The sequence below is a fragment of the Lathamus discolor genome, chromosome 4 (assembly GCF_037157495.1).
Source record: "Lathamus discolor isolate bLatDis1 chromosome 4, bLatDis1.hap1, whole genome shotgun sequence".
NCBI lineage: Eukaryota > Metazoa > Chordata > Aves > Psittaciformes > Psittacidae > Lathamus > Lathamus discolor.
This window is the reverse complement of record NC_088887.1, coordinates 102,656,054-102,781,408: the sequence shown is the minus strand read 5'-3', so window position 1 is coordinate 102,781,408 and position 125,355 is coordinate 102,656,054. Positions and strand designations below refer to the sequence as shown.

Genomic DNA, 125,355 nt, shown 5'->3' with positions numbered 1-125,355 from the left:
GGGCCTGGGGCTCTGTGGGGTCGGTGAGGCTTCTCTGTGTGACCTCGGTGCCTCCGCGGCCAGACCTTCATCCGTGGCCCCGAGCACCAGCCTCTGCGCCCCCGAGGGTGGCCACGGTGGCCAAGTGGGGCGCGAGACATCTTCACATCCATCTTGCACCGCTCCGGGTGATGCTGACCCAGCTGCTGAACGCAGGCAACAAGCTCTAGTTGTGGGGTGAGACTGGGAAGATGTCCTCCTGGGGCAGCTCGACGACAGCAGAGGGATCTGGGGGCCAAGCTGTGCAGAGGCCACGGGTGGCCTTTGGCTTCTCCGCCTGGACCCACAACAGGGCTGCCGCCTGCGTGAGGTGTCCTTCAGAAACCCCCTTTGTCCGCCATCTGGGGCCGTAACAGCCAGCCGCTGGGCTCCACCAGCTGCTGAGGCAGCGTCTTCAGTTTGCTGCCCTGAAAATGTTCCTGGCGATTTCATGAGCTGGGCTCACAGGGTCCACATTTAGCTTTTAACTGCGGTGAGAACAACAACAACAAACCCGATTTGTAAATAGGATTAGCAATACCTGCACAGGGTTTTCGAGTATCGCTGTCAGTTCATGGGACTGGCCAGAGAACAGCAAACTGCAGACACTGGTGAACAGATGCATTTCCTGCTTGAGATACTACCTATTAAACCCTCATATTACCTATGAGGAACCATTTCTAGCTACATAGCATATTGTATTAGCTGTAATAAGGAGGGGATGAAAGAGAAACATCAGGGAAGTCAAGTGGCTTCAAGGACACTAGAAATGAAAGGCACTCATGAAACTGGGGCTGTAGGCAATACTAGGAGTAGGTACAGGCTGTGCCTGACCCTGGTTGCATTGAGGGGTTCCAGTGAAATTGCACTGAGCTTCTTAGGTCAATCAATAAATATGATTAAAGATACCATCCTGCTGACATTTTCACCAAAATTTTTTACATTGTAAAACATGACAGAAAAGCTAATATTGTTTGAGTGGACATCAAAAAGCCACAATGGAATTACAGCTACACAGCACAAATTTATTGAGGCATGTCTGTGTGTCGGTTATGGTGGAGCAGGGAGATACAATGTAGCACCCTGAATACCTCTGTTTCCCATTTTGCCCCTCAAAAATCTGAAAATACTATAGTCTCCCTACTTCTTCGTGAGACTGTACTACAGGAGACTTCTTGACAGATGAGTGGCAGAAGAAATGCTGTTATTTATAAATCACTGTAAACATTAATAAAATGCCAATCACACATTCTAACTTGGCATGACTCAACATATTATATCCATAATTCTGATAATTTTTAATTTACACACTTAAGACATCACACTGCAAATGCCATACCCAAGGGTTCTCATCCCCAGGTTCTGCTGGATCTCGCTGTGTCTTGTCCAGGTGTTGAAACCTCCAGTTTCTCATGCTTCTGCTCACAGTTGCTGCTGTCAGGGAAGATGTGGCAGGACAAGGTGGATCTGTACTCTTGCCTCTCTGGTGTGCAGCCTGCTTGCTGTCTCCAGCCCACCTTCATTGTCAGGATGAATTAAAATACCATTGCTGCTACTGAAGTGATCCCAACTGGTGGGGGAGAGCAGGAGATCCACTGCCTAGACTTATCAATCATTTCCTAAATCTTTACTTTGATAGTAGAGTCATATATATATATATATTACTAGAGTTTTATACACTGCAGATTATAGAGCAGGGAACACTATTTTTTAGCATACAGTTATATTTCAGATCATGTGGTTGAATATATGCTGGAGTTACCTGTGTTCTGCTAAGCCTATTGAACAATGTATCCTCTCAGAAGCGAAGCGCATATATCCCACTTCTCCCTTACTCTTTCTCCACACACACTTTCAGACCCATCACTGACCCCAAACCCTCATCCTGGTGGCTTTCAAAGCCTGTGTCCTGGCTGTAAGGCTCCTCTCTAACCATCTCCTGCTGGCGTGACTCATCACCTGTCACTCCTCTGCACTGCCTCGGCTCTGCTAATTCCATTTCTCGTTTGCCATTACCCTTCCCACGTGCCTCGTTTCCCATCCTGCCCCTTCTAAGTGCAAACGCCCTCCCTTAGGCTGCATACAGTGTAATGTTCCTTCTCAAATCCTATCCCGTAGAACACAGATCAAGCTTCTTTATTCTTAAACCAAAAACTGATCTAAGAGTTCTCCTTTTTTCTGGTCTGTATTTTATCTTTTTGTGCTGGATAGCTCTGTAAAGAAAAACATAGGTAAGGCTATGTAGAAAACAGTAAAGAGTGGATATAGCTGTCAAAGGGAAGGAAGGGTTCTATTTCTTTTAGCACTTAAACTGTGTAAACCACATTGAATAACATGAATTTTCCACTTGAGGGAACTGTAAGTTCCTAAGGGCTGTAAATATATCGACTCTGCATGCACTGCTCCAGGGTTCCAGTGAAGTACAGGCACTGGCCACCACTGAACAAGAAATAGCTGTTACAACAGCAGTGTCGTATGCTGTGCAATGATGATACCTCAGACAGCTCCAAGAGTGCGGACGCAGGCACTAGAAAACTTCAAGCCACACACAGTATCATGGATTTACTGTGTGAGTCACATTTTCCTCATGGGCTTTCTCTAGGCAAAGACACAGCAGGCACTTGCCTCTGGCAGCAGACTGTTTGGAACAGCAATGCAGCTGTGGTTCTGCTGCCCACTTTGCCCGTGCCAGAGCCCTGGAAATTGAGGGCTGTTCCGGTATCACAGAGTGGAGTCAGACATGCAGGGCAGCACTGCCCAGAAGAAGGTAACTGTTCAAACAGCAGCAATCACCATCTCACTCCCTCTGTGGGTGCATGAACAAGGAGCCCAAGCCCTGCCAGGATACCTAGCTCCACACCTTTTGTTCCGCTTCCCGGACTAGGACTGGGTCAACCCCAACCCCTCATCCTTGGGTTTGGTCAAGTTTGACATTGCTTGTGCTGTCTAGGAGCTTGGAGCTTGCTCAGCTTACCCAGCTTCTTACTCACAGGTAGTTTGGGTATCTCAGTATCCTAAGGTCTGAAGAGTTTGGACACATCTGCATCAGGTTTAACAATGAACACTTGAACCATCAGGGAGTCTTCTGTCACACATCTTTTCCAGCACATGCGGGATAAAACATTGGTTTCTCACAAACATGTTTCATTCTACTCATATTAATTGCCTGCATGTTTGTGAATTAAGATGCTAATTCTCAGAAGAAAAACAGATGGAAAAAGCAGCTGCAATCTTGTACAACATGTTGGTGAATGCAGCAATGCAGAGACTGCGCTGGGCAGCTGGGCTCGCTGTTCCATGACATCAAAGGCATTAGAATTGCTCATCTCACTACCTATTGCTTCAGACTATAAAATTGCAGCTATAAATTCAAAGAGGCAGAAGAAGGAGGTAGGCAGGCAGGCATGTTTGGAGATGAATGCCTAAAGGGAGAGATGGGAAAAAGGGAATCAACACCAGAGTGGACATGTAACAAGGTATACCTGAGAAGACTGTAAAGCAATAGTTCAGAAATATTAAGAGGTGAGCAGGCTGAGCACCCTCATGTATTGCCACCAGAATGTTAATTCTGTCCTTTTTGGGTCAGATGATCAAAACTGAATTTTAGAGAACTAAAATTTATCATTTAGCTTCATGGCACTTTTCATCCAGAGTTGCAACAGGTGTCAAGAAGTGAATGAGCAGACTGTGCTAAGGACAAATGAACTTAAAATACATTTGTGGAAACTTTCAATTGCTAACCAAAAAACAAAACCTCAGGAAAACATCTGAACTGTGCAGGTTACTACAGTTTTTAGAACTGGAAAGGATAATATTCTACCCAGCACTATAATTGAGCTAAAGATATTTGTTATTTTGTGTATGTAAGTACCTGCTGAAGCAGCTGCACAAGAATGAAGTCATATTGCTTGTGATTAAAGATTCTGGGGGCAAATTCTGCTCTGAGCTACAAGAACACAAATTTTAAATAATTCCAGTGAAATTTGTCATCATCTTGTTATACCAACACTCTCTTGTTTTTTTTCTTTTTATTTGATCCACATACAAAGTCTTGACTTAATTCCACCAAAGTTTTTAATGCATTGAGATCCAGCTACCTGTCTTGTTATTTGTGCTGAGTTTGTTCTCTGATGAAGACAAAGCAGAGTCTGGGATGCTCAGAACAATATGACTGTTGGGATGTCTTTTTATTCCAGGAGAGGTGAAATGACCCTCAACTAGAAGAGATTAGTCTGAAGTACAAGATCTTCTGGGTGACAGAGTATTCCTTCCTCTTCACAACTATGAGATCATGTGGGGGAAGAGGACAGAGACAATCTACTTCTGCACTTGTTCCTTTTGCATAACAGTGTTGATGACTTAGTAAACCTTAGAAGGTAAACTCTAGAATGATTCTGTTTTCAGGTTTTTTAGATAGCACTGTCTGAAATGTGTGATAAATCACTCCCTTGCTGTTTGCTTGACCTGGCTGAAATATTTGTGTGTCTCAGTCTCAGCTGGCTTTGGTTCAAGAACCACTGTAATCCCCTGCCTTCACTTCACCTTCTGAACTTCACACCTAATGTTGGGGTGACTCCAGTGAGCTGTCAACCATTTTATCTGAGTCCACTCTTTATCTTAACCCAAACAGTTTTCTTGTTGAGGATTTGCTTAGATGGAAAGAAACAGTATGGAAAATAAACTTTGCAAAGATTCATAAACATTAAGAATTAACTATTGTCCTCTGATTTCACATATACCTAGAGGTGCCAGTATTCCCCTGGACTTTGGCATCAAAGCGAATAACTATGGTTGAGCTAGAGCAAATCTTCTGGAAAAACAGTTTGAAATCTTTCACAATGTAAAAAACCCATTACAAGCCTTGCTAAATTGTTCTGAGGCTAGACTTATCATTTCTGTAAAGAAAAATGGCTTTTCCTCCTCTGATTTGTCTAGCTTCAGCTTCTATCAATTTGATCTTGTTACTTTACACACAAGGCTAACGCTCATTATTCCTCTACAGTCTGTGCTTATGCTACCTTTCCCTCACTTGAGGAAAATGACCCTTAAGTATCAGGTGATTAAATCATTTTAAGGGTTGCTGGGGTCTCCTTTGCACCTTTTCCAAATTAGCAACAACATTTTGATTTGTGGACATCAAGAACTCAGGGTTCTCCAGTTCTACCAGATACCAGGGGGCATACAGAGAGCTCAGCCGATTTTGTTAGACTTGTTTATTGTGTCTTTATTTCAACTTATAGACACCACATTAGCATTTTAATAATTTTTAATCCTGCTCAGATGGTGCCCCGGATCTCTTTAGAGTCCAGGTTAGACTCCCTATCTTCCTATACTTCACAGAATCACAGAATCACAGAATCCCAAGGGTTGGAAGGGACCTAAAAAGATCATCTAGTCCAACCCCCCTGCAAGAGCAGGGTAAACTACAGTACATCACACAGGAACTTGTCCAGGCGGGCCTTGAATATCTCCAGTGTAGGAGACTCCACAACCCCCCTGGGCAACCTGTTCCAGTGTTCTGTCACTCTTACAGTAAAGAAGTTCTTCCTGATGTTAACGTGGAACTTCCTATGCTCCAGTTTACACCCATTGCCCCTTGTCCTATCACTGGATATCACTGAAAAAAGCCTAGCTCCATCATCCTGACACCTACCCTTTACATATTTGTAAACATTGATGAGGTCACCCCTCAGTCTCCTCTTCTCCAAGCTAAAGAGACCCAGCTCCCTCAGCCTCTCCTCATAAGGGAGATGTTCCACTCCCTTAATCATCTTTGTGGCTCTGCGCTGGACTCCTTCAAGCAATTCCCTGTCCTTCTTGAATTGAGGGGCCCAGAACTGGACACAATATTCCAGATGCGGCCTCACCAAGGCTGAGTAGAGGGGGAGGAGAACCTCTCTTGACCTACTAACCACTCCCTTTCTAATGCACCCTAAGATGCCATTTGCCTTCTTGGCCACAAGAGCACATTGCTGGCTCATGGTCATCCTCCTATCCACCAGGACCCCCAGGTCCCTTTCCCCTTCACTACTTTCCAGCAGGTCAACCCCCAACCTGTACTGGTACATGGGGTTGTTCTTCCCCAGATGCAAGACTCTACACTTGCCCTTGTTAAATTTCATCAAGTTTCTCCCCGCCCAACTCTCCAGCCTGTCCAGGTCTCGCTGAATGGCAGCACAGTCCTCTGGTGTGTCAGCCACTCCTCCCAGTTTTGTGTCATCAGCAAACTTGCTGAGGGTGCACTCAGTTCCCTCATCCAGGTCATTGATGAAAATATTAAACAGCACCGGTCCCAGCACCGACCCCTGAGGAACCCCACTAGTCACAGACCTCCAGCTAGATTCTGCGCCATTTTGCTCCTGCATGTCATGTCACTTTGAGAGTGAAGAAACATGCACTGTTTTCTTGCACCAGGCTTACAAGCAAGTACTGGAACAACGTCTCTATGCATGGTGGGGAATTTCTTCCCCCTGAAGAGCAGATTAGGCAAAAATCTGGCAGAACAGCTAGTCATGGGGAGGGTTGGAGTGACCTTGAAGGTCCTCACCTGCCCTATTGACAATCTAGCTGCATTATCCCCTTGATTTTTTTTCACTCTTCCCTTTTCAACAATGCCATAATCTATGTCACTGGCAAAGTCCTCAGTAACAACTTCATAGTTCTGTGTCATTATTAAAACACAGTTAAATACTGTAAGGTCAAGAAATTATCTGTTTGAGCTCTCATTAAAAGCCCATCAAGTAGATAAAATTTTTCCCATTTATGGTGACGTTTTCAGACCTAGGAACTAGTCAGTTTTCAATCAATTTAGAAAAATATAAATTCAATACAGCTTACATTAATTCCCTAATTAAAATGTTGAGTAGTGTGAAGCTGAATACCTCTGAAAAGTCTGTAATTCCAAACTCATTTCCTTTATCAGCTAAACTTTTAATTCTGTTTTCATTTCAGTAGGTATTTTCGTTGACTGGTCGTACTTAAATTGCTCTCCTTAATTTTTAGCAACTATGACCTGTGTAAATTGTTCCACTGTTTTACGTGGAATTGGTTTTCGCTCTGAAAGACCTCTGAGCACACCACCTATTCCTTATATTACTAAAAATGCTGGTATAATATTTGCTCTCTTCCACTTTAAATGTTCTTAGCCTTCCAAAATCTGTTTTAGCAGTGTGCATCATCGGTCACATTTAAAATTCTTGAGAGCAAAGTGTCAGGACCTGATGATTTCAACATGTCTTAGGATTTGCTTTTTAACATCAATTTCAGTTATCATTAAAACAGAATATATCCTATAACCTTGCCCTGGAAGTAACGTATCATTTAACTTTTTTTTTCAGGTACTTTTTGAAGTCTTTGCTTTATTGTTTGCTGTTCTATCATTTCCACCTAGTACTGGTACAAATAATTGTTTGAATTATTTTAATTTCTGGGATACTTAACTCCTTTCTTACTATTATTTCTGCTAGCCATGGATTTCTCCTGCTTCTGTTTCCATTATTTATTTATTTTTTTCTAATTTTTTTTTTCTCCTGTGTTTTATAGGATATATTTGTATTCATAATCCTCCTGAGTCTGTTCTGTGTTAACCAGAATAGCCTCTGTTTTCAGACTGTGGTTATGAAAGTATGTCCTAGAATGTTTTAAGCAGTTCCTAATTATTATTCTCTTTTCTATTTATTTTATTTCTTTTCAGCTGATTTAACTTCTAACTGTTTTAGCTTTGTAAGACTGGATTGTTGGGATATTGTTTTAAATTACCAAGAACACATATAGCTGTCTGAGCAATCTTCCGGTTACACATCACAAATGCAATCAAGTCATACCTGACACTTAAGCAATCTTGTTAATGTAGTGACAGCTTTCTCTATCAGTTAAGACTGAGTCTTGACTGTTTCTTTTATGTTTGATGCTAAATTTTTGGTGCTCGGGAAGCCATCCTTAGTGATCAGAACTTTTCACAAGAATTATTGACCAGACAGGATATCCTTCTTGACCCTTCCTGAAAGTACACATAAAAGTCAGCCCACAGAGAGATATTTCTTTTGGCCATACTATCGCTGAAGAAGAGGTATGAAGAAGATCAACATGTTTTAGAAATAATAACTAGGATGAGTGGGCTCATCCTAAAGTGCTAATTTCAGTTCTTGTGGGCTTTCTTCCATTTCAAGCTCAGCTTAAACATTTCCATCTACAGAAGTTTGGTGCAAAGTAGAAACAAAATGCTTTTGCCTTTTAATGTTAAGGGATGGGCATACAGAAGCATTATGTTAGTAGTTCTCACCATGATTTATCTTCATAAACTAGCCATAGTACAGCAGTAATCCCTAAAAAGCCCTTGGATGTTGTGTTTATTTTGTAGGTATGCTTATTTCTGTCCTCACACACTTATGTGGTTTCTTCATGTTCTTGCTGAAGAAAGGGACAATAATGGTCACAACAACAGGGAACAGGCAAGAACTTCTCCCTCCCCCCTTTCTTCATGGACTTGCAAGCTCAGTAACAAGTGTCTCAAAACAGAGAATGTAAAGATGTGTTTCACTTTCTGAGAAAGCCCATCTCGGAATGTTGTTTGAAACTCTCTTCACTAAATGGTGTCCCTGACCTTCCCTCTCCAGATGAAAACATGAAAGAATGTTCACAATTAATGTTGATGGCAAACATCTCCTTAATAATGTTTTATATGAAAACACTCCCCTGGTTTAAACCAAGACAGTATATATACCTTCCAGGGATGTGATGTGTGGGGGGAAGACATCTTTATAAACTAGACTATTTAAAATTAAAAATACAATAAGAGGGGAAAAAAAATCATAGTGATGTTTGACAGACAAGAACATTGTACTGATAAGCAAAGCTTATTTGTTCCCTATTGGCATTAAAGCAAGATGCAGTGATTAGAAAGGAAATGCCATTTGTATTAGAAACTCAATATATTTTAATTTAAACTTGATTTATATGAATCAGATCTATCTGCATTTTCACTATCTGGCAAAAGTAAAAAGAACCTCATAAACTCATAGTTGCTTCAAGCAATAGGGGTCAAGCAATGCCTCATTTTACCATGTGCTTGCTTTAAAACAAGTTGCGTACCAACTGAATATTTTGCCTAGGGGTTCCAAGAAGAAAATGATTGCACTCCAGTCCAGCCCTTGCTAATTAAGATGTTAATAGCAGTTGTCTTCGAGATCACAAAGTTATTGTTACTCTGTAGGACCATGGCAATGGTCTATTTTGAGGTCTGTGTGTTTCAAAAGGAGATGCATTTGGTAATTTATTCCCCCATTTAAGGTTGACTGCAGTCAAAGTTTACTCCATGAGAACTACTACCATTTTCAATAAGTTCGAGATCAAGCAGTTATTGACTAAGGAATTGCAAGATTAAGCATGCGATAAACTCACTCCCCTGGGAATCACCTGGCACCAAATACCAGGCCTCACATTTAATCAAGTTATTGGAGAAGCTGAGTTATGTGAGAATCTGTTTTACTGAGTATCTGTTCAGTGACTATTTGTTAGGCATCCAAAATGTACAAATCTTAAAGAATATTTTTAAACCTACAACTAATTTTTAAACCACTCAATGTCTAAGATTAAATACTTTGAGATAGCACTTTAGTCATACAACTACTAGTCTTACCAGTAAAATAGGGAGAGAAGAATAAAGAATATGGAGAAAAATAGATCAATATTTAAAGGCGTGCCACTAAAATATACATTTAGGTATATCACTATAGGAGCTTTGCACAAAAAAAGTATTTATTCCTTAAGTCATAAAGCAGCCACTTATTTTCTAGAACCTTACTACATTTGCATTACAGGGATGTACAGTGGTGCATATACTGTTGCCTTTTATTATGTCTCTTCATCTTTTTCCACCTTCCAGTCTATATTCCAGAAAAATTTCCTCATTCCTTCCACAGAGACATCTCCCTAACCATAAAATTGATCATTATTTTGTTGTTTTAGAATCATAGAATAGTTAGGGTTGGAAAGGACCTTAAGATCATCTAGTTCCAACCCCCCTGCCATGGGCAGGGACATCTCACACTAAACCATCCCACCCAAGGCTTCATCCAACCTGGCCTTGAAAAGGCCTTGTGGCTTCTGAAGTTTTACTTCCCTCCATCGCAAGACTTAAAGGCACCATATTCTACAAACACGTTTAGATTCAGTGAAACCCTATGTTACTGCACACTAATGTAATAATGAGAAATGTAATTAAAGTCACTACTATAATAACATCTTATCGGAATGCACAATGAAGATAAACTTGCTTATTCCAGAGACAGAGGGTTTATTGCATAGGAAGCAGTTTGTTCTGATGGATTCTTTGATCTACAACTGGTATCTTTGTTAACTGGAGGGGTGGGGAAGGGCTTGTTATATATTGCCGCATTTTCCTTCAGCTGCCAAGGGAAGAATAATCAAAAATTAAGGGGGCTTCAGGATCAAAGAAATGGAAAAAGTTACACTGCCTAGTGAACAGGCTGAGGGAAAAACTTTTCACAAAGATATTCATTAGTAAATTTTTAGAAGGCATAGGTGCTGGATAAACACCCCATTTAGCTACAGTCTTCAGCAGAACAATTACTGTATGAAAACATCAAAAGACTCAAAAGAAAAATTAAGCTGGTGGCAAGTATGTAAACTGTGTATAGAAATACCAGAGCTATGTACAAGGTATCAGGTTTTCTTCATAAACGGCAAGAAATTACTCTACATATTTTGTACACAAATGAGACCTAATGGCAACTGAAAGCCTCAGAGACATTTCAGAAGTCAGTCCCTGGGAACTGGGTGAGATAGTTTCAGCATACTGGCCCTTGGCACTGTGTATCTCAAAGTGGAACATTCAGCTAGCTCCAGTCTCTTCCAAAGGAGGCACTAGCAAGCATGGAGAAATAAAGAACAAAAGGAGTGATTTTTTTTCTGCTTAAGGCTTGCGAAAGCTAGAGCACAGCATTAATTGTTTATTCCAAATATTTAAACACTCAGTGCATGGGTCCATGTCTGCAAAGTCCAAGTGGAAATGACTCAGCAGGCAAAAAAAGAGCAGGCTGTCCTGTCGTAATTCACATAATTAAAATATTCTGCCTAAATGCATTACATCTCCTCACACACATCAAAGGCTTGTGTTTCCTTAAATTCCCCATTTACGTTTAGGGCAGCCAGAGTTCTTCAGCCCTGATGGGAGATAAAATATGATGTGGTCTGGGCATCTCTGCTGTGGTGTGGATAACAAATCACAACACTGTAAAGTACCAGGTCCCAGGCACAGATATTTAACATATACTGCAGCAGTGCCATAACTCAGTTGCCCTTTGCTGTAGCATCCAAACTTCTCTGTTTGGATGTTAGCCTGTATTGACATGTGCCTGCATTAGGGCATCTATGTCCTTTAATGATCTAGACCACCAACAGCCCAGCTGTGTAAGAAGAAAAGGTTGCAGGTGTTAAGGAATCAGCACAGAAAATTGTCTTACCTGGCAGATTTTAAAGGCTTCCTGGGGGTGAATGGTTTTTGATGTACTTAGTTTTTGAAGGTTGGATGGGGAAGTTCTTGGAAATTGAGGGCTGTATAGAAGGGTAGCACTTCTGATGTGAATGGGACAAGGGCCTGCTGTGCCACTGTTGGTATTTGGATGAGGCTACTCTGTTTTCCAGTGGGATTATATAAAATTGATGAAGATATTCCTCACTAGCATGTGTGAGGTATGTGCTGACTTACCCAATAGTCTCCAGGTGCTGGAGAATGCAGGTTGAGAGACTGTAGTTTTTGAATATAAGGACTCAGAGATCCCAATGTGGGAAGATCAGTAGCTGTGGGTTTTGGTCCAGTAATAAGAGTGTTTGCATGACAACTAAGAGGTAGTGGAGTGGTGCAGCCTTGTGGGGCTTTGCTGGGAAGAGAGATGGGTAGGGAAGATGAAGTTTTGATGGCAGTTATAGCAGTTCTGCCTGCCTGCCTTAGCCCCTCAGTCAAAAGTTGTTGAGCATGAGTAGGTGCTTGGTGACAACAGGATGATTCTCACAGTGTAAAGTAGGTGGTTTGGTTCTTTGTAACGGCCAAGACTGAGTCTTCCTACAATGGGGTGAGGGCAGTGTGTGTGCAGCTCTATAATGATCTTCAGCTGATGAAAGCAGAGCTGCTATCAGTAGTGACTGTCCCACCTTCCCTAGCTGTGCTTTCTTGTCTGTTCCCTTGTACATACATTCATAATTGGGTCTCCACATGTGCGAAGTTTGATGAATAAAAGGTCCAACTGAAAATGAAGCATGCTTCAAACGCGTTAGCATTCAGCTGGACAACATGCTGACGTAGGTGTGATTGTGTACTAGTGACATGAAGGGACAAAGATTACAGACAAGAAGATCAAGACATACCTCACAGCGGTAGGGGAATCTTATGTAGGCTTAGTGAGGTGGCTCTCCCTCAATGGCATGAGGGCTCTGAATGCCTCGCTAAGGCAATTTCTGGTTTTGTTTTGATGTGTGTGTGGACAAAGCCATTTGGAGTCAGCAGCTAGAAAACACATGATACATTTGAAATGTGTGCTTCAAGAGGCACTTGCCTCAAGGCTTCACAAGGGACTTGTACCTCTTTGTAGGAGACTGAACACCAGACCATCCTCTGAGAAAGGTAGGAATGATGGATAGTGTTACCACAGCAACATAATGCTTACAGCACAATGGAGCAGAGGGGTTCTGGGTCCTCCTTAGCTTAAAGAAATTTAATCTGTGGTACCTCCTTTCTGAAATAGCCAGTGAGCTATGGAAAGATCTAGCCTGAGGTCACTGAACTCTTGTTGAAATTGGGCCGCTGTTCAGCAAAGAGTGCAAGACTCTTGAGGACACAGTCGAAGTGGAGGGGTACACAGCCTCCTGTTTTATAGCAGAATGTGTCTGAGAATGGGAAGTTTTGGTTCTTGTCCATGTGCTGGGTACTGCTTCACAACACTTGCCTGACAAGCCATTGAATAAAATGCCTCCACAGCATTGGAAACAAGACTGAGGACTCATTTCCTGAGGGGATACTTAAACTTTTCATTGGAAAAGATTTAAACTTTTGAGTGGACATATTTTGTCAGCAATGATTTTATTACTCAGTGGCTATTAATCATGTACGTTACTGTGGCATTCATATTTCAAGTCATTAGCCTTTTATTTTCTGGCAAAAATGTAGTAGATCTGTAAGAATGACTGTTCCCTGCTGTTGAGAAAGCCATGGCATCATAAAACTTGAGAAGCCTTGCACTAATGTAATCAATCTACTAAAAGACATCTGCATTTGAAATACTGTGTGCACGTATAGTGCCTCACAATAGAAAATGAGATACTGTTAGCACTACCATGTTGGGGCTCTGTTCTGGCATTTGGGGAGTTTCTTGTGTGAAACTTCTATGCTGCACACCTTTCTTCTACATGAAAGTCTGTTCCCGCTGACTTGGTGCGTATCAAAGACAAATGGTGCATTGCCACATAACATTTTGATGTTTGTATCTTAGCAAAATGAGAAATACACTAATTACATAATCTCTCAGATATGAAAGATAATGTTTGCCACTGACTACATCCAGTGAATGTTTCCTATAAGGTTTTTTGCTGTGTTAAGCAAAGCCCTGGGAAACATGAGCCAATTTATTTTGAAGTTATTTAGTGTCTTACTGCCTACAAAGGCAACGGCTATCTTAGGTACATTGCTCACATTGATCTGTCCTCTTCTTTGGGAATGGAGAATTAATAAATACAGGACACAGTTCTATCTAAAAGGGCTATATGGGATTCAACCGTAAGCAAATAGAAATGAAGATTAAATTACGGGCAAAATGTTGACAAGCCTCCAGCAGAAACATGAAAAGAATGAACCTTTTGCAGAGCTAGCTGGGAATGTGAATTTCCTAAGACAGTTTAGGGTCCTTGTAAATTATTATCTAAGCACAGCTGAGAATAGCAGTCTACATGCTTGCTGACTTTTCCTAATTCTTAACTATCTGACTGAGTGCAGTATTGTCTTTATGAATCACCACTCTGCAAATTCTTTCCCCAAACATGTTGCTTGATGGAAAAATAAAAGCTCTAGCACATTGCTCAAACTAACTCATGCAGCTGTATTATACGTTAGATTTGCATTTAGTAGCAAAGATGATATTCTCCCTAAAGTAATCACTGTACATAATAAAGCTTCCTTAAAGCAGGGAATGTAGTTGCTTGGTGTTCACTGAACACCTACAGAGCTATATGCATAATGCTTACATTAATAGAGAATATCTTAGGAGGGAAGGAGCTAAAACCCCAGGATGTTTAGTGCAGCCTGCAGGCAAGGTAATTGGAGTCTTTGGTAATCAACAAAATCACTTCATACCCCCACTGTGAATGTTAGGTGTTCACATCGAGGAGCTTCTATTCTAACATACTAAAATCTTTTGCCCTGCCGTTGTAAAATTCAGTAGGGGTTTTTTGAGGGTAAATAAATTATCACGCCCACCTTCCTGATTAGGACTAAACTGTATTATCTGGAGTAAATCAGAAGTGGCCAGGGATAGAAAGAATGCTTCATTATTTTACAATGCAGAGAAATCAGTACATGTAAAATTAGATTCCCTTAAACATGCAGGTCTGTTCAAGCCACTCCTGGAATTCCTTCGTGAAGGGGGAGGTTCATGGAGCAAGATCAACCTTTCCTCACTACTACCTGCAGAACTTCCAGTACGGAAAGCAGAACATCTATGGTTTCAGGGAATGGAGTGGGCCTTGCACTGGATTTTCCTTCCTTTAGTCTTCAGTGTAATATGCAACCACATTCTCTCTCCTTTGAATGAGGTGTAATTTATTTCTAGGGTACCTGAGCAGTGACCCTGTGTTTGGGATTTAACCATGATCCTTTTCTACTTTCTGGAGAAGGCAACATCCAGGATATGAAGTTAGCTCTTCTTTGGTTAGCTTAGGAAGCTCAGGAAGGCACTGGCAAGTGTATGAAAGACAAACATCACACACATAATAAGTTGTCTGGCTGTATGTATCAATTTTGGTAAACAATCCTTCCCAATAATGAATTAATTTGGTAAGTGAACCAAAAAAGTCCAGATTTTTTTGCCATGGGATCACTTGCACTATATGCAGATACGAGTGTGGGTATAAGAATTTCAGAGGTATAATAGAAGTTGAGGCAATGCATGAAAACACAAATAGTGCACACAAAAGTTGCTTAAATCTGATATATTTTTGTGCAGTCAACCATTCTTTTTTTTTCTAGCTTTCTAGCAAATACTGGCATGAAGCTGCTTGCTGTCTCCTTTATGAGAATTGGTCCTTTTTGTAGTCTCATGGCAGTACTCCTGCAGAAAACCATTTTTTTTTCTTCTGTTCCTATTCTTGTGAAGCATTTATTAAGTAAATAAATTGTCAAGAATAGTAAAATTAAACATAACATCAGAAAACATATGTGTGAGACCAGAATTTTATTGTTTGATTAAAAAACAGTAAAGGTTATTCTAACCTCATCTGTGCTTAAGCTCTCATTATCATGAAACCTTTTACCAGGCAGAACCTAGCCAGACTTGTTAAACTAGCAAAGGAAGAGCTGACACAGTTGATTACCATTTCCAAATCTTATGACTTGGCTCAAAGACTGGAAGATGGCCATGGATATGGTTTTGGTTTTTTTGTTTTTTGGCAACGGGACACAAAAGTTATCAGCACTTCTGTTGCTGAGACCTTAAATGGCACCAGACCTAGTCAGCCAACAGGAGTTAGAAATTCCTTGTGGTTTTGACCTAGTTCCTAGTTTGACAGCAGATGATTGAGAGCATGCAGTGGGGTAGTTTATGACAGCCTGTGCAACTGAGGTTGCAATGTGGCTACAGGATGAAGCTTGTCCTTGACATAATTAGCTAAACCTTTCCCTACACTACAAAGATAGGAAGATAACGATTTGTCCCACATATGGAAGGCTGCTTTCCAGAGACCATGCAAAGTGAATTTGCCAAAACTGTTTGCAGAACTCAATGATTCTTCATCATCCTGTGGTTCAAACTGCTCTTCTGATCTCCAGTCCAAAAGCTGACACTCAGTATTTCCCTTTGTTTTGGAATGGAATCTTTATACAGCTTCAGAATAACGCCAGATGAAATATTAGAACATGGCAAAAACCAGATGGGAATTCCAGAGTCAGTGTCACCTCATTCTTAAGGAATATAGTACAGGACATGCCAGCGACAAAGGCTTGGATTCAGTCTAGATATTGAAGTTCACTCTGCTAGAACAACAAATTGCTGAATGTTCAGAGGAGAAAAGAGATCTTGACAAGCAGAACACTAAGACCCAGAGAAGGTAGAGCCTGGCTTATGCAAAGGCATGGAGAAGGAGTTAAGGTCATGTAAGTAAGAAGAATCACCTGTAGGGAAGCCATTTTGAGAAGACATTTGTCTGATCTGCAGCTGTCCCTTGAATAGGAAGTGTACATGTAGAAAGAGACTGTGAGCATGAGTTATTTATATCATTTGCTGCTTGCATGCTGGTAAGTGTGGTAGAGTAAATGTGTACCAAGGATAACCACCATAGACTGTGGAAGAGCTTATGACTGAATGCTGCTCACTGATGGTAGACTGTCCTTGCAAAAGGTATGAGAATTAGGAGCATTAATGAAATACCTGGGAGCTGCAGGAAGTCCACAGAGGAGTACTCCCTGCTAGTGTGGCTGTCCTCAGGAGAAGCTGGAAGCATTTCCCTGCCCCTGGTGAACTGCTGCAGACATGCTCACCTTGCTGCTTGCCAATGCACCCAGCTGACCCACACCCTGTGCTGCTGCAGTTGCCTGCTGCTGTTTGCCTCAGTCAAGTCAGATTACTGCTAGTAACTGCAGCCATGCATTTACAGTGCATGGAAGAGCTAATGCTGATATGGCTGGTGGTCTGAAATAGGCTGCACAGTCTAACTTCTTTCTTTTAAAATGGGTGTTTCTACATTTGTCAGGTATGGAGTGCTATTACCAGTGGACTCCACATACAGCAAGAGTTCATCTCCTTTTGCAAGAAGGGGGGATATTGATAACATTGCTTTAGCAAGAAAAAGATCTACCCTTTGCACTAATGTGCAGGTATGAAGACTGTGTGTGTAGCACAAGAATCTGGCAGACAACTTACAGACTGATTCAGTTTCCATGCAAAAGTTTACTGGTACTTGGAAGGCTGCGCCCAGCAAGAGGGACTGGAAGAGTTTGATGTTCTGGTTTGTTTTTTTTTTTTTTTTCACCAGGGAAATATCTAATGATTCAGTTAGGGCAGATCAATGAACAGTACAAAGAAAAATGGATTGAAAAATATCCAGGAAAATGGAGGCTAGTTAGGTCTTTCTTTTCTGATGGATCTATTAAATGAAATCATAACCTAGCACACCCCTCTCAGCTATGATCTCACAACTATTACTTAAGCTTGGTCATATAAAAATACCCTCTCTTTTTCCAGTAAGAAACAAAAGTTTGTCTGTAACTTCTCCCCTGAGCCTAGATGACCCCTTGGGCTAGTGTGCTCGAGACTCCCTTATGTGCTGTTAGCTAACGCAATAGGCACGACATAGTAGCATCCAATTCTTAACCTCTGAATCGCTATCCTAAAAAGGTAGATAAGTTATGGTTCAGCTGGCAGGGTGCAGCCTTCAACAGTGCTGCAACACTACTTTAATTCATGTCCCTTGAGCTGTAACAGGCATGCCACTGCATCCCTAAGAAACATGCACAGATCATAAATAAGGTTAGATGTTATTTTAAGTGATAAACACTGAGATACAGAAACTTCATTGCAGCCTTCTGTCTTTGCCTGTCTCTTCATTTTGACTATTTTTAGTTTGCAGTCAGCATTATGACTCTGAACTCAGGGAACACTTGGACAATAGGTACATAAATAATTATGGATAGGTCTCCAGAGACTTAAACATTAGCAGAGGACTCAACTTACATAGTGGCTGGGACTACTCAATGGCTTGGAGATGTTGTTGTGCTTATACATGTTAATACAATTTTATTTTTCATGGTGAAAAGCTAACCTGGACTGCTCTGCATTGGTGGTAGTAGAAAGGTGTGCACTGAAGCTTTGTAAATTGATGTGTTGCTGAACACAACTCTGCAACTGGAGCTGTCTTCTATGTTTGTCTGCTTATTCTTCACAGTAGTGATCTCTGAGTACTTTATATGGGTTAAACTTATTAAATCCGTGTGATTACTCATTTAAGAGTTATCCTGCTTTGTGTAATGGTGCAGTATCACTGAAACCAGTTAAGAATACTAAATGAACTGCTAGAACTGTGACAGAAAACACACTGTGCATCAGCTGGACATGTCTGGGAGTAAAAAGAGACAAATTTTACTGTTTTTTCCAACCCATATTTAAAACATGAGTTTAAAACATGGCTTGTAAGGATAAAAGCCAGATCAGGGGATTTTGCATTGCTGTTGCTTTGGGTTGTGATAAAAAATGGTAACGATGAAAAAAACTTGTGTGAACTACTGAACCTTTTCCAGTAACTTGGTTTTTGGGTTTTTTTTGCATGTGTTTTTCAAAGAAAATTCTTCGATATTCTGTATCATACGGAAAAGTCTCGTATGAAGCATTAGTAAAGTGGTGCGAAAAAGTAAGGGGCTTATGCAGAGATATAAAAATTTATTTTTTAAAATTGAAATCTGTGCTTATGAAAGCGCTAACTACACAGGCATTGACGTTGGGAAGGATGCTGCAGAATTACCATGTAGATTTTCTCTACTTGTTTTTGATTTCCTTTTCAAAGTATGTGATTACTTTGTTTTGATGTGCCTTTGGATAGCCGGGTCATGCAGGGCAGTGAGTCATCTAGAAGAGTTGCATTACCGTCCTGCAAATGCAAGGGTAGGAGGAAATAGTAAGGGCTAAGATTCCAGTGAAACACAGAGGAGACCTTTTGTATCTCTGTGAGACCATAAGAGAAGAGTGAGGACAATTAGGCAGTGCACTGGTTTGCATGACAGGCTTTGTGATCAGGGAAGTTGTATACATATGCTAGAGGAACTTGGTTCTCTACAGTCTGCAATTCAGCAGGACTGCATCAAATGTGAATTAATCAATATTTTTTCCTAGTAGGAATGACTGCAAAATGTTCCACCCAAGCCTCCTATTCTGCACTGTGGCACTCAATAAAATCAGCTGGGAGCTCTGGAATACATGAAGGGTTGGAGCCGTGACTTTCTTGCTGGAGATCCATAATTAGAGGTCTTATGAGGGCAACAAGAAGTCAGGCCTAAGAAAGGAGGAATTCAGATTCACATTTCCAACCTTAGAAAACTGTCCTAGCCTCCAGGTGACAAGTCATTCTTTAAGCTTGTGGTGAGTTCACAGCTCTCAAAAAGGGAGTTCTGCTGCTGGGGCACCCTTTGCCTGCTGGACTACTCAGTGAGTAATTTTAAATCACTGAAATGGAAGAAAACTCAGATGAAAAGAAAGGAAAAATCCCCAAACAACTGGAAGATGGCAGCCTGCCATTCTAGCGGGCTCAGCTGGCTTGAGGGAGACTCCAAGTAGCCCCAGAAATGTGTAGAGGGAGAAGGAATACTCCTTTTCATGGCTTTGTGCAATTAAACCATGACAGCTGCTTCTGAAATGGTACCTAGGGGAATCTTCCACTGATTCTGGGGTCGCTGTGCAACAACTGAGATATGTTTGGCCTGAAGGAACACAGAGAAGAGTACTGCTCTCAAGAAATCTATCACCAGATACTCTAAGTATAGTAAATATATAGTAGCAAATATCCCAAAGAGAAGGGCTGGAACCCAGCTCTTCCTCACCCTCAGGCAAGTGCCGTGATAAATGAGGCAGAGTTATGTTTCTCTGTTTGGCTTTATGACAACAGCTTAAATGGAAAGCAATTAGAGAACAGCTCATCGGACATACAGGTTTGATGTCCCTCCGGTGTGGGAATCTACTCCTGGTCTCCATTACTTACAGAGTTGAATCAGTAGACTAGTGAGCAGGCTCCCGTGCTGCTAAGGGAAAGCTTAGACCTGTTTTCTGAAAGGCTTCTACTCCTTCCTACCCTAAGCAAAGTGTTCAGGGCTGTGCAGTGAGCAGAGATCTCCCCTCATGCTGAGCAGGCTTATGTCAGGCAACTCTGCCTAAAGTCAGCAGCTTGGCCTGGGACGTGCAGTATTTCAGACAGATAAAAGGTGCCTTGTTCCGGATTCTGGCCTCCAATAACCTTAAATGTAGGCACCAGGGAACCTGATGCTTAACTTGTCATATCTTGGGTCTAGTCCAAACCCTCTGTCACCGGATGTGATCCTCATGGGAAAATTAAGATACATGACTCCAAACTAGCCATTGTTTCAGATTGCTACACAGAAAAATAATGGCCATAAATTAAATAAACTTGGAAATAAACTAAACTGAGCAAGTATCTACAGATTTATGGACTTAACAAGAGCTAACCCTCTTAAGGTAAAAGCTTCGGGAAGATCAGGATGTGAATGACTTAGGATATATAATTCATACAAAGACAGGGCATCTCTGATCTCTGACAGCTGCAGATTTCTATTAGATGAGTTCTTAATTTTTAAAGGATCTCGTTTATGGCAGTTCTAAATGAGTTATGTTTCCCATCACTCTGCCTCTGACATTTCTATGAATCTTTTAGGTTAATGTAAAATGTTTTGGTGTCAGAGACTGCTGCTTGTGTAATTAATACTGTAATTTGGGGTCTCTGCTATGGGGGCATCTCTTATTTAACTAATTCATAGCCATTGTGTAGCCTTTTCAAAATATCTGATTATCCTTCACATTTGCTTAATAGTTTACAGTTCATACTTGCCATTGTTCTTCCTTTTCTCCGCATTCAGTAAATATTTGGATTAAGTTAATGTTAACCTACATATTGGTATAAGGCTCAAGACACAAGTGGACTTTAGACATCTGACCCAAACTTGAAGTTTATCAGTTCAAAATCTTCTTGCTGCTATGGCCTGGCCTGAAGACATGTAAAAGCTATGGACTTTAATCTTTTGAAGTTTCTCAGGTGTACTACATTTCATGAGGGACAAGGTCCTATGAACTTTAGTTTTGACAGAGAAAATCCACATTTTACTAATCTTTTATTTGCTTCTTATTAAGATCCACCTTTGCTTCAAGAGTATCATGTTCACATGTACCTGCCCTACATGCCTTTAGGGGAATGCTGATAACTGATTGTGAGAAAAAAGCTATTCGGAAAAATTTATTCAGAGAGGGTGATCAGGCATCGGAACAGGCTTTCCTGGGCAGTGGTAGAATCACATCCCTCGAAGTGTTCAAAAACCATGTAGATGAGGCCCTCAGTGATGTAGTTTTGTTGGTCTTGGCAGTCCTGGGGTAATGGTCAGACTTGATGATCTTAAAGGTCTTTTCCAACCTGATTCTATGAATCTGACCTTCCATTTGTCCTGGGCTCAGCAGTAGCAGTCATTTTTCTTCTTCTTAGTAGCTGGTGCAGTGCTGTGTTTTTGACTTTCAGCCTGAGAACAGTGCTGATAACACCGATGTTTTTAGTTGTTGCTCAGTAATGTTTACTCTGACCAAGGACTTTCTGAGTCTCATGCTCTGCCAGGGAAGAGGGAAGTCAGGCGGAAGCAGAGACAGGACACCTGACCCAAACTAGCCAAAGAGATATTCCATACCACAGCACGTCCTGCCCAGTATAGCAACAGGGGCAGTTACCTGGACGGGCTGGGTCGCTGCTCGGGTCTGGCTGGGTATTGTTTGGCAGGTGGTGAGTGGTTGTATTCTCTTCCCTTGTTATTTCTCTTATCATTATTATCATTGGTGGCAGCAGTAGTGGTTTGTGTTATACCTTAGTTACTGGACTGTTCTTATCTCAACCCGTGGGAGTTACATTCATTCGATTCTCCACATCCCTCCGGGAGCAGGAGGAGGAAGAAGCAGGGGAGTGAGCAAACGGCTGAGTGGTTCTGAGTTACTGGCTGGGCTTAAACCACGACACCATTAGAGCATGTGCTTGATGTTGTATGATTTGCGCCTCTGAACCTTGTGTTTTCTTGATCAGCAAATACTAGGAGTATGCTACCCAGAAGCCTTCTGGTCACTACGTAAGTGACAGAAGGCAAAGCCAACCATCCTTTTCAGCTAAAATGTCTCCTTTGCTGCCTGTGCTTCAAAGCAAGCTTGAAGCAGTTAGTTCAAGAAGTGCAGGTAACTGTTAAAGACCTGAGATCATTCCACGCGAAGAAAAGCAGTTCTCAGAAAAGCAATCGATAATGCTTCAACCGCAGAACACACTATAGCAGACCTGGAACTCAATTTTTTAAACTTTGATCTTCAGAAAGACTGGGACAGTGCCATATCTGCATCACTGAACTGTCCAAATATCCCTTTGAAGTGACTTGCAGAAGGGCTTGGCGATACTTTCACTTTAGATGTGGGCTTAAGCAATAAAGGAACTGAATCTGTACCTCTAATACCCTCTCTGAATGTGTTGACCATTTGGGCAAGAAGGAAAAGAACGATATGCCTGTCTAACTTTATCTGATAATGGAGAACATACAGCCTCTCTTTAATTCTTTGTCTCATTTATACTCTATCCAAACTTCTGTTTTCTAAACGGGAGGCCAATCTAGTTGCCTTTGTCGGACAACTCAGTGTTTCCTGAATCAGCCCCAGGCACTGAAAATACGTCTTTTAAGAAAAGTAAACCTTACATACAAAAGTATCTCCTCTCATAGCACATGAACACTATGTGGGAATGAATCAGAAAGGCTACTTTTGTTTCCTACCTGGCTTTCTAACTCTGAAAAGTGACCTTTCATTGAAACTTGGTTTGTTTGTATCACCTCCCACACCTTTGTAAAAGATTCCATTGCTCCTTCATGCAGTTCAGAATTGGAGCCTGCAGAAATACTGCAAGTTTCAGTGACCAGGGCAGAAGAACAACTGATACTGGTAGCCAGTTGTTCTCTTTATGGACGGGCACAGAAAGAAGATGAGAGATTTGCCAAAGGATTTTGTAGAGGTCAAATAATGGCTGAGAAACTCTGAAAAAGGGGTCCAACATGCCAGCCCAGACTCTAAATGTCACTGTATCCTCAGTCCCAACTTGTTTTAGACAATTTCTGTCCTAAACCTATTCTTGTGGATTACTTGGCTTAGTGAGGCCCTTCAGCTTCCCCTTCCCTAGAAGCAACATTTCCTTTTTTCCACCCTTAACTAATCTGTCTCATTCCCCACTCCCTTGCTCCAGTCTTTGCTGAGTCTGTTGCTGTTCTACATCCATTCCTCATGCAGTCTCAGTACTTCCCATTTTCCATTTCACGCTCTGGCTTCCAATCTCAGCCCCAGATTGATTTCATTTTCTGTTTCTCCCCATTTCCCTCTATCCCAGTTTATTCCTTTTGTTTTTTCATCCCTGTTCTGCTTGTACTGAATGAATGTGTCGGACTACACTTTGCCAGGTGTCCCACAAGCTGTCTATCCCTGCTCTCAAAATATTTTTGGGCAGGTCAATGACTATCTCCAACAAATAGTTTAGACGTAGCAAGCCTGCTTTGAAAGGCAGCTGAGATGGGATGTGAACTAGGCAAGAGAATAAAGCCTGCAAAATCAAACTGGAGGTACTTCTTGATAATTTATTCCAATACTTCAATGCATAGAAAACTGAGGTAACCTTAACAGGAGCAGAACTCAATATTGCAGAAGGAATAAGAAAAATCACCAATGAAATCATATGTGAAAGTACAGCCATATGCCACTCATTCTTTAAATCTGTACAGATTTGTACATTTCTGAAAGACAGATTGGCTTAGTTTGTTGGCAATCCACAACTGTTTTGAAAGCACTATTGAACCCTGTCATACTCTTGTTACAGAATGTAACAGGGTATGACATTATGAAGAAAGGCTCAAGACCCCTTCCTCCCTCTCTGATCTCATTTGAAGTGTAAAAATGTCAGACTGGCACCGCTAGCACAGGCCCCCAGTGTACATTGGATCTCATTTTTGTGTGTTCTGAATTATCTTTTCATACCCTTTGCATTACAGATTTTTAGATGCCAGCGACTCCCAGCCTTGAACATACCATATTAATTAGTACATGTGATCAAAACATATTTATAGAAGACAACATTTTAACATGAAAAGTACTTTCTCTTGGACCTTCCACAGTCTGGAGATTATCCGCAGTTTGATTTCAGACAAACTATTTCAGCTTCAGACAAAAACATTTGGAATGTCAAGAGACTACTGAAAGTTCTTAGAACAGCCTTATGAACATTACTGTCCTAACTCAGTAAAACCCATTAATATTTCCCGTAACATTGAATCTAAACATTTCATCAGTGTGAACCATGATTGATAATTCCAAGTTGCAATATGGCCCTATATTTCCAGCTACTCTAGAAACAAATGGTTGTGGTCATTCACAACACAATATTGCACCATGTAGAACAGACTGCCTCATTTTAATATATGTAAGGAAATTCCAAATGTATGATGAGACAAAAGAAGATATATTTATTTGAGTGAATTTATAAGACATGTTAAAGCTACTATTTAATATTATAAAAACCTGATTACCAGATAAGAAAATATTTTTGGAAATGCTTTCTCTTCTCAAAACATGGTACAAATCTCCTGCTGACAACCTTATAAAACACATACGTGCTGCAAAAATGAAACATACAACAGGAGTAATGAAGAATTACCTCAGCTTTCATCACCACTTCACTTGATTGAAGCTGTTCTCATGTTCCATTAAGTATAATAATATATTTGGAAAATGTAAATAACCTAATTACATTTTCTTGTTTCAAGCTGCCAGGCACCAGTCATATATCGCAGTCGTATAAAAAGGAGATCCCTGCCCATCTGCAGCCAGCTCCAAAAGGGAACTAACTTAGAACCTGTGATTAATGAAGAAGAAAATCAGAAGGACGTTGTTAGAAAAAATGAGCATTGGCAAGAGACACATTTAAGTAGTCATGAACCTCTGCATTCTCAGCACATTCGGCCCCACAACCAAGACTTTAACATTAATAAAAATTTATATTGCAAAAGTTATTGCTTTGTACTAATTACATTATACCATAAATGGGAGATTCTAGTTTGCAAGCAGCACATTAATTCCATGTATGTCACAAGATGCATAGTTTTCTCTATGACAAAGCTTTGTTCAAGTGTATAGGAACGTGAACATCATTGATAATTAAGGATTTCTTAGCAACATTGGAGAAGAGGACTGCCATCAGTAATATGAATGTGCCAGTCTTCAGGCAAGGTAAGGAACCCACACTATGAAAGCAAGCCCTCCTCCATCTCTGCTAATCTTTGTATTACGTACAATATACATGTGGAACTGCATTGAAAGAAAGCATTTCTTTTCTAGTAAAGTCAGGTTAGGATATTCTCTACTTGCACTCTGCATTTGATGGAAGGGAGGAAGTGAGAAGAAGCAAAGCAGTATCTCTTAAACTGGCTTTGCTTATGAAGAAATATGTATGGAACTATACCTTCCAGTAACCCAGTAACAGAGACCTCCCTACAGGTCTGAAAGAACCTTCAGAAGAAGAGGCCTTAATAGGTGGGCTGAGAATTTTGGAAGCCAAGACATAGTGAAATGGAGTTGAATCAATGAACAGGATGGTCAGACTTCCGGCACAGTGTTTTACAGTTGCAGTGTTTTTCTTAACACATTATAGGAAGGGGACACACCAAAGCAGTGCTTTATCCTATCAGTAAAACTACCGACTTTTGTCTCCAGTGGGAGTGAGAAGTTTCTCTCTTGCTACCCCTTCAGCTACGCTTCCTGTACTGTGTCATAGCAAAAGGCTGGCAAGGACATGAAATTTAAAATTTGTATGGAAACGCAACTGTGTGTAATTAGAACTGGGTAAAATATGGGAAGACCCTTGGATATTTTATTCTGGACTGACACATAAGGAATCTTACAAGGATATAAATAATTTCCCTACCTTCAATTTCAGTCCAGTTGACAGCAACTTCTGCTATAGGTATTCTCAAGCGCTGAGCTATATAAAGAAGTTCCACATCAAATGCCCTGAAGGACACAAAATAGCAAATACAGTCACACTTATTTCCAGAAGAAAGATGGTGGCACTGTTAATTAAATCCCCAGCCTGATTTAAGGAGGTTGGTGTTCAGTTATGAAGCTGATACCAATGCTCTCCAGGTCAGATGCACATGAAAGGGAAATTAATTTCCCTGAGTGAATGGCTCAGAACATAGCCAGCATACAAACACCACCGTGTCCTGTTCTCAAAGGTCATGCTGTGCTCAGACCACTGCTCACTTTTCATTCTGCCACAATCATGATTTAAACATTTCCAAAGACAAAACAGCCAAATGTGCTCTGTCAATCTACATCTCTATCAAAGAGATGTCAATCTACATCTCATCAAAGGGGACAACTACCTGCTGTGGTTTTACACTGATCTGATGGATGCCCCCTGTACTTTCTAAGTCAAGAATAAAGGCAACAGCACAGATGTGAGAAATTATTTTTGTTATTTTGCATAACAGAACGTGAACAACAGTTGTTCTTCACCTGGTGACCATTTAATGTACAACACAGAAACCCTCAAGACCTGCCTTGGCACAGTTGTTTGCAGGTTGTGCAGCAAAATGAATTTGGAAAGTGGTCCTGCTTTAAGTCAGCTGCCCCTCCCTGCCCAGCTTGTCTAAAATAACACTTTAATTCTCTAATTGCTCTGCACAGAGAATTGTCTGTATGGTTCATTCTTGCAACTGCACACTCAAGTGGGCTTTCTGGATCTGAGACACTGAGGCTTTTGATATTATAACCATAGAATCACAGAACAGTTTAGGTTGGAAGTTACCTTAAAGATCATCCAGTTCCAACCCTCCTGAGACAGGCAGGGACACCTTCCACTAGACCAGGTTGCTCCAAGCCATGTCCAACCTGGCCTTGAACACTGCCAGGGATGGAGCAGCCACAGCTGCTCTGGGCAACCTGTCCCAGTGCCTCATCACCCTCATAGTGAATTATTTCTTCCTTATAGCTAATCTAAATCTCCCCTTTTCCAGTTTAAAGCCATTCCCCCTCGTCCTATCACTACCTGCTCTTATGAAAATTCCCGTCCAGATTTCCTGTAGGCTCCCTTTAGGTATTGATTGGAAGGCTGCTATAAGGTGTCCCCTGAGCCTCCTCTTCTCCAGGCTGAACAATCCCAAGTCTCTCAGCTTGTCTTCATAGGAGAGGTGCTCCAGCCCTGTATTCATCTCCATGGCCTCCCCTGAGCTTGCTCCAATAGGTCCATGGTCCTTCCCATATTGAGTGTTCCAGAGCTGAACACAGGTGGGGTCTCACAAGAGCAGAGTAGAGGGGCAGGATCACTTCTCTTGACCTGCTGGTCACGCTCCTTTTGATGCAACCCAGGAGACGGTTGGCTTTCTGGGCTGCAAGCACCCAGTACTTGGTCATATTGAACTTCTTGTCCATCAACACCCAAGTCCTTCACCCATGGCTGCCCTTAATCACTCCTCCGCCCCAGCCTGTATTTACACAAGGGATTGCCCTGACCCAGGTGCAGGACCTTGCATTTGGCCTTGTTAAACTTCATGAGGTTTTCCTCCCAGATGTCTCCAGGTCCCTCTGGATAGCATCCCTTTCCTCAGCATGTCGACCACGTCACACAGCTTGGTGTCGCTGGCAAACTTGCTGAGGGTGCCCTCAATCCCGCTTTCCATGTCACCGACAAAGATGTTGAACAGTGCTGGTCCCAACACCAACCCCTGAGGAATACCACTCTTCACTGATCTCCACTTGGACATTGAGCAGTTGACAGCAACTCTTTGATTGTGACCATCCAGACAATTCCTTATTCATTGAATAGTCTCTTCAGTTTAGAGAAAGGGCTGTTGAGTGGGACAATGTCAAATGCTTTGCACAAGTCCAGGTAGCTGATGTCAGTCACTCTTTGCCTATCCACCAGTGCTATGACTCCATCTTAGAAGGCCAGCAAACTTGTCAGGCACAATTTGCTCTTAGTGAAGCTATGTTGGCTGTCACCAGTCACCTCCTTAATTTTGCATGTGCCTTAGAGCTCAAATATGATGGAAAATGGTTTGGCAACTACATCTGCCAGTTCCCACTGATGTATCTTGTCAAGTCCCACAGACTTGGGCACCTTCAGGCTCCTTAGATGTTCTCAAACCCAACCTTCTCTTACAGTGAGAAGCACTTCATTCTCCCAGTCCCTTCCTTTGTGGTCTGTGACTCTACCAGTGTGGCTGGAGCACTTATCAAGACTGAGGTAAAAAAGTCACTCCTCCCAGGCGACCCGTCCTTGCTTCCTCTTCCTTTTTATGCTGGAGTTTGTCCAGGAGTTCCTTGTTCATCCATGCAGACATTCCAGCTTATTTGGCTGGCGTCCTCTTTGTTGGGATGCATCACTCCTGAGCTTGGAGGAGGTGATCGTTGAATATTAACCAGCTTTCCTGGGTCCCTCTTCCTTCTAGGGCTCTACCAAGCAGATCCCTGAGGAGGCCAAAGTCTGCTCTCCTGAAGCCCAGGGTAGTGAGCTTCCTGTGCTCCCTCCATGCTGCTCTAAGGATCTTGAACTCCATCATTTCATGGCCAGTGCAGCCAAGGCTGCCCTTGTGTCACTAGAAAAGTTACATTAGAAAAGTGTTTTGGCAACTACAGCTTGTAATGCCCATAAAGAAATCAGCATATGAAACTACCAGTAGCTAGTACTGCCAAGGGTGAATGCAAACCACAATTATAAAGATTCTGGTGATTTGAGTTAAATTTCTTAGATTTATTTATTCCTGAGTTTCCCCCCTACCTACCCTTGTAGTCTCCAAATGCCAGTAGGGGTCTTCTTGTTCCTTAAATGACATCTAGTAACAGGGATTTAAGCGAAACAGCTCCACATTCTCTTCCCCAACCCCTCCCAATAAAAAGTTTTTTAAAAATACTATTCTATATTGGAAAAAGCTGTCAATGGCCATCCACATCAGATTATTCGGAGTTTTTTCCCTAGGGGAGCAAACCTTGAAGTTTAAGGAATTGGAAACATTTTAATGTAGCTGTTGGTAAGGTTTCCATTTTGAAGTAAATGAAACAGATGCTCCAAACCCGCACACATAGGTCTTGAAAACACAGCTGCAAGGCAGTCAAGTACAATTCAACACTAGTCCACATCTTCTCTCAATAATATCATAATTTGAGAATCTGCTTAAATTCTTATTGTGAAGTCCAAGGCAATTTTCTTTTAAAATCAATAATAATTAAAAAAATAATAATGTTTTGCCACTGGAGAAAGTGTATGCGATAAATAATAACGTATTTGTTCATGCTTCAATGGCTGCTTGAATTCATGTTGTTGGTAATCCCATTTAACTCCACAGAAAGGGTAGAAAGGGACAAACAGGTGGTCAAGTGCAGGCAAAAAGACATACTTCAGCAGGTTGCTAGCCAAGTTCAGATGTTATTTCCCTCTACTTCTAGCCTCCTTTTAAGCAGTGCAGTGCATTTCTGCAAATAATTAATGAATGCAACAACAGAAGTCCACTCTGAAATGTGCACTTAGGTATGACACATACATGGAGGTTCCCACTGAAGTACAGACCACAGCACGCTGGCTTGCAAATGAAATCATTACCAAACATGCATCAACCTGAACTCGCACTGCGCGTTTATGTCACAGGACAGCACTGACATACCTCAGTGTTCTTTCTGCAAAGACAGCAGAAACAGAGGTTATCTACAGAGACTACAGTTGCTGTGGCTAGAGAACCACTTTGTAAACCTGTTTTTGATTGGGACACAGGTGTTTTAATTGTCACAAAAAAGTTACAGGAAGAAATGTGTTGGTTTTTTTTTTTTATCTCAGTGAACTGAATCTGCTCCAAGCAGCCTTGCCATTTCATGATTTTCTTTAAATGAGGGTTGAATACTGTTTTATTAATTATGCCATGGTCTCTTCTACTGAAGTCTTATTATTTATTTTTTCGCTGACATTTTACATTTGTAAGCCAAAACTCCCATGTATTCACCTCTGAATGTTTGTCTTGTGAATTAAGACTAAATCTAATTTTGTAATATTCACTACTTAACTGACTAAAAATCTTAATTGTCTGATGAATTATACTGTACGAGCTTCTCTAGAAATATTACTACAGAAAGTATTAGGCCAGTGAGCTAAAAGCTATTTGCAGCAATTCCTATGGACAACAAATTACTGGAATGTCAGCATATGCATCACAGCACAACAGCATTAAATAATCTGGTGAACTCCAGTGCTCAAAAGTAAAAGATTAAAGACACAGGAATTAATCAGGTTGAACACTAATACTGTTACATGTGGTTGTCCTTTGTGTAACAATGAACATATCCTGAAATTAAAAAAACCCTACTCAAAACTGAATGGAGAATAGCTTCTGTAGTATACTGCTGGGACATCTTGCTGCTTCCCCTGTTCCCCACCACTTTTCAGTACCCCTCATACGCATCCTAGAGCAGTTAATCAGGGAATATGGATTGCAGTGTACTCAATACACTGATGGTATTACCCATACTGAAAATCACCAGATCCAGCTGGTACAGAAGAACCATACAGACATTTCTATAGTTAGGATTTAAGCGTGGGTATCTAAGCTGGAGCCTACCGTAGAGGAGATCAAAGCAACATCAGTGGATGAGTTGGTGAGTGTAATACATGTGTATTGACATGAAGCCATTTGTGGCTAGTTAACATGTGACAACTGCTCTTAGAAGCAGCAGGGAATTATTCACATCACATACTTCACCGGATCCCGCTGCTAAGAGAGAAAGTAGGTGCCTCTAAGGAGGGAGCAGACAGCTTAGGATACCCAAGGTTGGCTCCAGCCTAAATGAATTCAGGCTCTAATCTAAGTATCCAAAGTTAGACAGTCAAACATACATGGTGTGACAGCTTCCCCATCTTCTTCTAATAGTGGCTCCATTATATGTTAATTAACACAAGCATGAAGTGTAAAATACAGAAAAACATCTTCATCTGTTTGTGTATGTGCTGAGGAGTGCTTCTGGTTAACTTACAATTTAAGATGATGCTGGCTAAAATTCAGTTGAACACCAAATTGGCAGGTGTTTAATTGAATTTAAACCTTTTAAACCAAATCCTTAAAATGCAAAATTATTCTGTATTTTAAAATTACAGTAAGACTTTTTTTAACACCAATTTTAAGTGTTTCAAATTTCAAAATCAGGCTTTCAGTTATACTGTTTTAACCGGAATTTAGAACTTTTCTGAACCCAGAATAAGTTGTTCCAGCAAATTCTCAATGGGCAGAGAAAACTTCCTATGGTCAAAGAGGTCCAACAATGAAATAAGATGTCAAGTGGGTTACACTGCCAGTACTGCTGTAGCTGTACTGGGGCTTTTGAAAGTCCACATATGTCTGCCAGAAGAAGAAGTTTTTACAAGACAAAACGGACATAGTTATAACAGCAAAACATTCTTGTGTTGATTAGACTTCATAAACAATTCTACTTGCCATGCACAAACCCAGGAAAAACAATTAATTCCACTGGCTGTGTTAGTCTAAAATGCCAAAGAATTGGAAAAGAAATCCCTGTAGCAATTTTAATGCTAAACTTTCTGTAATTTTTATATAAACACTACATATAGATATTAGCAACAAACATTAATTTTTTTATATTGAGCTTTTGAGTTTTAGATGTGAAACAGCATGGCTTGTTCAGTGCACAAGGCAATTTTTATAGTCAAAAGTAATAGCAACGATTTGATCTAATCAGTGATCTGCTGAGCTGCACAGTATCATTATAAATTGCCCCTTCAGAAAAGTACGTCAATCAAACTATGCTTTGAATCCCCCATCATCCTATCAATATCCCAGGTAGGAGAGTAAGTGCTGCTATGTCCAGCTCTCCTACGTAAGGAAAGGCATTTTTTGGCCAAAAGAAAATTTATGATTTTTTTGTTTGTTTGTTTGTTTGTTTGTTTTGGCAGAAGAAATCAATGAAAAAAAATAGGACAGGAATATTCTGCCAGTGAGAACATTTAATTCTCCACTTTTCCTCCTGTGCATTAAAATTTAACATTAACAGTTATATTTCTCAGGTCAAGACTGCAGAGGCAGAACCAGAACTTCTTTTGGAACCAGAAAGTGAGTAATTCCAACTGCCTCTATTACATTTTTAAGACATGCCTTTTAATCTTCTAAGTTTTAATTTAAAAAATGTGCTCCATCCATTTCTGAAAAATAGATTAGTGTTGTAATCAGATTCAGAACCTAAACCACAAAGCATATGCTCTCTGTTCAAAAGGTTCCTCTCATTTCAAACTAATGTCAGAACTTTGCTATTTAGAAAGTAAATTTCAGCAATGTTTGGTTTGTATTCATATATACCATATTCATACTCATATTCATATTCATATTCATACACAGCCAGCTCTCCAAAGAACCGTTAAAAAGACAACACAGTCACAAAAAAAACAAATCTAGTTTAGGATATAAGCATTACTTCTTAGTATCAAATACATAAATAGCTTGCAGTATCTATTAATTTTCAAATGCTTTATAAACTTTACTAGATTAACAAAACATTATAGGAAATCTCTCTCTCTCTTTAAAAAGGGTGACATAACCCTGATCACCATAATGATGAAACAGTGGTTTTGGTCTGTATTTCAGTTTGCTTTTAAGATTTCCTAAATATAAGCATCTATAAATAAAACTCAGAACAGCAAGAAGAAAATTGTGGTCTGTTTTCCAGTATTTTTAACATTAAAGAGGTGATATCCGTTAGAGGAGCCATCCAGTACCTAAAAGGTGTCTGCAAAAAATCTGGAGAGGGACTTTTTACAAGGCCATGTAGAGACGGAACAAGGGGGAATGGCTTTAAACTGAAAAAGGGTAATTTAGATTAGATATTAGGAAGAAATTCTTTACTGTGAGTGCTGAGACATTGAGACAGACTGTGCTCCTCACACTTGCTCTTTGACTGAAGTATGTTATTAGTCTGCTTAGAGACATACAAATAAAAATACAATTTCTTGAATTTGTATTGATCTGCCTTTTGGAGCAGTAGCAGCAATATCCAGCACTTAAGGCAGTCTCCTATTGTCCAATGCTAGTTTAGCACTTATGTATGTGTGCCTATGTATGCACTTATGTATGCCTTATGTATGTGCTAAGTATGCTCTTATGTATGCCTAGGTACTCTGGGATTCCTTTATCCAAAGGGAAGAGTTCTCTGGGCTTTTTGTCTACAGAAACAGTGCTGCCTAGACAACTCGGAAACCGAGCTGCCTTTGATACAGAATTGCTTCAGTAGTTTTTTTTCTAACTCAGTACCTCCAGGATTTACTGAATAGTTTATCCCTCTGATGCAGCTGAGGTACCAGCAACCCAGCACATTTTTTCCTATGTATTGCTTCACTATGTGTTAAATTTACACTGCTGAACTTCAGTCATTTACAGTGGATACACCTGTGTACAAATTATCTACAGTACCTTTACAGTCAAGGGCAGGAAACGGGCATTTGTAGGCTGCAATTCATCTGGTGTATTTTAGAAGCCTGTATTAGGATGAAATTAATTGTACTCTAAAACTGTCCCTTCTGTTGGTCTAAGAAGGGAGACCAGATGACAAGTAGAGGCTCTTCAGGTGTGATAAAGCAAATCCTGTCTATTGTGTATGCATATTCGTATCCTAACTGAGCAGTAAGGTAAACAGTTCAGGGAAAGAATTATTAGATCGCCAATTTTATAGTCATTTTATATCACATTATGCGTAAATATGTTACATATTAACTAGTCTAAATATTTATTATGTCCTCACATAAGAATTCACTTTCTACTGTAGTACCTCAAAAAATCCGAGTCTGACAGAACCTGAGCAGACAGGACAGACGAGGCTTCTGCAAAAAACAAATTGTGTTCATTTTCTTCAACAACTCACCACACGTTCTGCTTCAGCACCAGGGGAGCCCTCCACAGAGTCAGTGACTAGGGTGCTGGCTCTCAGATGGCTTTTATTCTATTAAATGCTGCTTGTTTGTTGAATATTCTCCATCACTCTCCTCCAGTATTACTAGAATGTCTAAGCACTGACCATACTGAACTGAACTCTTTCAATACCTAACAGAGCTGCACTTCACTAGTGGGATTTTAGGATTCAGAAAGAATTAAGTAATTTCTTCAATGTCAAACAGCCCTAATGCAGAGGCAGTAATAAACCCAGACTTCTGAGCATCCTATCCAGCATCAAGATGGTGGTTCCTCTGCTGTTGGTCTCAGTATCAGTGTGTTGTACTGTGACCCATTAGGGACTCCCCATTGCTTCAGGTTAGCAGAAATACAATACTGACTACTATTTCCTCCCCTTACATCTTCACACTCATACAGAACCTCCATGGCACAATGTCTATTTTTGTTTTTACATTTTATGCAATTGTAAGATATCAGGGCCCACTTTTGCTTAAAATAAAAAGCTTTCAGTATTGGGCTGTTTCAGATTCTTACATTATTACACACACAGGAATCCAATGTATGGTTTTATGGGATGAATGTTTGATATCCCTTTGTAACTTCCAACTGCAGTTATCCCAACTGTGTGTCCAACATAGACATTTCAATCACTATTACTGTTTCCTTTGAAATACCCACTTTCCCCACACACTTACACTTCCCCATATCCCATTTTATTTGCAGATCTTATAAATATTAACTGGAAAAGGAACAGTACTCTGTTTCGTGCACTGACACTTTGTTATCTTCCAGTTACACATGATAAATGGCTGGTTGTGAAGCTGACAAGTAACTTTGAATCCTTATTGTAGTTTTCTCTTTTAGCAGTGGCAATAATTGGAGTTTCTCTCCTTCATGGAGGTTTCAGTTTCCATGAAACTTGCCAGAGGTTTTGATCTCAAAATGTCTACTATTCCTTTGGATTTGGTTTTAATTAGCCAGTAAGTATGAAAATGAAGGCAGGGAAGCACAGAGACTGTTGAAGGACAGATGAGGATAAAACCAGACAATATATTGCCCACTTTGGCAGAAAAAATGAAACCAACTTCAAACCAAACCAAACCAAAACTATTGTTGTTTTAGGCAAATTTGTGACTTGGAAGTATCTGAAGAGCTGTTTATTGGAAGCACTTGAGTTATTCTTTTTTTGACCAACAAAGCAAACATTCTTCATCACTAACCAGTACATTTCAGATATATAAGAAAACACTCAGGGTTAGTTTATGGATTACAGTAAATAAAAGATCAAGAAGAGAAGGCTCATTTTATAGCAGCACATATAAGCACAATGAATTAATATACCAAGACGTGCTGATAATATTTCATACCTGCAATGTAATTACTATAAGTTAGCAATATCCTTTTTCATTGGCTTTATTCCTGGATAATGGGGTACAGAACTATTATTTTTATTGTTTCATTCTTTTAGAGAATCCGAGTGACAGACGAAAGCTTGTGAAGATTTTTTTTAATAAAAACCCTGAATATTTCACATAATATGTCTGACCAATTAAGTGCAATTATAATAAAAATCTTCAGTTTACAACAGAGTAAGACTGAAGGCTGCATTTTTACAGATTAAACTTATTACCCTCATTCATTTCTTTCAGTATTTCTTCTTGAAGCACTTAATTTATAAAGCCAAATTAAATAGGATAATTCTGAGATGTGCAGTTTTGGGCCTCGCATACATGTTTAACCACATATTCAGAAAACCCCTGTATATGAATATTACAGAACTTTACAGATCAAGTTTGGTGTTGGAGGTAGCAGCACAAATCATACATCTGGCTCAGCTATAGTTTCTTTTAGGGCAATAAGCAAACCACCCAGCTAGGAAAGTGTTTTTCCAAAAGCTGACAGCTCACAATTCCAGGTTCAGCTCAACAGAAGCTTGACATTCAGCACCAGATTCATGTGCCCAAACACTACCTTTGCAGTCCCACTCTGAAGAAGCAGTATAGCTCAACTGTCACTGCCAAAGCTCAGCCTAAAACTGGATGTATTGGAATTGACTAGGACTACAGGATTACACACATTTTTGTATGAGAACTTTGTTCAGTCATTCTGTTCTCTGTCAGCAAGCAGTAGCCCATGACAGATTTTCTTGGATGAAGACAATAGTTTGAAAAGATTTAATTAAGCTTAATTAAGACAGTCTTTCTATAAACAGTTGTGGTGCAGGAAACTTAATTATGGTATTTGTGTGGAAACAGTGTTTCAGTCCCATAAAAGTAGTCACAACTGTATCACTCTCTAAAGGGAACTGTTCTATCTAAATTACAATGAAAGAGAGCTCTAAAGTAATTCAAAGACCATACATCATTTTCTACTGTCCTTTATTAATGAGCTCTATCAATAGTCCTCTCATGAAATAGTCTAGTAATAAAAAATGCAAAATAGTAGGCATTTCCTTTCACTTTGAGCCTTCAGCAATTAGAAGCTTCTTATTAGATATGGGTTTTAGGTACCATGTTTTGGTTAAGCAGTACTGAATTGTAATGCATAAAAACAGACTAATAAGTTTTGAACTTTTCATATCATAGTAAAAGCTTCTCTCCATTTTTTACTCTGCTTGCATGGCTCACATCTGAAAAGGAGAGAGGATGCTCAGAAACAGAGAGTGGATTACAACATAATCAAAAATTGCTTGTCTGGAGTTTCTTTTAGAGGTGATGACAGAAGAGTTACATTGTTTTTAATCCCCTCTCCTAACCAATTATCAGTTGCTCTGATAAAGCAAAACCAAAATGTCCACTTGGTATTACGTAGCTCTTTCGATACCACATGCCAAAGAAAAAAGAACTTGCAAGGAGTCAATTATTGCCACCCAAAAGCGCACCAATGGAGTATTCTTTCAGCTTACGCTGGATACTATTTTAAAGTTGACTTAGTAAGCCCATCTGTTCCCTTTCTCCTTATCACAGTAAGAAGAAAGAATAAAACTAAATACCCAACTATTTCCTAAAGTGTCTCTTAATGACAAAATAGAATTCCTAGCAATTACCAGGATATTTTAACATATGAAATCTAAATTGGCACGCAAGTACTATAACTGGTTAAACTGAGCAGCTTGGATTTATACACAGACATCACATACTTCCTAGTAGCTTCAATAGTAAAATTACTTTTTCAAAAATATGGTAAATTGGAAAAATTTGGTAAATATGGAAAAAACAACAGAAAAAGGAAGAATTTACCAGCGTTCTATATGAAGCGTTGAGAAAGTCCGTAAGGCAGCTTCTCTGGTCAGAAGTTTAAATCCACACTGCGTGTCCCTGATCTTTTTGACACAGAGAAACCATACAAGGAAGTGGAACCCATACATCAGAATAGTTCGAAAGTAAGAGCGCTGTGGACAAAAGGTGAGAAGTCAGATGGTTGCATTTAGGTGATGAGTGAAGTATTTGTGCAAGACTGGCTTACAGGACAATAACTCTGTTTTGTGATAGCTTTCAAAGTTTGTAGATGTTTTTTGTTTTGAACTGGAGTGAAACCAGAATTTTTCAACTGTTGCAGTGAAACAAAATTACAGCTTGAAAAGGAAAGACTTGCTAGTCAAGTGCATGGTTAGTACTCTGGCTTAGGATATGAAAAGTCCAAGTTCTTTTTTGTTGTTTTCCCTAGTTCAGTGCAGCTTTCTCTTCTGGATAACACTTTACCAAGTGGAGTAGGAACCTGCAGCTGGATTTCAATTACTTAGTGGGACAGCCATGGTATCTTCTGTATGATTCTCTGGGAATTCCCCCAGTAAGAGTGAAGGAGGAGGGGGAATGGCACGCTATATTCTCTACTCCACTGGACATTTACAAGCTGTTTTTCCTCCTCTGTCTAGTCCTTTTCCTAAAAATCGGTTGAACAGGTCCAACAAATTCAGAAGTTACCAGGACAAATCGACAATGGAGAACAAGCCAGCAGGACTGCTATTCCTAAGAATACAAACTAGAAAGGTTCCAGCTGCTACTTTGACACAAAAGTAATAATAAACCCAGGTTTCATAATACTAAAAAAACAGCAAGCAGGACCATCTCTTCTTGTTTGCCACCCACTTCTTTCATTCAAGACTGAATGATCTCCAGAGTTTGCACATATTGTGTTAAGGCACTTTAGGGAATGCAGTAAGAATGAACTTTTTTGTGCAGTATACGATGGCCCAAGTCAGTAACAGGACTGAAGTAACAGCTGCTGTGCAAGACCATTTATATTTCCAGCAATGTTACACAGTCGTCTCTTTCTTTGTTTTGCTTTCACAAATATATTTTATGTTCCTGGTATATGTTCTCCCAGCCTACTCTTTGGTTATACTTTTGTTTCTGACATAATAGTCATAACTTGTGCTTCTCAAAAGACACTGTAGCCCTAGGTTTATGATGGGTCTGGTGTGGATTCTTTGGCTCTTTTGGTGAAGGTGAACCAGGTTGTGACCAAGAACACAAGGCTACTAGACCCAAAAGTGAAGCTCTAAGAGGCTGCATGACTGTCAGCCAGTGAAACTGTGCACTTACTCCACAAAGAAATGTTCCTGGATTATGTTTATCACTCTCATGACTTTATGCATGTCATACTATGGGTTTCTTAAACTACATTACCAACTCCAGAGGCAGAACACAATTCCTGATCTCGAGACTGAATTTAAGGTTTAAATTCTTGTCTTAAAAAATCCCATAGAGCTGCTTATCAGAGCTTCATTCTACTATTTCAGATGCCACTAAGCCCAGAGAGAAATCCCAGCTTCTCAAAGATTGTTCTGCAAATTTTTTTATACCTACTACACTACACAACAGTCTCTTCCCAATGTAGTAAATGCAGTCTTTCCTTTTCAGTCAAGGGACAGATGGGTGATAAAATGAAATAGGCTACAACTGGCGATTCCTTTATCAGAAAGTCAGAAATGTGGGAAGGAACAGGAAGCAAAGGATGGACACATCCTAAAATTTGTACTTTTGCATTAAAAAATAAAGTCTTGTTCCAATTCCTCTCCTTCATGTATCAAGACCTTCAAACATGAAAAGACACAGGACTGCACTAAAGAAAGTTTATCTATATTCAGTACCTGACCACAGAATGAAGCATTTTTTTCTGGGCTCAAATTCATCAGCTACATGATCATCCTGAGTAGCAATATTTCCAGGATACACTGCCTACATAGGTAACAAGTAACTGCAAATGGTATATTCTGTGCTATAAGCAGGCAAATACCATGTCAAAGATTTACCCTAATTTCTAATAATGATGAAGGTTTTGGATTTTTTTGTTTTGTTTGGACACTAACATACCCACAGCAGTGTTTACAAGAACTCTTTCCAGTGAACCACTCCAATATTACCTGATAAACCAGAAGAAAGAAATTAAAGATCTACAAGGGGCTGAACATTACCAGCGTAACTTCTTTTGAACTTTTGGAACTATTTTAGTAGTTGTGTACCTATTTTAGAATCATTTCAAGTATTAAACATCAGTATAAACAAAGCTTACTCTTGAGAACATTCAACATGATGAACACATCCAATGATGCTGAAAAAATGAGTCCAGCAATGCATCTGCTGCAATACAAGTTCCATGCCTGTGCTTTGTCAACTACTGTCTGCCAAGACATCAGAAACCCAGATGCAAGATAAGACTGTGAGCCTATACACCAGTGTTTATTCCACAAGAGTCACATATAGAACAGTGCTGCCTGTGTGTTCAAAACTCAAAAATTTTACCATGAGCAATATGGAAAAAAATACAGCACTTGCCCACGAACTGAGAGACTCTTCAAACAGTTTGTTGCTAATTGGCCCTTACTCATTTGAAACAGGTTTCAGGATCTGCAGGTTAAGCTCTTGCACTGGAAGGGGATCAATAAAAGTGAGCTTATCAGTTGCATTCCACTCCAGCCCCAGTACTGGTTACCAGCTAACAATTCTGTCAGGGATTAGAAGCTCTGTTTGTAAGATGTTCTGAACTAGGAAAATTCAATCCATAAATTGGAGCACTAACCCAAAGCAGTTCAAAGTGCCTAGAAACCCAGGCACATATAGAGGCATACACATCCTATGTATATGATGGAGCACATGCTACACTTATGAAAATTATAAAAAAACTTACGAAAAGCTTTTCCTATTTTTTAGCTTCCATTCTTTTACAAATATTGATTATTTAATTGTAAAATATGCAGGACAGCATCAAATAATGGAAGTATTTGAGTATTAGTACACAGCAGGAAATGGAAACAAACCTTTGCTACTGAGTCCTTCTCCAGGTGAGCTCTAGAGCCACAGGAAATAGCCATTTCATTCTGCACACAAATACAAATTACAGAGTTATTATTTAAACTAACATTTTCTGAATCAGTGGAATCTTGTGTTGAGAACTGTATAATAAAAAACTTCAAAGCAGTATCCTTTTCTGTCTCCTGTAGCTGCACTTTTTCTACTGCTAGTTTCTGCGGCTAAAATCAGTCTTTTCTACAATTAAACAGATCATCTAAAATTTATTACATTTTGCATATGCTGGATAGAGATTGCTGCAATTTATTCAGGTCTGGTTTAGCTTACATTGTTCCTCTGAGGTATGCATACCGTAAATGTGTTAAAAAGCACAGATAAGCATTTAGCATTCCTAGGCACTTAGTGTTATAATAGGCATTCCCTAAATATTGTACTGTGGCACCGATAGTAGAATAAACTACTTGGTGCACTGATGTACCTTCACACAAATAAAATGCCACCATCTGAAATTAATCAAAAGATGTAATCAAAATGAAAGGTTTAATATTATTCTCACGCTGTTGCTTCTCACATGAAATATCTTCAATCTGGTATACTTGAGAGCGCGGGACATGCTGCAGAAGCAACAACTGCAGCCGTCGCTTTGGTAGCAGACAGCATCAGCCAAACACCGCCGCCCGGTGGCTACCGCACTTCTGGTCCTGCACTCGCAGAGCACGAAGCATTCCCAAGCCTCGGGAAACTAGCTACAAGTACCTCACTCATCTGCATTTAAGCAGAAAATAAACCTCATCTCTTTCAAGTCAAGTACCCGAAGGAGAATGACGATGCAGGGAGGAGCTCTTGTTCTACAGGTTTTTGAATTTTGATTTACAATAAAAGTTTTCCAAATACCGTCATTAAACTAACAACTTTGAGAACCTCTAAAGCAGGGTGAAATTAAGATGCATCCTTAAAGGTATACAGGATGACATCAAATAAAAGGAAAATACAAAACAGTTAACAAAGAAAAAATTGATTTTTAACTGAATAGGCAACATACGGTATTTATACAGAGTAGAACAACTTCAAAGGAAGAATGGTCAATAGAACATTATGTACTGCATTGAAACAGGCAGAGTGTATGCAAAAGAGGTAAGAATTCTGGCAAACCCACCTTCTGACAGCCTATTCTTGCAGCTTCTAGGCCTACACCTTGGTTTCCAGACTTATATCTACCTCTTCAACCAGATCTCAAAAATCTCAAGCTGAAGAGAATTAGAAAACTCAATCTGAATGCATATGCATTAAAATAAAACCATGAGAATTTATACTCACAGGCCATGGCTGAAGATTATTTAGACCTTCTTCTACTTTTTCAATATCTGCAAATTTTGTAGCTCCATCTGCATCAACCATAAGAATATTTTTCCCCCGAGAACTAAAGACACCCTGCAGTCAAAATAATCAATAAATATCAACACCTTTGAAATTACTATTTATTTTAAGCTAGCTACAAGACACTCCCAAAAACCTAATGAAGTAACTAGAACAGTGGTATCTCAAAGATTCAACACAACATGTTAATATTCTGCTATTGACAACAACTTAACAATTAATATTGTAATAAGGACTGCACACTGAGTATGGTGCCACAGCCACAGAATGCATGAAAATGAAAGGTTAACAATTCCTTCTCCAGAGAAGCTTGCAAACTAAAAGCTTTATAAACCAAAATCCCAAGAGACAACAAGTTGCTAGAGTCAGCTACACAGGGGAGCACAAAGCAGCAGTGATTAGCAGCTGCCACAGCCTTTGGTAGTGTTACTTTGTCATTTGGAAAGGAGGATGCAGTGATATTTTTTCGTAACACTGTTTCAAGAGCATTCAAGAGATAAACTTAAATTAGGTGTGAGTAGTAAGCCTTAAGTCACAGCACCACTGCAAAGTGTTTGTGATGCACAGGTCTCAGCTTGTTTTGCCATATTCTTGGTCAGACATCTTTGCCAATTTTTGAAGATGTCCAGACAGGAAAACAATTAGCAGTGGGTTTGACAAAAGGACTGCTGGAACCAAGCATGTGTGACTTTAGAAGAACCTGTCAAGGAAGCAGTAGTATATACATCCACCTCACACTCTGTAGTGCAAAAATGTATCACATAGAGAATCTTTCTCCTTCTCTTAGGAATAATTTGGTAATTACATCCCTTACAAAAGCTCCATACATTTGAATTTAATGTTCTCTTCATTTGCTATAGTTAATAAATGTGTTTAATAAAAAAATAATTTAAATTGACTTATTAAGGATAGAGCTTAAAAGATAGTCACTGACAACCCATAAATGACACAACAATTTTTCATAAAAATTAGATGTCATTCATCTTAGGAAAAAAAATATTCCTTCTAAATGTGAAACAGCTATTTCATTTTTATAACATGATGATTTTATAATAAAATGTATGTGAAAATTAGTATGTGAAAACATAAATGGTGCTGGTTTTACTACTAAATGCAGGTGATACCAGTGGGCTCCAGTGAACAAAAAACTTTGCTGCATGAGATTGTTTGTTTGTTTGTTAGCCATTTTTAAAACCACAGGCATGCATGATGTGGAAATCAATGTTTACAAATATAGCTGTATTTTTTCTACTAAAGCTTTACTTTAATATGTAAAAGGTTACTTGTTTGTTTGGTTACTTTTTTTAAAGGCAATCCTATTTCTAAGTGGAACTAGCAGGAACGTAAAATTCAAATCTATCTTTATTTTTTTTTCCTTTTGAACTCTCATGTAAAAAAAAAAAAAAAAAAGCTGTTATTGATCTTCCTGTCAAGAAAATACTGTTTCCAATTATTATAAAAAGAACTTTTGCCTTCATTTATAGAACCCATACTCAGTTTTTCTGATAATAACTTTGTTAATGCATGGAGTTCAAAACGTTCATCAACACAGCTCTAGCTGCTGCATATTTGGGCACAGGTAGTTCAGACAGAGAAGGAGATGAAAGCTTCTATTACCATCCTGACTGCTCCTCCTTTCCCTCGATTTTTTACCAAAGTAAGCACTCGCACTTTGTCGCTTCCGTATTTCTTGCAGTACTTCATTGCAACCTGATAAGACACACAAAAACCAGCATAAAACAAAACCAGAAATCAAGATAGAAGTTTACATTTGCTCACCCTTTTTAAAGAAATAATTAATATCACGGAGCTATAACCATTTCAGGCAAATACATTGCTAGTGTTTGCTGGAGTCTGTTTGGGAAAATAAAAACCAGTTCAGAGTCAACACGAAGAGTGAAGAAGCTAATCATGTTCAGTAAGAACAGGGTATCACCCCAAGTAATTCTAAACCCCATTCACCAAGTCCAAAAACCTCAATACTAATGTAGTTTATATCATACTATTACAGACCTTTTATATCAACACCAATAGTTAATAAAAGAAAAATAATTTTCTCCTACTGCTACCTATTTTTCACTTGTCTTGCTGCTATCTGTGGTTTTAAACAAAAATTCAGAGTGACCTACAATCCCATTCACACTGCAGGAATGTGTACATTTTGTTCCATGTCGTGGAGAAGAGAAAGCATGAGTTTTTTTCTATTATTTTCTAAAGATTATCTCAAGTCCTTGTAAGTCCAGAAGCCTATGGCCATAGTGTTCTCAGGTAATTCAGAAAGAACGCAAAGCATTCAAAAATATGTATACAAGCAATCATTAGTGGACAAGCTTAAGGGAAGTAAAAGAGAAAGCAGCATTAATTTCAGCAGCTAACTAAAACATCTTCTAAGCAGTAGTAAAAAAATCCTCAAGATGGCCAGCCTTTTTTTCCAGTGACATATACCAAACGAGCAGAAGAATCACAGAATCACAGAATCACAGAATCCCAAGGGTTGGAAGGGACCTAAAAAGATCATCTAGTCCAACCCCCCAATGCAGAACTGTTTCGAAAACCCTACCAGTAGCATGGGGATTTTTAGATTAATAATGCCATGAAGGGTAGGATAAAGAGCTACACAACATTCCAGCTATTCTGCCACAGTACAGAACAGTGATTTAAAAAGGCTTTTTAGCTTCCTCAAGTTCACATTCACATCGCTATGCACGTTTAGAATATTTCATGAGAAATTTCCTGAAGATAAGGATTTTTAGAATCTCAGTTGCAGGAAATGGCTGTCACAGATGCCAAACAAGAACAGTAGTATTTGCAAAATAATTATATGAGAATGCATGTTTGTATGTGACATCCACAATGCATACAAGACAATGACAAAGTAATCAGAAACATGAATTTTAATAGGTAGCTACTTCAAGTAATGAAATATAAATGCAAAACATTGCTATATTCCACAAATAGGTACAGAAATCCGCACCTTTGATTGGTGAGACACTTCTTTTTCTTACCTTTGTAGTTTCATCTTTACTACCATCATCCACCACTATTACTTCATACGTGAATGAAGGATCTCGTTTCTTAAAAATAAAGCCAGAAATAATGCATTTCATCCAATTCCTGAAGTAGGTAGTAGGTCTTTCAAACATCAGCATTCTGTTTTCCCTATCAGTTTTTAACTCATTCATGGTTGCCAGCAGACACTAATACAATAATGTAAATTTGTTAAGATGGCATAATTAAAGACTTTTGCCATATGTGATGCGTGATCCATTACATCAGCTTTTCATAGTTTTCTTCAGCTATGATCTAGAACTAAAAAATCAAATTAGTTTTAAAAGATGAAAGCTCGTAACAGCAGCAATCTTAAGAAAACCCAGACAAAACAAAATCCTCAGACTTTCAGGATGGGCTTCTTACCCAAGAACAAATGCTTAAGAAACTTTCTGGAACAAACCAGTATTTAGTTTAGGAAGCTAACTGTACGGTTAAAACTTAATTTCTATCTTGGAGAGATATCACAAATACAAAGACTCTTCCTCATGTAGTAGTATATTAAATTTTTATTTAATTTAAAAACTTACCAGCATTCAATTTAAAAATAACTGATAAGAGTCAGAAACATTGCTTCTAAGCAGCTAAATAAGTGTTTTAATGTACACCAAAATAACAACATGAATAGATCACTGACATATTATACATGATGCATATAAAAATAATAAACTTTTAATGCAAAATGAAAATACCTGTCTTTTTTCTAGATAATCCAAGGCTTCATCCATCATAAGAGGTACTAGAGAAAAGGTGGAGGAGGTCAGGTTAGGTTAGGAAATCATAACAGGCAAAGCACCAAAAGCATCTGCAAAAGCAAGCTGAAAATAACCACAGAGCAAACCTGAGCAAATGCCCTCTTGAATAAAACACTACCTTCAGTAAACAAGCTTAGCACCTGTAACTCTTAAGTCTCCTCCTGTCTGAATGCAAAAAGAACACTGAAGAGAATCACACATGTAAGACACGATAAAAAGATTTCTTCTGAAGAACTTTACATTTTAAAATATGTATCGACACAATACTAAAGGAACAAAAATAATTATTGTCCATGACTAACCCTACGAATCAGCACTGACTTTATCTATTTAACCAACAAGAGAAATTCCTAACACTAGCCACTAACACGCTTTCTCTTACTAAGGCTGCTGGCCCTGATGCTTCAGCCAATGAATAGCTACTACTTTTGCAGCTGATGCATTTGCAGTTCAGAAAGGCATTCAACCTTACAGCTGCTGTTGTACTGCAGGTTCATTCCTGAGCACATTTCAGGTTATTATTCCATCACCAAAGAGAAGGACAACCAAATGAAAATCACATTAAGACCCTGCTTACTGAAAACAGGTGTACAAGAACCAGAACTGAGGAATGCATCAGACTTGAGAAAGGGCCACACCTACCTTATGTCCAGATACACTTCATCAACATCTCTCTTCACGGGATCCCAAACAGCTCAGTATTTTCACTCACCAAGAAAATGAATGACAACATTTGCTGCCACATAAACCCCATGTAAAGCTTTAAAGCTTGATTATTTCTATTGCATCTGAAAGCCTTTGCTTTTTAGTATCAGACACTCACATATATGGCCAAGTCAGAGACCTGTGAGATCATCCTCTTTTTCCTGCTCGTTTGAGCTGCAGCTGTTGCACACAGAATGGAAAGCTCCCAAACCAATTTTTAAAAGTCTTTCTCTATTACTAGCCTTACAGCATTTACATAGGCAGTGAGCAGAAATTCTGCTGGACTTCATTAGAATAAAGAGGCTCCTTAAAAATGCCCCATGCTATTTTTAGCAGCAGAAATCAAGTTACACAGTGTCTTAATTTTGAGATTCAATGTACTTAGACTGTTTTCTAGAAACTGTGTGCAAATTAGATACATAATCTGGCCTGTGGGAATCTACTGCTAACATAAACTGACCTCTGTGCTATTAAAGCAACAACAGATAGATTTTCACAAAACAAGAAAAATCTTACATCGGTCTTCCTCATTGTACGAAGGCACAACAACAGAGAGCTCCCTGGTAGGGGGATCATGTATACTTGGCACAGATTCTTTCCTGCCGTCAGCATTTACAAAGAATTTCTCTTTTTCATGTCGGTGAAAGGTTGGCATTTTTCTGGCAGTTACATGAGCAATCATACAAATCTGTGATGCAAGACAAAAAGAAATGAGAAAAAATAATTGAGCATTCTATTAAAGGTTTACCTAACTGTTGAATGCGCTGCAAGGGGCAACCAACTATACTCCAGTAATGAGGTGGGTTAAAGGTGTAGTCCTTCATCCACTGATCAAATCACACAGGACCAAAACCTTCTCAGGCCATTTCATGACACCATTTCACCCACTCTGACAACTGCCAGCATAATTGGCTTGTTACTGTTTTTAACTGCAAAGCATGTAGATATCTCCGAAGTGGGGACCCAAGCCCTGCTGCCCCTTCCCTGAGTAATCTCTACCACACAAACTGGTACTGCCTCTGATCCTGCACAGAGCCACCAAAATCAATGGCACTACTCAGGACCAGTGCTTGCAAAACTGAGGCTCCGGTCAACTTTATGCATAGCTAAAATAAACCTGTAGAACTTGGTCTTTGGGAGTAGAAGTACTTGGGAACACCGTATACACGGTACTGTTGGCAGGCAGTGAGTGGAGCATCACTCTCCACGTGTCAAACTTCTCGCACTCGTACGGTATTTCCGTCACTCGGAAGCGTACAGGACTCCCAGCAAGTGGCCACTCTGTAAGAGCATCACGGGAACATTTGACAAGGCGCGCTGTCAGAATGAAACGCTCCACTTTTAGCTCGTTTTCGAGGCGTTTCACCCAACGCCTTGCGAAAACACGCTCCCCACAGAACACCGCGCACAAGCACAGCCCCTCCAGCGGCTGCACAAACCGGGACCTACCGCCCAGCTCGGGCCAGTCCCGGAGGCTCCAGTTCGGCTGCAGGCCGCAGAGCCCCCCGGCAGGCCCGAGGCGGCAGCGCCCATACCCCGCACCGCTGCGGCGGCAGTGCGGCCCCACGTACCGCGCCCGCCCGGCACCGCGACGACCGGGGCCCGGTTCTCACCAGCACCAGGAGAAAGGCGGCTAGGCCCGGCAGCGCCAGGGCCAGCACGGCTGCAGCTGCGGGCAGGGACGGGGGCAGCGGCAGCTGCATCGCCGCTGAGGAAAGCGGCGCCGAGCCACAGGCACCACCCCACCGCACCGCCACAGCGACAGCGACGCGGAAGCGAACACCGCGCCGGTGCCCAGAGCGGCCGCTCTACCCGCGGCCGGCTCTGAGGTAGTCGGCGCCCCCTAGCGGCAGGAGCCCGTCACCACCGCCGACACGCCGCCGGGAGGGGCTTCCGGTCGGTCACACGGGGGCGCCACCTCCGGGGCGGCAGCGGCGCAGTCATGGCGGAGGCTTTCAAGTAGGTGTGGGGCTGGTTCCCGGGGGCTGGGATCGTGTTGTTTTGGCGACCGGCGGGGCCTTCGTCCCGGCCCCGCCGCAGTCCAGTGCCTTCGGTGGAGGGGAGGGGGGCTCCGGGTGTGTTCTCACTTACCGTTTCACTCCGATGCGGGTTCCCGCTGCCGTGGTGTCGCCATGGAAGCAGGCCACCGCCCGGAGCCGCCGGCGGATGCCGGGGGCTCCCGTGGAGCTCCCCTTTGGGAGCCCGGCTCTTCACGGCCGTGCGCGGGGCGCATGGCTGGTGGCTGCGCTTGAGACCTCTCGTGCCGGGGCGATGTGGCCGGGCGAAGGCGCGTCTGGCGGGGAGCGGCGCGGAGCTGAGGCGGCCGGGGCCGGGCGAGCTGAAGAGGTAGCCGTAGGTAGGGGCGGAAACAGGATCGTGTGTGTGTGTGTGTGTGTGTGTGTGTATGTATGTATGATGGAATCACAGGCAGGTTTGGGTTGAAAGGGACCTTAAAGCTCATCCAGTTCCAACGCCCTGACACGGGCAGGGACACCCTCTACTAGGTCAGGTTGTTCCAAGCCCCGTCCAACCTGGCCTTGAACACTGCGAGAGATGGGGCAGCCACAGCTTCTCTGGCCAGCCAGTGTCCTTGCTTCTTTCAGATTTATGGCGTAAATGTGTTAACCAGGGTTTAGCAAGTGCTTTTATGTGAACTGGAAGAGGTCAGGCCATGTGTTTGGGATAAAAGCCAGTGTACAGGACATGTGAGAAACCTATAGGGGTTAATTCATAGTTGCTGTCATGAGTTATAATACTTACATATGTTGGTTTACATTTGGAGAAATTGTTGGGGTTTTTGATTGTTTTTTGTTTTGTTTTGTTTTGTTTTCCCCTCTTAATTGCTTATTTTAACAAAGCTGAGGTTTTGTTGAAATACTGATACTTTTATGAGTTTGGATTTTTTTTTTACTTTAATGTTTGCTGCTTAAAATACTAATACATAAATGCTGTTAGTAGTATATAATTAATGGTAAACATTGTTTCTCAATGACATGTACAAATATGAAGCATATTTCACAGTTATAGATTTTCTTAGATTCTAAGAAAAACCATAACATTTCAAGACTGAAACCATTTTATAGATCTGAATGCAGTCCTTGAACTAGTGGATATTTCAGTTGCTGTAATAAAATTACCCTTCCTGCATTTCTTCAAAAACATTCTACATCTTTATCTCAATAAACACTCCTTTTGAATAAAAACTAATAGTCAAGATTACTGAGGTGAAAGCTAGTAGTTTTTTGTTAGGTATATGTGCAGGCAGGTTCCTTACATCTTTTTCTTAGATCAGGTTAGAGTTTTCTCATCTCTGTAAACATATTTTAAAGCAGCTTTGTGAGTTATCTCGATTTTAAGTTATTTGTTATTGTAGGTAGTGCTTGTGTATCTTTTTTACTCTTGCCTGCTTGGGAGCTTGCATGTGAACTTCTCTTTCTGTTTGTTTTAGAACAGTGGAACCGTTGGAATATTACAGAAGATTTTTGGTGAGTAAAATGCTATATGCATGTATAAATTGCTTGTAATCTTTTTTTTTCTTGCTTGCTTCTGCTTTTCTAATTTGTCTGTATAGAAACTTAAAACTATAAGGGAAAGCCAGAAATCATACTGAGCAGGGGAAGAATGGTCCTACTCTTCAGAATGTGTTTTTCCCGCTGTGTGTGACATTTTTGTGGCAGCAGGTTGTGTCCCTGCTCAAGTTTATGAGTAAATGTTTCTGTTGGCCTTGAAAGGAATGCGAGTTAAATTTGACCAAGATGGTGGTGCCAGTTTGTGTCTAGTACAAAATCATGTTAGACCAGGCTCTTATATGTTGTGACTAAAAATAAATAGTAGAGACTATTGCTGCTAACCATGCCCACCGTAACTGTGAAGGAAGCCCACTGACTTGTTATATTAAGTTAGTCTATCCATTACTAAGGTAATACTAATCTACTTAGAAATGGGTCCAGTATTATAGCAGTCAGTTTTGGTTCTCATAATTGAACCAAAAGTATTTTCTTTCGAGAAGCTTGAAATTGTGATGAATGATAATTAATATCTAACATGGTGGTGAATTGGTGCAACTTCTAACATAAGGTTCAGGTACTGTACAGCTTCTGACCGACAGTATTTGAACGTTGGGGTTTATTTGGAGGGTGTTTGGTTTTTAGTGTGTTTTTTTTCTTTAGTTCACCCTAACATTAGTTTTAAGAGCTGCACTAGGTGTGGATGGGGGAAGGAATTGCCTACAAAATCTGAACAATGCAGATGGGCAGAAACCCCCATTTTAAGGTATCAGTATCAATTCTTGAGTGAAACCCTGAATCTAGCCTGTAGAACTTACCCTTGAGACAATCAATCTATTGTATTTGTTTTCTTAATAAATTTAAAAATAGCTTTTTTTTTTTGCAGGCTCATAGGCACAAACTGCATGTCAGTTAATGAAAATTGGCTAGAATGTGATGGAGATCTCCCTAGCATCTTTGTACCTGTGTGTATCTGCTAAAAAAGACGATACAATTTTATATTAATTCCTATAGAAAAAATATTGGTATGTTATTAAATAAAATGGTTTTTAATTTGAACTTTGTATTTTTTTTTTTAGAAAGAGAACTGTCGCCCTGATGGACGAGAGTTGGGTGAATTCCGGACAACCACTGTCAATATAGGCAAGTGCATATTTGGAATAATAATAATGGAGGAGGTATTACTAATCTCAGATTCTAGAAGTGACCTTTGTGACTTGCTGATGATTTTTCCTGGTTCCTGCATTTTGGAACAAAAGAGAGGAAGGATATTTATTTATAGTTTCAAGAGGCATTAAAGCGAATGCATGATACAGTGATAGATTTGGGCATTGTTATTCAGTCCTGTTTCTGGGCTGGTGTGCACAGCACATCTTTCATGGTCATGGAAGCTTGTTTCTGAGATCAGCAGCATGTGATATAGGTGGTGAAGGCAATATTTAGGCATATACTGACTGGTGCAAAATGGATGCACAGGATAGCATCTAAAAGAGGCAGTGATTCTCTGCTTTTTTTCTAAGCTTGATGGTCAACTGTCTTGAGCAGAGGCAAGATACCTCTTATGCAGTAAGGTGCACGACAGCACCTTACCTGCCATTCTCACACAAAGATGATGAAGGGACTGGAGCATCATTTCTCCTATGAAGAGAACCCGAGGGAGCTGGGACTATTCAGCCTAGAAAAGAGAAGGCACAGAGGGATCTTATCCATGTGTATAAATACCTCAAGGGAGTGCATAAAGAAGACTGTGTCAGGCTCTATTCAGTGGTGCTCAGTGATTGGACACAAGGCAATGAGTACAAACTGAAACACAGGTTGCCTATGAATTCCTGTGAGTGTGACTGAGCACTGGCACAGGTTGTTGAGGGTTGTGGAGCCTCCATCCTTGGAGATATTCAAAAGCCATCTGGATAAATTCCTAAGCAGCCAGCTCTAGGTGGCCCTGCTCGAGTAGAGCACTTGGACCAGGTGGCCTCCAGCAACCCCTTCCGGCCTCAACCCTTCTGTGTGATTGACTGTTTAATACAGATTCTGTACCCACCCTGGATTCATTGAGACTTTGCTTAGCCCGTGCTTAGTATAAAGTGATGGAAAGTAAACACTTTGTGAAGGTGGGTGTTAATTAAGGCCCTCTGAACTGGAAAATAGATTGTTATCTAACAGTGCTTTCTTTCTTCAGGTTCAATTACAACTGCAGATGGTTCTGCCCTGGTGAAGTTTGGAAATACTACAGTGATTTGTGGAGTTAAAGCGGTTGGTTTTTGTTTTAATTTAGCTGTTAGCTGAACTTGTGCATTTGTGTTTGGAATGAATCTCCTGTAGTGTTACAATAGTATACCAGTCAGACACCATTAGAGTCTTTCACCTGAGTTGCTTTCAGACATGGAATTGTCTAATCCTACCTGTATAGTCTGAGAATGTGTGGGTTTGTGCTGGATATTGTGTATGGGGAAAGATATATACAAAAATTAAGTCTTTTTTTTTATTTCTAGATAAAAGCTTTATAGTTAAGCAGTTACTGAATCTCAATCAGTAAGTGCATTGGTGGTTAGTTGGCTGGATTATTAAATATATTGTAGCTTCAATTTTACTGCTGGACTGCCATGACCTGTGAGACAAATGACGACATATCCCTGTATTGAGTTTTCCCATAGGAAAAATACAGACAGGGACAGATAAAAGTGGCTCTTGTAAATCTCATTGTATTGGTAACTGGCAAGAAAATGACCATTTCTTTATAGAATAGCTGGAAAATCTTTTTGTACAAAATCCAGCTCTTAGGTTTTATCTTTTGTTTTGTTTGTTTGTTTCTCTAGGAACTTGCTACACCCACAGAAGATTCTGCTAATAAGGGATATATTGGTAAGTTTTTCAAGCCTCTTAAAAGAACAATGAATTTGGGTAAAATTGTGTTACTTAAAGTCGGTTTCCAACTTGACATATAAGCAGTGGTCCTTCAGAAATGTCAGAATTCCCCCTGCTCTTCTTGTGGAATTTCCATCTACAGCTACCTTCTTACAGCTGATTCCAGGCCAGGCTGAAAACAAACCTGCACCAGAAGGAAGTATGTATTCTAGAAGGGGGAAGGCAGTTCATCTATAAAAGATTGTGGCATGCAAGGTGACATAAACCCTCTTTATTTGTGGGAGAACTGTGAAAGTCCCAAGTGCACAGCCTCATGCCTGTTTGGAGGTTCTTTTGAAATGCAGTAATTATGTGGGAACTGAGAGCTTAGACAAATTCCCTTTTTATAAGGCATCCCTGAAGTATGTTGTTTTCAGTAAGCTTGATTGTGCTTAGGTGTTTGTTCTCATTTTTTTTCGTAAATGTTTATGCCTGGTTTTGCTTCACGTCTAAAGCATCAGGTTTTAATAGTTGATGAAAAGCACATGTAAAGTCAGGCAGTAGTGTGAAAATGCTGTTGTTTCTTGGTCAGTTTAAGAATGCTTAACACTCAAGGAAGCGTTTGTGTGGGGTCATATTCATAGCAGGATTGCAAACAGAAGATGGTAGTTAGGAGTGTGTGCTTCTCTGTGGACTGTATAGTTTCTGAGTACAGAGTACTGCAAGTTCTTTAATACAAATTCATGCCTAACTTTATTTTTGAGAGAAGTAGGAAGACTTGATTGAAAAATTGCCTTTAATTTGAAGACATAAAATGATATTAAGAGTGTGTATAGTCTTACTTGGTTTTGATATCCCACTGCCTGCTTTCTTTAGCCTATGACTAATGATTCTTGCTACTTAGTTCCAAATGTAGAACTGCCATCCCTCTGCTCACCAAGGTTTCGCTCTGGCCCACCTGGTGAAGAGGCTCAAGCAGCAAGCCAGTTCATTGCAGATGTGATTGAAAAGTAAGCACAATCTTAGTGCACTTAAAACATAAGAACTCAGCAAGACAGTTTTCTGTTTCCTGGTTTACATTCTTGTTTTATTTCAGTTCACAGATAATAGAGAAAGAAGACCTATGTATTGCAAATGGCAAGGTAAGTTGCATCTCACAATGAAGAGAGATGTACTAACAGGATTAGTGTTGAGATGTTAAGATATTTGGAGTTATGGGTTGTTGCTGCTTTTTAGTTTTCATAGCTTGGCTTACATCAGAAGTGTAAAAATTATATGATAGAAATAAGTAGCTTTGGTCATGTGGCCAGCATTTTCTCAGATTTTGCACCATTTGCTTAGCTGCTGTAACATCTCACATGTACAAACCTTTTTCGATAGCTTGTTTGGGTGCTATACTGTGATATTATATGTATGGACTATGATGGAAACCTTCTGGATGCCAGTGCCTTCGCTTTGTTAGCAGCGTTAAAAAATGGTAAGTCTTCTCTAGAGAAAGAGACACACTCAAATTAGCATTGCTTGGAGAAGTGTTAGTTTTGAGTCATGATGAATAGGTAGTGGAGTCAGTTTCTTAAGACTGCTTGGTTTCCTGTCATTTGAATGCTAAATTATTAAAATGCAACTCCCAGGTGGAAGTGATGGTATGGATGCCATAGATGTGTAACACCTGACGAGTAGGAGCCATTTGTATGTGTATTGCTGCTCTGCTCTCTTGCAAGACTGCTACTCTGCCTTGTGTACCTCCATGTCAGACAGCTGAATCTTTCAGCAGTGGCCATAAACAACTGTAATGTCTGGAACAGGTTCTTACCTCATTAATGTGTTTTGTATTGGCAGATGTTGTTGGGGGCTTTGCTTACACAAATACCCTCTCAACAACAGAGTACTCCTAACTTAATGTGATACAGTTTGAAACAAAAGTTTTCATGCATGCAGTGTGTGGATTGATTGCTCACAGGTATGTGGCTTATAAATTTACGTAGGAGGCAGAGTAGAGGGGAGCTTTCAGCAAGGCCTCCTTTTCCAGCTGTGAATTGCTTGCCTTTGAATTCTTAAAGCTGCTTTGCTCCTGATTTCCATCTCCCCAAACTGTATGGATCTTATTTTCAAAGTGGGAGTTACTGGAAGATCAAATTCACTGATTCTACAGATACATGTAACACATGAGATGAGACTGTATTCCTAATGATGAGACTATAGTCCAGTAGACTTTTTTTTTTTTTGGAAAAAATACTTTTGGTTAAATACGGCTCTAAAGTTATGTAGTTGTATGGCATTTTGGAAGCAAGTGATACTTCTGTGCAAGGAAGAATTTTACCTTGAGTAGAAAAATCAAGTAATTCCTTGGCCAGGTAATTGTAAGGTAAATAATTTCCTCATATTCAGTAATTTTTTTTGTACAGAACACCAGTACTGTAGCCAGAACTCTGATCAATTTTCAGTGGCTTCGAAGAACTTAGATATTTCAGTAGCCTTGGACATCTTTAGGCCTACTAAATCCAACAATGTTTAATATTATACCATTGTCATTTTTCAGTACAACTGCCATCAGTTACTATAAATGAAGAAACTGGTTTATCAGAAGTTAATTTTAAACAGAAGAATCCTTTGATGATCAGAAAGCATCCGGTTGCCACATCATTTGCTGTATTTGATGAGTAAGTTCATAATCGTTTTGTACTTATGAACACCACTATGGAAAAGAAGTGAAAGACAGAGGATGCTACCGATTATGTTTATGCTCTTCTGCTAGTGAAGTGCATACAGCCTTGGGCAGTGCTGTTTCACTTGATCTGAAATTCACAGCCTCTCTTGTTAACTGCTCTGTAGTTCAGTAATATGAACAATTATGCAGTATGACAAAACAAAGTCTGTCCAAATTCTTCCTTAACACAAAACTTGTTCCCAACCTAAAAGATACACTTTTGTTTTTGCAGTATGTGAGAAGGAAGAACTAATGTTTTAGAAGCCTATATAAATAACTGATATACAAGATAGTAGTTCTTGAACAATATATATCAATGACTTGGTTAACAGAGGAAGTAATAGTCTGGTAAGAACAACAGAGCCTTTGGATAGCTGAAAACATAATTACCCAAGATGAAGTCTGACCAACACTCTTAAGACATTTTTCATGTAGATCAAGAATCTGATCATAAGACTTCAAAATAACTGTATCTAATAACTTGACTCCTTACCTGAAATTGTTTAGTGGCTTTTCATTAGTCCAGATGTGTTAAGTATTGTTCTGCTGCCATTTACAAGAAATGCAGGGATTTGTGGTGGCATCCATTTGAAAGATAAAAAATGACAAATGAGATAGTGCTCACTGTGCTATGAGTCTGATTGAAGATTTAGGTATGTTTAGAGACTTTGGGGGGGCCTATAGCACATTAATCTGTATATGCAGAAATGATTAATAGGCTCTTTCATTCACATAGGAGATGGGGACAGGGAGCACTGAACTCAAATGTTGACCAAGTAATTACCAAAACGAATCAAAGCAGAAAGTGATCAGTACTTCAGAGTGCTTCTGTTAATTGCTTTAATACCAGTTTTTGTGGGTCTGAAGTGTGATGTAAACTGGAAGTGCGAGTTTAGCTAGCACAGCAGATCTTGTCAGCAGGGTATTATTTGCACACAAATCACACACATACTTGCCAATAGAAAAAAAATACCGCCTTTGGAAGAAAGCTTTCAGTGGCTGTTGGGCTTTGTCCCTTCACTGAAACCAACTGTTGCATTAAGCAAGTTACCCAAGTCTCCCTTAAGCTCCTAAAGCTAAATATTGAGGGTGGGTGTGTTTATGTGTGCCTGTGGTTTGTGGTTTGTGTGTTCTGGGCTTCTTTTAATTTATTAGTTTTTTGTACATCTGTTGACACAGCCTTCTACAGAATGTGTTTTGCATAGTCTGGCTTCCAGAGACATTTTTCTTCTGTGTAAAAGCCCTCCTTGAATCAGTGAAACTCCTGGGTTGCTGGACATGTGGCCATGGGTGAGGATTGCTGGTGCAGGGCACTGTGCAACTCCAGCACTGGCTCCTGCAGCAGCAACTGCTGCATAGATAATGAATCTGATGCTTTAAACTCTCCATGCGTGCCAGGTCCCTCTACACATCATGCAAATAGCTGATGCTGCACAGTGCACGTGGATAGAACCAATATAGTAATATTTCTGAGTAGGGCAGAGAAGGACTTATGTTGTAATTACATCATTACTATTAAATGGCAATGTGAAACTGTTAGTGACACTTTAAATTTCAGCTCCAAGGTCAAGATTTTCTTGTGCAAAGTTGGCTTGTAGATTAGATCCTCTTTCCCCCTCCCCTCATTGGTTTGCCCTATTTTTAACTTAAATGGTTCAAAATAACAATATTTAGTCTCTCTCAATAGTGTGCATCCTGTTACGTGTGACAGCTTATTTTGGCTGCCTTAAGGAACCCAGTAAATCCAGTTATGACTGTTCCTAGTCTGGCATTAAAAGTTTTCTAACAAGAAACTGAGAACTACTCTGGTGAATTTACCATTGGAAATGAATTTTGCCTTAAGGTCTGGGAGAGATGAATGCAGCCTACACCTAAACCCAACACCATTGTCTTGGTAACCACAAAATACGTGACTGCAAGTGGCAGTTTAATGGCATTTTCATAAAATTGGGTGTCACAAATCTATGAAACTTTGGCATAAAGCTGTACTTTCAGCAGCTGGTATTGTAAGATGCATGCACATGAATATGCGGAATCTTCCACATTTTTTGGTGTTTTTTTTTTTTTTTTAAATCAGTGCATTTTGGTAAGAAAAGAGATAACCCTGAGCACTAAATCCACCTAATAATATTTTGTAAAAGACTCCAGTAAAAATTAATGTTATGTGTATTTTGCGATAACACACTGAAACCTCTGCATATGTCTTTTTTTCCACAAGTACACTGCTCATTGTTGATCCAAATGCTGAAGAAGAAGACTTAGCAACTGGAACAGTGACTGTTGTAACTGATGAAGAAGACAGACTCTGTTCTGTCCACAAACCAGGTACTTCCAAGTTCATTACACAAGAGCTTGTGGAGACAATAACCTTTTCTTGACCTAGATGTTAGATACCTGCTTTTTGTTGTAAAATGTGGGCGCTTCATGAGAACACTGTCAACTTGAGAACTTATTAAATGACTTGCTCTTGAAATTCCGTTTCAAAAAGGTGGCATGCCTGAAGTTCAACAAGTTGCAGCCTGAACTACATACAGCACAGAGCAGATTTTGAGCATGTCTCCTGTTATACCTCGTTTGTTTCTGTTTTCTTTGCCGTGTGTTCCCCAGGTGGAAGTTGCTGGTCATGAGAATTACTGTATTACTTAATATGCTCATTTGGAAAATATATTTAGAGATACATAACTGAAGTATTAGTAGAAAATACTTGTTTCCTTTAATTTTTAGGTGGAAGTCCTCTCACAGGAGCCAAGCTTCAGGACTGTATCACCAGAGCAATTACAAGACAGAGAGAAGTAAAGAAGCTGATAGACAAAGTAATAAACAGTATTAAGCCCAAGTGAACAGAAGATCTTTTTGAAAATGGATTTGTAAAAATTGTATTTGTTACAGTGTTCACAAACCTTTCATACTAAATAAACAAATACCAGTACTACATTTACAAAGTTCATTTTTTCTAAAATGTTTTTCAGCCTTATACTATATACAGTGCTGCTGAGTGGTAAAAAATACAACATTCTGTTAAAAAATTAAGTGACTTAAGGAAACCAGAGTAGCTGCTTTATAGGTGAAATCTCCAAGTTCTGGAGGGTTGGCTTCCAAAAAACCAGTTAATTTATTTCAGTGTTAATGTCAAAGTTTGTTTTCCCACCAGTGTTATAAAACACTGATTTGATTTTAAGCTTTCTCCTTTATAAATTGGAAAAAAAAAAAGAAAAAAGAAAAAACAATCCCCTCTGAAAGAGTTTTGTACTGGGGGTGGGGGGGGAGCAAGTCTCAGGACTGTGAAGGGGCTGATGTGCCTCTTTTCCTTTTACTTTTTGAGTGGCTGCCTGAATGCTGTTGCTGCTGCAGGTGAGCTGCTTGTGCCGCTGCTGCTGCCATAGCCATTTGATGCTGCAAGAATCGCAACTGCTGCCATGAAGGAGAAGGGGGAGAAAAAGCTTGTTAGTGTTGACAATGAAGCTTTGTTTCACATCAGGAAGAATGAGAGGAAGGGGTGTGGAATAAAAGGAAAACAAAAGAGGAAGCACCAGGCTGACAAAGGGAATACACCGTATGCTGGGGCAATGAGTACAGTCAAGCAGCACCAGTGGCACAGAAGCCTGCTGAGGGCATTTCTAACATTTCACACGTGTTCTTGGCAGCTTTGTTTCTTTGCCCTTTCTCTCCATCGCAGTAACTGCAGTAACTCAGCAACTTCAATGAATGTTTGGGTTACATAGTATATTTTAATGTAATACCTTCTCAGGGTATGCATTGTACATATTTTCTACATGAATCATAAAGAGGAGGCTGTGTTCTAAAAACGTATTACCATCTTTTCATAAAGCAGCTGAACAACAGAGTGCTAAAGGAATGCTTGGCCAGAGCTGTCACTTCCACATACTGACCACAGCAGTGCTAAGCTCAAAACTTATATTGACCAATATAAGCTCATTTAGGTGTGTGCCACAAGCACTCCTTGAATGTTAGCAAATCAGGAAGGTGGATGGCTTAAATGAGTAAAAATAAATTCAGTGCTCCAAGCTGAGAACCAGATTTTAAATCTTCCATGATAGTTTGCAAAATTAATGGGTTTTTCATTTGCCAGACCATAAGGACATTAGTTTAAAAGTCAAAATTGGGTAATTTTTTTTTTGTTTGGAGCTGAGAATTGTATTTTTTAATTCTATTATTTTTTTAAAACAGAGTGAAGTTGCTGGATTACTTGTATCTGTTGCTGCTGCTGCTGCAAGGCTTGTTGCTGTTGCTGTTGTAAGGCAGAAGAGAGGTGGAGTCTCTGCTGAGGAAGGCTTTGCCCAGGTCTGTTCACAGCAGAGCCAAGCTGAGACAACACTAAGGAGAAGGGGAGAGCAGGTCAAAGAGGGCAGGTTGAGTTTGGCAGGATCAGGGAAGGAAGACACAGGAATAGTGTAATAGAAAGGAGGGATCAAGAGGATTAGTTTCAGAGTTAAATTGGAAACAGTACAGAATAACCATGATCTACACACTCTGTTAGTTAGAACATAATTAGATTATGAAGAGGTTGTGGAGACACAGGTTTCTCATACTGGATGTTAAGCACACAGTTAAAGACATGTTCCTCAATGAAGTCTGGCATGGAAGTTCTCTGTATTTTCTTCTTGTATCAAGTGTGATGTTCATGTGATATCAATTTCCTACACTTAACTGCCAAACAAAGCAGAAAAGTGCATGCTTTGAAGTATCTCTTGTATAATTCATGTGCTGACAATAAATAGTAAATTGTTCTAATGTAACATACGACTTTTTTAAGACCAAACTTCATCTCAGGGTGAATTTACTGACATACACACTTGACCACACAAGGAGGCTCAGCAAGCACATACCTGTGGCTTGAGGTTGCACAAAATTCCCTACTCCAGTCAGGTTTATTACAGCAGCTTGTTGGGCAGATAATGCCTGATCTTGAGTAGATGGACCTTGGTCAGAGCCCTAGCAAAAATGAAAAGCCTGATCCTTATTACCAAACTTTGGTAACAATGAATAAGTAAATAAAGCCATTGTGAAGGCAAACTTTTGAAGTGCCACTTAAAACCATTTAATTCTACATCTTCCAGTGTGTATAGATACAAGCTATGATGTAGTCACTACTAAAGTAAAACAGATGATGAATGCCCCAAACTAGCTCCATTTTGGCAGAAATGGTATAATGCCTGTCACCCAGCAGAAATCCCATGTAGCTGTAAACTTCCCTACAGCCAGCAGAGACTACAGTTCAAGGTTGTAATCTTATGACAATATCCTGTCCCAATCCCAACCCCAGTCTTCAGGTGACCCCTGAAACCATCCATGTGCAAAGGTCTTCATCAGTCAAAATGTGCCAAGTCTGAGGCTTACATTCACATGTTCACATTGTGCCACACACTCCTTGAATTCACAAATACAAACCCTGATTTTAAAATTTTATTCTCAGAACAGAATTGTTCTCACAGTAATCACTCACATGGAATTAGTGAAGTCTGACCTAGTGTCTACTGAAGTCAGAGGGTACTGAATTAGGACCTCTTCTATACTTAAACTGTGCATTGATTAGGAAGTGGGGAAATAAAGTATTACATACACAAGTCAAGCAAGCTGCATGGTTTCTCTGTCAGAAAAGAAAATCTTTTGAGCTGGTGCATTTCCAGAGTTGCAATGCTTCTTCAGAATAATTGTATGAAATAATGCCACTACGACCTAAGTAAATTTGACCAAAAGACTACACATTAAGGAGACATCATAATCTTGATGGAGATGACCAAGACTTAGAATGTCACAACCAATATTTGGAGAAAACTCCGAAACACGAGATGAAAACATACATAAGCTGTTTGCAGCACAGAAAACTGCTAGTCTTTTGGGGCATAAGTTTTTTCCACAAAGCACTTGGACTACAGCACTATAAGCACACACATATTTGTCCTTTGTGAAAGCTAAGGAACTGACTATTTGTATGAGCTCATTTTAGCTCATGACCCTAGTCCTAGCCTATAATGTGTGGTAAGAGAGAAGCTCCTTAGGGCAAGTCAGCCAGTGCAGAGAGGTAGTTCTTCTGGAGGAAACCATTCTGCCATGTGAAGAACTAGGCTCACGTCAGCTTTTTTGTAAATTCTCCTGAAAGTTGAATGTCTCAAAAATAAAACCCAATAGTATGTGCTTGCATGATTTCTTTTTAGTAGTTCAAATAGTAACTGACATTTGTATTCTGCAAACAAATCCCACTAAACTGTCCCACATTCCAGAATAAGGCCTGTGACACAGGAGACTATATGCCATACAAATATTAGAAAGAGGTATCTCATTTATGACCAGTCTACAGCAGAATGAACAAAATTATCATGATAAACGGAGTATCCAGTAGAGGCTATCTGGCAAACAGAAGTCTGGCAAACATGTCTGGAAAGACAAAAACTAAAGACGACAAAATCAGAGCAGCTACTTCTCCCAAATTGGTGCATAAGTGCTGGTGAAAGTTTTTAGGCACAGGTAGAACCAACCACTCAAAATCTTGTCATTTTGAGAACAGGCAGATCAGTCTCTTTCAGGACTTTAGACTTCTTCAGTGATTAAAGCCTTTAATGCTACCTACAGGCAGCAGTAGCAAGTGTCTTAAGATTACAGCTTTAAACTCAACTGGTACTTCCTCTGGTGCAAAGAGAACAATTGTGTTGAACTACAGCAGTGAGGACTATATACCATCTCACAGCAGTGTAAGTAAGAATTTGTACTTACTCCGTAGTTGTCCTGAATATGGTTTTAATGTGTTTATCTGATGTATCTCTACATCAGCTAGTTATAAACAGGACAACACTAAGCTGATTTTACACCTCTCATACAGTGAGCTGGCTCTCTTCATGCTAGAGTTAGTGCTTAGACACTTGTTTTGTTACAGCTCTTTTATACAGGATACAAGTAACAGAGAACAACCCAGGTCCAGCCAAGGCAACAAAACTGCTGCAGTCTCTGCAGATTGAGAAAGGTTTGGAGGAAGACTTTCCTCCCCTCTGCTTCAGATCTACTGGGTAAAGGCTCATTTACTTGTGGAGATGTGGAGAATAGGAGAAACTGTTTGATCCACGCACCCCAGGCTGAGGGCTGTTCGCACACACCTGTTCTCCCTGTTGCTGAGGACTACAGGTTATAGGCTGCTGAGATTGTTGCTGTGGAGAAAACTGTGACAGTGGCTGCTGCTGGAGTGGGTTAAAAGTAAGTGAACCACCTGGAAGCTGTTGAGGATTAAAAACAAAAGGCATAATTCAATCAAACTGCTGAGTTTTTCACTATATGAGGATAAACATGATATTGATAATGATGTACTCCTTGGAGGTTTGGCTTTGGTTCTGTTTGCTGTTTCTAAGTTTGGGTTTGGTTTTTTTTAATCCTTCGAAATAAATCAGTTTACAATTGCTGCTGTTTGTGAAAAAGCCTTATGCTCAGAATACAAATTCTAGCAAGATATTTTCACAGGAAAATAGAGTTTTATTATTTATATTCTGAAAATGTAAAGGTTAGGCTTCAAAAGCAAAGCACTGTATGTTGTTTTCCCTTTCGGAATATTCCACTGAATTTTAATAGATGCTTCCAGTCAATGAACTGCAAGGTCTAATGCAAAAAAAAAAAAAAAAAAAACCCAACCAAACAATGCTTCAGTGAAACAGTGTTGATTTCTCCCCCTTTCCCCAGCTTTAATTGCACTGATTTCAGCCAAATTATTCTTGGCTCATATGAGTGGCAGAGGTAGCTTGAAAGGATGTACTTCAGTGTGGAATCACACATACAGAATACACACATATTCAGTTTTACAGAAGAGCTCTGCTCTGGCGTAACTGCCTCCTGTGCCTGCCCTCTTCCATGTTTCTGGAGTGAGTACAGTAGTGGGAGGAGAAGTATAGCTGATCTTTGACTGGTATTAATGTTTTAAAGCATGGCGCAACACTTGTGGAATGCTGAAACTGCATCTGCAGCTGACTTCAAGATCCAGGATCTCCAGCTGGTTCTATAAACACCCTGCTCTCCTTTTAAATGGAACTGTGACATAATAAGGAACTTCTGCTCATGTTTGTACTTGCATGGATGCTTAGTGGAAAGAAAACATTTACAGACCTTTTAAACTCCGTATCTTACAGGAACTTCTATTTCCATTACCAGAAGCTCTTTAAAGCTATTAATTTCTGCACCTACCTATGCATGCTGAGCTTGGCTTTTAGGCATTATTATGTGTAACCCTGATTCTAATGTAGTTTTGTACTTTAAAAATATTAATAATTTCAGTTTAAAGAATGATTTTGCAATGAAAGTGTAGGTGAATCTTGAAAATAAAAGATTGCATTTTAGGATTAATCTCTTGAATTCAAATGTCAGCATGTTTAGATTATTAATGAGAATCAGCTGCTTTGTTATGAGCTAGGAATATGATTGCTACTTAGTGTCTTTAGGGAAGCAGCTTTCTTGCTTCTTCTAAGCATTTTAAATAAGCATTAAAATTTGCAGTAAATGGTTTGTCCAATCAACTGGCTTCAAAAAGACCAAGGTGGGGGGCAATGCAGTACTAAACATGTCTCTAAAGAAATATAGGAAATTATCATTATCATTGTGTCCGAGTATATCAATTACCTGTAGAAGATTTAAGGGCCGAAGATTTGATGCATTTTTCAAACCAAAGGGGCTGCCTGTTAAAGAAAACATCTTTTTATTAGTAGGAACTCTTCACTTAACTACATTTGTGTATTGCAATTAATAGCCCTTTCCACTGGGATTATTTCTAAACACATGGAAGTTGGAAAACTGGATTACTGTATACTTAATAAAATGCTGTATTTTCTGTAATGCTGGTGAGTTCATAGTTATCCAGATTCAAATTTACAGAGAGCTGACTAAACAGAAAGAAATGTGTATGACTACTAAACACTGTACCCTGTTAACATAAAACCTGTTCATGCATTTACATGAAGGTGAATGTGGAGAATATCACAGCAGTTATTCTTCAGTCATTCTTCTTCTGGCTTTAAAACTGTACTGTTTGTACAGTAAATCCGGAAATGTCCAAGGGCTCAATGAAGTAACAGGCTCTCAGTTTCTCAATCACTAACAGAAAACAATCCTACTCAAAATCTTAGCAATTGCCCATCCATCCAAGGGCTTCGGGCAAGACATATCTGACTTCTAGAGCTTTTGGCATTATTCCGCATGGGACTCTTCAAAGCCATGTTAAAGAAAGATGTACGTGTGGTAAGCGATGAGGTGGGTAGAGAACTGATACAAACTCTCCAGTATATAGTGTCTGTCAAACAGAATCCCCAAAAGGTCTTCCGCAGACCTTGCTCAGTTCACTACTTCCATCTGTTATGTGGGTGACAGCATAGCATGTAAAAATCTGTGACATCAAACTGATAAAGGTTGATAGTGTTTGAAAGGACAGAATTAGAATTAAAGGTGATCCTAGTGAATTAAAGAAAGGATCCAAAATTCAGTAACACTGAATAAAAAAAGACAAAGGAATGAATACAAAATTGTGAGTAACTAGCTTTGTGTATGTACAGCAAGAAAGGACATAAGAAGTTACAGTAAGTCACACACATATCCAAACCATATCACAAACTATAGAACACACGAAAGAATCTTTTCATACAGTTCACATTTATAAATAACTCACTATAACTCACTGTCACAAGATGCTGTTGTCCAAAAATATAAATGGATTAAAAAAACAAATAGATAAATCCACAGACTAGAAGTCTAGCATGGGATATTAAGCACAAAGATCCATGTCAATAGTCTTCAGCTGAGAATGTCTCAAAGCTGTGGATTTCCACAATAGGAACAGGCTGCATACAAGGGATATTTCACTTCACACTTCTGCCTCATCTTAAGCTCTCTCTTAAGTATCCTCTAACGGCAGCTGTCAGAGACAGAATATAAACTGGATGGATTTTTGGCCTAAACCAGTAATGCCATTCTTATGTTAATGTAATGCTGTTGCAAAAAATATAGATAAAAAATAGGCAGACCTCATTTGGGGAAATGTTAACAGGAATGTTGTGAAAGAGATGAGATGCATTTATTCTGCTCTGCTCCACAGTGGTAAATCAGCCAAGCTCAGGCTTGTGTCCAGTTTTGGTTATCACATTTTAAGAAGGATGTAAGCAAATTGGACAGTCTAGAAGAGAGTGACAGATTATGAAAGGCTTGAAAAGTACGACCTAGCAGAAAGAGAAGACAAATGTGGGACATGACAGCACGTTTGATACTTAGGAGGTAAAGAGAAAGGGTGAACAACTATTTTTAATGTCTGCAAGGAATACAATTTAAAAAAATAATTTAACTTGCTATTAAGGAGATGCACTGTAATTAGAATGAAACATTTTGTGTAGATGAACTACTCCAAACAGCCACCAATGAAGATCGGAATCTTCTTTAGTGAAGGCATTTAGTCAGTTTATACAAACATTGGTTCAGCATATTTTAGACAGATTGACCCTGTTTCAGCATAAATGATGGATATCTTGAAGACTTTTCTATCATTCTGATTTCATAATCATACATTAGTTTTTGTTTCTTGTATGTTCAGAAAAAATAAACTAAGATTTTAAATCCTGCTTTAATGAATATTGTGGCATAGAGATTTATATAGTCATATTTGAAGGCAATAAGGAACTAATTAATTGTCCTACTAGAATTAGAACATGTTGGTCAGAGAAGTTGTGGATTCCCCATCTTAGGAAGTGTTCAAGACCAGGCTGGACAGGGCTTTGAACAACCTGGTCTAGTGGAAGGTGTACCTGCCCATGGCAGGAGGACAGAAATGGGTAATCTTTAAGGTTCCTTCCAACCCAAAACATTCTATGATTCTACAATGATAAAGCTGTACAAAGGACAGAATAAAATACTTTGCGCATTTAAAAAGTGAGGCCTCTAAGTCATGCCTTTTTTTCTAGCAGTCATCATTATCAAAGTTGCATGTGAATTTGGAATTTATCTCGAACTTCCTAGTGAGCATACCAAACAATCCAGGTTTAGAGTATGTTTCCCCACTCTAGCTGCTCAAAAATGAATCTAAAGCATAGCCTACACTTTGAATGCAAAAACACACACGTTGCTCCTGAGCTCCAGCCATCAAATACACAATCTATCCACATAGTGGCCACTTTTGTCCACTGTACTCACAATATGTTTTCATACTGTCCCTGTCTGTAGGGTGGTTTACAAACTTATGCACACTAACCTGCTTGAGAGGCAGACTGCATTGCAGCAGGCAGGGCATTTGGTACCAGACCTCCTGATGGTAAAATGCCACTCAGATTTATACCTGCAGGGGCTATGGCACCAGTGTTGCACCCCAACATAGGGTTTGAACCACTCATCAGTGTCTGCGCTCCACTGTAGAAGAGGAAAGACAATGCATCAAACCCAAGTGGTACAAGTAAATCTGAGTAACTAAAGTTTTGCCCTGTCTCATGACAAATAATTTAACTGTCTGCTATAAATGGGATTATGAATAAGGCATCAAGGCAGCTTAAAAAAATCATTATGCTTAGGGCATAACCAATACATAAACCCATATTCTCAGGATAGACACTTTTTTCCCCCCTTTGGTATAATGTACAGAAAATAAAACACGTGGTTCTTCTAGAAATACTGAAATATCGTCAGTCTTCAAAGTAGTTGAACTATCATAACAAAAAGTTAAGGAACAAGTTTATGTTTTCTTTTTGAATAAAAAAAATTAATTAATCAACACTGATCAACTGCTGAACTCTTTGGATGAGTAACTCAAATGTCCAATACTTGCACTGAAGAACACCATGTATCTTATACTGGCCATCTTCTATTGATCACAGAATTTTATTTAGTCTAAAAAGCAGTTCACATTATAACACACAATGTATTTCTGACAGCAGCAGTTACAGTTTTTTCTTTTTTTAAAACACAAAATGAGTTTTAAGGATCAAAGAATGTTTAACCTCAACGTTTGATCAAATTCTTAGAAACCAGATTTGTTGTTTTCTTGGTTTTTACCTTTCATTCATAGGCACTTTAGTACCAACTCTCTTTCCATTTTTAGTTTAGAGTTGTCTACCTATGATACTTCATCTCCTCTTGGATTAATAAAGAAGTTTTTAAAATTCAAGAGAAAAATACCTCAATACCTCAAACTGAGGTTAAGTCTTACAAAATCAAGCTATAGACATCCGAAAAGCTGAAAACAATACAAGTCTTTCTTAATATATTCTTACAGTAGGTGCCTTATATTTAAGTACAAATAGTTTCTCATGGCTTTTGACTTCGTAATTACAAAGTGAACAATCTTTTTGGATTGCAGATTCTGAAAAATATCTGTCCCACTGGATGCTGGACAGTCCTGTATCACTCCCACCCTCCCCACCCCAACAACCAACCTTCCCAGGGCAAATTAAAAACCATCAGAACTTACCACACAGAGCCCACTACATTGATGAAGTTAAGTCCTGCAGGGTTTGCCATGACCTGGGTGGATGTTGTTCCTGTAGTAATGGATGTTACCATGGTGGAAAGAGGAATGGTCATTACAGGCAGTGCCTGGCTCAGAGACATCTGCTGCTGAGCAAACGGGGTTAACAAAGTGGGCTGAGGGGTGAAGCCTGAATCTTGGGGAGTAGGGGTGGCAGAAGGGGTAATAGGAGTTGAGCTCTGAGCATCAGGAGGGTGTGGGGTCGATGAAGGGGTGTTGGTTGGAGTAGGAGTAGATGGTTTAGGAGTTCCAGACCCTGCTCATTGAGAAAAATAAAAAATGCTAGTTTGTTATAAAAGGCCAGCCTTTCTGTATAATAAGGTTAATGGAATGTTATTTAGCACTGACAATTTGTTCCATTTTTTTAGACTGCGAGTGTTAATTTCTACATGACACGAGTGTTGCAGCACACACTCATTGTTAAGGATGCAGTATAATCACACAGAAAACCCACTCTCCATGCTTAATTCCTCAAGCCATACACAACTTTGTATCCTCCATTAAGGCCTCCCATATTTTATCACACATTAAGTCCTAACTACATTCAGAAATACTTAAATTAAAACAGTTTCTTAGTGACTATTTTAACGTAATTAACTGTTTTGTCCTAAAATGTTAAACTTATAGTTTATATGCACTGCCTGCACAACTGCATTGTGTTAAAAACGAATCATGGAAAACAACAGATTCAACAAAGAACATGTACTACTGCAAGAATCATGGGTTGAGCTAAGTTTCATGAGATAGTTAAACTTCCATTTGCCAAATTTTGACCAAATAAAAATATTTTTTAAAAATATTTAAGAACCAGAGGATAATACTGCATCTTTAAAAGTTAATGTGTAATTCCTTCTGCTTAAAAGTAGGTTGTACAGCTACACTCATTGTGGATGCAGTAGGCACAGTTTATCAATAGAAAAACAAAAATCCCCAAAAGCTTGAGGTGTTTTGGGTTTTTTTTTTTTGTTTTTGGGTTTTTTTTTTGTTTGCTTGTTTTGTTTTTTTTTTTTTTTTCCTGGGCTTTATTTAGCTTTCACGTCCCTCAGCAAGAAAGGAAGTAAATGTGAATGTTGTGACCAGGGCCTTAAAGTAACAATTGTGTGCAGCAGATTTACACAATTCATAACACTAACATAAAAACAGAGTCAGTATGTTAGAAGAAAACTTTCGTTAAGTTTTCTTTTTTTCTCTGTGCAAAATAAGAAGGCAGAAAAATTACACCTTTTGAGCTATCCAGATTTTAAATTATTTAATGCAAAAAGTGTATTATAATACTGTGCAGAATACTGGAATGTACAGTATACAATTATTCATAAAAACCTGAAAAAATGCAGCTATGATTTCTCATTGTACAAGTCTGTTCTTGAAATGTCTCAAGACACATACATATTTTAAAAGGTGTTTATGATCTATAGCTATAATTGCAATGATCCTGTCAGTGTTAATAATAATATTTAAACTAGGACGTCACTTATTGGAATTTACATTTTAACACCTGAGAATATGGTGCTATCAGCAGCAGCATCACCACCACACTTGCAGTCAGCAATGATGTGTAAAACAGTGCAGGAGTGTTTTTAAAAAATCATCTTATTGTTTATTGTATCACCACCTTGGAACTGATCAGATTATATACATACATAGAGATACAACTGCACCAGCTCCTATAACATTTTAAAATGCTTAAATTATGTAAAGGCAAACTGATCTAACATACTGTTTTTACACTGGAGGAAAAAGAGCTACACTTTGGAATTTTATCTCATCACATCATCTACCAGCCTTTCATAAATGAGGAGATCACACTAATTGCATAAACTGTATTAAAACGTATACACAGAGGGTGCATACATATATACAGAAAAAACGAACACAGTTACAATAAACATAAAATACATACAGTGAACAAGAGACCTGCCTAAGCCTGCACAACTTATACAATTTAGGGTACACTGTACATTAAAGTATCATCATTCCACAGGTTAAGTAGTTTATCTCAGGAAGCATTTATGCAAAAGCCTAAGATTTAATGGAGAATTTAGGTCGTGACTCACTTTGTGAAGAGCTTGCAGGAGACATGGCAGCTGGAGAGAGCATGCTAACTTGATTAAGATCCATAGATTGTTTCCGAGAAAGACCAGGAGGCTTAGAAGGAGGAGGAGGAGTTGGGGATTTTAGATGGCCACTTGACTGTTGTGGACTAAAAATATTACCTGAAAAATCATAATTAAAATACATTATTGTTCTGTGAGTAGATGTTAATTCGAGGATACAATTTTGTGAATATAATCAAAAATAAAAAAATTATGCTTTTTTCACAGATAAGATACTGATTTTTTTTTTTAATTAAATCATTACTAAAAGGATATGAAGTCATTTTACAACAGACAGAACACATAAAAAGGAGATGCCCAAGCAATAAGTAATTACCTGAGGAGCTACTTCCTGAACTTGAAGGTAATTTGATAGGAGGAGGTCGGTGTTTTACACCTTTCCCCAATACTGAAGACTGAACAGAGCCTGATATACTTTCTGGCTGCTAGGAGGAAAGAGAAATTAACACTACCACAGCAATAATGTGAACTTCCACATATTTAACAGAAAAGACAATTCAATTAATTTGTATTAGACTTCTCAGCCATGACAAAATTACCTTCAAACATTTCAGATTTTTATTTATGTATTTTAGAAACTTAACCTATGACACACTCTCTTCAGATAAAACGCTTACCATCAAGAAGCAGCTTGAAAATGCAGGTAAAATTTAAACTAAGCAAAAAATAATTATAAAAAAAAAATTAAAGAGTTTCTCTTGTTTCTTCAATTCTGAAATCCTTCCTAGTAATTTTCACAAACGCACACTGACAGATGCACTGTAAGTAAAAGGACAATTTGGTCTTACTTGAAACATTACATAATTGCATTTATTCACCATCTGTCTACATCTGCCATTTACAACCAAGATGTATTTAGAGAACAGGATCAGATTTCCTGATTCAAAGAGTACATTTAAGTACATTCAGGAAAATTCTGAATGCATGGAAGTCAATATACATTTTCCCATTGAATTCTATGGGATCAGAACCTCACTAATATTTTCAGAGGAAAGGTGCTCCCTTTTTGTTTGTTCTTATGACCTACTTATCAGGCTGTTTGAACATAAATAACTTCAGCTAATCAAATCTGTATTTCTGTGTTGCTCACAACAGACCCCAAATCCATAATTTCAATAAGCTGACACCATCAAAAGAGTGTTTTGAGCTGACTCAACAGGGAAACACATTTACAGTTAGTCTATATATATATTTACCTATAAAGCAGCCATCCTGTAAACACAAGTAAAACTGCTGAAACTAGAAAATGAGTCTGTCAGTATAGTGAATGGAGTATTTCAATGCCGAAGCCTAAATTAGATGTGCATAAGGTAACAAATCAGAGCATTCAGCATTGTGCAGAACCCTCTTGGAGAGGTTAGCTTTTACTGATTCCCAGTGATAAAAGACACTCCCTCTGTATGTTTCTAATTGTTTGCTTATTTAAAAAAAAAAGGAAAATTCTGAGGACAAGTTTTCAACTATTATATCCCACTTTCTTTACTCTGAAAATAAAGACTAATGTCCCATTCAGAAGCGGACTAGATCATTAAATACAGTAACCTGAGTAACTCTGGTCTAGCTTTTGGTGGGGCAGCCAGCCAGATGACTTCTAGAAGTACCCTTCCACCCCAAGTTATTCTATGGTTTTAACACATACACACAGATACACATATATATATACAAATGAACATGCACTTGTCTGTAGGTGTATACACAGATGCAGAAACACTCATTTTTCCTGCAACTGCTGGTCTTTGCACGCTGCTCTTCTGGCTGACACCAAGTACATTCTTTCAGACCAATGTTGCTGCAGTTTAAAAGCAGTTATTTAGGGGAAAAATGTAGCAAAGAAAATAGCCCAACAGATACAAAATTCCTTTACTAGTTGGACCCCTAAATACAGCCCACTGCTACAGCACTTAATCCGACTAAAAGCCAGGAGCAGCAAGTGAAACAGAAGGCAGTGCCAACAGGCATGACAATCCAGGAATGCAGGAATTCCTACTGGATGTGTGCATATAAGCATATGCTCTTTAAAGCTTTTGGTGTTGGGATTTTTGGTGAGTATTTTGGGAAAGTTTTTGTCCCCAAAGAGAAAGTAATTTTAATAATTTCTAAAGGTAAAAGATGTTCAGCTACTCCATCTGCTTCTATGCTTACTGACCTATAAAATATAACTCACAGCTGCATTTTACTATTCTGCTCTGTGAAAGGTTCATATAAACCATGGGAAAATGTAAAATCTTGGATCTACCTATACCATACACTGCAGGGTGGGGAGGGAAACACAAAGCTAAAAGGCACATTTGAACAGCGAAAACAATGTGCTTTCCTCTAACTTTTCCGATATACTCACACTGAATGATTATGCCAAAGCAAAAATTATCCTAATAATCAAGTGCAAATGAAAGAATTGTATGGCTTGATAAACTCACTTCCATTTCCTTCCCTGGAGAAAGATGACTAAGATTGACTGATCCACCTGAATTATGAAACATTTTCACAGGACATTTAGCTTCATTTTGTACTAACTCCTGATACTGGTTCACCACTCTGAAACAAACAATAAGAACAAAGAGATTAACAACTTTGAACTTCAAAGTAGATACATATATGTAAACATGTAATTGTGTATGCTACCCAGTCATATGTTACATACTTTACACATAAGTGTACATATAAAGAGATGCACATATAAAAAATATATCTATATTACTTTATGTTCCTGGGCACTTTTCTTAGATTTATTCTGTTTCAAGTTTTCTTTTAATCATTGTCTCTTCCTGATACGTATTTGGAGGAATATGTAAAACAGAACAGTTCCCAAAAGCAACTGTAGTTCTTTAGGATGTCAGCCAATACGGATCCCATTCCCTTTACAAGGGTTGAGTATCTTTTATAAAGCTGTGCCCTCTCTGCTTATGCTCCCTGTGGAACAGTCAACCCTCCTTTAACTTGAGGCCTATGTCAGATGAGGACTCTGAAAGCAAGGGATAAATTAAGAGGTCCACGTTGAACGTACATCCAAGAACCAGTTATCTCAGCAAAAGTGATCACTCTTCTTTGAGCACCAGGGCAGCCAGATCTTATTCTACGAGACTAATAAGCAGTGATGCATCCAGGAATTTAAAGCATAAATAGCATCAGGCAAACAAGTTTAAAATACTGTTCTACCAAATCAAATACTACATCTCCACTAATTTGAAAGAACCAAGCTGAGGGAATACTGTTTCACAAACATGAGCAGAATACACAAAGCGACCTTACGTACTTGAAAAATCAAGCTGAAGACCTGTTGTCACTCATGCTCTGGCAGATTGAACCTCAGTAACAAATTGCAAGAATATTCCATTAGCTTACACCTAAATGCTATGAACTACACTTTATTTTGGTATAGCACTGATTCAAATATCTGTCATGTGACTAATACAGGCATAAGCAAGGGCCCAAGACATAACAGCAGAGGAAAGGCTGCAGTGTACATTTTTCAGCAATTTGATTTTAGACTGCCTTAACTTGGTATCAGAGTAATAAAACACCGTGTGCTCAAAAAGGTGGTCCTGCCTCCTTCCTCCTCTACTGTTTCTTCTTGTCCTAGTCCCTGAAATCCAACTGTTTATCCTGACAGAAGGATCTGTGCAATCCAGTAACAAACATGATCAGGAAATAAATCCCAGTTAAAACTAAACTGCTGTATTATTGTTTTAGTTTTCAGCCAACTAATCCCCCAATTCAGCTTGAAGCACAAACAGCAAAAGTATTAGCACAAAGGAGTTAGGAGAAAATACAAGCAAAGAGTTTCTTTATCAAAACTATCTATTAAAGTGAACATTATTATTGATTTTTGACCAAATCAAGGACTCCCTGCCAGGCACATAAAGGGGGGTGGTGGTGGAACAGAGATTGCTTTTTAAAGGTTCTGTGCTCATATGCACAAATGCAGGTATCTATGTGATGTATGAATATCCGAGGAAGTACTTATTTTGCTGCTTGTTACCTGGCAGTTGCTACTCTAATCATTTTACAACTAATATATACCGGAAAATTGTTTTGTTACTTGCTTCTCTAAGAAAGATGAACCAAGGCATGCACAACACACAAAAATAAGTTGCATACCTCTTAAATCCTAGATTACGCTTTAAGATTCAAATTAACTACTCCCACGAATGCTAATTTACCATACAAAATGTCAAGATGAAATTCCTGCTAAATGCTCTCAGAATTTTATTATTATCCGTGTAATCAGGAATAATTGTGCAAATTGCTAACAACATGCTTGAAATTTAGGTATAAGCTGCTTTTTCTCTGTTTTTCCTTGCTTGCTAAATACAGAAACTGCACACTATATTCTACTTCTTACGATGATTAATTCCTCTTATTTCCTTCATCTGCTCTGCATCTGTTTCCATAACCATAACATTAGCAGTCATAATGGCTAGAAAGAACAAAATCAATTATTTGGCATCAAGCCATATGGTTACACATACTATATTGACTAACCTTTCAGCATCAGTCTTGGAACCAATAAGGAACCTGAAACGTAAAATATAAAATACATTTTTAGTCATGAATTGGATTAAAAGAATATGGTTTTATAACCACAAAACTTCAAACAAATGTCGGTGCTGCTCTTCTTCCAGATCTGCTGAAAATAGGAGATACTGTATCCATTTAATGGACTGGGTTATTATTTAGTACTTGAATTACAAATGCGGCTTCATAGTTACATACACAGCATATACACAGAGTCTCCTCTAAGACTAAATTATTTACAAAAGGTAGAAAATGGAAGTTTTGCATTTTATACTTAAAAAAAAAAAAAAGGAAGTAACTGCTACACAATTGCTACTGCAAAAAGTACAAGGGAAAAGTTATGGATAAATAAGCATACCAACATGTTCATGCTGAAACATAAACTTAAGTGTCCTGTATGTCAAAAACAGCCCCACTTGTAACATTCTAACAAACATTTCATTTCCGTTGCTTGACTTAATCCAATCTTGATTCCTCACGATTTTCCAGAACTCCTAAATAAGCTTTTCCCTTTTGTATAACACTTACAGCTTGCAAACTTACTACTTTAGTGATTTTTTTTTTTTTTTAATAAACACAGACCTTCTATCTAAAAAAAAAAAAAAATCACTTTATAGTAGAACAACAAAAACATATTCTGAACTTTTCACTTTACATGACACAGTTTACTACTAAAGAAATACCCAAATTTTAATGAACTTCAACTGGCAATCACAGAATTGTTAGGGTTGGAAGGGACCTCTGGAGATCACCTAGTCCAAATACCGAATGTCTTAAAAATTATGGACTAGAGCAGTGATTTCCAAAAAAACCTGAAGCATTTAACACCTACAAATCCTTTTAATTCCCAACCTTATTACACAATTATAAGCTAGCACTACTGTTCTAGGAATATCAATACCAAGTATGTGTGCTGGTTTTGGCTGGGAGAGAATTTTCTCCACACTAGCTGGTATAGGATAAAGTTCCCAATTTGTGCAGAAAAGTGTTGCTAATTCAAGGATATTTCAGTTACTGCTGAGCAGCGCTTACACAGAGTCAAGGCCTTTTCTGCACCTCACCCCACCAGTGAGTAGCCCAGGGGTACACATGAAGCTGGGATGGGACACAGCCACAACAGCTGACCCCAACTGACAAAAGAGATACTGCATACTATATGGCATCATTCTCAGCATATAAAGCTGGGGAAAGAAGAAGTGGGGGACCTTGGGAGTTACAGCATTTTGTTTTCCCAAGTAACTGTTATGCATGATGGAGCCCATCTTTCCTGGAGATAGCCAATGCCCTGCTTTCAGCTGGGGTAGAGTTAATTTTCTTCCTAGTAGCTGGCACAATGCTGTGTTTTGGCTTCAGTCTGAGAACAATGCTGATAACACACCAATGTTTTAGTTGTTGCTAAGTAGCGCTTACTCTGATCAAGGACATTTCAGTCTCTCATACTCAAACAGTGAGGAGAAGCACAAGAAGCTGGGAGGAAGCAGACACAGGACATCTGACCCAAACTAGCCAAAAAGATGTTCACATCACAGCACGTCCTGCCCAGTATATAAACTGGGGGGAGTCACCCGGAAGGAATTGATTGCTGCCTGGGTCAGACTAGGCATCAGTCAGCACGTGGTGAGCAGTTTTACTGTGCATCACTGCTGTTTGGTTTTGCATTTGTTGTTTTCTCTCTCACTCTTTTCATTATTTCCCTTTTCATTATTAGCCTTATTATTATAATATATTTTAATTATGAAACTGTTCTTATCTCAACCTATGGGTTTTACACCTCCCCAGTTCTCCTCCCCATCTCACTGAGGATGGGGAGTGAATGCATGGCTGCATCGTACTTAGGTGCCAGGTGGGGTTAAACCACCACAGCCAAACACCTGGCTGCAGGTAGGAAGTCGTGAAAGCATTCCTTGCTTTGCTTGTGTATGCAGCTTTTGCTTTACCTATTAAACTGTCTATCTCAAAGCATGGGTTTTCTCACTTTTACCTTTCCAATTCTCCCTCCTGCCAGGGTGGGGGGGGTTGCAAGGCCAGGGAGACAGAAGGTGGTGGAGTGAGCAAGCATCTGTGTGGTGCTTAGTTGCCAGCTGAGGTTAAACCACAGGAGTATAGAAACAAACAGTAAATAGCTCAAGTCTGGGGATAAAACATCCTGAGTATTAAGAAGATTTTAAGATTTTAATAAATAAGATAGGAGAAGAGAAGGCTCAGGGGATACCTTATAGCAGCCTTCCAGTACCTAAAAGGGGCCTACAATAAAGCTGGAGAGGGACTTTTTACAAGAACCTGTAGCGATAGGAGAAGGGGGAATGGCTTTAAACTGAAGGAGGTAGATTTAGATGAGACATTGGGAAGAAGTTCTTTCCTCCGAGGGTGGTGAGGCACAGGCTGCCCACAGAAGCTGTGGCTGCCCTATCCATGGCAGTGTTCAAGGCCAGCTTGGACAGGGCTTTGAGCAACCTGGTATAGCGGAAGGTGTCCCTGGCCCATGGCAGAGGGGTTTGAACTAGATAAGCTTTAAGAACCATTCTATGATTGTGAACATCAAAACAACTTTTATTAACTAAAAAGTGCTCAGGCTTACTGATCTTTGTCTTACTGAAATTAATAGGGCCTATTCTGCTGCAGATTCCTCCATACAAAGAATCTGGTACACACAACAAAAAGAGCCAAGAAGACAGAATTTTGGTACAACCACAGGCAACAATAGCAGACTCAAAAAAATTCAAAATGATGAAGCTTATTAGGAGCTCATGTTTTCCTTCATCTTTTATTTAGCCTAAATTTCTCTGCATACGGGTAAACATAATATAATTCAAGTCTTATGTTTTCGCAGCATCAGGCTAATTTTGACAACAAACAAATTTACGAGTAACACTGAAAAAGAGTACTAACAATGTCTTACAGTGTCTCCACAATTCGAGTGAGTTGTTTTTTTGCTGATGATGTTGGGGTTTTTTATTTGGTTTTGGTTTTTACAATATATTGTTAATGTAAAAGCATATGAAGATTTAACATGAAAGTACATTTAAGATATGATGGTTGCTTGAATATAGTTTTTGTTTCGGTTTGGTTTTGTTCATTAGCTGAATTTTTCAAACAAAACTCTTCAATTTCTAGCTCCGGAGTATTTTTATGACTGAAAATGAGAAATAATGTTTGTCTTCCTTCATCTACCAGATCACAGCACAGTTTAAAAGAACATGTAACTTACTGTGATGGAGTTAATAGGTTGTCATTTTCCTCATCACCTTTGAGTGTCTGAATTTTACCATAGTACAAAGGATTGCCAAGAGACTGAAAAATGGTCAGTTTTGTTTTTTGAAGCTGATTACCAACTTCACATTCAAACACATAATCATCTTTTATTTCCTAAAAAGACAGAATAACCAGGTAAGTCTTACGCAAGTAATAACAGAAAAAGACAGTAAAATACGCTAGTTCTATACAATACAGTAAGAAACACTCTATAGGAAAGTAACACTTTGTAAGAAAGGGTGCATTATACAAAATGTAAGTGATTTCAGAAAAAATCTGAAGGGGTAAGAAGAGTTTGTCTTCTCTCACAAATACCAAACTATTGCAAAAACAAGGCAGACTGAGTAAACATATACAGAAACAGCTTTATATAAATTATGATGCTGCAAAAAAATTAACCAAGTAAAATGCTGAATATTAAGGTCTATGGGAACATACTACTTTTTGCCAATATGAATCTACAACGGCATTATGATGTTAATAAAGATAGTATCTTGCCTCTGAAACTGCAAAGAATTAATTAATTTATGACTAACTATATTAAACAACTACTTCTTACCAAATCACATATTTTACGCCAAAAATCTTAAGGTTCAACTTAAACATTGCAGAAAGTTTAAGAGGTATTTATTACTTAATCTTTACAAATGTAACATTTTGATTTTAACTGAAGCTCTTTTCCATCAGTCTTTGAGTATCTGAGTCATTTGTGGATCAGAGTTCTGTTTTCTGTAAATTATTATGCTTTCTTTACTACGCAGCAACAGCACATGTTACTTGAAATATTAAAGTTGCTTTTCCTTGTATTTCTGGAAAACCTGAGGAAATTAAAAGACCAATCACATGCATATTGTGCTGTACGAAGTTACAAGTAACTGTAATAATCTTTCTGTGTCTATATAACTCATGGATGATTAAATTGGGGGAGGGAAGATTATTTCCTCATTACACTGATTTTGCTGAAATAGGAGGCATTTTAACTAGAGACAGAGAAATTTGGCCAAGGGTCTGAACTACTCACATGTGCTGGCCAGACGGTTGGTTGCGAGTCATCAGGCTTGATAGACTTTTCCACTTTGGCGTACTTCTCCACCTTAGAGAAAATCAAGATATCAGAAAAGAAAGAATAATAGTTTTATTGGGCCAGAGTCAAACTAGCACAGCTTTTTAACAGTGGCTGACGTAATACTCTTTAAAAGTGAGTGCAAGAAACAGGCTATGAGAGCTTGATACTTTGTGTAGCATCCCCTCTTTGTGTTGTGCATTCAGAAAAAAGTAAACTAGGAAACCTTCAGGACTTTACATTTATGTTGTTACACCATATTTGCTATGTTAAACTTAATGAAGTGCGAAACATGGCTTAAGACTACAGATTTAAATCACTGCCTGCAATGTGTAATGGTGTATTTGTTTTGCATGGCTTGTTCATACTGTTTATCCCATCCAAACTATCACATTACAATTGCAATGTATTCCAATGTGGTTTAGCTTGTGTTTAGACCTCACAGTACAGAAAAATAATTTCAAATCTTAAAGTCACTCCTATTTTTTAAAGGTCATTATTTGACATTGGATACTCTTTAGTCACTTCTTCACACAACACAATGTTCAATACAATTGCTATTAACTGCTAATGGTAACAACTGGACTTACATCCACTTCAGAAGGTGCGGTCAAGTAACAAGGGTTCTGTTTCCACATATCTACGCACTGGAAGATGAAAAAGCAGTATTAAGTGTTTTAAATAAATAGCTAGAAGTACTCCCACCAATGTCTCAGAACACTTACATTTCCAGCTTTAGAAATTTTGAGGTCATACTGCTGGGCTCCTTTCCTTTCCTTTCTCTTCTGCAAGTAGTCAAGTAGCCGGAGCTGAGGTGGAGTTGAATAGTGGGCTACTTCCTGCTGTCTGTTCAGAGATGACCTTGAGTACCTCTTGAAGCACCTATGGTAAAATGACAGATAAGCTTGTAAAGCCATCAAAATTAAATTCCCCACAGCCTAGGTACAAACAAAAATATGCAGGGAAATGGTACTTACACTGTTTGAAATATTAATTTTAAAATGTTATTCTGGATTACACTGTATGACTCAAATTCTTGATTTTAAATTTTTTAAGAACAATAGCATACTGTTCATGTGTTTGAGCACTAAGAGTAAGGTTATTTTTTAAAATGCACAATTGAAGCACATTGTCAAAATGAGTAACTCACTGAAGCTGTCAAGCTTAAAATATTTGTATATTTTCACAGGTTTCTACTTATATAACTGTAAGGTTATAAACACAGTTACTACCCTCCATTCTCCGTCTCATGACAAACCCACTGGTACATTAATGCTGTTCTGGACATTCATTTAACACCTTTGGCTGTTATTCTAGTGGAATGCTTGTTGATCACCAAGCTCTAATTTTAAAGACAGCTTGATCAATGTAATTATTTAACTTTTTTTAGGCATTACTATTGGTTGCATGTTAACACAGCAATTCAATGCAAATCTAGTTTTAATTATTTCAGTAATTCTGACAGACCATTTTAATTCTAGAGACTGAAAGCAACTCTTGGTAGAACAAATGTGAACCATTTCAAGCTTTTGTGGAAAAAAGTGACCAACCATGCACAAATGTGAAAAAAATTCAGTATTTTACATACAGGAACTTCCACATTACATTTAATCTTCCAAGATTCTCATACGCCTACACTTCTGTTTAGCCTGAATGTCAAGCATATAAAGAATTCCCTTGATTTTCTCCTTTAGGGTTAAAGCTGCACATAGCTTTTAACAAATCAAAGACTAATATACAACATATTAATTTATATATTTTAGGTTACTGAGCTGCCATCTGACTCAGTTTACATCTGAATTACATAAAAAGGACAAAATCAAAACTGCAATATAAGGTATTATGTTATCAAAATTATATACACATTCTTTTGATATACAAAAATAAGCATATTACACTATCTACTACTAACTGAAATAGTACAATGCAGAGCACTTAAAAAAAAAGACATTTCTTGGCTGTTCCTCATATTCCTAATAATTAAGTAGATATTGCACATGAGCAGCAAACTTTTCACATAAAGCATTACTTCTATTTTTCTTCGAAAGACTCCGTAAAATTGCAAAGAAAGTCTCAACACACTTTGCACTGAAAACTACCTTTTCATGGGGCGAGTATTCATCTTCTGCTTGTTGTACAGGAGTCTGTTTGTAGTACAGGTCACTGCTATTGAAGGATCAAGACACAACGGCTCTGCCGTAGCTAAAATAAGCTGGCTTTCAAGCAGGAGTTTGTCCTCCTGTAATATATATGACTATTAATAAATGTAAAAAATATGAAGACTTTTACACTAATTAAGATGATACCTACCTATGTGCACGTTATTTTAGAGATAAGTTAGAAAAATGATGGATTGATAGTCAACGAAAGAAAACAAACAGTCAACAGTTAAGAATCACTAACCATTATTAGGAGTTACAGAGCTTTGGGTGAGGTTTCCAATAGGAAAATAAATCCTTTTCAAAAGTAGGGGGCATGCTCTGTTTGTTTGTTTTAAACACAGCACTAGTGGTAATGAAATTCATTATCTGTCAGTGACTTATATTGATGGACTGACAATCAGTCATAGAGAGAATCTACCTGGGACTTTAGATTACAATTGAAATAGAATTGAGCATGGTTGTGGCTCTGAAATACAAATGAGCACACTGAGTACACCATACTATCCAGCATTTAACTAACTAGAACTGTACAACTGTAGTTAGAATTCTCTTTATTGTAACAGTATCAATAGTAAAATGATGCTAAAGGAGCAACTATGTCATTAGACTCCAACTGCTCTCCTGGGGCTGACTGCTGAAGATGACTTTAGTAAGGCAAACTTATTTAGAGTAACTCCAATAATTTTTGGTAATGCAGAATGACAGTAACCTCCGATTCTACATAACTTTCAGCAAATCCTTTTGTTTTCTACAGCACCTTCTGGGAAGATGCTATTAGCAAGTTAATTTGGCAGGTCTCTGGAACATGTACCATGCACCATTATGCACATCACTGACAGTCTGAATTAATTAAAAAAATATATATAACCAGTTTCGCAATAACTGCTAACCCACCTGTGTCCATTTGTGGTTGTCACTTGTTATAGAATGAACATCACAAATTAAAGTCTGAGGAAGAAGACATAATGGTAATTAGCTTTCAACTAAATAATAAATTTCCTAACATACGTTCAATAGCAGCTCATACCCAGTCTAGGAACTACCGTAACACTGAGGAACAACTTAAAACGTTTCTTACCTGCATTGTAGGACGCAAAAGAATGTGCTTGCTTTGGTATGTTGGAGATTTCATATTACCAGACTGCCTATAGTCACGTATTTCTGCTATGACACATCCACAGTGAAAAATATTAACCTAGTTGAAACAAAAAAGCAACTTGTAAACAAAAATATTTATCAATATGCCTCAGCCTCCAAAAAAAGAAGTTTGATTGTATCATATAAAATTCAGTAATACTATGAATAAAACTAATGACTAATCTTGTCAGACCAGTGGTCTTTACATATGTCGACATACCCAAAATAAAAACTTCAAATGTAGTTTTTTCATATGCCAGCAATGTAGTTTTAAGAAATCCCCATGCCAAATATATCATAATGACAAAGAACAAAAGACGTTTTGCTAGAGCATAGAGTTGAAGTTGCTTGGCAGCCCTAACCAAAGCAATCTCTCTTATATCCCTTCCTCCCCAGTATCTTCTTTTTTTGCTATAATAATATCAATAAAATATTTATTTAGTCATTAAATATTACAGTTCCAAATGCACAATTGGTTTAAGTCTGGTTGGAATCACATATGTGAAGCATTCAAAACGAAAAAAAAAAGAGGGAAAAAAAAAAATCAAGGTCTATCTAAAAATAAATTTTGTTTTTGAAAGCAAAACTTTCAAACCTGAGATTTTTCTAAAAGATCAACCAAAATAGGTGGTAGTTCCTCTGCATCCAAATATTCAAGCAGCTCTCCTTCCTCATAAGGCAGCCGGATGGTCTCAGAATCTGAATTGAAACAAAACATACTGCTTTTCTTTTGCCTTCCACGTTCAGACATCAACAATGTGAAATATAAAACAAGCCTGCCACAGGAAAAAGCAGGGCCAGTAGAAGCCTACTGAAACAAGCAATTTTTTTGCAGAGTATTAATTTTTACATCTATTTCTGAAATAAACAATTTGATAGAAGGAACATGAAGCAAAAGTAGCGTCCCGAGTTGCTTATCCAAGCTAAGAGGAAACAAGAGAATGGAAGGCTACCAAAATGACCCATATGTACTGATTTACATTGCACCATCAGAGGCCGTTTCTGAGCACCTCCCAGCTTTATGTATATTTTTAGTCCAACTACTGCTGTTTTTTGGTTAAGCTGTTCTGGGGATTACACTACAAGTAAAACACTTACATGCAAGCAATAACAGATTCTAAGTATTTATAGAGCATACTGAGTATTTTTAAAAACTGAAGAGCAAAAATATTACCTGAACCATTTTTTCCCCTGAGCATAAGTGAATAACCCTCATTTCCCGGATAGAGGTTCACTACCAGGCATGACAACGTCTCCTGCATAACCAGCTTCTCAAGTAAATTCACATTTCGCCTCAGCTTCTGCTTTAGAAGTAAACATTGCTCATGAACATAATACTGTTAAGTAATCAGTAGAAATAAAAACAATTGCTAGAATATGAGTATTATTTAAATTAATGATGAAGTATATATCTAAACAACCCCAGTTAAATTTAATTGGACTGTATTCAGCAGAGTATACGCATTGTGTATTATTATACATAGACTTTTAAAAACCTATCCATTTAAATTACCCCCCTTGAATTATAAATCCAGAGACACAGTTAACAAAAGTAACCCTATGTTATAATGTTGTCAATCTACAGTGCACTATCATTTCCATGAGCATCATTTATACATTTACACACTGTTTTATAATAGCAACACAATATTTAGTACTTTCAAATACTCCTAACAGAAGGAGATATTTCTTTCTAGCATTAAAATAATGAACTACAGCATTTGGAAGCTTTCTCAATTGACTTGCCTTGTCTGTATTTGCTGAAATCTGACCCAGCAGCTGCAGACTATTTCTTTATTTAACTGTACGAACCACCTTTTCCAGGTAAACAGAGGTTTTTCCTAATTAATTATTATGTTTCAAAGACCCCATATACATCCTACTAATTTAAACATTTGTAATTTAAACCAATGAATTCTAAAACTCAGAGTTTTATAATTTCTGGTTGGAGGCTAGATTTCATAGCTGAATACAAAGTCTAGGTGGAGCCATTCACTGCAAATTAAACCTAGTGTGCTACTAAGACTGCCCAACTACTCACTTCACATACATTCAACCAAGTAGAACTGGGCTGTTTCTTTTTGATCAGATTTATCTTTCCAGGGATACTGAGAAGATAGCATGCAGAATCATTACTTATAAGGGAACAAACTAAGAAAAACATAGTGAAAAGAAAACCCCGAATCCCACAGCAATATAATCCAACACATCATTTTAACAGATACGCAGAGGAAAAAAAGGAAGAAAATCTTTTCCATCTCCTGCTATGCAGTTTTAGAACCACTGCCCCAAGTTAACTCTTCCCCATACACCATAAATGACAGTGACTATATCTTACTGGCTTTTACAGTTTAGAAGTGACAGACACTAACACAAAGAAAAGGATGAAGTAGCACATAAATCCTGGAGAACTAATGGGAAAAGAACTGGAGGAGGAGCGATGGGGGAAAACACATCATGGCAACAACCGAGACTGCTCAGGAAAGCAAATTCTTCATATAGGACTCTATGCAGATGCAACCTGTTTTGCAAAACCTTCTTCAGTTAAAATTCCTGTTAACCACCCCCCAATCCACCCCAAACCAGAAGACTGCACATGCCCTGCTTCAATTTTCAGACACATCACTGAGTAGGTGATGTAACTATTGGGTTTTTATTGAGACACAGTATGAAGCAGCCTCAGGTACAGTAAAAGCCATCTGAGAACAAAGGCAATACTCAACTACTCTGACATCTTTTCTCTTAATTAAAAGATGACAATATCTAAATTATTATGAAAAGTTTTTGTATTTTTTCCCCAATGTTGGACAGATTAATACATTCATATTTAGTTATGCAATGGCATTAGGAAGAAAAGAATATGAGAATTCTGGAAGAGTTGATTTAAAAAAGGATGATCAGGTTACACAGGAGAAGAACAAACTAATTTTGGACTTAAAAATAAAATAGCAAGCTATCTGTTACTTCTCCATCTTTGGCTACAAGTAAAATGCTAATTTTACCTACTCCTTCAATGGTACACTGGTGTTAAAATTATGATTTTATCATGACGGCTTTTGTTGTCCCTCACTGTAGCACCTTCAATTGATTTTCTCACTTTATGACTGAAGAGTTGGTCAAAAACCTTTAAATAAACAGATCACCTTCACTAAAAATAATTTAAAAAAATCTCTTGTAGCTATTTACTACATCTCTGTGGATTAGAAATCTAAAACAAGTACCGTGAGTTCTTCCCTTGACTTTGGGCACTTTTCATTAACCCCAGCACCATTTTATGAATGCATAGAAGATGCACCTTGGAAGGTACAATTCTGTCACAACTTCAACAGAACTATTTGGAAATTAAATTAATGAACAATGCAAAACATTGTAAGAACAAAGCACTGTTCTTTCAGGAAGCAGAAACAGCAAAGCAGAGTTTTGCATATATTGACTGAAAAATAAAACTCAACTCTAAGCATAATTTTTTGGTTACAAAATACAAGGAGTAACCTGAAGCCTAAAGATGTTTGTGACCTAGCTGGACCAAAATTGCGCCCTGAGAGAAGACTGAAACTCATAAGCAAGTATACTATGCTATTGGTTGCCATGCCAATACAGGCTAGTATTAATGCATCTCAAAGACACGGGCCACAAAGTCTCTGTAGCGGAGGCAAGAAAACTTTTCAGTTTTGTAAGTAACACCTAAGGTAAGTTTTTGCGGATCAAGCTTTGGGAATACTGTGATCTGAACAAAGTCAACTTTGTTTCACCCTGATGAGGTTAGCTTTGCTTTAAAGTGCATTCTTACAGTCAATTGTTTCCTCACCTTACACATGCAAATTTGCTGTATTTTCTTCAAGAACAGAAAGGTGCATGCAATATAATGCTTTATAGAATATCCCAAATACATTCAACTCTGCATATCATACATCACCATTATAGATTAATCAAGGACAAAAAGAAACACTACCAAAACTAACAAGAAAGCCCGCAGTGTTATCTGGCTCAGCTACCTGTGTACCTTATCTGCTACTTTGATGTAAAAATGCCTTATTTTTGCACATGGAACCCAGCATTCTGAAACTTTCATTACTGAGATGTTTTTCAACTCAGTATGTATTTCAACTGAGAACAGGTGACTGAGCAGTGATCTCTCTGTTTTTTGTTTTGGTTTTTTTTTTTGTTTGGTTGGTTGGTTTTTGGTGTTTTTATTTTTGTAGCTGAGCTCTTCAGATTTACCTTCCTGACATATATACTTCCAGCCAAAAGACCAACTCTATTTCCACATTCATGTTTAACAGTGCTTCCAAAATCACTGGTTTGATTTTTATGTCTTTCAATTTTTAGGTACAGGAATGCTGCACACTAGAGTCCAAATGAAACAAATTACTCTAGATAATCAGTCCCCCTCTTGTAGTGTGCATGTGCACAAGCAGAAGAGCCGCTTGGGAAGTAATGAAGCTGGGCAGACTGGACTAATAGATGATGAATAATTAATTAGTACTTTGTGAGTTACTGTGGAAAATCTGATTTTTCCCTATGAACACCAAGAATAGTCATGATAAGCAATTGATTCTGAAACACTGATACTGACAACACCACACAAGGCATTGACTCCGGCCCTGAACTTAACCACAACTGAGTTTAGCGACACAGAATTAAACCAGAACAAACAGGTCACTCAAGCCAGTGCAGGTCTTACTATTCATATTGTATCACCCATTCTGGATTAGATCTTCCTCCATTCTAGACCATTCTTTTGAAATTCTCTCTTTTCATATAGAGACAAGCATTTCAAGAGCATAATTTCTACAATCCTCTGCCAGCATTCACCTTTATCAACTTTAAAAGCAGATTTAGGGTTACCAGGTAGTCATCGGGCCATCCAACACCTTGCTTTCATTTAAAACTTAACAAAGATGATATTAAATTACACAGTTTAGTCCACAAAAGTCATAATAATTGTTCCTCTTGTAGTCTTAGCTTTAGGTAACTACTACAGTAACCAGAGTTTATTCTTTCTTTAACAAAGGAATTAAGGGAAATAAAGTATTTTCTAACCTTGTCTGTTTAGACAGCAATAAAAAGCTCCTTAGCAATTTCCACTTACCTTTATCTCAGGCTCTTTTTCACATTCTTCTATATATAAATCATAGAGCTTTTGAAATACAGATTTTCTGAAATAAAAAGTAAACAAATTCTGAAATAAAAAACAACCTCAAAATGTAACCAAAATTAAGCCAAAGAAATGCTATTTAAAAAACTAAATAATGAAACTCTTACTACCTTCCACTAGATAAATACTTTCTTTTGGGAGGTCTCTGACGGGCACTTTCAATGATATACTAGAAGAAAAAATAAAAAAAACAAACCACATATTATAATGAAATTATTAGTAGGTACAATGCAAATATAGATCAGACAGCATTCTACATATACAGAAGGTAATTACCTGATATGGTACACAACTATTTCAAATGAATACTAAACATGATCTGATATGTTATAGTCATCAAAAAGGACACAGCTCAGTTTAGCTGTGAAACACAACAGTTCATGGCTACAGCATGAGCTGCACAAAAAGTCTTCATTCTACATTCATGGTTTGTAATTACAGTAGTAAACAACACTACCGTAGTTAATGCGGTAGCATACTGAAGTTAACATGCTAAGATACAATCAAAATTTATGCGTACTAGCTCAACATTTCCAAATCAAGTACTCCTCAACAAAACCAACTTTGAGAAGTTTAATTTTCCCCTTCTCTCTTGCACTTATGCTAGTTTTCCCTATAGAGTCACGTATTATAAATATAACCCATGTACATTAAATATTCAAATTAAAAAAGAGAGATATCCTACATCAAATGCAGATTACATTCTAACAAAGTTTTTCCAAACCTCTATTGTTTGTCTGAAATATTCTAACAGCATAGTTCAGAATTTCAGTGAAGAGAGGTTCTCCCACAGAAACATGTACTTCCCATAACAGGATTCAAGATAAACATTATATCAGATGTCAGCATGAAAGAACATGAATGTGAAGGCACTTGCCTCTTTATTCTAAATAGGCTACACTTAAAAACACAAACAGGATTTTGCTATATGTTTCTGCCAGCTGTCTCTGTACAGCTCTGCATATTTCACAGACCACAGATTTGCTTGCACAAAAGGATAAAACTGAAGTCATGCTTAGGCTATCGTCATTGTACCAGATGATGTTCTCTGTACAACAGGTAAGAAACAAATACATGACACAGCAATTTTAGTGAGAATTTTGCAAAACCAGTGTTATATGTATCAGTGATTATTTATACACAACATATTTACTTAACATGCTCCTCCATCGCTTTTCTGAAGAAATATAAAAACGCAATAGTTATTTTTAACTGCGAAACTAATATATTATGTGCAAACAAGTAACTGAGCTATCCCTTACCTCTGCACGATCCAATGCCAGTTCTAAAGCTTGTTGCTGCAATAATTACAAAGGGTTTTCTTAGAAATTGTATTAACTGTTTGAACATCCTTATACATAAAAAACACCACAAAACCTCTATTACTACTGATATTGATTTATAGTTAAGAAGATGGGATCAATCATTCTTTGCCATACACTAAACTTAGCAGCTGAAACCTCATGTAACTGCATCAACAGTAATTAATTCCATTACCAAGTGTCTACATTTGCAGGCTTCTGGCTAAATTATGAAGTCATGAAGAACAATGAAGGGCTTGATTAAACTCCAGGTAAGTCAAGAGAAGCAATGCATCCACTTCAGTGGCAGGTGGATAAAGTCCTTAAGAACATATTTGCTACAAGCACTAATAACAGTAAAAAATCCTGTTACAGAAAAAAACCTTACACATTAAGCCCCACAGCCAGAACCTTTTAAATAAGCTACACTACTAAAAAAAAACAGAAGTGTTTTGGAAAATCCTCCACTCTTCAGTAAAGCTTAGAAACATTTCTAATAGGTACTTCTTCCACATATATTTGTGTTTCCTCAGTTTAACCCACCCGTATCAGTTGTTCATGAAAGTAGATACCTTTACTTGAACCTCAAGGAACAGAAGGCATTTGAGCCATTTCCAACACATAGCAGTAGCAGTTACTTCATACATTAGAACAGAACTCAGGGGAGGAAAAATACTACAATAACAACAAAGAAATACACAGGAAATAAACTCAGGCCTTCTACCATTCCCCTGTAGTGTCTCCAACACAAAATTTCTTACCTATTCTTAAAAAAAAAATAAACTAATAATTAAAGCACTTAACAACATGCTATTGCTCATTAGAACCTGCCACTACAGAACATTTAAACTTTGAAGTGTCTTGGTGTATATATGAAAATGTCAAACATTCATGCTTTCTATATAAGTCTAGACGATTTCAGACATCCAATTCACTGAATGCTTGATATTACGTGAATATGCATGGTAATATTATAACCCGTAAATAGAATAATTGCTATGTGGAGGTAGGATTTACACATACTCAACTGTCTAACATCAGTCCTAACGGAAAATATACCATTAACTCAGGAGTGACAAGCAAAAACTTTTTTTTTATTTTTTAGAAAATGCTGAACATTTACGGCTTTCTCCTCATCAGCCGGACAGCTAGCAGACTAGATCTGAAAATACATTTTCTGAATCACAACTTACCATTGTAGCTGAAGCCAGGTGATCAAATGGCAAAAACGTACTTAAGAAGTTTGGTACAACAGGCAAAGAACCGTATCTTATGGTCACACTTGGGGTACTGAAAAAAAAAAAAAAAAGGTAAAAATCAAGGAGATAATCAATCACTAAGATACTAAATAAGCATTGTATTTAAATACAACATTTGCAGTGGTTAATTGTACCTAAATCTCACTTGCATAGTATCTTTTCCTCCAAAAGGAGAAATAAAGAAGTTCCATTCAGTGCAGAGGCTCTGCTACTACCTTGCACAATCATTTTACATTAGTTGCATTAAACAGTAAAATAAGTATGCAAATGAAATTGTATAGCCAAACCCTCTTTTGCAGCAGTGGACATATACACCTCAAATATCACATCCGCAGATGCATACAATGATACAACATTTAACAAAAAGCAGCCACAATATTTAGCATGCTCTCTATTAAGTTTCTTACTTAGCTTGTATAGAGGTATTATTCCACAGACATCACCAACTCCACCACCAACTCCACTAGCGGTGCCTTCTAGCACTATTTTGAGATGTTAGTTTCATACTAACTCACAGTAGGCTGTCAATTATGAGCTGAATAAAATTTGCACAGCACTAGCACCTTCTTTAGACGTTCTTGCCCTCAGATACTATGTCCCTATGCCATTTCATTTTTAAGTTCAGTTAGATAGCTGCCTGATGAAAAAATAGCTCAAAGCCCAACCTTTAAATCCCGTTCTTCACATCGTTACCAATCAAGAGATGTGAAAATTCAAGTCTATCTTATTTTCACACTTGAACATTGCACTGCCCCACTATACTTGGACTTGTTCACTCAAGAAATCCCACTATGTATAATTTTAATTTGTAGAAATACTTCTGTTGCAGCCACATTCCACATCAGCCTTGATTTTGGCAAATGCCCTCCTAGATTTTAGATGACATATGTATACAACCTCAGACACCCCTAAGCCTTTCTCAGCTGTTTCAGCGTGGAATAAATTCCAATAGGTAGGAAAAAGGAAGGGGAAAGGGAAGGAGAGGAGAAGAAAAACCCACCACAGCGAGTAACTCAGAGCTCCCCACAAGGCGCAAACCGCTAGCTCCTAGCAGGCAGCGCGGTGGCGGGGGAAGGGAGCCTGCACACAATGGCCCGGGGGACGTCCATCCCAGCCATCCTCCAGGCCAGCTGCTTCCCGAGCCTCCCCTCCGCTCCCCATACAGCCCAGGCTGAAGCCAAGTCTTGAGAGCGGGAGAGTCTCTAGCACGGCTGCAGGCGAGGCGGAGATGCAGGTGCATGGGTGAGGGGCGGGCAGCCCGATCAACTCAGGCTCTGCTGTGGCCGCCCCGCCGAGCACCGCCAGGCCGACAGCCAGGCCAACCTCACCTCCGCTGCCCCTACGAGGTGGAGGGCCGCCGGACGGAGCCACGGACCGCAGCCGTCAGACGGGAAGGGCCGGACCGCATCAAGCCGCAAAGCCGCGCTGCAGTTGGGCCGAAGAGCGCAGGCCGGGCCCACAGCTCCCGCGGCAGGCCGGGCCGGGCCCAGCGCAGCGCCGCCCAGCCCACGAGGGCGCAGGCCGACACCGCCACCCGGCCGCCCCTGCCCGACCCGTGATGCCCAGCGCCGTTACCTGCCGGCCTCCCACGGGGCCCTGTGTCCCGCACAACAGCCCCCGCCACCCGCTCACCCGCCCCAGCCCGCACCCGCCCCACCGCTTCCGAGTCGCTCCCGGAAGGGGCGGGGACAGCCGCCATGGCGGCCGGGTGGTGTAGGTTGAGGGCAGGGAGGGAGTCACGGAGTAGCTGTGGAGACGCGTGTTGGGGAGGCCCGCTGGTGTCTGGGGCAGCCGTTGGGTGGTGAGGAGGGCCGGGGGATGCCTGGGGACCCTCGGAGGTTCTGTGTACGTCCGGTAAAAACCTGATGGATCAAGCTGGGCGCCTAATTTCAGCATGCGAAAAGCTATTTCGATGGTTTGTAAGGAGCCCGAGTTGCTCGTGAGCGCCACAGATGAACAGGGCCCCACTCTGGTCTAGGAGCAAGTACCAGTTCTTCCTGGATGCATCCATGCACCTGATAGATGCATGGTACCGCAGTTCTGCAACTGCTGTGCTCTATGCCATCTGCTGTGATTAACTATGAAAGTTAATCAGAACATAATTGTCATTATGAAGGCCAGTTTTGGTTACTTTTTTTTCTGTGAACTGAAGAACACTAGGAATATGAAAGTGCTAAATTGTTAGCTAGCCTGTGTTTTAAAAGGATGGTTGGTTGTGGGGTTTTTTAATTCGTTTTAGCTTAATCTGATGCTTAGAGCAGTGTTGTGGAGCACTGGCTCACCACCAGAGTGGAAATCTGCAGAACGTTCTTGTGTTTCTGAACTCTGTTACGCTTGACTTGTGTCATGGTTGAAACCCAGCCTGTAACTCAGAGCCACAAAGCCACTTGCTCACTCCTTCCCTTCCCTCCAGCCCTCCCCCCACCCCCCCCTTCCTAGGGGGATGGGGAGAAGAATTGAAAGACTGTAACTCCCACGGGCTGAGATAAGAACAGCCCAGTAACTAAGGTATAACACAAACCACTACTGCTGCCACCAATGATGATAAGGTAAGTAATAATAATAAGAGAATATAAAACTAAAAGGAGAAAGGAAAGAATAAACACAAGTGATGCACAATACAATTGCTCACCACCCACTGACCAATACCCAGCCTGACCCTGGCAGTGATCTGGGCCTTCCGGGTGACTCCCCCCAGTTTATATACTGGGCATTACATGCTGTGGTATGGAATACCCCTTTGGCTAGTTTGGGTCAGGTGTTTCTGCTTGCTTCTGGCTTCTCGTGGCCCTCCTCGCTGTCAGAGCATGAGAGACTGAAAAAACCTCGATCGGGGTAAGCATTAGATGTTATCAGCACTGTTCTCAGGCTAAAGTCAAAAACACAGCACTGCACCAGCTACTAAGGAGAAAAATGGCTGCTACTGCTGAACCCAGGACAACTTGAGATAAGCAGGCAATGTCTTTCTGCCCAGCAACATGACACAACTAGATGTCCTAGAATCACAGATGGTTTTGCATATTCTCTAAACATCCTGCCTCTTTATGTCATCTTTCTCACCTCATCAGAAACAATATGCATTCCTTATTGTATGCAGATGGAATAAATGAGAACATATGGCCAAATTTAACAGAGTGATAAAATGTATTGTAATTACTGTGTTTTGAACACTTGCCATGGTCTGTTATGGTCATTCTACCTTCTGCTTCACTTGGCGTATATTAGTTGTAAGCATTTTACTAAAAATCAGTCTTTTCACTGCAGATAGTTTGTCATCGGAGCTAACTAGCTAAAAATCACATATATGACAATAATACATCTAAGATCATTAAAGCTGGAGTTATAAAGCATCTGCATAAATCAAACCTATTTATTCTTCATAATTCTATTAAAAATATGCAGCAAGAAACACTTGGGAGATTCTGTCCATGTTCTTACCCTCCTGGAAAGATTGTAAGATTTATGATGATGGTGTTGGGATGGAAAAGATTGGTGATGGAGATACAAATGCAACACCTTTCTGGCTTTTGCTATGCTTGCTCAGAACAGGAGGCTTTACATTTGAGGTTTTTTTCTGAGTTCACTGATTAACTTTGGAGCAGCAGACATGCTTTCTTTGTCATTTAACCATTCGTAATCTTAGGTGAACATCCTCGCCACCCTCTTCCGTTCTGAGGAATCCCAAACATCAGGCTAAGATAATTTGAAATATGAACTCCTATACAGTCTTGAATGACCCCAGTGGGTTTCATGGTAAAGCCTGCCATCTCCAATCACTCATACTTTGGGAAATTGTAGACTTTCCTAAAGCAAGTCATATTTTCTTGATTTCAGTTAGCTTAACCCAGGTGTTCCAGCTAAGCTGGAGGTAAAGGATTGATCTGGGAACGTAGTGACTTTTCCAGTGAAAAAAAGCGGAAAATCAGAACTCATGGGTGGTATTCCATCTATACTGCCTTACAATTTTTTTCATCTGTTTTTCAATTTATTCATCTCATTTCTTAGTTGTGCAGCATATCATTTAAAAAGCCAGTTAAACCTCCTTGATTACCATTCCTCCTACACATGCAGAGCATTGTAAGGCAGATGCAGTCCAAGAAATTGTACTATGACTCATCTTGCAGTTTACTGACTAAATTTCACTAAAAGCTCTTGCTACCAAACAATGCTTTCTCCTTCAGAATAGGAAATGCCAACAATAAATAATTAAAGCCATTTCTCCTCATCCCGTTTGTGCTTTTGTATCGACAGAGCTTCCCTTAAGGTATGCCTCTTCCTCATCCCTTTCAGTTGTAGTATGGTGTGGCTCTTCTGCCTTGGGTATGCAAAGTTGGTTTTATTCTTTAATGCTGACAGAACAATACTGGACAATACTTCTTAATTCAGCATTGTTTCTTCACTGAGTTAAGCTTTGAAATCAGTTGATCTTACACTCATAGCCCCACAGAAGGAAGAGGGAATAGCTAATCTCCCTGCCTTGGGAGGATGAGCTACAAGAGAAGTATTTGCAATGCCTCTTGTTCCCTTGAGACTTGAGGGAAAATGAATCCATTCACTTGGAAAGGTATTTTCCTGCACATGCAACCTCAGATGCCTCTTGGGACAAGAATCAAAACTCTCTCAGTTTCTTACATTGCATTTCTTACCTACCCGTTATCCAGACTGGACAAAATCCTGAGCAACCTGGTCTGCTTACACAGCTGATCTTGCTGTGAGCAGGAGGTTGGACACTTCAGGTCCTGAATTATCTGATGAGCTAATGGCTTTTACATAAAAGCAGCTACTGGGAACCTGTTATGCCTCTTGATGTTCTGGTTTATAAACCAGAACCTATGAATTACAAAGAGCAGTGAGCTCAGTTGTCTGTAATAAGATCAGTCAAAGACTGACTCTGACACTGTGATAGCTATTGTTAGATTAATTTTTTCCTCAAATTTCTTAGGCAGGACTAACTTTTACTATCCCTGTGTTTCATTTTGCTGATTGTGTCAAACAATAAAGATACAAGACAGGACAGAGCAAGAGTTTTCCAATCCAAGTGTTGTGACGGCACTGTGGGATTTTTAGCTCTAAAAACTTGTGAGAAGTCAGTCTCATTGTTAATCTATCTGAATTGGATTATTTTTTATCAATAACAAACAGTTCATAATAGCTGGGTGTCTATAAACAGATTTGTATTATTGGTGCATTTGATGCATTCATGGGAACAGAGCGCCAGAGTTCTGTAGCCATAAGGGATACACTTGTACCAGTACAAAATTCAAAGCTGTTTTTCATTTTCCTGTGCTGTTTCATTCCATGTGCTGTTTTCCTGTTTTATTCAAAATGCAAGCATATGAATCTGAGTCAGGTTTATATGTTCAGGCTAAGATGATGATTCAGGTATGGTTCCTCTCATTTGAGTACAGATGAAAAAAGAAATGATGGCATGCTCCGAGTAGAAAGCTCTTTGTTCAAGCCAGACAGACTGTGGGCATGTGAGTGAAACCTGAGGCAAAGAGCCACGAACTCCTGAATTCTAACTCTGTTATGTCATTGACTTTCTGTGTGGGCAGCTATAAATCCCTGTGGCTAACATTTCCTACCATGGGTATGTATATCCGTATTTAGAACTTAAATGATTTGCAGACATGCTGAAGACCCACAGTTTATTTTTAAGGTCAGATACACCTTGTCAAATATAGCCATCTAATGTTTTGCAGGCAGGTATTTCTAATTTGATTGTTTAAATAGAATTTTACTGTTGACAAATAGAGATGAGCAATATTCTTACTCGATTTATGTTCAATTTGTTGTCTGAACATTTGTTTTCCTTCATTAATATGCACACATAAAGTTACAGAGAAACCCCTTAATTTAAATTCAGGCAGCAGACATTAAGAAAGCATGAAATAGTGTGGAGTATTTTTAAGTGTTTTGGGGTAGGATTCAGTACATAATTAAGATACATAATGTAACTGTAGGTGAGCTGGGAGCATAGATCTTTGTTATATTCAATAAAGCCTAGAAATCAGTTCAGCTCACTCTAAAGTAGGTATCATGGGTAAGTTTCAGTTGCTTCAAGGTAAGTAGTTCCTTTTGTGTTGCCCTGGAGTATCTTAAGCACTTTTTCAGGACTGGCAAATATGACGCAAGACTTGAGGGACATTTGTATTCTTTAGCTGGAGGTGTTACCTAATGCAGTCTAAAATGGTACTGCACCCCTGCCTTTTAGTCAGCCTGTGGCAGTCAGCTGAGTCACGCTCTTGAACTTCTGGCCTGCCTTGATGAACTCCTGTGACTATGGAAGCATTAGCACACATAGACACCTAAATTAGGTGTCTTCATCTCAAATTGAGTCTTTCTGCAAAAGCTCTTGTTCCTCAGTTTTGGGATGCTCAGCCAGAGACACCTTAAAAACAGCCTTGATTTTCAGAATGTTCTGACTTACACTCAGTGATTTAGACATCTTTGTTGAATTTCTGGTTTGATGGCTAAAACCTGATTTATCATTGCAAATTATTTATGATTTCTATCAGAAAGATGTAATAGTTGAAGCTACTCAATTCCAGCCATATGAGTTACTTTGGATTTTCTCTTCTGATGGCAGTTGCAGTAACGGGACTACCTTGTCTGCATTAAAGGACACTATGGTGCTGTAGGAGGATGAACAGGGCATTCACATCACAGGTGTACACCTGGAGACAACCTCTATTCCACAGACCATTCCAACTTCTTTGAAATCTCCATCTTGCTCTACCCTGCACTTATTTATACCTCAAACACTTTACTTCCCAGCCCTTCATAACAGATTGTCTCACTCCTACCAGCATCTCACAGACACAGGGGAGCAGGATGGGCAACCTGGTCCAGAACATTTAATTACCATCCATTCTTCACTGCTTTGATCATGTTTGAACTTGACAGCTCCTACTGGGCACAGCACAAACTGGTCAACAGGACATGAGTTGGGTAAAGACTTGCTAGGATTTCTGTACACAGAAATGTGGAAATTGGAGACTGAATTCAGGAGCTAACATCCTCCTTGAGATAGCAAATAAAGCAAAGAAAAAGTTATAGCAGACAGCTAGTACATCTGAAACGTCATGGACCACAGAGAGTAAGCCAGGGGCTGAGGTTACTGTGAGTTATTTTTGGGTGCAGTTTTTCTGTTTTCTTGAGAAAGGGAAGGAGAAGGAAGTGAGAAGTGGGGAGATGGACAATGGTCAGAGTAGGTTAGCTCCCTGATGATCTAGAGGCAGGCAGGCAGTGTTAGCCAAGGCCAGAGGAGGCTGTGCAGTCTGCATTATACTTTATGAATAAAGGCCACTCTGGCTGGTCTTTTTCCTCCCCTGTGTTTACATAGAAACTGTTATGCGAATGCCAAAGCATGCTGTTAATAATTAATGTTGTGGCACAAATCTAGTCAATCCATTGCTTGATTTTGGAATTGGGATAGCTGTTATTCTCTATCCAAAAGTCAGGGAATCTCTGGTTGGAGGAGTTCAGCACTGAGAGCACTTCGAGGAGAACTCAGGGCAATATAGATACAGCTGAAAATTCAAGTATGAGTCTATGATGCCAAGCTTGTGTAATGAACTGCTGTATTCTAGCATACAAATGCAGGATTACCTTTATACCATCTCTTACATTTTAAGTATCTCAGGGGAGAAGATTTGTCCAATACCAGTTGGTACCAGATGACAGATTATTGTGGTCAACTTGGCTTTACTAAAAAGTAAGGTTGCAAAGGCAAACCATACTGGAACGATGAAATGAGGCCCTCTAATTAATGCAGTGATTTCTGAATGCACGAATCTCAACATAACAGAATTTAGGTCACACTCAGGAATCCCTAAGAATTTTTGTCAAATGATTTTTCAGTTGGCAAAAATCATAGGTACTTCTATTCTGAGCAAAGTTAATGTGGATATTGAGTTAATTAATCTAGAATAATGATAGAAAAAAAAGATATTTTCTTCTCCTTCAAAGATTTTTTTTTTTTTTTTTAAAAAGCATTTTTTATTAATCTGCTTCTGTAATAAATAAGCAAAGAAATGCAGCATTTCCACAAAATTAACTTTTGGATGAGCTGCTTGGGCTGAATTTTCCAGACTTCATAAAAACCAGATTTGTTGGTCTTCACTTGCAGTTCTCAGAGTCTGGGAAATATATTTACATATTTGCGTGTTGAACATATACAGATGATGTGAAAATATGGGACATTTGTGACTCTATTGAAGAGATATCTTTGTTTCATTTTTTAATTATTTTTTATTCCAGAAATGATGCCTGTGTTCTGTCTGTCTAGTTTGGTCTGTTTCCCTTTTCCTTATTCACGGTAAATGAGAACAACATTGTTTACACTAATGTAGGTACCTAATGTAACAAAGAATCATGGAATCATAGAATAGTTAGGGTTGGAAAGGACCTCAAGATAATCTAGTTCCAACCCCCCTGCCATGGGCAGGGACACCTCACACTAAACCATCCCACACAAGGCTTCGTCCAACCTGGCCTTGAACACTGCTTGAGATGTAGCATTCACAACCTCCCTGGGCAACCCATTCCAGTGCCTCACCACCCTATCAGGAAAGAACTTCTGCCTTATATCCAATCTAAACTTCCCCTGTTTAAGTTTTAACCCATTACCCTTTGTCCTATCACTACAGTCCCTGATGAAGAGTCCCTCCCCAAGCATCCCTATAGGCCCCCTTCAGATACTGGAAGGCTGCTATGAGGTCTCCACGCAGCCTTCTCTTCTCCAGGCTGAACAGCCCCAACTTCCTCAGCCTGTCTTCATACGGGAGGTGCTCCAGTCCCCTGATCATCCTTGTGGCCCTCCTCTGGACTTGTTCCAAGAGTTCCATGTCCTTTTTATGTTGAGGACACCAGAACTGCACACAATACTCCAAGTGAGGTCTCACAAGAGCAGACTAGAGGGGCAGGATCACCTCCTTTGACCTGCTAGTCACGCTCCTTTTGATGCAGCCCAGGATACGCTTGGCTTTCTGGACTGTAACCGCACACAGCCGCCTCATGTTCATTTTCTCATCGACCAGCACCTCCAAGTTCTTCTCTGCAGGGCTGCTCTGAATCTCTTCTCTGCCCAACCTGTAGCTGTGCCTGGGATTGCTCCGACCCAGGTGTAGGACCTTGCACTTGTCATGGTTGAACTTCATAAGGTTGGTATCAGCCCACCTCACAAGTGTGTCGAGGTCCCTCTGGATGGCGTCCCTTCCCTGCAGCGTATCAACTGAACCACACAGCTTGGTGTCATTGGCAAACTGGCTGAGGGCGCACTCAATCCCACTGTCCATGTCAGAGACAATGAAAGAATCAACTGTGCGAGTGCTTTCATTAGCACTTCTTAGCTGGACACTCTAGGATGTATAGGGAGGAGCACAGCAGAGTAACTATAGCTATGCTGTTAAGACCCTCCATGCATCATTTACCCTGTGTCAGGGATTTGAAAGACATAGACCTCATTCCCATCACTTTGTGTCTTTCTTTGGCCTTCTGGATGAAGACAGCTAAATTGCGTGTTGTGTCTTGCATATTTTCTGCAGTCTTCACATTGAAGCCTCCCATATTTCATTGGAAAATCATTGCAGCAATCTTTTCAGAGCTCTGGATTTGATTTTCACTGTGGGACAAAAATAACAGGAAACCTAAGATCCTTAATCTTTGAAATCTGGAGTGTATCATGGAAGTGTTAAGTTTTCACTAAATATAATAACGGTTTGTAAGGCTTTGCAGCAATCAGGTATTCTTAGATTACAAAAAAATTGCAGTGTACTTATCCCTAACATGACTTGTTTTTCTGGATCCAATGACAGATATCTCTTGGGCAACAGTTAAGTTAACACCCCCTGCCCCCCACCCCCCCCCAAAAAAAAAAAAGAAAAAAAAGAAGTCAACCAAACTATGCAAATGACTGAGACTAATAATGAGGTTTACTTTATAAAGAGCTCCCAACGGGAATGAACATTCCTCTGCTGAGTGTCATAAACACCTCATCAATGAGATGGATGTTGGTGTAAGGCAAACAGAGCACTGCTGTTGGCCTGTAGTTAATTTTCATTTGTTTAATAAAACAGCTAGTCCGTGCCTGATTGTGTGACTTTCTTGGAACTTCTACATTTTCCAGCTTTAAACGAAATTATTTATGAAAACAAATCATTGTGTTATCCTCCCTGCATGACTATTTCAGTCAATCCACTAGAGGTCAGGGCTGTACTGCTAAGGTTAAAAATCAGCTAGTAAGAAATCCCTTAACTTGTTGCCAGAAGTGAAAATTTTGTCAGAGGCTTTTAAATTTTAGAAATTTATAAGATGTATTTTTTACTGCCGAAGTAGACCTATTGGCAGATCCACGGTTATTGTAAAGTCATATAGCATGAGTTAGCAATGACAAAAAATATAACTAATATATTTTTAAATCCATATATCCCTAGATTTCTATTTAATTGTTGTTGAAGCTTTATTTCCAGTTCTGTGATTGCATTTTATACACTGTTTACTTAAATGTCTAAAGTAGATCGGAGACAGGTGTAAAGGACATTTCTTAGTTCTATAGAACAAAGGTTAATTCCAGTCATGTAACTTTCTCAGCTGCATTTTGAAGGAATGGGTTAACACAGTTTGTAATCTGCATGATGGGCAAGGTCTTTGACCTAAGATTTCATAGCTTGACACCCAGTCCATGGACTTTTACTCCTTACCTGCTGTTTACAAGATCTTATTTCTTCTTGTTGTGAATGAATAAAACACAGCAATGATCACAGAATCACAGAATCACAGAATCCCAAGGGTTGGAAGGGACCTCAAAAGATCATCTAGTCCAACCCCCCTGCAAGAGCAGGGTAACCTACAGTACATCACACAGGAACTTGTCCAGGCGGGCCTTGAATATCTCCAGTGTAGGAGACTCCACAACCCCCCTGGGCAACCTGTTCCAGTGCTCTGTCACTCTTACAGTAAAGAAGTTCTTCCTGATGTTAACGTGGAACTTCCTATGCTCCAGTTTACACCCATTGCCCCTTGTCCTATCACTGGATATCACTGAAAAAAGCCTAGCTCCATCATCCTGACACCTACCCTTTACATATTTGTAAACATTGATGAGGTCACCCCTCAGTCTCCTCTTCTCCAAGCTAAAGAGACCCAGCTCCCTCAGCCTCTCCTCATAAGGGAGATGTTCCACTCCCTTAATCATCTTTGTGGCTCTGCGCTGGACTCCTTCAAGCAATTCCCTGTCCTTCTTGAACAGAGGGGCCCAGAACTGGACGCAATATTCCAGATGCGGCCTCACCAAGGCTGAGTAGAGGGGGAGGAGAACCTCTCTTGACCTACTAACCACACCCTTTCTAATGCACCCTAAGATGCCATTTGCCTTCTTGGCCGCAAGAGCACATTGCTGGCTCATGGTCATCCTCCTATCCACTAGGACATTATTTTATTCTCTTCTTTAATAGTGTCCTTTTTGTAAAATGCATACATGCAAGATCAAGAGGGAGCCAGGATGCTCGTGGTAAACCTATACAAACTGTTAATTACAGTGTCCACATCATTATATATCAAAGTGAAGGGAAGGCAGACAGGGGATCTTGGTTTTGCTTCTGGTGTAAGAAAGGAGACATGCTTATTCTTGCCCTGTTCACTGTAAGCCTGAGATAGGTAGCTCTGCCTTGTGACAAGAAAAGGAAAGCCGAACATATAAGAAATTGGTATCTATCCTGAAGCTAATAGTGACACTCATTCCTTTGCCATGGTTTGCTATGACGTCAACATCTAAAATGCCTAAAACATCTCTCTCGAGTGACAAAACTTCAGACACACGGGTTTCATTTTTCAGATTGATGGCTGTGTTACAGATGTGTGCCTGCAAGTAGGGGTGAGTGATGGCAGCACCAGCTCCTTCCTGTGCATGTAGCATCACAGGAGGAATGCATGCCTTCTTTTGGAGTAGGGGCACTTTATGTTATGTGTGCTGGGGGTGCCACAGGGAAGGGGTGATAGTACAGAGTGGCTGCTCTAGATAGCCATGCAGTGTGATCATGCTCCTGGCTTTGGTGGGCCACGGACTGGGATTGTGCTCCTGGATTTGCTGCCATTCTACCAGCCCGGTAGCCATTTTGACCAAATTTGTTGACCAGTCGACAAAATCCCAGATCGGGGTGACATCTGACATATGGGGCTCTGGAGCAGTGAAGCTGCAAAACACAAACTGAAGAGACCATAGCAGAGCCAGGAGATTGAGCATCAAATTGAGTTTGAGAGGTTTGACAGGTCTGCTAGTATTTGGTTTTAACATTTTTTGAGGATGAAACCTCCCTCCATCCTTAAGTTTTTGAAAAAGTCAGTAAATTAAAATTTCACATATGCGGTTGTGTATTTATCCAGAATTATTTTCATGATTTTTGGATTAATCTTTTAGGAATCTTATACTTACAGAACTTGATTAAATTCAAATGGAAGTTGTTGTTGCGTTTCCAAGCAGCTCTGATGATACCAGTATTTGCAAGAGGATGCTATGTGATTGTGTTTGCACATTTGTCAATACTCTCTAGCAAAGGAAATCCTTTAGATTATGTGCTGGAATTTGTCAGCCTTCCATTTTCCACTTGTCTTAGTGGACTAAGTTTGGGAAAACCAATGTGGACTCACCTAAATTCTTCACAATACTTTAAGAGGTACAGAACAAACTTATCTCTGTCAGGATGAAGGGTGATATATATTGTGACAAGAAAAGGTAAAGACCCTTTTCTGTAATGTGTTTGTGAGGAACACTGTAAAATGACCTGTAAATTTCTCATACCTTGTATTCTACAATATTAAATATATAGTTTGATCTGCTGTATGTGGAGCTTGTTCACAAAGAAGAAACAGCTGCATGATACAGTATTGTCTCTGGAAGACAGTTTGCCATTCCAGTAGACAGATCAAATAAATTAGTGAGACGATTTGTAAGAGAATCACTGACCAGTTGATTATTTGCTGTCATAGACCTTATTCAACTTTTGCTATAGCACGTTGGCAGTCCAGGACTATTTCTTAGATATAAGGAAGAAGTTCTTTACTGTGAGGGTGGTGAACAGGTTGCCCAAAGAAGTGGTAAATGCTCCATCTCTGGGAGTGTTTAGGGCCAGGTTGGATGGAGTCTTGGGTGACATGGTTTAGTATGAGACATCCCTGCCCACGGCAGGGGAGTTGGAACTTGATGATCATAAGGTCCTTTCCAACCCTAGCTATTTTATGATTCCATGATTCTTTTGGTTTTTGCCAGGTCTGAAATCTCAATTGCTATAAGCATTTTAACTCTCACCTTTTAATTTTCCCATGATACTGTCTTTCAGGACACTCAATTTAAGAAGACATTTGGAGCATCTTCGTCCTACTACTTATGCCAAAATGCAAAAATCAATATCAAGCATTGCTGCTACATAGTAGTCCTGTGTTGATGATGTAGTTGACAGCCTGAACAACTTAATACATCTTGAAGTTGGGGAATATTGCCCTTTAACTCACTTGGGAAGTCTTCCTAAGGGTAAAGATGAAAGGATATTGGTTAAAACTTTGAATTACTCATGGCATTGCTGCTGTAGAGCTATGGGCTTCTGCGTGAAGGTGCGGTTGTCACTAACATTGAGAGTGTTAGGTTGGATGTGAATGGGCCCTTGGGGTTCCTCCTGAGAGCGGCTTTCCTACAAACATGTAGGAGCTGCATGTTGGAAGCTTTCTGAAACTAGTTTGGTTACCCAGTAGAGTTACGGTAGTGAGGCTCTAAAGAGGGAAGGATGACAATCCTTTTGTCCTTTGGGATTGGCTGATGGACTGTGGTGGTCTGAGGCTGGATATCAGTCCTTTCTCTCAAAATACAGAGATTAGATCTATATTTTATCAGTTCTTTCTCTAAAAATACAGATATTAGAGCTATATTTTATCATCCCTTTCTCTGGAGTTTTTGCTCACTTTCTGGCTCAATTAGAATGACGCTATCAAACATGGCTCCAATTTTTTGCAGCTCTTCCCTCACACTGTCTTATGCTACAAATGCATATGTTTCTGAACATCCTAGAGCTGGGGAGGACTAGGAGGCAGATTTCTTACTTAGGCAAGCAGGAACGGTCTTTAATCACCCAAGCAAGGAGTGGACTTAAATGGCGATCAGCCACATCTTTGCTAATCACACTAACCATTGTGAAACCACTAATGCTGGAAAGAGGGACATTTCAGTCTCCTTTAAGTAGAGATTTATCCACTGTTTACGCTCTGAACACACCTCATGAACTGAGCTCTCGAGTTTACAGGCCTAGGACTGGAGGAACACCTGGTTTGGTTTATGCATGAAAGAGGTGCTGAGCTTCTCAGAGCTGTCAGGAGTACATTTCTTCTAAGAATTTCCAGGTACAGCATAGTAGCGAACAGGTGAACCTGGTTTCAGAAACCAGCTGCACAGTTTCTGTCTCTCCAGATTGAACAGCTACCAAATGGTGATCTTGCTGGTCTACACTTTCAATTAAGACACCTAAATTAGCAGCTGGGACTCATCTACAGTGAGACTCAGGTGCGTAAGAGAGATCTAGATCAAGTTATTTATTACTAATTTTAGCTATAGTAAAACTAATAACTGATCAATGAAGTAGCTGAAAGGAAGGCCCTTCATTTGTTTCTGAATCCCAGAAAGAACATCATTATATTATACTTCTTTTTGTGTTCCTCAGAATTGTAAAATTTTCACTATATCTCTGTTTTAAAAATGCTATTCAATAAAAATGATATTTTTATGAAGAAGTTGTTCTGAAAAGAGGTCAGATTAAGTATTGCTAAACTGACACTGCATGGAAAAATTCACCTGGTGAGAAGGCCAAGTATCCTTATGGTGTAACTTTGTCTTATATATCAGGTCATAATTTTGTTTGAAGATATATGTTTCTTTCCAGCTATTGGCAGCCACTGCTTTTCAGCTTTATGAGCCTCATGTGTGTCTGTTAAGAAGAATATTGACTCAAAGGCGTTTTCTTTTTGTTGTTTTCCAGATAGAATATAGTCATTGCCTCTTCTTTTTGTGTAGAGAATCCAGAAAGTTTTCCTTTTTTTTTTTTGCTTCTTTTTCATTTTGGCTTTTTATTTTTTTCCTTTTATGTTATTATTATTATTGTACAATATGCTGTAAATGACAAATCTAAAACTTTGAACTGATACTGAGATCAAGAGTATTTGGCCCTTTCTTATGTAAACAAAGCCAATTTGGTCCATAATGGTAATTAAAAGTTGTTTTGTAGTTCCTGTTTATGTGTTACAATAAATGTCTTATGAATACTAACACCTGCTCCTCCTGATTCTAAGGACTTTTTCCTATGGTGTTCCATTTCATTTTCTGGGAAGAGTGTGCAGCCAGGTAGGCTAACTGAAGAGACTGGCTAGCCCAAAGCCTGTGGCCTTAGAGACAGCATATTGCATCTTTCACTAACCTAGCTCCCTCCTCAGTATGAGGACTCTTGTTTTGTCTTTGTTCTGTTTTGCTAGAAATGTTAATTGCTATGTTCAGGACAAACTGCTGTCAGGGAATAGCATGCTTTTTGACTTTGCAGATCATACCTATTTGTATACTCTCAGTTTGATGATGCTTTTAATTATTGCCTAAGCTCTTCATATGTCAAGGGCTATTTTTTGGTGCTTCTGGTCTTTTGTATTATTAGTATCACATTTGGTATGGGAAATACGAAGTGTATCATGGCATCTGGTGAGTGTAAGTGTGAGGAATAGACATTTCTTGGTTACAACTTGTTCTACAGGTGTGGAAAAGTGGACTTGATACCTGAGGACATCCCATCTGTTCTTGTATTTCTGTACATCTGTAATCTCTGTTGAGCACTAGGCAGGGCATGCTATTTGTGTTTTAAATATTCTCATACATATTTGCATGTATTGTTCAGGTATTTTTGTCTTCAAGAGCCCAAGACTGGAATCTTGTCCAGGCTATAGACAGCTAACGTTCTGTGTCGCAGTAGACATTTCCACATTGATGCAAGGTATCTTAGATGCTGATAGAGTGAAGAGAGAGATCAGTAGAGAGAACAGGTGGGATTTGGTTGCCTGAAATCAACCGAACGGTTTTAGAAGACTGTTCAGCTGATCACCTGTTAGGTGTCTCTTTTGGGTAAATTGTATCATTCTGTAAACTCACTTGATTATGTAGGCTTGAGGAAGATTTCATTTACTAAGCATTTGAGTTTAACGTCCTTTATGGTGGTAGGGGTACGTTCCTGGAATTAAGCTATGGTTCCATGTTTTTCCTGCAAGTCTACTGAATACCCCCCTAGATCTGGTAAGGAAACACCAAATGTCATCTTCAGAATCTGGAAATAATTTCAGCCTTTGTTCTTCATTGTCCCACTAATCACCTCCCTGTTAATCTACCTATCATTTTTGTATCATGCCCGAAGTGTTGGGCAGTGGTCCTGCATGTATGTTTTAAATTTTATGTCATGTAAATAATCCTGTTTTAAGTTCACAATACTAAGACAGTTAAACATAATGATGAAGATTTTAATTAGAACTCCAGCATTATTCTGGTGTAGACGGCAACTATCCAGTTCTGCAGATGCTATGAAGAGGCTTAATTACAAAACCTCACCCTTCTCCTCAGCAACGAATATTCTGAATTGCTAGACAAAAAATCAGATTTTGAAGTTGGTCCAGGTTTAAGCTGGAGAAGTCTCTGGCATTGCTTTTTACTATTTCTGTCTGAAACTAATGCCTTCTAAAATAACAAGTTTTATATCATTTCAGACAGCTACCTATTTAAAATGCAGCAGTTACTATATAATACATGAAAAAAATTACACAACATTTCATGACAACAAATGAGTGAGAATGCATTACATAGAATAAATAGAAATGCCTCAATTTAAGTTTATCCAGATATTAGGTTTGCCTTCCTGGACTTCAGAGACTTACAAAGTGCAGCCAGAGTATATGGGTCCTTTATAAAGAAGAAACACTTTTAACTTCAGGTTTTATTTTAACATTTTGATGAAGATTTAATTCAGTACTGATTGACCCATGTCATACAACACTCAAAGTCTCAGTGCTGTATCACTCACAGTCCAAGGTGTTATAGGAAGACTCCTGACAGAGCTAACGGAAAAGTCATTTTCTGGTGGCCAGTAAATGGTCAACAAGGGGCTACCCAGTCTGAGAACTTATGGTTACATTTGTAGAAATTCTAAGGACACGGCTGGATTGAAGTCAATGGGAGATGTCCTTTGAAGCATCATGGATGCTCAATACGCTCAGGAGACAGATACAATTTCAGCTACTATAAATAACATGAAAAAATACCCACAAACATACACTTCTGTCTTCGGAGCAGTATGAAATAGGCTACGATGAATAATGCATGAAAGCGAACACAGAGTAAACAACACATTAAACAGGTGGTCATTAGCACATTGATGGTCTCTCTGTGGAGTGAACTACAAAGGATTTGATAGAAAATGAATGGCTACATGATCTGGTAATCAGAAATCCTGTTGTAGCAGAGGTCACTTTCACTGTGGGTTTTATCTCAAACCGTTGCTCCTGCAACAAGGCAGTTCTGGCTGTTAATACTCTCCAGATGTCAGCAAAGCAGCATCACATGGGCACAAGGTTTCTCTAATGTACTTTTTGGGGGATGTTTTTCCACAGAAGTTTTTTGCAAATTGTTATTTATTGTATTGTTTGGTGAACATTACTTCTTTTATTCTCAGATTTCTTTACACTTCAGTAATTTGGTACTCTATTAATTTTGTTAGTATTAGTCAGGAAAAATTGCCCATGTGACTACGAGTAAAAGTTGTTTAACTAACATTGATACATCTTTCCATGCCTGGGGTTCCTTAAGCTATTTTTTCCTTCTGCCCCTTTTGATCACTGTCAGATGTTGTTCCAGACATAGGTTGTCCAGGTCTTGACATAATTAATCCTGTCTGACAAAAGCATTGCACAGAGAGGAGCCTTTTCTCTTTAAGTATTCTATTTTTACAGCTGAGTGGTACTGAAATACAAAGTAAAGGAAATACAATTACTGCAACCGATTGATGACACATAAAATACATAATTAAATTGAATTGACTGGTAAGCCTTGCCTCTTAATTTTGTTGCTTCAGAGTTGTTCTAATTATCCAAAGAAAAATTAGTTGAAAATGTACCCAGTAAGAAATAAATGATTCATATTTCCAGTTGTTATTTTATGAAAAAATAAAAACCCCAAAGCAAACATCTTTCCAGTGAGTTCCACTTTAAGAAAAGGGTAACCTCTGTAAATGTGGAGAAAGTTAGCTAAGCACTTCAATGGAAAGCTCAGAATTGCATGAAAGAATGGGAGACGTTTCAGTAAAAAACAGATTATGTTGTTCCCTCATTAGATGTCTGTTTTGCTGCTGATAGATTTTCCTTCCCCCCCCCAAAAAAAAAAAATAAAAAAAAAATTAGTGCAGTACAAGTAGCATGTGGCTTGCATAGCAGATACAGTAGATATGCTTTGGACAGATAAATGATAAAACCACATAGCTTGGAACATAGTCTAGCTATGGTTTCCAACTGGAATTATCTTACAAACCCAGCAAGAGGTGAACTAAATTTTTCAGAGTTCTTTTTTCACCACTACTTTTTCCTTTGTTCTTTTTTTGGTTTAGAGTGAAACAGAATAACATTTAAGATTGGTGCTTTTTCCCCCCACCCTTTCTATCTTCTGTAAGTTTCAGAACTTCTTTGTTGGAAAAATGATAAAATGACAAAAAAGAAAAGGGAGAAAGAGAAAATATGTTCATATGCAGGGAGAAAACTTCTGAACTTTATTAACTCATTTGTATTCAGTGGAAGAAAGAGGAAAAGGCATTTCCAATCATTCATTTTCATGCTTTCTGAATACTTTTTGGTAGAGAGGTTAAGTAAGAGAATGACTTTGCACAGTTTCTCATCATAAAAAAAAGGACAAAAACGGGCATTTCTTATTAGTGAAATGGATGAGAGATGGTCTGCATAACTGTTAGAAATGGAGTTCTGGATACAAACTCTGGCTCAGTATGTCCCTGGACTGATGACTTTGGAGAACGATGAAAATATTATTAAAAGCAGATCCCTCTATACTCACATTTTCCTGCTCTTTTCCTTAAATCAGGTGCTGGCCACTGCTGGAATCAAATGAATGTGGTTTTGTAGCTGAAGGGCAGTTATTAACATTCTTAGGTTCCCACACTGTCCTCACTTTTAAAGTATTTTATGTGTTAGCACCTGCTTTAGCTAACATTACACTTTTCTTTTCAAATCCATGCAGATTGCCTTATAAATAAACATTGCTCTTAATTTTAGATTTCCAGTTTGAGAGTAGGATGTTTCAGAGCCCATCGTTTGACATACCTCTTCCAGAGAGACATGTAGCAGTCAATATTGTCAATAAACTCTCTATGTCTCTAACTGACATTCGTCTGAGCCACTGTAAGGCTTTACCACTGACTTTTCATGTTTTAGTATTTTCATGTTTGAGTAGGAGATTATTTTGGCTGCAGGCCATACTTTTCTAAATGTCGGTATATTTTATATGTGAAAGCTTGATGTGAAAAACTGAGAAAAGTAGCCATGGGATGATCACAGAAAGTCTTTTTTGAATGAAACAAACCATTCATTTAAAAATGGAGGTAAAACCGTGAACTAGTCTTATTGCCATTGACAAGGCACATGGTATAGCAGCTGGAAGCAAGTGACCAGGGAAGTCAACCTGCAGGTTATCTCTTGGATAGAGGAGATTCCCACACTCACTACACTGATTTACAAGGAACAAATTGAGCTGTTAGCTCTGTACTTATAACTCTTCAACTCCTGTATCTCCAAGATCACCTGCAACAAATCTGCCAACTGAAAACATGGACGGTGAACTAGGTGTTGTTGAGATGTGGAGCTTTATGATGTTTCCATCTATATGTTATTTTCTTTAGGAACTGAGACACACAGAAAATGGATGAACCTGTATCAGTTAAGCAAGGCACATATATTTGAATGTTATTATCATTTTTTATTCTTTGGTGTCTCAGAGACTCTCTGATCAACCTTAGATTCTTGTGTGAAGGGAAGAACAAGCACTGAGCCTCCTGGGCCTGCCTGTGGAAACTGTGGTTGGTTGGTGCTTCTGCTCAGTATGCAGTTCTGGGACTGAGAGGGTTTAGAGGAGAAAGCTGATAGCACCTGTAGGACTGATATGCATGTCAGTGGAGTTAACACTTTCTGAATGTTATTACCATGGATTGCTCAACAGTGTTGTGTATAGGGAACACTCCAATATAGTAAAAAATAGCCTCAAAGAAGAAAGCACTCTTCTCAACTTAGTAAACTTTGTTTCTTCTTTTCTTTCAGTCCTTATATAATTTGGGATTTGTATTTATAAATGTTTAAAGGAAAACCCTTAAGAGACAGACCAGTTCACCTTTAATATAAGTAGTGTGATAATTTGCTTTTTGATCTGACTTGATATATAATTATGGAAAGATGTTCCCACACTAGGCTGCTATTCCCTTAAAAGGAGCATTGAAGCTAAGAAATTACTTTCTTGCATGGCCAGCCATTGTTTCTGTCTCAGATGTCAGTATCAAGATGGCATCACCCTCTGGAGATTCCTGTCTTTCCCTAGTGACTGTCGAGAGATCCTTGCTGTTCAGTTCAGATCTGTGAATTTTGAGTAGCTGAAAGGCAATGAGATAAAGCGGATAAATCATGCCATAGAAGTATGTATTTTTTAACCATAAAGATGATGTTTCTATACAGATGTCTGAAGTTAGGTGATATGGATCCCATGTCAAGTCTCTGTTTCTGATGGTCATATTTATTGCAAAATCCACATTCAGTAAGGAACACTAGAGTAGACTGGAGTCACCGAAGTTCATAGTGGCGTACATATGTGGTTGAGAACATGGCCAAATAGTGTAAGGATTCAGTGATTTCAGTTTTCAAAAAGGTATTGCACATCTTCTGCAGTTTTCTTCACTTATGTGAATCCAGATATTTATATTTCTGACAGATAAGTGTTAACATTTCTGGTAGGATTGTTTTAAACTCACTTTTTGACTAATCTTTGAACAGGAATGAACTTCGGAGAGAAAGTTTTAGAAATCTGGTGATGCTTATTTTCCTGTGTCCCCTGCATTATACAGACTGTGTGTGTATAGCAGATTTGCACATGTGCAGCTGGCACTGCTCTAGGATTTCTGGACATAAAACTGCTCAGGGAAGTAGGATGGCAGGGTATTGCTGCATAGCCCTGAAAACAAAGAGTAAGAAGTAGCTGAAATATTCAGTCTGTTTCTCCTTTGAGTCATAGTCCCAGAGGTTCCAACATTAGCAATATTACTTTAATCCAGTCTGGGGAACTATGCAGCTGTTTCTCATGGCTGATTCCTAGTAATTCTTTTATAGTATTGGATTTTTTTGTGCCACGGTGATTCAGTTATGGAAGAAGCTTAGCAATATTCATTGGCACCCTCATTTCTTTTTCTGTGTTTACTAGAATGAAGTCATTGACATATGGGAACATTTATATGATTGTGACACACAAGCCAGACTGAAAGCAACAGACGGCTGTCCAGTGAGTTAAATACGCAAATCTTTAACACAAATGTAATTGTAAATGGTGAGGCAATTAGATTAATGAACAGATGAAAAATTACCATATTAAAAATGACTGGAATCTGATCTTATTCCTTCTGGGAGAGTTATTGTGAATCACATTATTAACACAAAGACAGCATGTTTCTGTATAATTCCTGATAATTGGCACATTCTTTGTTATTATCATGCCATGCATGAATGTATTTTTCTGTGCTTAAGTGAAACTTCTAGGCAAGTCTTTCTGAAGACTTTTCATTCATATTCACTTTTATTTGGATACAGCACTAAGTAGATCTCAGTAACAGGAGTTTTGATTCATACTCTCAGTAAATTTAAAATACCAACAATTGACCTAAAAGTGTCTGATCAAAGTAACAAAAATAAAAACTTAGCTTCCTTTGTGCATGTATCTTCATCACTGAGAACTGTCTGCAGATAGACTAGGCTTGATTTTGAACCACTGAAGATTGTATCACAACATTCGATACTAATATACATGCACTTACAATTAAGTACGTAAACTAACACAACACAGTAAGAGATACATGGATATCTAGATGAATATACATATATACTCATATGCATGTTAAAAATTTCCCCCAGGTGCTGTGAAAAGTAATATTATAGAATCATAGAATCATAGAATAGTTTGGGTTGGAAAGGACCTTAAGATCACCTAGTTCTAACCCCCCTGACATGGGCAGGGACACCTCACACTAAACCATCCCACCCAAGTCTTCATCCAACCTGGCCTTGAACACTGCCAGGGATGGAGCACTCACAACCTCCCTGGGCAACCAATTCCAGTGCCTCACTACCCTAACAGAAAAGAATTTCCTCCTTATATCCAATCTAAGGATTGGATAAATACTGCTAATAATATACTCAAGGCAGCTTTCCCAGCGCTACTCAATGGGCACAGGGTTGTTACTGAGCAACAGTAATGGCTCAGGCAGGTGATCTCCCTATTTCATAAACTGTGGGAGTTTACGGACTCTGAGAGGTGTCCACGATTTATAGGGTTGTAAGATGATTTGCTTTACTCAGTGTAAATTTTCATCCTGTTATCGTATCTTTGTTGGGGAATGATTTACTATCTCAGAGGAACTCCTGATATGACAAAGGAGGATCCAGGCCTTCTGTTGTGTGGTCTTTGTTCGGTGATTAGAGTTAATGCTCATGGGTGCCCATCCATCGAACTCCTTGCAATTTTGCAAAGGCTAATAGGAATTATTGGGAAAGCAGGTGGGTCCAATAGGGAGGGGGAGGGATGCACTGCCACAGCTTTCTCTTCTCTAGCCTGAACAGTACCAGCTCTCTCAGCCTCTCTTCGTAAGAGAGATGATGCTCCAGTCCCTTCATCTTTGTAGCCCACAGTAATATTCCCTTCTGAGACGCAGGGCCTTCTTTACCCTATCAGGTTTTCTCCTACTGCTCATGCTTACTTTGTCTGTGTTTTTGTTTGTTTGGTGGGGTTTTGGGTTTCTTTTTTTTCCCCTTTGGAATAGTTTTCTGAGGAAAAGGCAATATAAGATTGAGCTGAAGAGTGTAGTTACAGTATTTTTTGGTTCACAGTGGTAGGTAGGTTGGCCCCACACAACCGCTTGCTCACTTCTCCCCAGTGTGATCAATTGATTTATGAATACACCATATGCTCTATTGGGATTATCTGCTACAAATCTGAGATGTCACTCTAAAAATCTAGGTTCAAAATATTGTATCTAGCCATTGTGAGTTTACAGGAAAACCATATTTCCTCCCGTTGCTCCTAAGTTTGTCAGTCTATTCTGCTTTGAGCCCAAATTCATGAGGAAAGGAGAAGAAGGTAAGATGGCTAATCAGGTTGTCTTCTCTCTTCTTCCACCTCCTCTCTGGTGAGGACATCTGAATTTGCTATTTATCAATTAGTGAAGTGGAAAAATCGCAGTCATGATTTAAAGTGTCACTAGTTTTAGTCTGCCTTACATACCACGGTCTTTACTGGAGCAGTTCAGAGGGTGATTTGTACGTGGTTTGGCACATTTGTTTTCCCTGTGTTGGAGGCGAGGAGGACTTCTGGGGTGAAAGTATGAATAAATCTATTTTGTGATGTCTCCATTCAGGAATAAGATCATTTTAATCCTAATTTAGCTCTTCAGAGCAGGGCTTTTGACTCAGAGCATGTCAATGTGTCATCTACCGTGGGAGGCCCTTCATGTTTCTTGTGACTTCCAGTCACTATGATAAAACAAATCGTATCAAGCTAGTGAACATCTGTATGTGATTATGAAAAGGCATTTGTAACTACCTAGAGAAGTTGTGGATGGGGCTCTGAGCAACCTAGTGTAGTGGAAGGTGTCCCTGCCCTTGGCAGGGGGGTTGGAAATTGATGATCTTCGAGGTCCCTTCCAACCCAAACCATTCTATGATTCTATGAACTGAGTAGTTGGTAAAAGATTTCATTAGCCTATTTTCAGAACAGCAAAAGTGCAGGGTTTGGGAGTGTCCCTGCTCTGTGAAGCTGACTTATGTGTGAGAACTTCCACTGTCAAAATTTGAGCTGGGTTTATGCCCTAATGATGGGATGTCTTCCAAGTGCGCAGCTTCTGGTTGTGTACAGAATGGAATGATGTGGCTTTGGATATGGCCCATTGTAGACAATGTCACCCTGTTTTGGTCATCCCCAGAACACCCACTGGAAAGTGCTAACCCACTTCCGTGGGAATAGTAGCATTAAAGAGCCTACATATACATGTATTGTGCAGTGGGAGCTATGTATCAGGTATAGGCATCAGTATGAACAGGAGCTTTAATTTATGCACTTCCTTTTCCAGTTTGCTTTCATCATGTGAGCAAACTCTGCATATATGCTGTGATCTGCTTTTTTCTGACAGTCTACCAGTATATGCTTCTGTTTGAAAGATTTATGTTTATTCTCTCAACAGAGAAGAAAATATTAGTTTAATTTAAATTTAAGGGACATTTGCAGCAAATACTTGTTCTGAAATTCTGACTAATTCCAAGTTAAATAATTTGTAACTGAGAAATGATTGTGGCTCATAGATACAATATTTTGATTTTACTATGACAGAGAAGTGTGAAACATGCTACAAAATATTTATTAGTGAGGAATAGTGTTGTTTGATAACTTCCTAGACCTTTCCAAATAAATGTAAGTCATCCTTATTAGTTGTTTTCTTACGTTTTATTTTGCATACTATGACCTTGAAAATAATCCCAACAATATGTCTGCATTCTTAAAATATTCATATACTTAGGTAAACTGTACGGGGTGGTGGTGGAAAGGAACATAATCAGGCTCCATCATTTCAATTGTTCTTTTTTACAGCTAAAAAACTTTGCTTACTTGTGGTGGTGACGCATCAGTCTGACTGCATGACTAATTCAGGCAACAGAGAAGAGGCTGAGGTGGGGAAGGAAGGTGGGAGTGAACTATTTACATGAGAATTGGTCATTGTTAGATGTCAGAATAAATCCAGATTCCAGTTTTTATGAGCTGAAAACCACATTTTCCACTAAAACATGAAGCTCTGACTAAGAAGTTTGATTCCTAATTGCCTGTCTCCTTTGGTATTACGTAAACTACCCTGGGGCCTAGCCAGACAATAGCAGTGAATCCAAAAGCAGTTAACCTTTGCTAAGGTCATCTGGACTACCACTTTGCTAAAGACATTTAAAACACCATTAAGACTGTCTACTATAAAGCCTTAGAAAATATACAGAGTGAACCTGTAATAGTAAGACTTTATATTTTTCACTTAAAATATAACTTTGATTTTTTACTAGCTCATTTAAGTATGTTTTAAACATTTTACTGTGTAAGTGAAATAAGGGGAAACACAGAACATGTTTGGGTGCTGAAATTTTAGTAAGCCTTTAAATGAGGAGCTGTACTTCAGCTTCCTTGAAAATGAAGACATATATGTAAGTCGCTGTGTATGGGTTTAAGTGTCTTGTCTTGAGGTCTAAGAAAGTCAGAAGCAGAAGCTTTGATGTCCTGTCCCACACTTCAGGCATAGACATCCATATGAACAGGAGCTTTAATTTAGGCGCTTCCTTTTCCAGTTTGCTTTCATCATGTGAGCAAAGTCTGCATATATGATGTGATCTGCTTTTTCTGACAGTCCACCAGTATGTGCTTGTGTTTGAAGGATTTACATTTATTCTCTCAACAGAGAAGAGAATTCTAGTTTTATATAAATCTAAAGGGTATTTACTGCAAGTAATTTGTCTCTTTTCCTGCTATATTCTGTGTACTTATATGTAGAATCATAGAATCACAGAATCATAGAATAGTTAGGGCTGGAAAGGACCTCCAGATCATCTAGTTCCAACCCCCCTGCCATGGGCAGGGACACCTCACACTAAACCATCCCACCCAAGTCTTCATCCAACCTGGCCTTGAACACTGCCAGGGATGGAGCACTCACAACCTCCCTGGGCAACCGATTCCAGTGCCTCACCACCCTAACAGGAAAGAATTTCCTCCTTATATCCAATCTAAACTTCCCCTGTTTAAGTTTTAACCCATTACCCCTTGTCCTGTCACTACAGTCCCTAATGAAGAGTCCCTCCCCAGCATCCCTATAGGCCCCCTTCAGATACTGGAAGGCTGCTATGAGGTCTCCACGCAGCCTTCTCTTCTCCAGGCTGAACAGCCCCAACTTTCTCAGCCTATCTTCATACAGGAGGTGCTCCAGTCCCCTGATCATTCTTGTGGCCCTCCTCTGGACTTGTTCCAACAGTTCCGTGTCCTTTTTATGTTGAGGACACCAGAACTGCACACAATACTGCAGGTGAGGTCTCACGAGAGCAGACTAGAGGGGCAGGATCACCTCCTTTGACCTGCTGGTCACGCTCCTTTTGATGCAGCCCAGGATACGGTTGGCTTTCTGGGCTGCGAGCGCACACTGAAGCCGGCTCATGTTCATTTTCTCATCGACCAGCACCCCCAAGTCCTTCTCCGCAGGGCTGCTCTGAATCTCTTCTCTGCCCAACCTGTAGCTGTGCCTGGGATTGCTCTGACCCAAATGTAGGTGTAGGACCTTGCACTTGGCATGGTTGAAAGTTTTAGCTTTACAACACTTTTAACAAAAAGCTTTTACAAAGCTTTTCCTTTTTAGAAAGGATCTACTTCCCTATTTATTTTCTTTTTTTTCACAGCCATATATATCATGTGTGTTCCTGTGATGGAAAGAGACTGTACTCCCATCTCACTATGACAGTTACTTCCAGCTCAGCATACTTGATCTCTATCTATCTCTTTTACACATAAAATTCCTTCTGCGTAATTTTTCATAGTTCATCTCTTTTGCACACAGGGAAGTTTAAATGCATAAATTCTGTTAATGGCCAGTTCCATCAGCAAATCTCTGACCCCAAATTTATGCAAGGTTCTTGTGATTTCAGATAGCCAGGAGATGTACATTCTTCACTAAGTCTAACCTGAAAAGTATAGTTGGTTGTTTATTAAATTATACAAGGTTCAGAATTAAAGCAAAAATTCATGAAGAAAGTTCTCAGTTTCCACAAGCATAAATAATTCCTAAAGGGAAAAGCAGGGTAAAAATCAGATAAGCAATAAAAGTAAAATAAAAATGCTAAAGATATTTGCAAACCTGATGTCTACAGTTATTGGCTTAGAATGATAGTGAGTGGTGCCAGGGACAAGCATAAAACAAGTTCACTGCTGGCATATGAATCTTTAAAGGCCATGTGTTAAGTTAATGTGCTGCTGATAACTTATCACATTTTCTGTCTAGACATCCAAGCTAATTTGAATGGGAATGTTTTCATGTGATTTTTCCCTCTGTTTTTCCCCCACAACAATGCTCTTTTTCTGCTTCTGTGCTGCTAAGAATAGTAGTGGAAACTTGCTGTCAAGAAAGACAGACACAAGCCCTCCCCCCCCCCCCCTTATCCTTTCATGATGTACTGTGGAGTAGGGAGCTTTGGGCAATGACATGATATATTTCAATTAGAAACTAGGTCTTTCTTCCTTGCTTAGAATATGTAATAAACTGTATATATTTGGATTTTATTCTTGAGGGGCTTAGAATATTTAGATCTTGTTTTGCATCTGCTGTAGTCCACCTGGATTACAGGTGGGTTACCAGAAAAGAAAGACAATTCTGTCATACACTGGATTTTTATACTATTGTGAAACTATTAATGTAGAAAAGATTCCAAATCACGAGGAAGGGTCTTGAATTCATGATGATTTAGCTACTTCAGCAAGAGGTTTTCCTTTAACTTTGTATAAAAACTCCTCCAAAAGCTCCTCTATCATCAAGGCTTCCCTGCTGGAAGATGAAAATGCGGCAAGACTGGGAATTGTCTAAAAATCCACTATGGAAACCTGTCTTAGTTATAAAAGTTCTAGGCATCTGACAACCCTTATTAACACTCTTTGATGCTTCAGTAGATTTATAGAGTGGCTGGCTAAATGCCATTTACATGTCCATGTAACATTTGTTTATATTTTACCCCATCATCAATTTGGCTCATGGAATTGTTTAAGATTTTGGTCGTTAAAACTAGGATGAATTTTCCTAACAATGAGCAGTGGACAGATATCCATGCTAGTCTGTCAGGTCTCTTATAAGCTTTCAGCAGTATTGACAATGAGGTATCTTGCCTGAAGTGTAATGTACTAAAATAATTCCTTGTACTATGCATTGTCTGAGTAGTGAAAGAGGCTTGTATTTCAACATTTGATCTTGCACTTGCTGTCTTATCTTTTATCTTCCAACATTTTCAGGCCTGCCAGGGAGCAGTGGTTTCAGGACTGCTCTGCAAGGGAAAGTAAGCCCCGAGTGAAGAGCAAAGACCTTCAGAAAACAGACCTATCCCATGGTGCTCAAACAAGAGGAGCAGGACAGGTCTGAGAGTAACCAGGGCAGCCTATGGCTCTAATTGCTAGACAGGGTTATGGTGATGGACTTGATCTGAAGCCAAGCTGGAAAGGCTATGCTCACTTAAGTAGGTGAGGCTACAAGGCTTAACACAGGTATCTCTACAATGTGGCTCAGAGAAGGACCATGAACTGGGACTGAGGCCAAAAGCAGCTCTTGAGCCAGGCAGAGGCCCTCAGTGAGGCTTGTCCTGACTCTTACACAGCTTTTTCCCATCAATCAGCTGCACCCAAGGTTACAGCCCCACTGTGTGAGACCAGACCTGGTCTGGAGCACGTACAACCAAAGCTGGAGGAGGGAAGAGGCTGCATAATCTGTTGGTGCCCTCTACAGGTTGAAGCTGAGGGAAAACAAGTCAGGTGTGTAATGGGAGGCCAAGACCACTGAAAGAATGACTGTAACTCTTTTTATGTGTCTGAAGGTAGTATAACCTCAGTTGGTCAGTTGAGTCTGTAGTTTAGAAATACCCATGTTTTCTTCTGTTGTGTTAAAGTAGGTCATGCTATTAACTGTAAGAGGTAAAAGTACAGAGAAGAATGAAGATGAAAAATATGAAACTGCATGTATGCAAAGATAGAACACTAGAACTCTTGATGTTGAAAAAGATATCACTAGGGGAATTTAACTGCAATCCGTAGACTGATTGTTAAAGAAAAGGTGAATAAATAATTATTATTAATGACTTGTCACAAGTAATTTAATTAATGAGATTCGTGTTGTGGGTTTTTGTTTTTTTTTTTTCTTCTGCAGAAATAGTTGCTTATAACTGAAGGGAAAATAAACAGAAATAAGTACTTTTACATAATGAACAGCTAAATCATGAAACTTTTGTGGCAGAAGAAGCCTAAGTCAGAAGTAGTCAAAAATAGTTGTGGAGGATAAATTCACAGATGACTTCATAATCTAAATGTGACTTTTGGTTCAGGGAGGCCATAAAAAGTTGACTGTCAGCAGCTGGAAAGATGTGCTGGGGGAAAAAAACTCTCTGTATCAGACACACTTGTTGCATAGTGTGAGGATGTTAAAGTATTTGAATGTTAAGGTAGTTAGAATCATAGAATCATAGAATAGTTAGGGTTGGAAAGGACCTCAAGATCATCTAGTTCCAACCCCCCTGCCATGGCCAGGGACACCTCACACTAAACCGTCCCACACAAGGCTTCATCATTAGTTAATCGTGACTTCATAATATTTTGTATTCACTACAGTAATATATCTTAGCTGGACATGAGTCTTTTAGCTCTTAGGATGCTTGAAATGATGTAGTTTGCTACTACACACCTTCTCAGTTATACAGGTGACAACATCAAACTTGTCCTTTAGACAAACTCTGGCGTCCTATAGTGCTTCTCATCAGTTTCAAGAGCTCATCAAAATACTCAGTGGTTAAGTTCAGGGATATCTAAAAGCTGTCCTAAATCTTGAGGCTGATGATTTTCTTCCCTGCACGATGCAATACTCATGATTTTTTCCTGGCAGTCTGAAAATTTGGAGAGAAGTCACTGGGAAACTAAGGATCATTACAAATCTCAGCCTTTTTTTTTCTTTCAAACTGTCTTTTTCTAAGATAAATACATGTGATGATGTACTTTAAAGAAAAACCTAGCACAATGTGAAAATAAATAACTCCCTCAGAAAAGTCAAACATCAAACCAAACAAAGCCTGAATTGCAACAGGACAAAGCTGTCCTGTTTCTGGCTCTTTACTCTTTTCTGCTCCTGGAGAAGTGATGGGGAAAATACACAAGAGTGTCTTACACTCCTCTTTCTATCCACATAAAGTAGCTCAGATTGTACTGTAATAATCACATAGGAGAATGAATATAAAACAGGACAGATGTCACAGTTTATGCCAAAACAAGTCATTACACCATGTTCAATCAGTGAAACATCGTGATAGATTGTTTTCTTCTTCCTTCCCTTTTAAGCAAGAATAAGCATACAGATTTGGAAATCCAGTGTAGACCCAAAATGCAAATGCAGTAGTTCTTTATGCCATTTAGCTTTTATTTATGGTAATTCATGAGCTGTCTTTACATTCTTACAATGTTGTTCATGCGTGTATGTGTCAAGATTTTGTATTGCAAAATAAATACAGAACCTGTTTTACTCTTCCAACGCTGTTTGTAGAAAGAATGGTCTTATTATTATCAGGCCAGATAGTGTTGTAAAATGACTTGACACAATGTCAAATGACTTGGCTCTGAGGACATAAGTATTTAGTCCAATGCTGGAAAATGAAAAGAAAAGCACCAGTCTGCATCATATCAGTTTCCTATGAGGATACATTTTCGTTAGATTTGACTCCTAGCACCAAATGCCTGGTGGCTGTTGGTGAGAGAATTGGAGCCTGCAGAAGCTTATGAACTAGGCTCAGAATTAAGTTCCTTCTACCCTCATGATTTCTAGCAATGCTACATGAACCTGAATTAATGCAGCCTGGCTACCAGCTGCACAGTTGTTTGCATTTGTGACAGGAAAAAAACTCTTAAATACATTATGAAGTCAATGTGCTTGGCCCAAGAAGCATGAGCCAAGTGATGCTATTTTACAATAGCTTTCACAGAAGACAGTCACATTTTTAGAACAGTAATCAGCTGGAATTCATTCAGCACCTTATCTCCTAGTGCCTTGTGGATAGTTTGCAACAGAAAGAGTTTATGCTGGAACACTATGGCAGTATCTCTGTACCTTTTCCATTGCCATCTCTCAAATTAAGTCCTGTGATCCTTAGAGTGACTTTTACCACATATATGCCTATGACGGAAATCTTACCTCAAAACAGTGAACCCAACTGTAAATTCATTAAAAGTGCTGGGAATAGACGTGAGTCTTCCACAGTTGTAAGATGTCTTTTGTCCCCACTTGAACTTTCTTCAGCTCTTACGCTGCTGTGTTGGCAATTCACAGTCTCCTAACCACTGTGTGCCATCATAGTGTCTCTCCCACTCCTCCTACGCTAGAAAGAAGGAATAGATCTATGGAGTAGAAGGAAAATGCTTACTTGTCTCTAGCTCAGCCTATGCTTATAGTCATGTTAGACCCAGTTTGGGGAAGCAAATAGGAACTTAATTTCTGCATGTGGCCTGATGTGGGGATGTGAGATGTGAGCATTCATATCACATCTCTTCATGGCTGGATGTGACTAATAAAATAAAATACATGATTTGGGGCTCCAAATGCTTTAGTTATGAATCTGCTGAAGCTGGTGGGTCAGTTTTGAACCGGGTATAACACCAAACATTCTTGCGATGAGATATTTGTACTTGGGTTTAACCTATGCTTTGTATTGATATTTAGATCACATTCCATTGATAGTGTTTACTCCTTGGCTTTAATTTTCTCATCTTTAAGCAGTTAGTAAAAATTTCAAGGTTGCATGTCAATAAGATGTAATTTTGAAACATTGGTTTTACCTGGAGAATTCTGCCATTTACTTCTCTGTATATATTTAAGGTAAAAACATATCTAATAAAAATTGTCATTAATAAGATAAACAGTATATATTTTCTGATTTTGAGCTCCTGTTTTATGTTGCAAAAAGCTGGGACAGAGTTAATTAAATTAAACGGCAACCTTCTCTAAATATCTGCAGTGTAACCTCAGGCTGGGATTCAAGTAATTTAAAATTTTGGTTAAAATGTATATATATTTTGCTAAGGCATTACATACTCCCAAGGCATAAATGATCAACAGCAAGAACTGAAATGAAACCCTCGTGCTCTGGAAGTATGAAAGAAGAAGAGCAGATGCCTGGCTCTGGCAGGAGAAGCCTGATGTTAAATGTCTGTAATCTCACTGCACACTTTGTGCCAGACCCTGCCATGCACCAGTTAGTAACATCTGATTGATCGTATCTATTACAGGTAATTGACATGTAATACGTTTTTGATCTCTTTATTTTAGTGGAGTAACAGAAAGTGCTTGGGGTTGATTTGCAAGTTTAGCCCTGTTCATGCCCTATTATAAGGCTGTCTTGTTGCAGAATTGGAATTTTACTCATTACAGATGCAGCGCTTTACATATATCTTAACACATCTAAGCTTGACATTGATGCTTAGTGATTTTGAGTGGAAGTGAGTACACGTGATGCTGGCTGCTTTGCTCTTTATGTGAGTAGAGCTGAATATAAAGAATTGGTGTGCCATAACTGCAGAGCCTCCTGAGGTCTGCAGAGCTGCTGAGAGATCAATAGATATTTATGGACTTAATGAAAAAAAAAAGTGTATGTGTTGCACAGTATGTGCACAGTAGTTATGGTAAAGTATGGGAGAAAAGTTTTACTGATGAATTGCAGGTACCTTTGCTGGAGCAACAAAGAATAAGCTATGGAAGCCAACTCAAGCTAGAGGAGATGAACTGCTTCAGATATGTCTTCTGCACTTACTGTCCATTTTGCAAATATTTTAGCTTGTCTTCAAAGAAAGAAAAGATGGCATTTCACCTTCCTTAGGCACATAGGTCATCCATAGCTTCCTGTCATACCTGCCAGCCCCGTGTCTTTAGTACTGTAGGTAACTGAAAATGACACTAGACACCAGTGTTGGACAACTGAAGCAACTTGGCTTGCTTTTTCCCTACACCTCATTAATCTGATCTGGTAACCTCGACCTTGACTGCATCAGCTGTCCCCAGAGTCCTGGCCTCCCCATCATGAATCTTCAGCAGATGGTGGGGACTGCACGGTGCCTGTCTGGGCACATGGAGGATGAGGCGTGTAGGTGGGGACACACCCGCCTGGATGAGAATTGGGATATGGACATCTGGGCCTGGGAACTGGGACATGTGCCTGTCTGTGGGGGCTGGGCATGGTCTAGGCTATGTCTAGACATGACCTAACCAAAAGTACTAGGTTTTTGGCTAGGGGAAGTTTGAAATCTGCCCAGGTGGAGCAGGAGGGATGCTGAATCAATAGGCCTTGTCCAGCTGCCTCAGGATGCATTAATAATGGAAAATTCCCAAGTATGGTAGTTTTCACAGCTCTGCTGGTGATCTGGCAGTGTTACCACTGCTGCAGGTAGGTAGCTTTGAACTGGATTTATGGACATTGAATGAACTTTTATTTTTGTCATATAATATATAATTACAGAATTTGGTAAGAAAACTATTGTTCTGACAATTTAATAGAAAAAAATGGTGGTTTATACACCTAGCGAAAGAACATGTTTGTGCATAGAATCATAGAATGGTTTGGGTTGAAAGAACCTTAAGATCATCTAGTTCCAACCCCCTGCCATGCACATACAAGAACTTTTCTAGTCACAAGCACGTTTTTCAAAACAAAGATAATCTGATCCTCCTCATGCTCCCCAGCCCACCAATCCCAGGTTATAATCAAGTGTCAGATGAAGCAACTCTTTTTTTTTTTTAATGAACAAAGGTTGTGGCTGAAAAGGAAACAACTGTCTTTTGTTTCAGTGGTTTAGCAAACCACTGAAATAAACTTTGTCATTCAAAAGTGAGCTGAAGCCTTATGATGGAATAACGCACACTTCATCCTAGAGAGATTTCAGTTTTCCTTTTGGGAAACTTGAGAGGAATTTGAGCTAAAGACAAAGAACAAAACAAGCAAGATAGACTAGGAAAGAGAGAGAGAAAGAGAGAAAGAGACACAGATTTGTTCACCAATGTGCAGTGGGCAATATGATTTACAAGATAAAGGGAGGAACCTAATCCAGAAGTCTGTGTCCAGCCCTCAGACTAGTTCTCCACAATTATTACCTTCTGGCTGATTGTCCTCATTGCTACCCTTTAATCACACTCCCCCTTATCCCCCTCTTTTTGGCCTGATGACTCTTGCATGCCTGACCACACAACAACCTGACATGGCTGGCACAGAACACCTCTCATGAGTGACCTGCAATCCTGAAGTCCAGGGCAGTCTTGTGAAAAGGGAGTGTTTGAACCTTTTCTGATTGAAGCACTGTACATGTTGCTCTGCAGAATGTGGAAGATGTGGTCACCACGTCCTTAGTCCTTCTGGTGAAAAGTAAGTAGGCTGGATCCAAAACGGATCTAGGTACCAGGAACTTGGAAGCAGGATCCTGGTCCAGAGGTCTTCAGAAGCTGTCGCTTCTCTCCCTTGATGTTCCAGCTTAACTGGGTGGTCTGACTCGTTTCCCAGAGAAGACCGCTGAACCTCAAGTGTGCTGAATGTGTAAGATAGGCAGCTAAGGTGTGCATTCTCAATTACACCCAAGATTAACAGAAGCCTTTAAAAAGTTGTCTTTAATGGGGTTCATGCAGGATAGAATTAATAGATTTATGTGATTCTTCCCAGTTTCACCTGGACTGAGAAACTCCTCATATTTCAGCTGCAGTTACCTCCTGGACCTTGCCATGCCACATTGAACGTATTTTACAGCCTGGTACCCAATGCAGAGATTTAAACTAATTATAGGCTAATCTGTCTTTCTTTTATCTGTTTTCTTTTTTCATTATTAGGTTATCATTTTGCACAAGCTGTGCACTAAGGTTTTGTCAGGCTTCAGACTGGGCCTTTACCTTGACCTTCAAGTATCTAAACACAGCATTGGTAATTGCGTTCGGTTCTGGCAGCCCATGCAGGTATGGTTGCAGTCATGAAATTTAGCCCATGGTCTGGGTCCAGAAACCCTGTGCTACCCAACTTTAGGCAAGGAGTAAAGCAAAGGACTCCCTTTGCAGTAGGGAGAGATAGTAGCACTTTCTTACCCCACAGAGGTGCTCTGAGGATGAACAGGCACACATCTCTATCTGTCAGCAGGGCTGTGGGCCTCACTCTTGACACTGAGGAGGGCTGAGGTGGAGGAGGGAGGGTGAATGTATAAGCTCATATCCACAGAGAGATCAACTGCAGCCCTGAGGAATTAACCCTGTGGTGTGCAGACTTCAAAACCAGATTTTTCCCTCTCACGTTATTCAAAGTGCAGTTAATTTAAGTCAATTCATACTTTCTACACAGCCAATATTTCTAATTTCACTAGTTGCTTCTTGTGAAGTTTTAGGCCAGAGACAGCTTTGCAAGACTATTTGTAGTAGAGTAAATATAATAAGCTGTTTTCTTTGTTAACATGTAACAATGATGAACTTTTTATTATTTTTTTTACCATCTTAAATGCTATAAGAGTCATAACTGGCAGTTTCTGCTCTTAATTATTATACTCTGAAATTGCTGGTGTGTGAAAAACAATCTAA

The 125,355-nt window shown here is 39.2% G+C and overlaps 3 protein-coding genes across 17 annotated transcripts; 1 reads left to right on the top strand and 2 right to left on the bottom strand.

Moving 5' to 3' along the window:
* Positions 1-23,633: 23,633 nt before the first annotated feature.
* On the bottom strand, positions 23,634-47,983 carry ALG5 (ALG5 dolichyl-phosphate beta-glucosyltransferase). Of its 4 annotated transcripts, none has more exons than XM_065678374.1 (10): positions 47,705-47,980; positions 46,650-46,821; positions 45,366-45,412; positions 44,631-44,699; positions 43,243-43,335; positions 41,566-41,679; positions 40,257-40,316; positions 37,237-37,388; positions 25,987-26,072; positions 23,634-24,918 (listed from the first exon to the last, which is right to left on the bottom strand). In XM_065678374.1, exons 1-10 carry the CDS (start codon positions 47,834-47,836, stop codon positions 24,806-24,808), a joined length of 1,038 nt encoding a protein of 345 aa, XP_065534446.1. In that variant the 5' UTR covers positions 47,837-47,980; the 3' UTR covers positions 23,634-24,805. The 4 variants fall into 4 exon arrangements, with proteins under 4 accessions (XP_065534446.1, XP_065534447.1, XP_065534448.1 ...); XM_065678375.1 differs by having other exon boundaries at positions 47,747-47,979; XM_065678376.1 differs by lacking the exon at positions 47,705-47,980 and adding an exon at positions 47,251-47,673.
* On the top strand, positions 47,798-58,124 carry EXOSC8 (exosome component 8). The gene is made up of 11 exons (XM_065678380.1): positions 47,798-48,092; positions 49,582-49,618; positions 50,719-50,782; positions 51,819-51,892; positions 52,456-52,501; positions 53,388-53,493; positions 53,580-53,625; positions 53,864-53,960; positions 55,023-55,143; positions 57,409-57,515; positions 57,915-58,124. Exons 1-11 carry the CDS (start codon positions 48,076-48,078, stop codon positions 58,028-58,030), a joined length of 831 nt encoding a protein of 276 aa, XP_065534452.1. The 5' UTR covers positions 47,798-48,075; the 3' UTR covers positions 58,031-58,124.
* SUPT20H (SPT20 homolog, SAGA complex component) lies at positions 58,051-91,292 on the bottom strand. Of its 12 annotated transcripts, none has more exons than XM_065678363.1 (24): positions 91,214-91,292; positions 89,573-89,669; positions 88,341-88,376; positions 87,189-87,247; positions 87,013-87,079; positions 83,095-83,224; positions 82,516-82,619; positions 81,862-81,978; positions 81,678-81,731; positions 80,721-80,860; positions 79,347-79,503; positions 79,212-79,268; positions 78,580-78,651; positions 77,515-77,672; positions 74,274-74,306; positions 72,209-72,326; positions 70,108-70,216; positions 69,732-69,890; positions 67,621-67,933; positions 66,412-66,566; positions 63,804-63,859; positions 62,300-62,416; positions 60,038-60,143; positions 58,051-58,601 (listed from the first exon to the last, which is right to left on the bottom strand). In XM_065678363.1, exons 2-24 carry the CDS (start codon positions 89,573-89,575, stop codon positions 58,501-58,503), a joined length of 2,421 nt encoding a protein of 806 aa, XP_065534435.1. In that variant the 5' UTR covers positions 89,576-89,669; positions 91,214-91,292; the 3' UTR covers positions 58,051-58,500. The 12 variants fall into 12 exon arrangements, 11 of the variants coding, with proteins under 11 accessions (XP_065534435.1, XP_065534434.1, XP_065534438.1 ...); XM_065678362.1 differs by lacking the exon at positions 91,214-91,292 and adding an exon at positions 90,967-91,207; XM_065678366.1 differs by lacking the exon at positions 91,214-91,292 and adding an exon at positions 90,967-91,207 and having other exon boundaries at positions 58,051-58,598.
* Positions 91,293-125,355: the final 34,063 nt, after the last annotated feature.

Bases quoted from the DNA above. Each gene is read 5' to 3' on its own strand.
- SUPT20H (XM_065678363.1), bottom strand. The intron at 87,248-88,340 runs GTAAGGGATAGC...TTTTTCTTCTAG, and splicing joins TGGCATTGGATCGTGCAGAG to TATATCATTGAAAGTGCCCG. The intron at 82,620-83,094 runs GTAATATTTTTG...GTTTCAATTCAG, and splicing joins CAGGGGAAAAAATGGTTCAG to ATTCTGAGACCATCCGGCTG.
- ALG5 (XM_065678374.1), bottom strand. From the start codon at position 47,836: ATGCAGCTGCCGCTGCCCCCGTCCCTGCCCGCAGCTGCAGCCGTGCTG. The intron at 46,822-47,704 runs GTACGTGGGGCC...CTTGCATCACAG, and splicing joins CGCGGTGCCGGGCGGGCGCG to ATTTGTATGATTGCTCATGT. The intron at 44,700-45,365 runs GTATTTTCATTT...TTTATTTTTAAG, and splicing joins ATTATCTAGAAAAAAGACAG to AAACGAGATCCTTCATTCAC.
- EXOSC8 (XM_065678380.1), top strand. The intron at 50,783-51,818 runs GCAAGTGCATAT...TTCTTTCTTCAG, and splicing joins GACAACCACTGTCAATATAG to GTTCAATTACAACTGCAGAT. The intron at 52,502-53,387 runs GTAAGTTTTTCA...CTTGCTACTTAG, and splicing joins TGCTAATAAGGGATATATTG to TTCCAAATGTAGAACTGCCA.